Genomic DNA, 120,000 nt, shown 5'->3' with positions numbered 1-120,000 from the left:
TCCACTTGTGTGACCCTAAACAAATTACTTTACCTTTTTTGGTCTTCTGTTCTTCCATTTATAAAGTGTTGGTGTAGATGAACTAAGTTTTCTTTCCATTCCAGATCCTGTGATGATTATACCTTAGTTTAAAAAAAATCAGAAGGGGTGGCTAGGTGGCGCAGTGAGTAAAGTGCCGGCCTGGAGTCAGGAGGACCGGAGTTCGGTTCCAGCCTTAGACACTTAACACCTACACACAAAAAAAAACTAGCCATGTAACCTTGGGCAAGTTACTTAACCCCAATTGCCCTCCCAAAAGCAAAAAAAAAACAAAAAACAAAAACAGAGTCTTAAGCACAAACTCCAGGGGCAGGAAAGGACCTCAGATATCCAGTGCAGATCCTGTCCGAGCAGAAATCCCCTCTACATGATCTCTGCCAACGGGTCATTCAGCCTCTACCCGAAGATCACCAGGAAGAGGAAACCCACTCTTTACTGAGGCATCCTTTCCACTTCAGGGAACTCTTAAGTGTTTTCCTCACCTCAAGCTTAAATCTACCCCTCTACACTTTCAATCAGTTGGGGTTTTTTTTTGTTTTTTAACAGAGCAGAACAAAGTACAATCCCTCTTCAATGTAGCAGCCCTTCAGATACTTGAAGGTCCTTATTTTGCTGTTCCTAAACCTCTTCTACACATTCTGGTTCCTTCTATCAGTCCTTAGCTATGGTGTGGTCTCCAGGTCCTTCACAATCCTGGTCTTCCTCTTGACCACCAAAATGTTCATCAGCATGCATAAGGAAGGAAAGAACCATTTATTAAATGCCTACCCTGTGCTGGGCATTGTGCTAAGAACTTCATAAATATTTTCAGCTAATCTTCACAATAATCTTGGGAGGTAGCTGCTGTTATTATCTCCATTTTACAGATGAGGAAACTGAGGTGGACAAAGGTTAGGTGCCTTGCCCAGCATGGCGGCTAGTATGTGTCCAAGGCTGGGCTTAAGCTCAGATCTTCTTCATCCCAGGCCCACCAGCTGCAGAGGAGTCATAAGTTATACTTAGTCACCAGCATTGCCCTTCTTTGTTCTGTTTACTACTCAGCCTTAGAAATAATAGCATAAAATGTATGGTTTGCAAAGCGTTTTCCTCATTCATTATTTCATTTAATCTTCACAACAACTTTGTAAGATAGGTGCTATTATTATCCCATTTTAAAGAAAAGCAACCTGAGGAATTAAGTGACTTCCTCAAAATCACAAAGCAGGGTTTGAACCTAGTTCTTCTCAACTCCAAGACCAGTGTTCTCACTAACTACAGGATACTGCTTCGTATCCCTGTCTCACCCTGACCCCTCAGGCATAAAGATAGTAAAATGAAAAATATCCACATTTGTTTTCAGTTGCTTATAGTGGGTGACCTGGGTTGTTAGGTCAAAACTCTTGTCTGGAGAACTCCCTGCCCCCATGGAGTTCACACCAAAAGGTAGCCAGAGGGTGATTGAGAGCAAGGAAATGAGAGAGGTTGTTCATTCAGTTTATTAAAGCCTTGATGCTTCCCTTTTTCAACTGCTGCTAACCCTAGGCTTGTGCTAATCTGCATGGCTATAGTATTATAATTTCTGCCAATTGGCAACCAAGGAAGCAGGAAACAATTGCATATAACAATTGTAGTGAGAATACCTCTGGCACCGCGAGCAACTTTTGTTCTTCCCAGACACATGCCATGTGAAGACTCCTCTAGCTATTGACCAAAGTATCTCCTGTAGCTGGCATGCAGTGTTGCCCCCATGATGTGTATATATGCACGGGTCTTCAGGAATGACAGCTATTTCAAGTCACTTTGGCAGGAAGAGATTTCAGAACCAAAGCCCTCACAGACTTTGCCTCAGGTTGTATGAAATGTGTCAGGCTTAATAATGATGGTGCCTCTGGAGCCTCTGGTCACGGGGCACCTATATCAGTACTAAGTATCTGACAAAAGAGACCAGGCAGCTCTTCAAAAAACCCATAGGAGCAAACCCCTGTCACTCATAGATTATTGGTGGAGACTTATGGGTAAAACATGAATGTAGGTAAACTGTAGCCCAGGAGAAACCTATCCTCAATTCCCTTACCTGCCCCCAACATCAGGAATAAAACAAGAGGCACCTTGTCCTCCCACCACTTCCCCCCAACCAGGAACAAGTCTTCATTTGGGGCTATCTAGTAAAAAAGATTCTGAAATGTGATTTACTCTTTGGAAATGAACCAATCAACAAGTAAGTTAGTAAGCTTTATTAGTGGCAGTATGATATATACATAAGGAGATAAATTCCCTAAAGTAGTTGCATGTATTCAGATTTGTGCTATTTGAAGTTATAATTATGTAAAATATGGTCATTGATCCCAACTCAAAGGAAATATGTAATGTGAATTTGAATAATTGCAAACATTCCGAGAGATTTTTTTTATTGTACTAATTGGTACTTAGTAGTGATGGAAAGAATGCTGGACCTGCAGTCTGAAGAAATTCAGTGTAGGGCAGTTATTAAGAAAGTCATTATTTAGCAGAATGTTTCCAAGAAGACTTTGCCAAATAAATCCCTATAAACCAAACCAAAATTAAAGAAAAAACTCCAAACTACATATAGCTTATGAGCCTTTCTTTTAGGGGAGAAGTTCAAAGTCTACAAATTGAAGTACTCAAGTATTTGACATAAGAATTTGATATAATACATGATGCATAGAAAGTACATAATGAACATTTGTTGAGATGTGACCAACAAGATGGAAGTCTACACATTCTTTTCAGTCATCTTAAACTCTCAGAGTTCCCCAACATAAGAAGTATACAAAAGAGGTAAAGAAATCCAGCTGTCTCCACAGGCTAATACACTAATAACAAGGCAACAGCCTGATGAATTAACAGCAGAGAAGGTTAATCCCTAATCCCCAATATACTTACTCAGCACTATCTCCCCCCCACCATACCCCAAGCTATGGCATATCTGCACAACCCAGACTTGTGCTCTTGGATACACTCAGCAATTTGCTTGTTTCTCCTTTAGTCTTTGTCAGTAAAACCTGCCTTTGGCCCTCTATTCTGTGGAAACAAGCAGTAGAGGTCTATTCCTTCCTTCTTCCTAAGGTGAGGAAATAGAAGTATAGGAAAGTGGAAGTATACTCTGCCTGGGGCAGCAGCATCTTTGCTGCAACAGTGCTCATCCAGAGAATTAAGAATAGGGCAGACTGTGTGTGTGTGTGTGTGAGTATGTGTGTGTGTGTGTGTGTGTGTGTGTGTGTGTGTGTGAGTGGTGGGGGATGGTGGTACAGGGAAGATACACTAGCCCTAAAGAAAAAGTGACTGGTTGGAAAGGAGTGTGAGGGCAGGGAAAACTGAATTCCTCATTATGGGAGGAGGCTGACAGCTTTTAGGTCCAGCCCTAATGGATCTTCCATCAAAGGGAAGGAGTCAGAAAGTGAGTGATAGAGACTGAAATTAGTAAGATCTCAGGAGGAAGAAAACTCACTTAAAAACCTAGAACAGAAGCAGATAATCAATAAATATTAAGCACCTACTATATTCCAGGCCCTGGACTAAGCTCTGGGCATAACATATAATCGATAGGGAAGATATTAACCACAGAAGGGAAGATAACCCAAAATATTTAAATGAGTTGAAACATCTTTTAATAAATATTGTAAGACAAAGGATAATGAATCAATACCTGGTGAGACAAAGGAGCCTGTGGATTCTCATGACAGCATGGAATGACAGCAAGATGTTCCTGAATGTTCAAAAGAAAATAATATCACAAAAGTGGAATTTATGTCTTGCCCAGTAGAAATAATTGTCAAAAATATGAATCTATGATGGCAAGTTCAAAGAAACAAGGGAGACTAAGAATGTAAATATATGGAAGAAAAGAACAATATGGAAAAAGATAAATAAAAAGCAACAGTGTTATAAGAATGAATGATAAGCAAAACATATTGATTTTAAAGACACATAGAGCTACGCAAAGGATTATAGATCTTCCAAAAGAATGTAAACTTGAACATCATAGTTCAAGAAATAAAAAAGAAAACTTCCCAGAACTTCTGAATACAGAAAAGAAAGTACCAATCAAAAGCATCCAGTTTTTCTCCAGAAAAGGGGGAGGGGAGACTTTTTTTGCTACAAACTCCAAGACATATAGTAGTTCAATTTAATGACTCCAATGACAAACAACAAACTCAGCAAGCAACAAGGAGAAAGACCTTCGAATATAAAGGAAAGGAAATTTGAATAGCATAAGACTATCCTGTACCCACCAGAAACTACATGGAGGAAATGAAATATGTTCTGAAGAGAAAGGAAGTTCAACATGCAACTCAATGTGATACAAATTGTAAACTTAATCTTAATCATCATTGGAAAAAAAAAGACAGATGTTTAGTAAGAGGTATTTGAAGCATTGCTACAAAAGCAAGACAAAACAAAACCCGAAACCCCCAAACCATGAGTGACCATTTGTTTTTCAAACACTCCAGACAAAGAGATGTAAGAAAGGCAAACAAAAACAACAATTAAGGAAAGAACAAATAATGAAAAAGTTAGCTCAGGAGGGGAAAAAAATTAGAGAAAGACAGCCATATAAACAACAACAAAATAATAAGGGATACATTAAGAGGGATCATTAAGAGATTTCTTTCTAAAAGTACAGAGATATAGATGAACACAGAACAAATAGAAGTGATGGTAGAAGAACAGACTGAAACACCATAGATTGAAACTCAAAACACCCCACTCACAGATAAATTATTGATTTTGGGGGGCTAGACTGCAGGATTGGAGGGTACATAAAAACAGAAGAAAACAAATATAGAAGAAATGTATGATATGCACTAATCAAGTCAATGGTAATAATGAAGGGAAAAGACAGTCTTTCTGGATTAAGGATATCTGCAGAAAAATGGGTGAATCAGCAAAGGGAAGAACTGAAAAAAATGTTAAAAGAAAGAGGGAAATCTCCATTTAGTGCTGGGAGGTGGTCCCAACTGAAAAATATTCCTATGGGAGAAGGGAGATACTTGTAATGGAAGATAGTGACTTCATTGTTGTTCAGTTGTGTCTGACTCTGCTTGACCCCAGAGGGGATTTACGATGGGTTTAATCTGCAAGGCTTTAATACTTAGAAAGATCACTACCATCGAGGGAATGTTGTGCCTTCGTGGACAGCATCTTGCCTCAGGAGAAAGGGATTCAGAGCTACTGAGGGCAGTTGATATTCAGAAGGATAAGAGGGCATGGACACAGACAGATTTCATGGTAAATGGGAAAAAAATAATTATGGGGAGGGCAAAGGGTAGTAGAATACTGCACAATCAAAGACAAAAGAAAATTTCTACTATGAGGCAATACTTCTGTCCTCTTTATCTCCTGCAGGAATTGTTATTTCTAAGAGTAAGTCACAACAGAAAAAAAAAAAGGAGAAGGGGCATGATCTACAAGGCAATAACAGAAACTGCTTAGAAGAGGGAGCTCAAAATAGGTATCTTAGAAGCTCTAATTCCATGAGGAATACAGAAACTAAAGAAGGAATAAAAAAGTATAGGAACCATGAATCAAAGGCTAAAAGTCTAGAATAAACATAAAGGAAAGAGAATTAATAAAGAAAACAAGGTAAAGGAATACTTTTAAGAAAAAGGCATAGAAAATGAAATTTTAAAAAGTTGAAAAATGTTAAAGGAGAGGAGAAGGGAACTTTTGCTTAGCTACTTGAGAAAAAGGGGGAGAATTAAATAACTAGATAAAAGGAAGAAAGAAAAAGGAATTAGTAAGTTAAATGTAACTAAAACTAGGGAAAGGGATGACATACTGGTGAAAGGGGTTAGAAGGGGAAGGTAGAGCTTGAGAGAGAGGAGAAGAGAGCTGATGGGAATAAGGTTACTTAAAAGTGATTGAGCAAACAGAACTGAAGAGGCAAAGTGTTGTCTTTACAGAGGAAGAGGACCAAAAAAATTCTAATTCGGAAAAGATATTAGAGGCAAATGGAAGAAAATCTAAATCTAATTCTTATAACTTTAAATGTGAATGAATTCGATAATTCGATAAAATGAAAGCATGTTACAGATTCAATAAGAAAACAAAACTTCACAACCTGTTGCTTACAAGAAACACACCTAAGAAGCAAAGTCATGCACAGAATAAAAATGAGAGGCTGGTACAAAATTTACAACGTATCATGTGAATCCAGAAAAAAGAAGAGCAAGGGTTACAATCATGCTGTGGTTAGAAATAGAAAGTGATAAACAAGAAATTACATTATACCGAAATGAAACAGTCAACACACCAATATCAATATTCAACTTTTATGCTCCAAGTTTCTTAGCATCTAAATTTATAATGAAAAGATTAACTGAATGACAAGAAAACTTAAGACAATAATACAATGATATTAGCATACTTTGTTCGGTTTTGAACAAATCTAACAGAAAGATAAATAAATAAAAGGGGAAATAGAGAATTTAACAAATTGCTAGAGAAACTGGAGCCAAAAGACTTGAGGCATCTTCTAAATGGTACTGCTAAAGAATATATGTACTTCTTAGCACTACATAGAACTTTTACAAAACACAGAGGGCACAGAGATATCATGAATAAACATAAAAATGGGGAAAAATACTTCCTTCACAGACTGTAACACAATAAAAATAATAATCAGATTGCACAAACCTAAGACCCAGACCCAAATGAGGACAACAATGAAATTCTAAATAATGAGTGGGTCAAAGAAAAAATATATAAAAATTAATAATTATGAGAAAGAAAATGATGATGAAAACATATATAAAAATGTCTAGGATGCAGCTAAATTAGTCAGCAGGAGAAAAGCATATCCCTAAAACATTAGCAAAAGAGCAAAGGAAAGAATTAATGAGCTAATTTTTTTAAAATTAGAAATCCAACGAATAAACCTAAAATAAGCACAAATGAGGAGATATTGAAAATTAGAGGAGAAATGAATAATCTGGAAATCAGCAAGACCATAGAAATTATAGACAAAACTAAAAACTAGTTCCTGAGAAGGCTAAGAAAATCGACAAACCTTTAGTCAACCTGATTAAAAAGAATAGAGCAGAAAATAAAATTAACAAAATTCTTAATACAACCCTAGCACATAACAGATGCTTACTGACTTGTTGATTCTCTCAGAGGAAGGAGGGGAAATGAAAAAGGGAGAAACTCTGATGATGTAAAAAACAAAACATATCATCAAAATTTATTGAAAAATAAAATCAATTGCTGATTGATTGCATACAAGACAAGTTTTACAAAAGAAATCCTTTTATTAAGGGGATTTGTTCTGTGAAGTTTGGGTTCAGTCAGAGGGCTGCACTTGAGGACATAGAGGGCCACATGTAGCCTTGAGGCCCATTTTAGAGACAAGAAAACTGGGCCTCAAAGAGATTAAATTGATGTAACTAGAGTCATGCTGCTAGTAGTAGTAGTGATAGTAGTAGTAGTAGCCTTGATTCTTAAAAATCATAGCTGATTGAATTAGAGACAGAAAGGACCTCAGAAACTATCTTTTCTAACACCTTCATTTTACAGATGAGGGTAACTCAGCTTCTAAGAGGAACTTAGGTGACTCGACCCAAATCACATAGGCATTATTAAGCATCCGAAGCAGGATTTGAGCCCAACTCCTCTTCAGCAATTGTGCTCTTTGCTTCTTGTTTTTCCTCAGTGGAAAGAATTTTTCTTATATTTAAGAAAGAGTTTCACTCTTATTTTGGGTAGGTCTAGGGGATATAAAAACCACAAAAATATCTAGTAATCTTAAGTGCTATAATTCTCAAATTATACATCTTAATCCTTAACATGTATTCAATTCTGCATTAATAGATACACAACATTTGGTTGTTTTGCCAACCTGCCCAACATCTTTGCCATCATTTATGTCAGGCAAATATTTGTGTGTGGGGGGGTAGTTAAACCAGTATAAAAAGCAGTCTCGTAACATACCTGAATATATTACCTGAAGACATATTCAACTTGATTCCTTTTAAGTTTAAAGTTTCAACATAAAGCCCTCTGGGACCATAGAGGTATAGGGAATATACTATATACTATATAGGTATATACTATATTGGTAGCTATGGTATTAGAGAGGAAAAAAATGGGTAAAAGGTGTGTGTATATGTACATATATGTATATGTATGTAAAATTTGGAGGAAATCAGGATTAACTGACTTTCCCAGGGTCACACATTTCGTAAGTGTCTGAGACCACATTTGAATTCAGGCCCTCCTGACCGCAGGCCCAATGCTCTATGCATGTGCTACCTGGCTGCCTCGAAAAAGGATATTTTCAAGGAAAGAGCAACCTGACTTGGTGAGTCACTGAAAGTAGAACATGAAAGAAAAAGATTCCTAAATGACTCTTATGAGGTCGTTAAGCTTCCTGAGGGCAGACACTTCATTGTTATTACCTACATTATCCTTTCCTACGACAGCACCAAAACTTCCATACAGAAGGCATTTAAGAGATGTTTGTTGAGAGAATGAGTTATGCCAGTATGAGCAGTTCTTACTTCTACACTTGCAGTATAGCGGGGTCAAAGGTTTCTTATGGGTAAAGCCTGCTTTGGAGTAAGGAAGAATTTTTTAGGAAAAAAGTAGAAACTTTCCAAAGATGACTCAATCTGCTTGATCTCTGAATAGAGTGCTGAAAGTTTTTGACAGCAAAGTGAATAAGTATTCTGACGGGCTTCTCAAATATTCATTTGTATTGTTCTTAATGTGTCAAATGTTTCTTGAAATAGCTTGATGCTCCTTGACTACAATCTTATATGAAGAACTCCCCTAACAAAGGAAATATCTTATAATTGTACAGAGTAAGAAGGGAATGCAGAACAAATTGTTACTGTTGTTATTTTGTTAAAAGTTTACATAGGAAGACCTATAGTTATACTATAAAACCAACTGTGACTTGGTATGGATTATAGGACCAAAGTCATGGGATCAATTATAAAGCTGAAGCTGAAAGAGACCCCAAAGGCCATCTAACTCAACCACCTCATTTTACAATTGAGGAAACTGAGGCACGGGGAATTCAATGCCTTGCTCAAGGTAATAATATCAAGGGGAAGAATTTCAAGTGAGGTCATCTGACTCCAGAGCTGAGATTAAGTCCTAGGGGTTGTTCTAGGCATATAGCCCTTAAGCGGTTTGCCCAGGGTCATACAACCAGTGTATGTCAAAAGCAGGAAGTGAACCCAAATCTTTATGACTCCAAGCTCAGCATTCTGTCCAGTATACCACACTGCCTTGTGAAGGAAGGTGGCCTAGCAACCACATCTCGAACTGTATTATGAAGTGGTAATTATCAAAACAATCTGGTACTGGTTAAGAAATAGAGTGGTGGATCAATGAAATAGATTAAGTACACATTACATTATAGCAAATGGCCATAATAATCTAGTATATGATAAATTCAAAGATTCAAGCTTTTGGAACAAAAACTCATTATTTGACAAAAATGCTGGGAAAATTGGAAAACAGTATGTCAGAAACTAAGTATAGACCAATATCTCATACTGTATACTGAGATAAGGTCAAAATGAGTACATGATTTATACATAAAAGGTGATACCATAAGGGAATTAGGAGAGTATGGAATAATTTATCTGTCAAATCTATAGATAAGGGAAGACTTTAGGACCAAACAAAATATAGAGAGCATTTACAAAATGTAAAATAGGTAATTTTGCTTATATAAAATTAAAAGTTTTTGCAGACAAAACCAATGCAACCAAAATTAAAAGGAAAGTTGAAAACTGGGGGTGGGAGGTAGGAATTTTCACAAGTATCTCTCTCTGATAAAGGCCTCATTTCTCAAATATACAAAGAACTGATTCAAATTTGTAAAAATATACGTCATTCTCCAATTAATAGATGGTTAAAGAATATGAACAGACAGTTTTTAGCCAAAGAAATCAAAGCTATCGGGGCAGCTAGGTGGCACAAGTTAATAGAGCATCAGCCCTGGAGTCAGGAGGACCTGAGTTCAAATTTGGCCTCAGACACTTACCACAAAAACTAACCTTATGACCTTGGGCAAGCCATTTAACTCCAATTGCTCTACCTTCCCCCTCTCCAAAAAAAAAAAAAGAAAAAAAAGAAATCAAAGCTATCTATAGTCATATGAAGAAGTGCTTTAAATCACTTTTAATTAGAGAAATGCAAATTAAAACAGCTCTGAGGTATCATCTCACATCTATCAAGTTGGCTAATATGATAAATGTTGGAGGGGATGTGGGACAACTGGTACACAAATGCTGTTGGGGAAGTTGTGAACTGATCCAACCATTCTGGAGAATGATTTGGAACTGTGCACAAAGGGCCATAAAACTATGTATACTCTTTGATCCAGCAATGCCACTGCTAGGTCTGTGTCCCAAAGAGATAAAAAGTGGGGGTGTGAGGGGAGAAGGACCTATTTATACAAAAATAATTATAGCAGCTCTTTTCGTGGTGACTAAGAATTGGAAATCAAGGGAATGGCCATTAATAGGGGAATGACTGAATAAGCTGTGGCAAATGATTGTTATTGATATTATTGTGCTATAAGAAATGATAAGCAGGATGATTTCAGAAAAACCTGGAATGACTTCCATGAATTGATGCAAAGTGAAGAGAGTAGACCAGGAGAATGTTGTAACAGTAATATTGTATGATGAAAAACCTTGAATGACTTAACTATTCTCAGCAATACAATGATCGAAGACAATCCCAAAGGATTCATGATGAAGCCTGCTATCCACCTCCAGAGAAAGAACTGATATTATCTAAATACAAACTGAAGCAAGCTATTTTTTACTTACTTTCATTCTTTTTATACTTGAATCTTCTTGTACAGAATTACTAATATGGAAATATTTTACATGATTGCACATATATAATCTATAACTGATTGTTTACTGTCTCAGGAAGGGGGAGGTGAAGAAGGTTGGGAGGGATAGAATTTGGAACTCAAAACTTTTTTTAAGATGTTCAAAAATTGTTTTAACATGTAATTGGGGGAAAATATTATTTAAAAAAGAAAAGAAAGGGCGGCCAGGTAGCACAACGAGTAAGAGCACCGGCCCCAGTGTCAGGATGACCTGGGGATTGAATCTGGACTCAGATACTTAGCACCCACCCAGAAACACCTGGCCGTGTAACCTTGAGCAAGTTACTTAACCCCAATTGCTTTAAAAAAAAAGAAAAGAAACAATATATCTTTTCTCTCTGGCAACCACCTGCCACCCCCATGTAGGTGTCTTACAGAATCTTCCTCAGTAGGAAATTCCTTCCTGTGAATATTAACCTCTTTTTATCTCTTCTTCTTCAATTGGGGGTTGGAAGGATGGCATTAATGACTAGTCTCCATTTATTTTCCCTAGTTAATTTACCAGGGGTTTTAGAATAATCTATTGGTTCAAATGATCTCCAGGAAACAGGGTCCAGATGCTCTCCACATTTCATTTAGTAACTAGTTCATTGTTTTCCTAAAAATTGTTTAATCATACTGTCAAATCATGTCAAGAAGAAGTTATTTATTAAGTCTAGGCAATGGGTTAAACCCTAGAGATTCAAAGAAAGGCAAAAACAATATCCTTGCCCTCAAGGGACTGACATTCTAATTGGGAGTGAAAACAAGTAATGTACTCTGTTTATAGAATAGGTATATAATGTAAATGGAAGGTAATCTCAAAGAGAAAGTACTGGGGAGTATGGGGGCAGGAACTGAGAAAAGTCTCTTTCAGAATGTAGGATTTAAGCTGAATCTTGAAGAAAGGAAAAAAAGAGAGAGGAGAGAGCATTCCAAGCATGGGGGACAGCCAATGAAAAGGCTGTGGGCAGATACAGTGTCCTGTGTTAGGAACAGTGAGGATGCCATCGTAGCTATACGCAGACTACACGGAAAGGAGTAAAGTGTAAGAAGATTGGATAGGTAGGAAAGGGACAGACTGTGAAGGGCTTTAAATGCCAAACTGTATTTTATGTTTATTCTGAAGGTCAAAGGGAGCCACTGGAGTTTATTGAATAATAAACATGGTCCCTTTTAGTGTCTTTATCCTTTGTTAGGATCATTGAGACATGACTTTAATTAGCAGTCTTCTGAGGGTTCTAGAGTGCCTTGTTACATCCCAGTGTGTGAGAAATTTAACATACTTTCTGCTTTTTTTGTTTTCTGTTTAACCCACAGCTCCATTACCATAGCAATATACAAAAATACTTTAATGGCATCTTGACAATGATAAAATAGTTATTTTAAAGCAACTGGTCAGCACTGCAAACACACACACACACACACACACACACACACACACGTGCTTACACAAGCTAAGAAATGAGGGTTTAACTCTCCAGGATTCAAATCGCACTTGGTGGAGCACTCTCTCAGCCTGTAATTGATCTTACAGAGGGCATCAAGAAGCAATTAGGGTTACCCAAGGCACTCTCATGTTATTTGCCCTATTCCTTTTTCCAAATGAGTCAGAGATATTTGGGGCTTCACAGAGAATATTTTAAGGGGAAATTCCACTCATATTACTACATCCAGAGGCAATTGCCCTCTGAAGGATTGATGTGATTAAGTGATTTTCACCATTAGGGAAGAAAGAAACAGGTCACTACTTATGAATCCTAATGAGGTCTATTGAAGGTTATCCTTTGTAGACAGTAGAGATTTCTGGTGGTTGGAGATGAGATGGGGCACTCCGTGGTCTATGCCTCTAGCTGGGTCTCTTTCAGCTAAGAAGGAAGCTAGAGACCTCAGATCAGCTGGGGGAGAGGAGGAGAGAAAGAGAGGAAGGAAGGTGGCATCTCCTAAAATATATTCTTGTTGGAGAGTCTAAGATTTCAGGAGTGTTGCAGAAGCAGTGATTACTTTTATAATCTATTTGGGCAACACAGATGCCTGTGGTCTTAGATCATCTAGAACAGGTTGGGGAAGAAGGTACCAGCACCTTTGTTAGTCTTGGGCATTAGCACCTTTGGGTGTCAGATATACTGATAGCTGTAGGATGTGAGGGAGGTGCAGAGGGGGCAATAGAGAAGCAGCTGACCCCAGCTGCACCCCAACACCAAAGCTGGCTTCCAAGCTTTTCCCTTTTGTTAAAAAAAGCCACCATCTCTGACAGGCAGTGACTGACAGAACAGTATGCTAAGAGTGGGCTCAGAAAGGCTCATCCTTCTTATCTCTGCTTAGGATGCATGAAATCTGTTCTCTATAGGAACTAGGGTGCTCCAGAAAAAGAAAAACCCTTCACTTGAGCTAAGCTGAGCATTATTACAGTTTTGGAAACAGAGATAGATCTTCCTAATCATTTAGCAATGTAAGGGAAAATGTAATTGCAATGAATTGCAGAGGTAAATAGCAAAGAAGTCTAAGGCATTTTCTCTCTAAACTAGCTTTTCTATTGCCCAGGAGAATAGCCTTGATACATGTTCTTTAGCTGATAGGACAATAGAGTTTTTCTTTAGGAAGTTACAACTTCCCTTTAATACATACCTAGCAAATAATACCAATTCATTAACTAGGATAGCATTTGCAGTTTTAAAAGTCCTAAATAACACTCACCTACCTATATCTTGTGAATAGGGGTACAGAACTACAAAACTCCAGCATCATGAAATGCATTTTACAAGTTAGTTTTGTTGGCCTTACCACAATTGCCATGAAAACCTTATATGATAACTTTGGACATCTGGGCTAACAAAGAACTCTAGGGTAAAGAATAAAATAAAATATAGGAAGATGAAAGAAGCCACCACTAGGGGGCACAGTGGATAGAGTGCTGGACCTTGGGCCAGGAAGACTCATCTTCCTGAGTTTAAATCTAGCCTTTGACACTTAACATCCGTGTGACCCTGGGCGATTCACTTAACCCTGTTTGCCGTAGTTTCCTCATCTGTAAAATGAACTGGGTAAGGAAATGACAAACCGCTCTAGTAACTTTGCCTAGAAAACCCCAAAAAAGAGTTGGACATGAATGAAATGACTAAATAAGGACAACAAATCTCCCATAACTATAAGTCTCAAACTCTTAACCAAATAAAGCATAAAAGTAGTCATCAAAGATAAGAACCATTTCGATTACACAACATTTAAAAGTTTTTGAATGAAAAAAATTAATACAAGTAGAGTGAAAAAATAAATTGTTAATTGGGAAAAAGCTTTGCCTTAAGTGTCTTTGATAAAGGTCTGATATCCAAAATACATAGGAAATTCACACAAATGTGTAATACCCAGAACCATTCTCCAATAGATATGTGATCATAGGATCACAAAATAAGAACTGGAAAGGCCCTTAGAAGTTATTGACTCCAACTCCCTCATTGAAACTGAAGCCGAAACTGGTTAAGTGACTTGCATAAGGTCACAGAATTACTAAGTAACTAAAGAAGGATTTGATCCCAAGTCTTCTAACTCTAAGTCCAACATTCTGTTGAGTCATGTCTGACTCTTTGAGACCCCAACTTGGTTTCTTGGTAAAGATACTGGAGTGGTTTGCTATTTCCTTCTCCAGCTCATTTTACAGATGAGGAAATTGAGGCAAGCAGGGTTAAATGACTTGACCAGGGTCATAAAGCCAGTAAGTGTCTGAGGCCATATTTGAACTCAGGTCCTCCTAACTCCAAGGCTGTTCTCTATCCACTGTGCCACCTAGCTGTTTGGTGTCTCAAAGAATATGAGCAAATAGTAAGAAGAATTATAAATAAACATATGGAAGATGAGTCAAAATCATTAAAAATTCGAGAAATAACAATTTAAAACAATTCTGAGGGTGAACCTCACATCCCAGAAAATTGACAAAGTTGACAAAAGGTCATGGGCTGCCATTTCATAGGTGCCCAGGTCATGCTCACTTCACTCCTAGCTCCATTTTTCACTGCCCAGACTTTCTGAGCTCTCCGATAGCCTCTCCCTCCCACTGGTACCACTCCGCCCTTCCCAGACCTCAGCTCTCCATCTCTCTTTTATGAGTTTTCTTGCTGTTCTTAGCTCTACAGTGCATCCCTGCACCCTGACATTTCAGAGACCTTATTGTAGGTCAATGGTCTCATTGTATAGAGGTGGACAGGAGCTAGGAATAAAAATTAGTTTTTTTGAGCTTATTGGAATTTAGAAATTATTTCAGTACAAACTATTTAGACAATTCCTTCTCGCGGCAGATTTTGCTTTTGCTTCTGCAATATGAGAGGAAATTGCCTCTATCCTTCTCAAGCTTTCCTGCACAGGACCAGTTTGTCCACTGTTCCAATACAGGTAGAGCGGCTGCTTCAGAAAGCTCAGGGATACCACATGCTAGCAGAGTCTTGTGCCCAGATGAAGGATTACAGCAGGCAGACATTAGGAGGGAGGCAGTAGATTGCAGTTGTCTTGTGAAGGAAGAGCATTTGTATGGGCTGAACTGGAAGAAGGGCCATCGGGCAAAACAGACTTGGAAGAAGGATGTGGTTGAAGTGTGACAGTAGCCATGAGGTGCAGAGGGAAGCACAGCAAAGCAGCACAGGGCTCATGAATGAGGGAGCAAACGTGAGGATCCAGCAGCAGGGACACAAGAGTTGCAAAAAAACCCAAGGGAAGGCGCAGTATCATCAGGCCATTGTATGATAATTCTAGTCACACGAGAGGCTTCAGTGATTGGAATTTGGCTCCGAGGGGTCAATGCTCTCTGTCTTTTCCTGCTGAAAGTACAGAGAAAGAACCACATGATTCAGATAGCATTAGATACTAAGCTTTACTATTATTACTGGGAGTATGAACTGATGGGGGCCTTCTATGGCCCCCATTAAGGGTAGGGAAGGGAAGACATTAAAGGAGAAGTTGAGCACTGGTCTGCCAGAGGTGTTGAGGATGGCAACAATTTTTTGCAGAATTGTAGAGGATGCATGTTACCTGATTCAATTGCTTGTTATTTACTTTCCTGTTCTGTCTTAACAAAATACTTTTTAAAAAAAAGATTTATGTCTTGTGGATGACCTGTCATAGAGATTATTGATGGGGGCTCAAATTGAGGTTCTGCACAATTGATGACCCAGAGAGCATCCAGATCCTGAGAAGCAGCAAGGGCTCCTGGAGTTCATAGGATCACAAACTAAGAGCTGGAAGGATGACCTCTAGGGTCACCTAGCACAATCCTTTCATTTCTCATAGAAAATGAAGCCTTCACAGGTGGAGTGATTTTCCCAAGATCACACAGGTATAAGTAGCAGAGCTAGGATTTTAACCCAGGCTAGAACTTCAAGGTCGCCCTGGTTATTCACAAGCATGCTGACTCTATACTCCGCGTATGGTTCTTAGCTCTGACTTGACCCTCCCAGGTGCTGTGGTGACATTTTGTCCTATGTGGGGCAATGCTTTTCCTTTTTCCGCACTTGCTCCTGGGAGAAACGAGATTCAGAGTTCCCTCTTCTTCTATGCTCCATCATTCTATACTGTCTGCATCATATATTAAGTCATAACCTTCCTCACCCCACCTTTTTCTATACTCTTTCATTAGGGAGTTACACTGGAAATACTTGATGCTTGACTTACGTCCTATTAGAAGGTAAGAGAAGCCTCCAAGGAAAGAAATTCAGTGAATGTATTACAGCTTGGCAGGGTGATGTGTTATATTTAGAATCTAAAAGATGAAATTAATCTGAATTCAGATATGTTGCTGCTTACATTTGGCCACTGACCCGCTTTCTATAGGTTGTAAAGTTGGGAATAACTTAAATGAATGAAGCTAATGAAGCAGAGCTTTTGACTCAAAGTAAATCACTATCCCCCCCCCATCCCCCCAACTCCTCCTCTCATGGTCCAGGCACAGCAGGCAGATGCTGCCAAAAGCAAAGACCACATAAAACCAAGCTGACAATGAGGTGACCGTCATGGGGATTTTTTAAAAAGTCATTATCAATACTTTGTGCTGATGACAGCAAATTCATTGCAATTCTTTACTTTGCCAGAAAGAGGCAACATTTTAAACGTTTTACTGGTGCCTTTTGGCTTTAACACCAGTAATTCCATAAGGTATCTGGTCCCTCCCCCTAACCCTCCTTTATAAAATGAAGAGAAATAATTAAGGAAAACCATCTAATAAAATGACCACCTGGACTGACAGTCCATGGCACGTCCTACCTATCTACCAAGCAAAAGGAAATGGTTCCATATCTGTTTTCTGGAATCACGATTAATCATTGCAGTTAATCTGAATTCACCAGTCTGGTGGTGGCTGGCTAGCTCAGTGGACAGAGCACTGGACTTGGAATCGGGAAGACCTGAGTACAAATCCTGCCTCATTTGCTTACTAGCTGTGTGATCCTGGGCAAGTCACTTAATCTCTCTTAGCCTCAGTTTCCTCAGCCATAAAATAGATAAAATAATAGCACCTACTTCACAGGGTTATTGTGAGGATCAAATGAGATAACACATGTAGAGTATTTTTCTAAACCTGATATACATGCTAGTTACAATTACTGTTATTTTAGTGTGGTTTTCTTTTACATGGTATCATGATTTCATTTCTTCTTTTTTTTCCTTTTTTTCTTAGCATAGTGGTTAGAAGGCTAACTTGGGAATCCTGTCTCTGGTACATATTGTCTATGCAATGATCGGCCAAGTCCCTAGTGCTTCATCACTTTCAAAGAATGGGAGTTTCAAATTACTGGGAGTGGGGTTGGTGGGGGGTGGGGGTGGGGAGAGGAAGTCTGATGAAATCACAGATTCAGACCAAAAAAAATCATAAAACCTTCACTAACATCTCTTCCTGTCCCTCAACAGGGCTGAAAGAGAGTGCACAAGAGACAGGACTCCAAGAATGGTGGAAAATAGAGCCGATTTTATTGCCCTGCATACAAGCCTTTATAGAACACTTGCTAATTGTTTTCCCCTGAAGACACTGTGAACTTCTTTGTTCCCAGGCCCAGGATGTATACCATGCTTATCTCAAGGACATAATGCTCACACCTGTGTGTTTGAGCTCCTTCCTGGGGGATGGGGAACTGATCCAGGCCCAATAGCAGGCTCTTCAGCTGAGAGGGCTTATTAAGCCATCAGGGTCAGAGTCCCACTGGCCTGGGGTCCTCTACATCTTCCAATGTCCCCTTGTGGCATGAAGGCAACATGAGGTTGGAAAGGCAGCTTCTTTTAGGTGGAGGTGTCAAACTTGGCCCAAGGGCTGTATTCCATAGGCAAAACTCCTGAGAATGGCCTGAACCAGATTAAAATACAATTGGGAAATGTTTAATAAAATTAAAAAAAAATACAGCATAGCACAGATAATTAAAACTTGTCATTTTCTAAATCAAGTTATAGCTGCAAGGATGCTTTTCTATTTGAGTTTGATGCTTCTGTACTATAGGGGATAGAGTGCTGAATCTGGAATCAGGAAGCTTTGGATTTAAATTCCACCTCAGACATTTTTGGTTTATGTGACCCTGAGTAAGTCACTTAACTTTTCTGGGCTCAGTTTTCTCACCTCTAGCATAAAGAAATTGGACTTGTTGGACCCAGAAAAGTTAAGTGACTGGCCCAGAGTCACGTGACTAGTGTCAATGTTCTAAAGTCAGAATTCCAAGACCCTGGATTCTCAGACTACAGCAGCAGAACACAAGCCCAGGTAATTCTTATTAAACTGAGGTTTTGTGTACAGGGCACCCACAGATGGATTCTGTACCTGTCATTCCTGTCTAACTACATTTGGAGATTCTTATTACCAATCAGGCTGGCATAGGATGAGCCATTTCCCGAGTAAAAAGTCATTTCCCATTTCCCATTTCTCAAAGACCAGGCTGTCTCAAAGAAAACCAAATCTGCCAAAGCACAAAGGAATTAAGATTGGTCTTGGTGTGAGGAGTACTTCATACTCATGAAGGCACCGATGCTTGAAGTATTAATGATAAGAGAACAGACTTTGTTACCTATATTTAAACTGAACAGCTTAATCCACAAAACAAAGTGGTGGCTTTCACTTTATTCCAAATAATCAGATTGACCTGGGAAACCGGGCCTTTCTTCAAGGAAAACCAATAAAATCATAACAATCCTAGCCCCAGTCCTACTGGGTATAAAACTTCCAGGAGGCAGGGAATAAATCCACTCCAACGGAACATCTGGCAAGGCTTCACATATATGAAGGCAGGAATTTAGAATGATTGGCATCCAAACAATATGCAGGAAACAAAGGCCTTAGATAAACTCATGGGGGGCTATAAATACCCTGCCTTGAGCACTGGAGTCATATTTAGGCCTCTGCCTGGAGAGCCTGGACAGACAATTTTTATTAGAGTCTGGGGTATTTCCTAATTATCTGCAGCCAGTGCAGGTCAAAACAATCCATTATGGCACAAGCCATGTAAAGAGGGCCATGTTCCCTTGCTAACAGAAAGCCTTTTTTAGACACCTGGACAGACTCTCATTCTTGTCTCAACCTGATCTCAACTTCCAAGGTCTCTCACATGCCAAGGTCCTAATTGAGGGTATAAATAGAACCCTGATGTAGAGAAGCAGTTGTCAGGTTTTTTGGTGTCACTGTTTGGTTACACTCTTAATTATTATTGAAGACCCCCAAATGTTTTTGTTTGTGTGATTTATATTTATTGATTTTTACTATATTAATCAATAAACATTTTAAAGTGCCTACTATGTGCTGGGCACTGTGCTAAGGGCTGGAGATAGAAAAAGAAGGAAAAGACAGCCAAGACAGCTCCCTTAAGGAGCTTGCAATCTAATGGGGGATGCACCATGCAAATAAATAAATACAAATCAAACTATATATATATATGAATAGGAAATAATTGACAGAGGAAGGGCACTAGAATTAATAGGAGTTGAGGAAGACTTCCTGTAGAATATGGGGTTAGAAATTAAAACTGATGGTGATGATGATGATGACAGTGTTGGCCTCATGGACCTGCTGGGATCCCTAGACCATTGTTTGAGAGCTGCTGATGTAGAGATTCCTTGGTCAAGGCAAATTTGAGGGTATAGCAACTCTTCATCTTTGTTGGCAAAGGGACTGATCACCTGGTGTCATATATGTTCTAAAATGGATGTGATGATTAAGCATGAAGCGTAGAGAAAACAGATGAATTACAGAATCACTTTGGTTTATCATAAGCATCAAGGAAGACTTCATGACACTAAAAAAAATTTCAAGTTCATTGTCCACCCAAAACATACATGCTGTTAGATCATAAAAGAATCCTTTCTACTAAATGAATAAAAGCTATGCACAAAACAGTCTAAAACCATAGGATATTAGGGCTCCTAATCACAATCTTCTCTATTTATATTACACTATTTATCCTCAATGATCCCAGAATACTTTCCTATTCGTAAATAGTGACTGCGATGTGAGGTCAGGTGTTGTGAAAAATCATTAAGAGCAATGAATGCTAACTGAACATAACTTATGTAAATAATCTTAATAGCAATAATAAGGCAGAGATAATTGTTTGCAGGTGTCATTTCCCTGGGAAAAAAAACACATCCACCTTTTCTTCTGATAGAAAATGCTAATAATGTCATATAATTTATGTGCCTTAATTAGCACACTGCTGTTCTAATTACTGTGCTAGCCCAGAAATCATGATTCTTTACTCTTTCCTCTGTCTCAGGCAGACACACATACTCAGCTGTCTCTCATTTATTTCTGAATATATAGGTACATCTCAGCAGGGTTCAGTCCTAGCCCAGGATGGTAAGATCTGGTATCATTTTCTGAAACCCCGTAATCACACAAGATATGCTTTCTCCCTATATTGCCAATGTGATACCTACAGTGGTTGCTGTGAATATGCAGGTGTATTTCCGGGTTTGAATCACAAGATATAACAGACTCTCTTCTTTGAAGACAAAACCAAGGTATTTATTCATATACCAGGAAACCAAATCCATCATGGTAATAAAGAAGGTGGTACACATTACCAACACAAGAAGCACTACCATCCCCAAGCCTTCCTCCATCAGGCCTCCCCACCAACAAGCTCCCTCAGACAAAATGCCCCTCTCTCACCCACATTAGCTGCTCTGCCCCCTCTCTCTCAGCTCTGCCTCACTCTCCCACTTCCAGCTCTACCTGTTTGATAAGCTTCTCTCACCACAGGCTCCATGTGACTCAGGCTTCATGTGACTCAGGATCAAAGCAGGTCACATGGGCCTATTAATGGGCAAGAAAGATCTTCCCATTCCATTAATGATACACTCCCCCAGTACAAATCCATATTAGATGAGGCCAAGGAAAACGGCTTTCTTATAATCAATGGTGCTTCTGTTAATCCAGATTTATATAGATGGTAAAACTATTACATAATAATAGCTAATATTTATATAATTCCTACTATGCGGCAGGCACTGCTCTAAGTGTTTTATAATTATGATCTCATTTGATCCTCACAACCCTGGGTGGCGGGGAGGAGGGGTGATGTTAGCTGCTATTATTATTCCCATTTTACAGATGAGGAAACTGAGACTGAGAGAGATTAAGGGACACACCGAGGGTGAGAAAGTTTGTGTCTAAAGTTGAATTTGAACTCAAATATTCCTGACACCAGGTCCAGCGCTCTATCTACCGTGCCACCTGTCACAAATACATCTTTCAAAACCCTACAGATGAATATTTCTGAACTTTGTAACTCACAGGATCTGAGAAATAAAAGGAGTCTTAGTCACACTCACATTCAACGCATGAATCATTTCTTCTTTTTCATGAATCTTCTCTAACTGGTGGTTATGTGCCCTCTGCTTAAATACTTCCTGCGATGGAAAGCTTACTGATTCCAAAGGCAACCTGTTCTGTCATTAGACAGCTCTGAATGTCACTCCTGAGTCAGATGTACATAGTACGTTAGGGTCTTGTGGGCATTTTCCTCACGATTCCCATGAGGTAGATAGCAGTAACAGAAATAGCTGACATTTGCATATTGCTTTAAGCGTCACACAATGCTTTAGATACATGATCTCATTTGATCCTAACAAGAATGTTGTAAAGTAGGTGCTGACATTGTCTCCATTTAGAGATGAAGAAGCAACTCAGAGAGCTTCAGGGTTATGAGACTACTAAGTGACTAAGGTGGGATTTGAACTCAGGTCTTCTTGAGTCCACATCCGGTGCTTTGTCTCCTACACCATGCTGCCTAAGTAGCACAAGGCAGTTTTTTTGTTGTTGTTGTTTTTGTTTTTTTGGAGGGGGTAAGATAAGGCAACTAGGGTTAAGTGATGTGCCCAAGGTCACACAGCTAGTAAATATCAAGTGTCTGAGGCTGGATTTGAACTCGGGTCCTCCTGACTCCAGGGCCTATGCTCTATTCACTGTGCCACCTAGCTGCTCCCAAGGAAACTGAGGCTCATAAAGGCTGATAGCCCATGCTCACAGAAGTAACAAGGAAGAGCAAGGAAGAATTTGAACCCAGGTCTTCCGACTCCAAATTCAGTGCCCCTTTCACTATGCCATGATGTCTGTCTCCTAGAAAATTTCCCTTCATGTTGAGCCAAAATCTGTTTCACTGAACTAAATCACCTTTAATAGTATTTGTGTGGTTTTGGGTTCAAGCTAAATTTCTGACTGTTCTTCACTATGGGGGAAAAGAAAGATTCAAGCTTTACAGCTGAGGCGTGACTCCCTTTCCCATCAAATATCAGTTCCACAATGAACACAAATGGAAGTATCAAAGAAACCTATTTATCCAAATCAATGGCAAAAACAGAAATCAGAGAAAGTTTACACGGGAGACTGTCTACCAGACGACACTGAGTGGAGGAGCTCTTGTTCAAGCACCTGCCCTGCTGGGTTACTGTGAGGATCACATGAAGTAAGATTTGTATTAGCACAGTGCCCGGCACACAGTAGGTGCCACAGAAATGTTTGTCCTTCCCCGTCCCCATTGGGAGTGAGGTAACTTAGCTCAGCCATGAGAGAGAGTCCCAGGGAAAGTTCTCTGAAGTCTTTAGTATGGCAGGCTGGGGATAGGGACATGATGGGCAATACCAGCTCCATTCACCTAGGCTTCATCTTAACAACCTGAAGTGGGATTTGACACTGTCCATTTTCTCTCAGAACAGGAAACCAGAACCGGAAGCAAATGCAGAATGCAAAGGGACTTGAGGAAAGTCTGAAGGGCCAAAGAGTGCGGAGTTCTTCCCACTCTGACCAACTCCACCCCACCTCACATGCAGAGTAGGGAACTGATCCTCATCAATGAGAGGAGAGGTCCATACCAACAGCCTTTGGGACTTTGGTTATATCCCTCCCCAGGACCAAAATTCACTGCAGTCCTTGCAAAGATCAGCTGGGGCAAGTCCAAAACCTATAACTCTATAGTATAAATATGTGTATCAGCACTGTACGACAGCAAGGGCAATTTCCCTGGCATTCCAGGTAATCATCTTTCAGTATTATTGAAAGTGAAATAAAACAAATGCATAGTGAATGCAAATTAGCAGTACATGCAATCAATGTGGTACTCTACAAAGCATCATCTGGGAGGATACTACAGGGTCAGCATGCCTAACTATATACAGGACATAACATACACACACCACTTTCAGCTCCAGAAGGAGGATCCTGTGACCTAGAAGGAGGTCTGCATGTCTCATGAGGAAAGTGAGGCTCCCGGGATTAAGTGACTTGTCCAAAAGAACATACATATCCATAGTATACAGTAATCAATCAAAAGCAACAAGTATGGCTAAGTAACAATGTAAAGCTAACTACCTGAAACAACACTATCAGTAGGCCTGTATTAAAAAAAAAAAGCACCTTGGGGTGGCTAGGTGGTGCAGTGAACAGAGCATGGGCCCTGGAGTCAGGAGGATCTGAGTTCAAATCCAGCCTCAGACACTTGACACTTACTAGCCATGTGACCTTGGGCAAGTCACTTAACCCTTAATTGTTCTGCCTTCCCCCTCAAAAAAACACAACTATAAGCAGCAGTGTAAACACAAAACAATGAACAGACATTGCTATAGCGTGAACTTAATACAAAATAGCCAAATAACTGTAACAGCAAAACCAAAACCAAATATACTCAAACATGCAATAATTCACATGTACAATAACAAACATATGTAATTACATCCAAGGCCTTTTCACAGGGTAATATTTAATACTGTCACTTATAAACATGTGTAACTGTTTCTTCAGATTTACCTGTAACATCCTAATTTAATCTAGGGCCTTGGCTAATAGTCCTGGTTCTCTTGTTACTGACTGACCTCTCAGCTCTTAGGCCAGAGTTAGCAGTTGCTATGGGCTGACCATCAGGATCACTATAGACTGACATGTCTACAGCTGGGTTGGCAGCCATGCCAAGGCAGCTGCCAGCATATTCTTGGTCTGTGCGTTGAATCTGTACCCTAGGGGTCTCTGTAGCAGTTTTAGGTAGGAAAGCAATTGCTTCTGGGTATAGTTCCCCCGCCCCGTATTTGAGTCTGAAAGTCTTTGTGCAACTGCTGGAAAGTCTCTTTTACTCAGCCTTCAGTGTCCAACAGTTCTCTCCAACTGCTCATTAGAAAGTCCAACTAGCTCTTCTGTGGAAATCAGAGATCGCAGTGAATAGTCCTGGCAGGGCCCACTTCATTCTGTGAGGTTATTTTGTAAACAGACAAGTTGTCTAGTTTCTCAATAACTTTGTGTGGATTAGCTTTCCAATGGTCGGCTAATTTGTGAGTCCCTTGAATGCCAAGGTTTCACAATCCAACTTCGTCTGCATGCTGTACTCTGCCATCATAACTTGTGCATACATATAAACACACACATTGTGTAAGTGGAAACTAATCTCGGAGAAAAGGTGCTAGCAGCTCGTGACACAGAGGTGGGGAGCATATTTGAGCTGAAACTTTGAGGCAGGGAAGCTAGAAAACAGGCAAAGGGGAGGAGAGAGCATTCCAGGCATGGGGGACTCTGAGACAACTAGGGAGTGGGGCAGATAGAATGCAAGGTCTGGGGTCAGGAAGCCTGAGCTCAAATACAACCTGACACCAGCTGCATGACCCTGGGCAAATTAAGGAACCTCTGCCTCAGTTTCCTCAACTGTAAAATAAGGATAACAGTACCCATTCTGCAGGATTGTTGGAAGAATCAAATGAGATGCCATTTGAATTAGCACAGTGTCTGGCATGTGGTAGAAACTATATAAATATTTACTTTTCTCCCCCAACTGTATGAGGAACAGCAAGTAGACCAGTGGAGATCCTATGTGCATGGAGGGGTCATGTATAAAACAACTGGAAAGGTGGCATGGAGTCCGAGTGTGAAAGGCTCTAAATGCCAAACAGCATTAAAGAGAGAGGGGGGAAAGGGTGGGAGGGAGAAAGAGAGAACACATGGGTGTGTTTGTGGGAGGCAGTAAAAGAATCAGTAGATAGGGAGAGAGTGAACATTAGTAGAACAGCGGGGATGACAGTGGGTAAAATTTGCTGGAAAAGATAGGTTGGGGTGGGATGAAGGATGCACAGAGAGGTTCACTCGTGAGACATGAGTGAAGGGGGAGGTAGTGTGAGATGATGGATGAGTGGTGTGCGATAAGGAGCTGAGAAAGGGAGCTCTGGCTCTCTTCATTTTTTTTTTTGTGATGAGGCCAAGTTCTCAGCTGAAGGGGAAGTGACATAGAAGGCTTGAGGAATCATCAAATGCTTAGAATAGCTGTTACAGCGAGATACTGAATCAGTTTAGGAAGGTGAAAAGATTGCCTTGTAGAAGTGAGGCTTCATTTGAGATTATGCAAAATATATTTGTAGTAGATCCAAACAGCATGGTTTTGTGATTTTCTCCAGTTCCATTCAGAAGCACATGATCCAGACTGAAGAGGTAGATCGTAGGAATAATCCAAGGTTGGAATTTGTCATAGTATGGTCAGCAATAAGACAGAAAAGCAAAGGTTTCTGATCTGATCAAGAATTTTAGAGTTCATGAACATAAAAGTGGAACCCTTCTGAGTGATACCAAGATCAAAAGTATGATCATCTTTTTTTGTGTAGCTGATATAGAATGGAAGAGTGGGTCATGATAATTAAATACACCAAGGAACTGAACATTTAGGGTATTTAAGAGAATATCAGTTTGTATATTTAAGTCCCCAAGTATGAAGGAAGGAGTTGGGCGTGGGGGTTCAAAAGTCAATGAACCAGGTACTGAACTCACTGGAGAAGGAAGACTATCCTGGGGACACCCAGATAACAGACATTAGCATCTGGCTTAGTGATACATCAATATGGAGTGAACTTCATAGCAGGGGAGGTTGCTGAATGAGATAGAGTTTGGAAGTGATAACAGAGAGCAGAGTATTCAGATTCCCCCACCATAAGCAGTCAGGGATGGAGTGGAATAATCTATGTTAAATGTAACCCCTCCATGGGGGGCGGCTAGGCGGTGCAGTGAGTAGAGCGCCGGCCCTGGAGCCAGGAGGACCTGAGTTTGGATCTGGCCTCTGACACTTAACACACACACACCAAAAAAAACTAGCCACGCGACCTTGGGAAAGTTACTTAACCCCAATTGCCCTCCAAAAAGCAAAAAAAAAAAATATATTAAAAGAATGTAATCCCTACTGGAAAAGATGGCCAAGGATGCAGCATCAGACACAAGCAAGGTCTCAATGAATTCCAGAAGATGGAAGGAGTAAGAAAAGACAAAGTTTAAGAAAGCAAGTTTGTTAACTATTGAGTGGGTGTTCCAGAAAGCACAAGGGGAAGGGTGAACTGGTCAGCTAGGGACGAGAGCAAATGAGTGGGTAGGTGGGAATGGGGATTGTATGTACGTTGCCAGCTGAGATTTCAGAATCACTGGGGAGATAGTATGAAGAGGTGGGAAGATACTAACCATTGAAGAATAAGTCAGGCAAAGTGATCCATGACTGGAGAGGTTCTTTGAAGGTCACAGGTGACTTAAACCAATGGAGTCAAATTCAAATAAAAATGGGGGTCACTAAACTGAAAATAAGGTTGCCTGTGAGCATATCATCTTAGAAAACCACATTAATATTATTTTATTAAAAATACATTTTAGTCCGGTTTGAGCTGTACTAGACCAGAGGGCTGCGTGTTTATACCTCTGATTTAGACTCTTCAAGGTCCTCCAGGAGGTTCAACCTCATGGAAAGCTGTGATTTGGGTTGATAAAGGGAAGTGTGTGGGGAGTGGAACCATGGGGACAGATGGCTAACATCCAGGGGCTGGTGCTGGTTGTAAATCCCGTGAACTCTTTTCTTCCACATAGTTCCGAGTCCTGGAACTAGCTTGCTTGTCCACTTCGGATATGTTAATTAACATTCTACCTGAACTGAAACACCCAAAACCAAACAGAACACTCCATATGCAGCCTGCTAAGAGCAAAGGGACCTAGTTCTGGACAACACAGTTCAATTAATACAGGCTAAGCTCATATGGGCTTATTAGCTGGCATAGAATTGATTATGTCACTGTGAAGTTGCAAAAACTGGATTCCCCCCGGTAGAACTGAACTCCTTGAAGGCAGGCACTGTCATTTTTATCTAGATAATGTCACTAAAACCAAACAGCTACAAACTGAAGATTCAACTCAAGCTAATAGGCAGTTGTATGGCCAAGGTTGGCTGGAGTAGAAAGAAAAATAACAGTTAAAAAACTGATAAATGAAATAAAGACCCTCCCTTTTCTTTCCTTAGTGATCACCTCTCTAGCACAGGGACATAGGTAGAATCCTCAGGCCTTGGCCTTGAGGGAAATAAAAACCACTTCTCTTGCATGATTTAAAAGACCTTTATTTTAATATACAATCTTCACATGGTTCAGTATAACAAATTATAAAACAGTTTTCTATAAGATCTCACCCATAGGATGTTAAATCAGGAAGCCAATTATCACAGGAAAGTGGACAAGCTTCCCTCTCACCAAAAAGCCTCTTTCCATGACCTGATAAGTACTAACCACCTAGCCCTAAAGGCTGTACTGAAAAATAATATCATGGGACACATTTGTCAGAACAGATGATTTGGGTGTATCAAAACTTAATTCTCTTAATTATAAGTCTGGGACCAACTCAAAAATGGAATCTTTGCAAAATTAAGGTAAATTTTTACTATAAATTAACTGAACTTTTTGTGTCTGACACTAAGTCTGTAAGGGATTTGTTAGAATTTTGTTTTCTTAAGAAAAAAAGGAAAATAAAAATAAAGCCCAGATTTGATGGGAAAATAATTGTGCCTTTTGAATTGCTTAGAAAAATATTATGAATTAGCACATAATCCTGATCATATCTAGTTTTATATGACTACCATTCTACTTCTGATAAAAATGCCTTAAATATACCCCAGTCCTTTAAAGAAAAGGACAATGAAAAATTATGGGGAGCATTAACTACTCAGGCTCTTTTGACTACTAACTTTGGATGAGAGCCATCTTTTGGTGCACTAAGACCCATTGGTTTGAAGATAATACTAGGTTTTTCGGCTCTCTCCAAGTACTAATTGTTTGTCTATTTAAAGGTAAGGTTAGGAAGGCCACAGACTCAGGGATCTGCAGCCACTGGCTCCAGGATGGTGGCCAAGCTAAAGATAGAGACCTCAAGTCATAAGTTTTCTTTTCTTCCCACTAGCCCGAGCTCCCTTCCTGTACATGCCACGGAGAGATTATAAAAAGGGCTCTGACTCTAGCTCTGAAAATATCCAGGTGATAGCTGGGAGATCTGTCTTTTAGGAAATTAAAAAATTCTACTGTACACAGTCACAGTGTCTTGGAAAGAATAAGAATGTGTGGGCTCTGGCACACTTTTTTTTTTCTTCTGGCACTTTATATTTTCCATGAAAATATTGGATCAACATGGAATGATTTGGCAACACTGTTACTGTTATATAAACTTAATAAAAAAGCATCTTGTGCCATCGATGTGACAATGAATAGCAGCAAAATGTCCAGATAGTTTCTCGGGTGGTAAATCTACAACCAATTCTCACAAGGAACATAGGAATGCTTGTAGGACGCGTTAGGTCTTGTTCAAATATATGAAAAGAGGGCTGATGATTGAAAAATTGAACCCCACAGTCGAACACAGTACCTTACATGTGCTTGATTTTCAATTATTGTAAGGCACTCAATGAAGAACTTACTGACCCATGCTGTCAGCTACAACAGGCATGCATCATTACTGGCTTCATTAAAGTTTTAATACTGATTAAAATGTTTTATTATTGTATTATGTTAAACTGCAGTGGACTCCAACCTCATTAAGGGATACAGGAAAGAAATGATTCAAGAGCTTTGGATGCACAATTTAATAGCCCAGCTACTGTCAAGTTTTGATTTAAATAAGTTTTGATAAAAGCTCACTATCCTTTTGTGTTCAACATGAAAGTGCAGAAAGATTCTGAATGCTGCTTAATGAGTATTTACTGAATATAAAATTATTTGAACATGTGACATATCCATCTCAATCCCTTTGGTAATGTACCTTAGAACAACTACAGGGGGAAGGCATTTAAATTATTTGGCATTGGTGCATAGAGCAGTGGTGAAAGTTAATCTCATTAGCCATCTTGATTTAATTAAATGTACAATATGTTTTAGCAGCATCTTTTTTTTTCTATTTTCATTAGAAATTAATTTTAACAGTAATCCATCAGAAATTTCTTGAGCAGGTATACATCCTACCAGGGCTGCTTACAAGTATTTCAGTATTGGGGTAGACTTAGAGGCACTTAATTACCTTTCAGAAAGGAAAAAAAAAATAAAAATAGAAGGTACCTCATTAAGGTTGGAGCTGACATAAGTCACACTTGGTATGAAAAAGCAGTTTGCCTAAAAATACCATAATAGTGACATAGTTAAGACAAAATTTAAAAAGTAGATAGATACTAAGCTGTAAAAATACAAAAGCTAAAACTGGAACACAGGTTACCAAAGTTAGTAAACCTGGCAATTTTAAAACAAGTACAAAATGAAACAAAATAATATTAATGGAAGGGAAAAGATTAAAACAGTATAAATGTGCTTTAAAACAAAAACACCAAATAGTAATAAAACAAATTCTAGTTGAAGATCTTATTCTGAAACAAAACAATCTTCCTACACACACTTTACTGCCATTCTAAGAATCCAAGATACTTATTGTAATACTCTTCTGTGCCTATTACTTTAAAATTTTGTTTTTAGAAGATATGTTTTACTGAAGTGCTTGCACAAACACATATCAATGAAAAATATCAAATAAATACACAGAGCCATCAAAGTTTTGAATGCTAAGAACATGGACACTTGACATGTCTGTAAAGTTTACAGAAAAAACCAGGACAACAGTAAACTTTGTTTTTAAATGCCACACCATCATTAGTGTATATAATACTTCAATAGCATGTAATACTTAAATTGAAAGGATATTATTCACTAATTCTGTTACAAAGTTACTTGATTCAGTTCAATAAAATCCAAAGTAAGCTTAAAAATATTTCCAATACTAAGCACTCAGTATTACCATCTGATTGGAAACAGCTCAAACAACAAAGTTCCAGGTCACTGTTAGAAATTTGTTTACACTCAACACAATGAACACCAGTGGAAAAAGTTAGACAAAAAGAAAAAGACAGTTTATGTAAAATACCTTCAAAAATATCAACACTCATGTAAACTTCTAGAGTACTTATTAACCTCACAGCATTAAACTATAGGTGAAATTCATTTACCATGAAGCCTTGTCTGTTGCTACAGAATGGGGCTACTCAAAATGGTGTGGAAAGCAGCATGAGTCTGGTGAAGGCTCAAAACTGACTCATGACACAGGAATTTCATCATGTTGGGCTTCAATAGAATGAAATTTCACCTGGATCAGAATAAAGAATTACCCAAAGTTGTGTTATTTGTGCCTAGACAGCTTGTAAACATGGAATGTTTTGTTCTGAAACACTCTGGTGAAGTGTGCAGAGTATGAAGGCAAGTTTCTTTTGATTTCTTCACAAAAGCGAGGGTGCTGGGCAGGCTTTAAATCAGGATCATTCTCTCCTGGGCCATCCATTACCTAAAACCAAGAAGAAAATTCATATAAACTTGGAAGATATGCATAGTTATGAGTGAAAATCAGGTGCCTTTAGGAATTATGTATGAGGTACAACTAAACTGACCATTTTATAATTCTAATTTTAGAGTTGGAAGGCCATTAGAGATCATCTACTTCTCCCTCATTTTACATGTGGGGAAATTAAGACCTAGACCTGCCAAAAGGACTTGCCAAGGTCACACCATCTGTGGTAGAGGCAGGAATGTAATATAGCCCAGATCACCTGATTCTCTGTCTAGTTCTTTCACTTGTACCACAAAATTTTTTCCAAGAAAATAAAGATTCCTCCCATTCACCCCCAATAAATATGTAAAGATCACCATGATACATGATGTACTTATCAAAAAGAAAAGCTTACATTTAAAAAAAAGTAAATATTGATACAGTAATAGAATCTGGTAAGCCCTAGGGTCTTTGGGTCACGGCTCACTAAAAGCATTAATAAAAGCATTATTCCAGGCCACCTTACCTCTGAACAAAAGTATGAGTTTAAACCTATTTCTTCCTTCATGCCTCATTCATGTCATTCAACAAATATTTATGTAGTACTTCTTGTGCAAAAGTCATAAGACTGTATCTTTTATATGTAACCCCTATGATCTACTGTCCCTCTCCAACAATAAATAATATGAAAAAGAAACCAAGCTGGGCAATTTTTCTTGTCTCTTATGGAACTCAAATCCCTAAAAGGTAAGGTCCTTCTCCTGACTGTTCTTCCCAGGGCCCAGTAGAGCAGCACCTTTCCTTGGCAGTGGCCAGGGATAATCACTCTGCTATACCACAGCTATAGACCAGAAAGTCATTTTATCAGATGTGTGGCACTGCTCGTAAGAACTCCAAACACCTTGAGAGGGTACTTCCATTGCCATTCCTAGGAAAACGAGACAGCATGTCATGTCCTAGTAACCAGTGGGTCCCTAGTGCTTTACTTATGTGCATGGACAATACATGCTTTATTACTATGAAACTAGTCATGAAACCCTGCTGAGGAATTCATCGATTAGCTGTGACCTCTTGCCCTCTCTGAGGATACTCTGTAAAAAGAGTGACTACTGTGCTTACGTGTCCATTAGCTATGTCAAGCAAGTCTCGGAGACGGCAGCCTCTGCTGTGCCTTCTTTCATAGCAAATGCTGTCTTCCAAGATGACATAGTCTGTACCAAAGGACCTCAGGAGGGAATAAACTTCCTCAGGAGATCTCTTTGCATATATCTGATAAACCTTTCAAAATGGAAAGAAAATGGTATAAGAATATACATTCACCAAATCAGAATAAGAAGCCACGCTTGTTTTAATAGGATCATGCTAAAGAAAAGGAAGGAGGGAATCCCTAGTGATATGCCTGGAACATACAACTACTTAAAAATATGCAGTCAAAAGTTTTAATTAAATGCAATTCAACATTCATTAAGTACCTACTCCCTGCTAGGCACTTGACAAATGAGACACAAAAACAAATCAGTTCCTGCCTTCAAAGAGCTTACATTCTACTGTGAGAGAAACAAGACATACACAAGCAAATGCTATACAGATACAAATTCATTTCAGGGGTTGGGCACTGAGAACTGGGAGAATCAAGAAGGTTTCTTATAGGAAGGGGGCATGGAAGCTGAACCTTTTTAAAAGGAACTGGGGATTCCAGAAGCAGAGATGAGGAGGGAAGACAGCCTGGGAATGGAGGATACCATGCAAAGGCATGACATGGAAGGTGGAAGCTGGAAGCTGGAGTACATAATGATGGCTTTGTAAACCCCATCCTCAAATCAACACTCTTAAATCAAAATTTTAAAAGTGACCAAAATCACTTGAACTCCAATCCCTTGGTTTCACATGACCATAATATTCCTGCCTTTTAAAGGCTTCATTTTCCTTATTAACAGCTAATGTTTACATCATGCTTTAAGGTTTGCAAAGAGTTGAACACAGTGCAGAGAGCCGGGTGGTCGGCACAGGAGTTTGGAAGTTAAGTGTAGAAGCTCTCCCTTCTTCTCTTCCTTCCCTCCTATCCTTGAGGAAGAGGTGACACCTCGTTGTGTGACAAGGCCAGCCCTTCTACCCAGAACCTTGATTTAAATCCCTTCTCTCACCTCAGCAGGAATAGTAACCAATTAATGCCTTCTCCTACGCATCTTCCACTTCTCCCTATGTATTGTTTTTCCGTATTAACTAAAACACACGCAGGTCTACTCCATCCTTATAAAACCTTCCCTTGACCCAGCTGCCCTCTCAGGCTATCATTTCATCCTGTATCTCCCTTTCACTGCAATCTCCTAGTCTCGATGTGCTCCCTCTATAAACCATACAGCTAACTTCTCAATCTTTTGCACGCTGGCTTTCAGCTCTACCAACCGGCTGAAATTGTTCTCTCTAAGGTTACCAACAGTCTCTTAATTCAATGGCCTTTTCTCAGCCGTTATTCTCCTTGACCTCTATGAAGCCAGACACTATTGAACACCTCTGCCTCTGGGACACTCTCTCTTTCAGTTCTTCCCTACCTGTCTTGTATGATCACTCACTCATTCTCAGCCTCCTTTGATGGATCATTTTTCATCCCTTGTGCCCTCTATGGCATGGGTGTTCCCCAGGGCTCTGTTCTAGGCCCTTCTTACTTTTTTCTACATACAGTATCTCAGAAATCTCATCAGTTCCTATGACTTTAAGTATTATCTAGTCAGCAACTCTTGAATGTATATAGATCAAGCCTTAAACTCTCTCCTGAATTCCAGTTCCAGTTCCAGTTGCATCTGCATGACAGATTTTCCCTTCCAAATCTTCCACGGGCCTCTCAAACACAACATGCCCAAAACAGAATTATCTTCTTCCCTAAACGACCTTTCCTCCACACTTCCTGACTTCTACGAGGGTACCACCAACCACTCAGTGTAAACCTAGAGCAGGGACTCTTCCATCTTTCTTACACTCCATTTACAATAAGTTATCAAGCCATTTCAATTCTACCTCCACATACTTCACATCTGTCCCTTTCTCTCTACTCACAAAACCACTACCCTAATTCAAACCCTCATCACCTCACCTGGATAGACTACTATAAAAGAATTCTAGTTGGCCTGCTTTCCTCTAGTCACTTTCTTTTCTAACCCAGTCTGTGCACAGCTACCAAAATAATCTTAAAGTACAGGCTTAAACATGTCACATATCCTGCTTTTAAAAACCTTCAGTGGCTTCTGACTATAAAATAAAATATAAACTCTTAAGCTTGGTATCTAAGGCCCTCCACAATCTGGACTCCAACTATTTTTCCAGCTTTATTTCATACTATTACCAATCATCAATTCTTTGTTCCAGCAAAACTGGTCTAAATTGTTTCACAACCTATATTCCATCTCTTGCCTATGTCCATTGGCACAAATCATCACTAGAGTCTCGAATTATCTATCACCTCATTTTCACCTCTTAGAATCCTAATCTTCCTTTGAAGATGCCACCTTCTCAGGGAAATCTTCTTTGGTTCCTTCCTCCCCCCTTTTCAATATTCTTTGTTTCCTATTTATGCCACATTTCTATGAATGTTGTATCCTTCCAATAGAATGCAAGCTCTCTGGGGGTGGACTATTTTGTTTGTCTTGGTATCTCTAGCATAGTACTGTGTACATAGTGACTGACCAATGCTAACTGAAATAAATTGAATACAAGAATTTTAAAGGGTGATTCCTTTGGATTACAGATTTTCTTATAATTCTCAGCTCCTCTAAACTCCAAATTATAGACATCCTGCATGAAAATCCATTTAACACCAAAACTAAGGGAAACTAGAACAAACTTGGTGGGCCATCCTAAAAACCGAATGCAGGGCCTGAGAGGGCACTGACCTCTTTTGTTCTCTCTCTCAGCCCCTTATCTTCATAGTGTGGGTGATTGGTCAAGGTCCTCCCTGTGCACAGTTTGACTCCAGCTAACAACTGCATGCTTCCAGCAAATACAGCCTTCCTGGGAGTGTTTGACCTAAACAAGGTTTCCAAATTTTGAGAAAATCTTAAGTGTTATTAATTCAAGGAAAGACAATTGAAAAACAAATTCTTTCACCATTCTTTCGAACTCATTCAATCATGTTAACACATTTGGAATTAGGAAGATCAAATATACCAAGATACATTCACACTACATTGGTTTCTGATTTGAAGTTCAATAGTTTGCCAGAACAAACCGCAATAAAGTACCAGTTATAATGAACTTCTCAGAACATGTTCTGAGCTGCAATAGACCTTAGAGATTTTCTAGTCTCATCCTCTCATTTTACAGATGAAGAAACTGAAGTCAAAGGCTAAAGGACCTGACCCTATACATAATAGTAGATCTGGGATCCAAATCTAGGATTTCTGACTCCAAATTCAGAGATCATTCTATATTATAACAAGTTACGTGGCATAACAATTTGCTTTTAAAACATATACAGCTCCTGGGTCTGGCATATCACCTTTAAAGCACAAACATTTCTTTGTTGTCAGGACAAATCAAACAGAATTCAAGAGACATTCACTCTTCCTTGGAATTTGGCTTAAGTGAAAGGCCATCTAGGGGGACACAGAGTATGTTCAGTTGCTAAGAGGAAGTCCAAGTCCTAGAACAGCCTGACATCAAGAGCAGATTCCCAGGGTTTTCACTCTGTTCTAAGGACAGAATGGTCACAAACACTTTGCTTGAGTGAGTCTTAAATGACAGAATCTATAAAGATCATGGAAAGATATAAACAACCCAGCACCAGAGATGGTATTACCATTATCAACTCTCTGAAAAGAGATATCCTCTCTTATTTGTCTTCCTTTCTGTTTCACCCAGTCCCAAGATACTTATTAAATGCCTACTATCTATGGGAAATATTTGTTATACTATGTGCTAGAGACTTCTTTTTAAAAGGTACAGTCCCTGCCCTCATAGAGCTTACATTCTAATGAGGGACAGGAAGAAGTAATGTCTATATGTCTGATATAAATGATTTTTATGAAAAAAATCAATAAAATATATAAAGTATCAGTTAATTTGATAAAAAACTATATCACTAGTATTAAAAATGAAAAAGGTGAATATACCACTAATGAAGATGAAATTAAAGCAATATAAGGAGTTATTTTGTCCAATTATATGCCAATAAATTTAACAATTTAAGTGAAATAGAAAAATATTTACAAAAATATAAATTGCTTAGATAAGCAGAAGAGGAAATAAAATACCTAAATAGACCTATTTTAGAAAAAGAAATCAAATAGCTACCTAAGAAAAAAGCACCAGGACCAGACGAATTTACAAGTGAATTCTATCAAACATCTAAAGATCAACTAATTCCAATATTAAATATTTTTTAATAACAGACAAAGAAGGGCTCCTACCAAACTTTTTTTATGAAAAAAAAAATGATACTGATACCTAACCCAGGAAGGGTAAAAACAGAAAGGAAAGTATAGACAAATTTCATGAATGACTATGGATGCAAAAATCCTAAATAAAATACTAGCTAAAAGATTACAACAATATATTACAAAGATCATACATTATAACCAAGTGGAATTTTTTTTTTGCCTTTTTTGGAGGGCAATTGGGGTTAAGTAACTTCCAAGGTTACACGGCTTGTATTTTTGTGTGGGTGTTAAGTGTCTGAGGTTGGAACTGAACTTGGGTCCTCCCGACCCCGGGGCTGCTTTACTCACTGCGCCATCTAGCCGCCCCCGACCAAGTGAAATTTATACCAGGAATGTAAGGATGGTTTAACATAAGGAAAAAGGAAAACTATTAACATAATTGATTATATCAATAATAAAAGTTTAAAAATCATATGATTATATCAATAGATGCAGAAAAAACATCTGATAAAGTACAACACACATTTCTATTAAAACACAGCTATATAAGGGCTATTCAAAAGTACATACTCTTTGACCCAGCAATACTACTTCTAGGGTTGAATGCCAAAGAGATCAGAGAAGTGGAAAAAGAACCTTTTTGTACAAGGATATTTATAGCAGCTCTTTCTGTGGTGGCAAAGAATTGGAAATCAAGGGGATGCCCATCAATTGGGGAATGGCTGAACAAGTTGTGGTATATGAATAAAATGTAATACTATTGTGCTATTAGAAATGAGGAACAGATGGTCTTCATAATAACCTGGAGAGACCTATATAAACTGATGCTGAGTGACGAAAGCAGAACCAGGAGAACTTTGTACACAATTACAGACATATCATATGTGTGACGACTAATTTTGATATACTGGGCTCCTCTCAGCAATACAAGGTTATAAGACAATTCCAAAAGACTCATGATAGAAAGGGATATCCACATCCAGAGAAAGAACTAGAGTCTGAATGCAGATTGAAGCAAACTACTTGCTCTCTTTCTTTTGAGTTTTGTTTTGTTTTGTCCCTCCTTTCTTACTGTCCACTCCATTGGTTATAATCCTTCTTTACAACTTGACTAATGTTTAATGTGAAGGTATCTGTAGAACCTATATTTGACTGTGTGCTGCCACAGGGGACAGAGGGGAGAAAATCTGGAACTCAAGGGATTGTGGAACTGAATGTAGTAAACTAAAAGTAAACAAATTTTTTAAAAAGAAAGTATAGCTATAAACGGATTTTTCCCTTAAATTGAGAAAAAGCATTTACCTAAAACAACCAGCTAGCATTATTTGTAATGGGGATAAGCTAGAAGCTTTCCCAGAAAGATCAGGTGTGAAACAAGGATGCCCACTGTCAGCATTATTATTCAGTGTTGTTTTGGAAATCTAGCAATAGCAATAAGAGAAGAAAAAGAATTAGAAGGAATCAGAATATGGAATGAGATAATAAAACTATCTCTTTTTGTAGACAATATGATGATATACTTGGAAAATCCCAAAGACTCAACTCAAAATTTAGCTGAAACAGTTAATAATTTTAGCAAAGTAACAGAATATAAAATAAATCTACATAAATCATCAGCATTCCTATATATCAGAAATAAAAAAAGGTAATAAGAGATTACCCCATTCAAAATAACTCAAGACAGCATAAAATACCTAGGTACACCTACCAAAACAAACTCAGGAACTATTTAAACAAAATTATAGAAAACTTTTCATACAAATAAAATCATATTTAAATAACTGAAGAAATATTAATTATTCATGTACAGGCAGGATCAATATAATAAAAATGACAATTTTACCTAAACTAATTTTTATGTTCCATGCCATCCCAATTAAATTAACAAAAACTGCTTTACTGAATTAGAAAAAATAATAACAAAATTCATTTGGAAGAACAAAAAGTCAAGGATATGAAAGGAACTAATGAAAAAAATGTTAAGAAGGGAGATTTAACAGTACCAGATCTTAAACTATGTTACAGGTTAGTAATTATCAAAATTATTTGATAATGGCTAAGAAACAGAAAGGCAGATCAGCTGAACAGAGTAGACATACAATTTAATAGCTTCAAATAAATATAGTGACCTTGTATTTGACAAGTGTAAAGACTTAAGTTTTTGTGATAGGAATTCATTATTTGGTAAAAATTTTTGGGAAAACTGGAAAGCAGTCTAGCAAAAATTGGGCACAGACCAATATCTTATACCATTTACCAAGATAAGGTCAAAATGGATACATGACCTAGATATAAAGAGAATATTACAAGAAAATCTGAAAAACATTACCTATCAGACTTAAGAATAGGCAACAATTTATGAATAAACAAGAGATAGGGATCAGAGTGAGGTGTGAAATGGATAATTTCCATTACAATAAGAGGTTTTTGTACAAATAAAACAAATGTAGCCAAGATCAGAAGGAAAGTAAAATTCAAATAAGGCCTCAGACACTTACTAGGCTAGGTGATGCTGAGAAAATCACTTAACTTCACTTTGTCTCAGTTTCTTTATCTGTAAAATGGCAAGGCTGTGGGAGAGAAGAGGAGGGGTGATGCCAATTGACTATCCTCTACCCACAGATTCTACTGCACCAGAAGACATATGCTATTACCTGGAAAAAGACCTAAAGATTGCTTTGTGGAAGTGGGCATCAGAAAGATTATTGCTTGTAAGTTGCTGTAAAGTGGTGCAGTTTTCTATATTCATGCTGTTTCTCGAAGAAATCGGGTACAAGAAAACTCGAAATCCAATTTATGAACAAATTATTTTCTGATATCAGTTGCATTAGAATAAATTTGAGAGGGGCAGCCAGATAGCACAGCGAGTAAGAGCACCAGCCCCAGAGTCAGGATGACCTGGGATCGAATCCGGCCTCTGATACTTACCACCACACCCAGAAATAACTGGCCGTATAACCTTGAGTAAGTTACTTAACCCCAATTGCTTAAAAAAAAAAAAAGAATAAGTCTGAGTTTTCAAAACAAACATTACAGCCAGACTAACTGTAAACAGAAGTTACTTAATAAATGTTTTATTGAGCTGAATTCATTAGAGGAAACTCTGATCTTAAGATCTAGTAGATTTAGTGCCCAAATGCTCTCATTTCTAAGACAACCATTTCTCATAAATATTTATTTGTTTAAAAGGTATGGAAATATATGTAGAAAAGACAGTATGACTGATTTAGAACTTCAAGAGACCTCAGAGGCCACTCCCTTTCTTAACAGTTGAGGAAACTGTGGCCCAGAAGTTAACTGACTTGCCCAAGTTCACAGGGAGGTGTCCCATGACACTGAATTTAGTACTCTTGCCATGAAACCATACTGCCTCCATTCTCTGGCTCCCTTGCTGATGATGACTACACTGAACAAGAAGTATACTGTCACACAGCATTGGAAGGAGAGAACTGTTTCCAAATAAGACTGTTTTGGTAAACTCCAAATGGTATGGGACCTCAGAGATCATTTCATTTTTTTGTAATAGAAGAGAAAAGTAGCAGATATTCTTCACAACTATGGCTAGGGGGAGAATTCTTAACCAAAGGGCAGAAGTAACTGTGAAAGTCAAAAGAGACAATTTCAAGCATGAAGAATTCAGAGAAACATAAAACAATTTATATGAACTAATACAGAGGTAAGTAAGCAGAAAAAGAATAATATATACAATGATAACAACTTAAAAAAAAACCCAAACACACACAATGAAAAGCAGCCAGCATCCAAATAATTGTAATAGCCAGTCTTGGTCCCAGAGAACAGACAGTAAAACATACGTCCTTCTCAGCAGTTAGTCTGCAAGTATCTATTAAGCATTTATCATGTGCCCGGTGAGAAGGAGGTAACCTGTGAGGTTGGAGTAAACATCTTCTTCCCAGAAAAAAAGTTAATTTTAGAGGTCAAAGAAACAAAGCCACAGGGTTGTGTATAAAGACACAGATCCTCAGTATGTACTTTATTCCATCATGGTATGAGCTTTACTGATTTCTATCCCGAAGGAGGCCTCTATTATCTTAGAGATCTCCTGCCCCATCAGAATATTCTGATGAGATTAACTACAGATAAAAGCATCTTTGGCAATTTGTGAGACTCTATATTAATCATTTCTCCCCCAAATCACCTGAAACTGTCCCTATAACAACCTCCCAAATAAGAAAGGTGACTGAACAGTCTCACCTGATAGGCTCCTTTTGTCATGTGTAACATCAGCCCTAAGGCTTTGTGAAACATGTATGAGTGTATCTCCTTTTGTTCATGGAGTTACTAACTATCTATAAACTGCACAATAGTGAATGATGATTCAACCTTTTATCTTCTACCCTTGCCTCATTATTTACTGACAGCCAGTCTAAGGACCAGCATTGGAGGAATCACTCTCTAGGTGGATCTGAAGACTTCTCATTTGAGAGGAGGTAGAGCTAAGATGGTGGAGAAAAGTCAGCAACTCATGTGAGCTCTCCCTCAAAACCCTCTGAACATGTTCAAATAATGCCATAAAACAATTCCTGAAGCTGTAGAAAGGGTGGGGTGAAACATTTTTCCAGCCAAAGACAACTCAGAAGGTTGGCAGGAAAGGTCTTTTGCACCTGATGAGAGTCGAGCATAGTCCAGTGCAGGCTGCGCTGGCACAGACTGGACCCCAGCAAACCAGGGAAGAGGCCTTGGGAGCTACTGCATAATCAGCAGTAGCAGCAGCTGCTGCTTCCGGAGTTCTCAGCTCACAGACGGTAAAGGGTGAAACAACTGGTTAGAAAGAAGATTACAGGGAGATCGCTTTGCTAATCCTGAAGGAGGACTCTATTGCTTTGCCCATACTCAGATGTGGGTCACAGTCCCAGGGCAAGGAGGAAGATTAGAATGGTTTGCAGTCACAGTAGAGGGGGGCTCCTCATCACAGTTCCAGGGCAGAAAAGAGTGCTTGTGGTTGCTCACAGAGCAGAGCACAAATCAAGAGAGTAGTAAACACACTTCTCCTCAGATCATACCACTTTGGAAGAACTGAAAATTCATAGGTCCCAATAAGTATCTCTGAAAACAGCTGCACAAAACCCCTGAATCTTGGGACAGTGTGCCCACCACCCTGGTAGCAGAGCCATACTTTAACAAAAGAGTTAAAAGTCAAGAAATAGACTGGAAAATGAGCCAGCAACAGAAAAAATTCTGACCATAGAAAGTTACTAGGTTGACAAGGAAGATCAAAACACACACTCAGAATAAGATAACAAAGTCAAAGCTCCTACATCAAAAGCTTCTAAGAAAAATATGAATTGATCTTAAGCCATGGAAGACCTCAAAAAGGATTTTGAAAATCAAGTAAGAGACACAGAAGAAAAACTTGGAAGAGAAATGAGAGTGACGCAAGAAAAGCATGAAAAAATGAGTCAACAGGTTGGCAAGAGACACCAAAAATGCTGAAGAAAATAACATCTTAAAAAACAGACTAGGCCAAATGTAAAAGAGGTACAAAAAGCCACTGAGGAGAAGAATGCCTTTTAAAAAACAGAATTGGCCAAATGGAAAAAGAGACAAAAAAAAAATGCAATGAAGAAAACCTTAAAAAGCAGAACTGGCCAAATGGAAAAGTTGATACAAAAACTTATTAAAGAAAATAGTTCCTAAAAAATTAGAATTGAACAAGTGGAAGTTAATGACTTTCATGAAACATCAAGAAACAATAAAACAAAATCACCAGAATTAAAACATAGAAGACAATGTGAAATATAGCACTGGAAAAATGAATGACCTGGAAAATAGATCCAGGAGAGATAATTTTTAAATGACTAGACTACCTGAAATCCAGAGCCTAGATATCATCTTTCAAGAAATTATCAAGGGAAACTTCCCTGACATTCTAGAACCAGAGTGTAAAATAGAAATGGAAAGAATCCACCAATCACCTCTTGAAAGACATCCCAAAATGAAAACTCCCAAGAATATTATAGCCAAATTCCAGAGCTCACAGGTCAAGGAGAAAATATTCCAAGAAGCCCAGAAAGAAACAATTCAAGTATCATAGAACCATAGTCAGGGTAACACAAGATGTAGCAGTTTCTACATTAAAGGATCAAAGGGCTTGGAATATAATACCCAGCAAAACGGAATATAATCCTTCAGGGGAAAAAATGGATATTCAATGAAACAGAGGACTTTCCAGCATTCTCAATGAAAAACTAGAGTTGAATAAAAAATTTGACTTTCAAATACAAGTCTCAAGAGGAGCATAAAAAAGTAAAAAGGAAAGGTAAATTAATAAGATTAAACTGTTTTTATTCCTCCATGGGAAGATGATACTTGTAACTCTCATAAGAACTTTCTCATTATTAGGGCTGTTTTAGAAGGAGTACATATAATCAGAGGGTACAGGTATATGTTGAATATGAAGGGATGATATCTAAAAAAAGTAAAATTAAGGGATAAGAGAGGAATGTACTGGGAGAAAGAGAAAGGGAAAGGTAGAATAGAGTAAATTATTTCACATATAAGAGGCAAGATAAAGCTTTTATAGTGGAAGTAAAGAAGGGGGAGATGAAGGAGTGTTAGTGAACCTTAATTTCATCAGAACTGGCTCAAAGAAGGTATAACACACTCAATTGGGTATAGAAATCTATTTTACTCTACAGCAAAGTAGGAAGAGAAGGGGATAACAGAAGAGAGGGTGTGATAGAAAGGGAGGGCAGCATGGGGGAGGGGTAGTCAGAAGCAAAACACTTCTGAAGAGGGACAGGGTGAAAGGAAAGAGAACAGAATAAACAGGAGAGGGGGAATAGAATGGAGTGAAATACAAGTGGCAAAAGTAACTGTGAAAAAAATTTTGAAGCAAGTGTCACTGATAAAAGCCTCATTTCTCAAACATATAGAAAACTGAATAAAATTTATAAAAATAAGAACAATTCCCTAATTGATAAATGACTAAAAGAGATAAACGTTTTCAGATCAAGTAATCAAAGTTATCTATAGCATTATGAAAAAATGCTCTAACTATTGATCAGAGAAATGCAAATTAAAATAATTCTGAGGTACTACCTCATACCTATTAGACTGGCTAACAGGACAAAAAAAAAAGAAAATGACAAATGTTAGAGGGGAGGTGGGAAAAAGGAGACACTAATGCACTATTGATGGAGTTGTGAATTGATTCAACCATTCTGTAGAGCAATTTGGAACTATGCCCAAAGGGCTAGAAAACCCTTTGAGAGTTACCAATATCACTATTAGGCCTGTATACTAAAAGAGACTTTTTTTAAAAAGGAAAAGGTCCCATATGTACAAAAAAATATTATAGCAGCTCTTTTCTGGTGGCAAAAAAACTGGAAATTGGGGAGATGCTCATCAATTGGGGAATGGCTTGAACAAATTGCGATATGTCATTATGATGGAATACTATGAGCAGAATGCTCTCAAAAAAACCTGCGAACACTTACATGAGCTGATACAAAGTGAAATATACTGTGTACAAAGTAATAAAAATATTCTAAGACGAACAGCTCTGAATGACTTAGCTATTTTCTGCAATACAATGATACAAGACAACTCTGAAGGACTTATGATGAAAAATGCTATCCATCCCCAGAGAAAGAACTGGTGATGTCTGAATACAAATTGAAGCAAATTTGTTTTTTATTTTCTTTATTTTTCTTGAGAGTTCTCTTTTTTTGGTCTAGTTTTCTTTTACAACATGACTAATTTGGAAATGTTTTGCGTGACCACACACACATGTATAACCTATATAAAATTACTTATCTTCTAAATGAGGAAGGATGGGAAGAAAGGAAGAGAGGGATGGAGACTTTGGAACTCAGTTTTAAAAATGGATGTTAAAAGTTATTTTTACATGTAACTGGGGAAAAATAAATAATAAATAAATAATATACCAAAAAAAAAAAAAAGACCTCATTTGAGGAATTCCCCAACACAGGCACTGTACTAAGTGCTGGGGGATACAGAAAAAAACAACAACACAAAAACAAAAAAAAACATGGTCCTTGCTCTCAATATTGGCAGCTAGGTGGCACAGTAGATACAGCAGGGGACCTGGAGGCACAAAGACTTAAGTTCAAATCTAGCCCCAGGTAACTTACTAGCTGTGTGATGCTGGTCAGGCCACTTAACCTCTGTTTACTTCAGTTGCCTCATTTATTAAATGGAGATAATAATGGCATCTACCTATAAATGTTTAATGACTGACTGACCAACCTCCCAGGTTATGAAGCTACAACGAGAGAAAATTTGTAAACACTTTGTAAACCTTAAAGTGCTATATAAATGATAGCTATCATCTCAAGGAACTCACATTCTAATAGGGAGACAAACTTTAAATAACTACATACACACAAGAGATATATGGTGTAAAGCAGGAGTTCTTAATCTGGTTTCCACAGATGGTCTTCAGGGCCTCCATGAACTTGGACAGGAAAAAAATTAAATCTCTCATTTAATAATCTTTAATTAAAATTTAGCATTTCTTTGAATTGTTTAAAAACATAATTCTGAGAAGTGGTCCATAAGCATTACTGGACTGCTAAAGGGAACTATATTAAAAAAAAAAAAAAGGATTAAGAACCCCTGGTATAAATGGAAGATAATAGCAGAAATAATAGGGAGGTGAGAAGAGGGACTTGGAAGGCCTGTACCAGCAGAAGGTAAGGTTTGAGGGGCGGCCAGGTGGCTCAGTGAGTAAGAGCACCTGCTCCAGTGTCGGAATGACCTGGGGATCAAATCCGGGCTCAAATACTTAGCACCACAGCCAGAAATAACTGGCTGTGTAACCTTGAGCAAGTTACTTAACCCTGATTGCTCTTTAAGAAAAAAAGAAGGTAAGGTTTGAGTTGAATCTTGAATCCAGGGAAACCAGTAGACAGAAATGAGGAGGGAAAGTGAAGGTGAGAGCTAATTGGGGTGAATTCTGTCAAGTGTCAATAATTTTACTGGCAACAACAAGCTTTTTTTCCCTAGAAATAATACATCTAGGGAGCTCTACAGAAATATCAAACTACTTGATCACATTACAAAACTGCACTGAAACCATTGCTCTGCAGTTAAAATTGAATTTATATCAACCACATTAGTTAAATAAGCTCCCACCACCACCACTATAAACAAGCAGTCAGCCATGCTTAGTCAAGCATAGTACTCTAGATATGAATGAAGCTATTATGATCCCTGCCCCCATGTAATCCTTTCAAAGGGATATTTAACTATAGACATCACTCTTCCTCTCCTCTTCTGCACTGGGAAGTGGGGGGAATAGATAAGAGTAGTAACCTTGTCCTCCATAGAGACAAAAAGAGCCAAAGCTCATAGCAGACTAGAAAAATAAATTCATAAAGTATGCTATTGTTGCTTTTTATTACTTATTGTGCTAATAGTTTGGGAAGGGGAAGTTGGGAGCAACGTATGGCCCAGTCTTGGCCTTGAGAAGAAGGGCTGGGCCTACTCAGTACCTACTCAGTGAGGAGACTTGGGGAGACTGCTTGTGGAAGTGCCCAATAATAAAGAACGTAGGGGCCTGGCTCTCCACTTCAGAGAATTTACCAGTATTCAGTGTCTGTTTCCCAGCAGAAGAAAAAGTCTTTTGGTCAGCTGCTGAGCCAGAACTGCAAGTACACACAAAAGGCCATAATGGAGAAATTCACTTCTTTTCCTTCCTGCTGATCAAAAGGAGTAAGGAAGGCCCTCTCAAGCTCCAAATAGCCAGTGGAGGGGAGTTCTTCTCCTACCCCACCCCCAAGCCAAGCAATGAACACATGGCCTCCTAGGAGAGTCTGGGTCTGAGACAGGACAATCACCTGTTTGTATCTCCTTTCTCTTGGTATAGGGCCTTGTGAAACTTCAAGACTTCAGAGGAACAGAGGTTCACTCCCAGTCTGTACTGGAGTTTGCTAGGAGGCAGGCTCCACAGCAGTCTGGAGTGAGTTGCTTGGCCCAGCCCAGGAGCAGATCACCAGACAGCCAAGACAATATCTTGCAATATCGAACTGACTTTTCAAGAGGTTTTACCACATTCAGAAGTGAACTTGGTAGAGTGAATGCTTTGTAAGACTGTCTTAAGCCTGAGCCTCCTTCCCCCAGAGACTAAGGTGGTATGGGGTAGAGTGGGAACCTAATTTGGTGAAGGGAGCATTTTTGTACTTCCCTTTGGGAAAGTGAACTATGTTAAGTGGTTATGAATATTGGGGAGAAAGCAAATGGTCAATATTGAAACCGCTAAACACTGGATCAAATAACAGAAGAAATATCAGTAAAAGATTCAATAATATAGCAGGTATAGGTACTGAAACATTTAATTGCAAAAGTCACCTTAAATGGAACTGGAATTAAAGAAATCTTAAAACTGGCTATTGATTGGGGAACACACATCAGTCTGACAGCATTAGATAAAACCCCATTGCTCCTCAAGGGTGCCCACAGAGCCCTGAAAGAGAGATGGAAACACCTGACCTGCTGCTACAAGTGGGGGCTGGGAGACTAAGTCCAAATTTGTACTACATCTGAAGCCTCATCTGGTATAAAAACAACTGAGCCTTTTGTAGCTGTGGGGATCCGCTGGAGTGGTGCTTTGTGGAGCTTTGGTTTTTGGATTCCCTAATTTTGGGAATCCACTAAAGAAAAATCATCATTTTTTTCTTTGTTGCTGTGGTCTGTAATTACACAGTCAATTTATTCTAGTGTATTTGCTTTAAAAGTCAGACCAGTTACTTTTAAGATGACTTCTGTAGTTATATGTTTAAGTACTGATACTTGCTATACTATTGGATCTTTTACAAATATTGATAATGAAGCTAATTTGAGATCCATGGATTTTCCATCCCTGAAATGCTCACATCTTGCTAACAAATGTTTACATTTTTTATTCAGCTTTTAAACAGCCCTGGACTGCTTGCTTAATTGTGAAATTTATAAGGTCCACTAAAACCAGCCCAAAGAGTAATTTCTCTGGAGAGCTTCACATTTAGTCGTTCAAGGCTTACTTGCTTTTTGTTGGGTGAATCTGGAGCTCCACTTGGATTGTCCTAGCAGTGACAGAGAACAGTTGGAGAATTTGGTGTGCCTTATGTAGAGATTTTGTCTGAGCCTCCAAATTAAGGTCTGGGGAAAGGGAAAGTGGCTTTTGAGAGCAAGGCTTAGTTCTAGGTCCTGACCTGGAATAGCACCATGTCCTGTCTGCATCTTCTTTCTAACTATACAGGGTCTTAAGAGACTTCAAAAGGTTGGAGAGCAGGGGTCAGTGATAAGAATCTATATCAGGGAGCAGCCCAGCCAGGAGGAATGACCACTTGACCAAAGCTATCACTGATCAACCCAGTAGCCAGATGCTATATCCTGCAATAAGGGAATTACTTATCCTGCAGCTATACCACATTTGGAAGTGAACTTGTTGGAGCCAATGCTTTGTAGCTGCAAATGCTTTAAGTTTGAAACTACTCTCCCCTCCAACATGGTGGTCAGGCAAGTGTGCCCCCAGTGCAAGGGAATGTCGGTACTTCTGTTCTTGCTATATCTTCTTAGTAAATACTCCTGTGTAAAAGCTAATTGATGCTAATAGGTTATCAGTGATATGACAAGTGAAAATAAATAGTCAGCACTAATCCTTGGGCCAATGATATAGAAGAGATACTAAATATAACCAGCAATCAATAGATACTGGGGAGCACACTGGAATGGGGGGTTCAAATGGGGGTTCTCTAATAAGAGAACATCTCACTGCCCTTCAGTGATACCCTGAGAACTCTGAGGGGAGATGTAGCCATCTGCCCTCTGGGAACTTGACTTACCAGTGTAAAGGAGAGATGAGATAATGCCACCCAGAGTCTATATATGGGCTTCATTTACCTAAGAAGTCTTATTTTGAGATGGTTTCTTCCTTGGTAACAGTCATCAATAAATGAATTTTTAATGTATGTATTTCAAGATCCACACCTGAATTACATATAGTTCATTAGCATGTTTGAATTTCAAGTTATACATTCCAAACGAAAAATCCTGACTCAGCAAAGAAGTTCATGTATTTAAATTCTGTACTGAGACAGAATACCTCTATATAAACAAATAATTGACATTAAAAGTAATGCAAGCAAAATTAATAAATATTTGTTGAATGTTCACTGTGTACAAAGCACTATACTAAGTTGAAAGGGACCAAAAAATAAGGTATTTTCTGTATCTTCAATTAACTGAAAGATGAGAAATTTTCAAATAAAGTTAAATAATTAAAAGCAAGTTATAACATCACATGATGAACTGACAGATATGTAATATGGATGCAAGAAGTATAGGGGGAAAAGGTCATTATTGCATAGGATTTTAGAATTTAGAACTAGAAGAAGCCTTTGAACAAGGGACTTCAAATTTGAAGTCTGTGAACTTTGATGGGGAAAAAAAAACTGCCCTAACCTGTAACTGAAATTTAGCAATTTCCTTCCATTATAAAGGCAGGCAACAAAGCATTATTTTGAGTAGAGGTCCATAGACTTCACCAGATTGCCAAAGAGACACAAAAAAAGTTACAAATCTCTGCTTTATAGATTATTTAGTCCAACAGAGATGGAACAAAAACCTAGCAAGGGTCTTATAGTCACTGGTACTGCATCATGGGGGGCAGTCCATTAGAATCAGCAATCTAGAGAAGGAATGTATCCCATCTAGTCCGTCCCCCGCATTTTAAAGATGAACAAAATAGAGGCCAGGGAGATGTCTTGACCAAGGTCACACACAGAGCAAGTGTTAGGGGTGGGATTTGAACACTGGTCCTTTGACTATTGAACCAGGACTTACCAGGTTAATAATTCACATCCTTAAGAATAGAATATCTAACTATATGATGTCTACCCTTTCTAACATTTTCTACCTGCTAAGGTAGATGCTCTAATATCTTATACAAGAAGTATAGTTTATATTTATTTTAGGATCCACAAAGCAAACGTGAGATTTGGAATCAGACCTTCTGAACCCAAATCTAATGCTCTTTTCACATGCTATTCTACTTATTTTGTCCTGCTATGAACATCAGCCATAACCGGAAAGGCTGCATTATAGATCTCGTTTCTAGTGCATCAATGCATTGTGCTTTGTAACCACATCTCTCTCTCTTTCTCTCTCTATATATATATATACACATATATATGTATATATAAATGTGAGTTATTATGCTATATTCATTTTTATTAAGTATCCTGACAACAAAATTCTGGTAAAACCCAAGAGCTATAATTTCCTCAAAGTTAATTATTAATATTGTTGCTTTATAAACCACTAAGCTCTGAAGATTACAGAGACTGTGTATGTCTGACTTTGTCTTTCTTGTTTTATAAAACAGTTGCATTTGAAATCTCAGAACTCTGCTCCTCCCTGCTGCCCCACCCCCTCCCCACTCCATCGCCAAGACGTGTCGATTTCACCTTTGCATCAACTCTCATATACACCCTCTTCTCTCCTCTGACACAGCCACCATACTGGCGCAGACCCTTATCACCTCATGCCTGACCTATTACAGTAGTCGGTTGGTCTGCCTGCCACAAATCTCTCTCCAATCTGGTCTGTCCTCCCTTCAACTGTCAAAGTGATCTTCCTATAAAGCACAAATATGAACATGTCACTCCCCTTCCCCTCCCCCCTGCCTCAACTCCATGTTCAAATGCTGGCCCACACAATAGGCTCTTAATAGATGTTTATTGACTGACTGATATTCTTTAAGCATTTCAGTTTATCCTTACTGAAAACAAACCCAAAGCCACAGAATTTTCTGTGATAAAATTATCAAAGGAACAAATGCTTCCTAGAACTTAACTTTAAATTAGCTGTATGACAGGTAGGGCTCTGTCTGTGCATTCCTCCTTCACAAGTATTTCCACCTGATACAGTCTCTTAACGGTTGCGGTCTGTATCTAAAACAGTTAATGTGCTTCAAACCACTGAATGACACTTCTCTATTATAGAAAAACGAAGCAATTTTTACAAATGTCTGAACAAATGATGTATAAAATGAAAGGATAATTTGTTTTTATAGCTTTCTGCCAAGCTCCATAGCAGACTGCCCAACCTGCAAACAATTTATTCTGTAAGAAATGTCACTAAATAATGACAAGGACTCACAGGTCAAACTGATTTACATTATATAATTTAAATGTCATTCCAAACAGACCTGATGGCATTTTGAACAAATAATCTCATTTATTTTTGAATCTCTAAGCTTCAACAAGTTAATTACTGTTGAACTAATGGGTAAACTGAGCATTATAATATAACATATGAACATTTGCTTTATCTACACTTCAAGAATTTATAGAATTATGCAAATCCCACAGAATGATTCATTAAAAATAAGAGGTGTAAAGGCATTTAAGATCTAAACTTAACCTGCTTCATATTTAAAACATGCTGTAATTCATTCTGCTCTGGTTACTGCTTAAGAAAATTTGGTGAATCTGTGTTAATACCCAATGAAAAATAGTTGCATCTATAAGTTTCATTAAAGAAAAGGAAGCACTGGTAAACAAATTCAATCACAGCCATGATGTTAAAAGATCCAACTTTCTAAGCCCATTTTTCTTAATTGCAGAGTATCAGAAGAAATTTTCAGAACAGAAAATGGATTCAATAAAGCAGGAAAAGAAATGATATGATATTGACAAGGGGTATAAACTAGGGAGTTCTATGGCAAACGTCTGTAATAAAAAAAAAACTTACTTTTATTTACACATAAAAGGAAAACTCTTTTAAAAAACCCAAATAAACACCTTATATTTTAGCTGAAACTGATATCCAGAAAGAAATCACAGGTTCTGGTTAGTTTAGTCTTGGCACAGAGAAGGATAGAAGAATCTTATGAATGAATGAGAAAGCATTTATTAAGACCTCACTATGTGCAGAGTGCTGTAGTAAACAACGGAGATATAAACACAAAAGCACAACTAGTTTCTCCCCTCCAGGACCCTTGCAGTCCTCTCTTTCTTGGTCACCTCATCAGCTCCAGTGGGTTTAATGATCATCTCTATGCTGATCGATACATCTAATCTCCTTCCTGAGCTTCAATTCCACATCACCAATTCCTACCATACATTTAAAACTGGACGTCCTAGAGACATCTCAAACTCACCATGTCTAAAACAAAACATGTGTTAGCTTTCCCTCTCTATGGGCCCCCTTCCAGACCCTTCCACTTCACAGTTGCCAAAGTTATTTTCCTTAAATTCAGATGTGGCCATGTCACCTCCCAACTCAAACTGCAGTGGCTTCTTATTGCCTTGAGGATAAAATACATACTTCGCTTTTAATGCCCTTCATAACCTGGTCCTGACTTTTTAGCCTCAATGGACACTGCTCCTTCCCACACTTTGTTACCTGGTTAAACTGGCCTTGTCTCTGTTCTTCACATACACCACTCTACCTCTCACCTTTGTGTCTCTGCACTGGCTGCCTCCCATACCTGGCTGGGAACCTCTGCTCTCTCACCTTTGCCTCACAAATCTCTTCCTTCAAGATGGAGCTCAAGCACCATTACCCATAGGAAACCTTTCATGATCCCCTCAACTGCCCTCCCTCTCAAACAGCCTACTATTTAACCACTTTGTATTTATCTTTATTCTCGTTGTACTTATTCTTTATCTCCTCATATATTTGTTATCTTCCTAGTTAGACTATAAACTCTTTAGGAGTAGGGATTGTTTCACTCTTTGTACTTGTGTCTCCAGTGGCTAGCATAGGATCTGGCGCATAGTAGGCACTTAATACTTTTTGATTAATGCATTTATTAATTCAATAAGTTTCTCAAGCATAATCATTAAGCACTAGAAAATTTCAGACATATAAACCTTTCAGAATGTCTCAGACATCCAATTTACTTTGTAAGGCTTCTTTTATGGAAACGAGGGTGGGAGGGGGGATGCAAAGCACTGGCTCTTAAAAATCTTCTTTAAAATCTAATTACTGATTATTAGTCCATAGGCACTCCGCCTCTGCCCCCTACCCTGAGCCAAATTTCTGACCTAAGGAAGCGATCAGTTTCCTTTTCACCATCTTAAAGATGAGCTCAATGACAAGAAGGAGGCTGACACATGTTACTTAACAATTTGCAAATGTCAGTTTGCCTCTGATTCTAAGAGGTAAGAAACTCTCTCCATCATGAAGGAAACATAGTCAAGGAGAAAATTTAAGAATAACTGGACTCCCTGAAAAAAATTATCCAAAAAAGTCTTGATACTATATTGCAAGAAATCATAATGAAAATTGTCCATATCTATTAGAACTAGAAGGTAAAGAAAAGGTAGAAAAAAAATTCACTGATCACCTCCTAGAAAGAATCTTGTAAAGAAAAATGTCAGGAATGACAGTCAAATTCTGTGCTCAGACATCAAGGGAAAAAAATATTGCGGTTATCCAGAAAGAAACACAATCAGAATCGTTGTGTTTGGTCCTTCTCAAAGAGGATCATGAAATCAGGAAGATGATGACGTGACTTGCAGATGAACTGGATTTAAGTGAGGGAGGATTGTGCAAAATCACCAGCCTCACTTTCTCCTCCAGAGTCATCTGGGTCCAGTGGCCAAATACAGATCAGGCCAACTGGAGATAGCCTGGAATGCAGTGGGAGACCTCGGTCTTTTTAATTTAAGGTCCTTCTTAGTTCTTACTCTGATTGAAGCAAAGCCCATTCAGTGAACAGGCCTCTTTAAGAAGTCAAGGGATAGCCCCTTTAATTAAAAAAAATGGAAAAAAAATCAAATTGGGAGGGTAAGACCCTCAGGGTTTCAGTTCAAAAGAGAAACTATTACTATTTACATTCACTAGGAACCTTTGGGGGCCCAAAAAAATAACCATTAAATGGTGCTTGGGTAGGGACCTATTGCTGGCCAATCAATGGGAGCCAGAGTGAACTGGGTTTAAGGCATGGTCTTTAAGACAAAAAAAATCTAGCCAGTAAACCCCAAGTTGTCAATGTAGGTTTCAGCCACCAAAATTTGCCTCTTTCGGGCAGAGTATCCTCAGGTAAGAGCATGAAACCCCATGTGGTTTCATGTGGAGAAAGGAGGGGAGGGGAGGAGAGAGAACAGAAAGGGAAAAGCTGAGTTGCCCAACTGGAACTGGCCACTGGGGTCTCCAGTGGGGCAGCTCGGACTATTCAAAGGTTGTGATCACTGTGGTGATGCCATAATTTGCAAGTGAATTGTATTTAAGTAAAGTAGGGCTGTGGAAAAAGTCCCTTCAGGATCACAGAAGACCTAGAAGTCTCTACTCTAAATAAGAGGAAATATTGGCATACTCTTCCATATTCCAAAAGGCAATGTAGATAGGCTCACAACCAAGAATAATTTATCCTATAAAACTGAGTGTCATTCTATATGGAGGAAATAAAAAACAACAGACCTTTAAGGGAGGAAGGAACCTCATTCCTCTCCAGGCTACACTTCATGTCTCCAAGGCCCAGCTCTTCATCCTGACACCTCTCTCCAGCATTGGAATTCACACACCGGTCCCACTCTTTGGCCCTTGTGGCCACTCCCACCGACTGGATGGCTCCTCCCAAACTCTGCTCCTTCCCCTGCTCCACCCTGTTCCCATTTAAGGAGGGCGTGCAGGCTCACATTCTTCCCAAGCTATACTCTCTCTGAATTTTATCTCCCATCCCTTCCCCTACTTTTAATCTATCTTTTATGTGCTGTCTTCCTATATTACAAAATCAGCTCCTTGAAGACAAGAAGTATATTTCTTTCTACTTGTGTCTCTATTCCCATCACTGAGTAAGTACTTAATATAAAGCTTACTGATACTGACTTACTTTCAAGCATTTTTGAGTAAAAGACTAGAGCTGAGTAAGAACTATGAAATACAAACACACATGTCCAAAGAAACCAAGAAAGGCTAATAATCTATCATGGGAAGAAAAAACAAATGCCCCTTCAGAACCTTAAGGTCTTCAAAGGGTTTTGAGGGAGCTAGATAAGAAAAGCAGAGGTCCAGGGGGAGGAAGGGGTGATTTCCAGTTCTGAAAACTTTTATGAGAAGAAAGAGAAAGAGAATGAGTCAATAAATATTAAGTGCCTACTCTTTCATTTCTCTATCTATATCCCCCAGTTCCTAGCACAATGCCTTAATAACTTTTTAATGAAACAGAATTTAAACAATACTCATAGAAAGTTTCAATGTCAACTCAACCTGACAACAATTAATTAAAAGCTTCTTGTGTGTAGGGGATACTGTGCTAGATGCTGAGACAGATAAAAATACATGGTCCCCAACCTCAGAGTTGATAATCAATCAACTCCCTAGTACAAGGATGCACATATACACAAAAATTATAATGCAAAACAGAGCAGAAACTGTAAGAGAGGCACAAAGTGATATGAAGGTTCATGGAAAAAGAGGTCACTTCTGACTGAAGGGGTGCATGAAATTTTTTAGACCCAACATTTTCTCTTGAACTTCTCATACTTGATACCACAGAAATAATGTTGCTAAGGAAAGAAATAAAGTCTACACACTAGTTGTGCTGCAGGTCATTTTTTCAGTTTTGAAAGCAAAAGAAATATTGCTATGGGCAAATTTTAAAAAAGAAAAGCAAAGCTCAAATTCAATTTTATCTGAATGTTGGACTAGTGCTAATTTGCTGATTTAAGCAAACACTGTATGTTTAAATAGACCCTGTTTTGGTTACATTCATCATCACTTAAGCTTATTTTACAAACATGCCTAGAAGCTATTTTTCTTCAGATTGTAATTTAGACTTGGGGAATTTTAAAAGAAAATTATCAAAGGGATTGTATCACCATGGGAGTAGTCATGTTTGTATTTTGCCAGACTCATCCAAAATATTCTAAAAGACTTAAACTAAGGGCATTGTGTAATAATGGTAACAAAGCAGAAGAGGAACCCAAGTCACAAAGACCAACACCCATGAAGTACAAACCTTAGTGAGAACCAGATTAGATGGTAGCTCTTTATGCTCAGATCATTCTTGACATTTTTCACAGACATTGTATTTTGAAAATCTCTGAATCTTTTCCAGTGGGGAAAGTATGAAAACAAAGGCTGCTGCAAGCACTTCTAGGCTGAGGTTGCCTGAGACAATCTGGGGCCCTGCCAGGATAAATTTTTAATGACTAAATAATTAATTCCTGAAAATGGGAGTTTTTAATGCAAATCCTGACAGCCTTTAAGTCTTCAGACCTACCAGGTGGTGGTGGTTGTATAGCATTAATCTTGAGCAGCATAATTTTAAGAACAGAAAATACCCATCCCACCTTCAGATGCATGTGTCATAAATTTCCAGTTGCCTATAGTTAATGCAAAAGTAATTAGCTTTTCTTTATATGAATAATATTCTTTCCCCACACACAATAAATACTGCAGGAAAAATTTACTCTGTAATTGTCTGCCATGATTTAAAATGAAATAAATAAATAAATAAAGACAAAGAACAGTTTAGCATTCTCAGCACTAGGAACATGTGAAAAATTATTCTCATTGCATCCAGTCAAATCCAGTCCAACATTGGGACCAAAGCCACATGTATATTTTATATATAAATCTATATAAAACTCCATCTATTGCACTCAAGAGACCTAAGCTATCAAACATTTACCATCTCTTAATACACAAGTGGTGCTAAATGGTACTGGTTAGTAAACATTAGTCATGAGAAAGTGTCAATATGGCTACTAAAATCCTAAGTGATGGAGACAACATGGCCAATGCTTTCAGAATATGTCACATAAGATTTGTAACATCTATTTACTTGTGAATAATTACACTGCTGCTTTTAGGTTATAAAGTAGGGAAATGTAGTATTATGGGGCATAAGAATGCTGCTCTGGGTAGAAAGTTTATTTTTGCTGGTAGGAGGCATGTTTTATCAACATAGCTCTGAAACACATGAACTTCATTTAGATGTGGAATACTGAATCCAGTAATAAACTGGAGGAAAAAATAAAAAACAATATAATGCTATAGTATAACACTCCAACTTCCAAGATAAAGGTCCCTTACTCTTTTTTTTTCCCATACGGTTAAGGTTGAATGTTATGACCAGATCAACTGAAATCTGGCTCAAAATGGTTGACTACTGAATTCTCTGTACAAAATCAAAATTATGTTGTTCACAAGCCAAGGAAACATTCATGTGTCTATACTGTTAGAAAATTAACATGGTAGTAAGAACTGAAAAAAAATAATGGTTATGGTATGTCTGATGCAGATTTTTACAATGCAAGGAGGCTGCATGATGCTGTAGGTCTAATAGCAAATGGAAAGAAAAATGGATTAGCATCAGTCACATTGTCTCAGTTCTGTCACTTATATGGCATTTATCCTTTTTGTTTCTCTATAAAGTGAACATCTTTCCATATGGAATTATTCTAGGAGAAAATAATGAAAGAATTAATTTTTAAATATAAAGATCTAAACAAAAAGTAATACAGCTTAGCATTTCCTCACAAATGAAAACAAAGAAATTCAGATGAGTATGAAAAGCATTGTATTGAAGTGAAAAACTTAAAAAAAAAACTCTTACTTAATCCAGTTCATCAGCTCCACTGTGTCTGGGTCATAGAATTCTCTCAACTCTGATAGCTCCGCCATCATTCCTGGCCAGAACTAAAATGAAAAATAAAATGTAACTCCCACAACTGTCATCAATATCAAGTGCACACTATGCTTTTTAGAAAGCTCAATTATTATCAGCAAAGTGAATATATATGTGCATAATACATATGTACACACACATAACACAGGCATATATTTGTATATATGTATGTATGTATTATGAAGTCAAACTTTTTTCAGACTTCTGAGTAGCAGATTAAAAAAAGGTTTCTCATATTTTTGGGGGGGAGAAGGTAGAGGATGCCTAATTAAGTATAGAAAATATCTAAGCTCTTAGCATACATATAATTGTTTTGTATATTATGCACCATGTACAACAATTTAAATAGTATTAATGTACTTTAACATCTTAGAAAACAATGACTATTTTTATATTGCTACTGAAACTGGCTGAATGTACAAGATTCTAAAAGAAATTAGAGGAAAAAATAGTACAACCAAATACAACTAGGCAATCAGCCCTAAAGGTCTAACTCAGAACATTAGATTTCAATTCTTCAATCAATTTTAGATTATTCAAGGTCTGAAATAGCCAATTAATTGATTATCTATATTCTTTGCCTCATTTGCCACAAAAATATTTTTTAGTTTACTATTACTGTTCATTCATCCGTCATCAAGTGAGGGAAAGGGGGAAACTAAAGGGAATGAAATTCAAGTCAGTTGCTAGCATCTCTGGTTAATGGTTTCTTGAGAAAGCACGTTAAAATTTCTGCCTACAATGAAGCCTTGGTATTATTTATGTATTTCAATGATTTACAGACATAATTTTTATGTCAATTATTCTTTCTTGGCAGGTGATGCAATTTAAAAAAATAAAACGAAACTTTGACCAACTCTGTCTTCATTTTATTTTTCAAAAGTTTTCCGTTTTTGTTTTCACACTAGTCATTTTCTGATATGCCCTCCTGCCATTGAAACCTCCTTTGTGACAGAGAAAAACAGTTAAACAAAACCAACTCACAGAGAATCCACTTTAGATAGTGTATTTCACACTCCAGTCTCCCACCTCTTTGAGAGGAAAGAGATAACATTAAAAATACAGAATGTCAATTAAGAACCCGAAAAAAGAGATCTCCAACTGTCTGTCTTTCCCTGAACCTCCACCAATGCATATTTTCAACAGCACTAAATAAACTTGTTTCCATCTTCATAAAAATGTAAATTAGTTTTTGACCCACTGTTTTTTAGAATAGTAATGGTCACTTCTTCTGCTAAGGCAGGTCACACATTGGAGACAGGATCCTCCCTAGATTCGAGGCTTGCTGCACTGATCTTTTATTTTTTCATTGGGATTTGTTTAGTAACTTTAAACTTAAAATAAAGTTTGGACTTGTCTGTAAAAAACAAACAAACATAGAATGTGCACAGGAGACATGCTATTCTATCACTCCAATTTTAGTATGTGTGCTGTTAGAAGCAAGAACCGGACTGAATTATTCTATAGCTTAAAAACCCTTTGCCACCTGCCAGTGAGATCCAGGGATTTAATGTGTATGTAAGAATCTGATATTACCATACTGGTTTGAATACAGGCTCTTAATACAGGATCTTTTAAAAAGACACAATAGGAAGGCATCATAGCAAATTAAAGGTAACCTGGGAAAGTGAAGACATTTAGAGTAGTAAATAAAGTACTAGGTTTTTTTTTGAGGTTAAGGAGGTAGGTCACTCTTTCTCCTCCCCTCAGTTTCAAACTTGGAAAATCCCACCTATTCCTGGGATCCATCAGACTCACCCTTCTTCCCTCCCTCACTTACATTTCTGCTCTGTGACAGTTCTGCTTTCCTCCTTGTTTTTGTAGCAGTTAGTAGTACCTATCTTCAAATGGGAAGTATAGCCTGTTTAAGCAGTGGGGCAGTGTACAAATCCTATAGGAAGGAAGTTTTCAGTGATGCTTACCTCCCTCATCTCCCCCTGCCCCAATTCCTAAGAGTCTTCTGTAGCACTGGAGACATAGGAGAGGGGAAGGGAGTTGAAGGGAGTTGAGATCCCTATCTCTAAAGGCAGGAATGCAAGAAATCACTAGCAGCATGCAAGTGGGAAGGATTTGCTTTCTTTCTCTGGTAGCACTAAGGGTAGGAATGGCTGGCAGGGAAGCTGTTGTTATTGCAGAAGCCAGGAAAATTTAAGCTGTGCCTATGATAGTAACAGCAGGATTCTGGGCCACATTCAAGTTTCATACAAACCAGACTTTGGGAGAAGTGCACAGCCTATATTAAGACGAATGCAGTATAATTAGTTTAGTCATTTCAAGTTGTATTGAGGAAAATGACCTCCTCCTGACCCCCTCCTCTTCCTTAAGAAAACTGAAGGACATTACAGAAGAAACTAATCAAGTCACAGAACATTCCATTCAGATGAAACCATTTTAAAAGCCCAAAACTAATGAAAAAAAGAAAATCAGCTTGAAAAGACATGAAGCATTTACAATGACTAAACTAAGTCAAAAGCAAGTAAAGTACCTTATTTAGGACTTTTAAAGTTTCTTGCAAAACTGTTAACTATTGGAGGGGACAAACAATTTGTGCAGTTTAGAAATCTCCTGGGTCAGGGTCATTCAATAATTTAAATCTCACTATTATGTTAGTGGACTGGTGAAGTAGCTGGCCAGACTGAAGACTTATTTTTTTTGATATAACATTTAAGGAATTGAAGTAGAATCAATGTTGTTCTATCTAGACTTTGAGGATTTTTATCATTTCTGACTATTAGTGGGCTAAAGATGGATGATAAAAAAAATACTCAGACTATTTAAGTAGAACTTTTGAAAAACACTTTTTTTTTTGCTAAATCGAAACCTAAAGTAAGTGTGAGCACAACTTTATGTCCTAAGACTTTGCTTTAGTTAAATTCAACACTGACTATTGGAAAACTCAACTATAAATATACAATTTCATGTAATTTCTGCTCTATATTGAGCTACTAAAAGTTATTTTGGAAGTGAAAGACCAGTTTTGATCTTTGATCTGCAAATTACAGTCAAGAGGTAAACACTTCTTTTGACTATTGACTAGTCTGACTTTATGGAAAATAAACCAAAAACAGAGTTAAGTCAAATCCCAAGTTAGAGGCTATGGCTAAATGGGTTAATGTCAGCAAAAAAAGAAAACTAGACTTACCTTATAGCAAAGATAGATGAGTATTAATACTGGCACTGAATATCTCATCATTTTCATCTACATGAAACAACCATCAATTAGTTTACAAACATTTTTAGCACTTTTTCTTTTAGGTGTTAACTTCAATTTATCTTCCATAAAATGGAAAAACAAATAACATAATCCATGATTGACAATCAGGAGAACTAATGACATCTATGGGTCCAATTCAAAGGGTTAGTCAAGGTATTTGTTGCTTCTATCATATTGCCACCTAGTGAATTTATAAGGAAGAACAAATCAAAGCTCTATTTGTAGACATATACCACCCAAACCTTTATTAAAAGTTTTCCTTATTATAAAATTCTAAATGATCTGCTTTTTAATTTAAATATTTAAATAGCTAGATATTTGATAGCCTTTGAAAAAAGTGATTTTTAAAAATACAGTATAAAGGAAATAGGTAAGATATGTAGCAATGAAATAAAAGTATAACACTGACCCTCTTTGGTGTGTAGAGATGGACCAGTTTTAAAAGTAACTCCCATATGTCACTGCTGCATAAGCCAAATGATGCAAACACACACATATGTGATGTCCAAAGATACTTCATTCTGTAAGATTAGAAATACACATACGTTGTCAGGTACTAAATGAATTTAAATAATTTCTGAAAATTAGGCACTTTTATAAAATATGAATCTGACAGCTTTCTTATGCTCTTAAATAATCATCAAAGAGTAAAAGCACAGAAACAATGAGATACTTTTCTGGCATAAGCTTTGTAAATTACTAAAAAAAAGTCATAAATGAGTGCTTTCTTTCATGACAAATTTGTCATAGGGATATCCATATACTCTACTAGGAGAGGGAAAATCAGTGGAGAAAATCATGAGTATTGTTATCATAAATGGAGTGAGGATCAGTTCCTAAATATGTAGCTAAAATTACATTGAAAAGTGGAAAAGTAGAAAAAAATAAAGGCACACAAATACCTCATGGTACTAAAAGCCAAACATCCAAACAAAATAGAGTGCATCAAGTTGTAGGCTGTTCCAGGCGTCAGCAAAATTGTGCATTTTCCCTTGTTATACATGGACTGCACATTAGTAGGATCACTGAATAAAATAACACACACAGACACAGTCAGAACTAGAGAACTGATTTTAGTTTAGCAAAATATTTTTGTAAGACTAGTATTAATATATATTTAGAAATCTATGAAATTCCCTGGACCCAAATTCACAAGGCAGGACTAATAAACCTAAGAGTTTCTGTTTAATTTGATAAAAGGCTACTTACACTATAAAAATATTAACAGTCAGTGCAGTGGCAAATACACACTTGATTTCCATTTTAGATCTTAATTTTAAAAAGTATGTAACATATTTTGCAAAGGTGTAGAATGTCTAGGAAATTCTGAGAGCAAAAGTAAAAGTACTTTTAAAAATCATCAGAGATGATATGTCAAATATTTTGGGAGTTCTCACTTTAAAAAAGAAACATTTTTAAATTTGGAAAGCAATTTATGTCCTTTAAGAAATAAATAGAATAATAGTGAGGGAGGGAGATTATTAAAAATTATTATATAAGACATTAAGATGAAAATAGGCATACGTTTGACTCAAGTTTCTCTAATATAAGATTTTTGTGAATGTATCACCTCTATAGAGTTAATTATGCCAATATAGATATTAAAATAATATTTTCCCTATAAATCTTTTCATCTCTTTCTAGCAAGAGAATTAAAAATATCTTTCAAGGTAGTTTTAAACATCCTAAAGTGATTTTCTTTTCCTTGAAATACTGCAAATAAAACTTTGACTTCAAAGTTGATAAGAGAAGATTATTTCTGATAGGTAGAAAGCATTGTCTTTCTTTTTTCTTGGAAGGAGCACTGGTACAGTGGGAAGAACCACAGCTTGAAAGTAAGAAGAATTGGGTTCAAATCCTAGGCTCTCTGCGGGTAAGTCACTTAACCTCTATGAGCCTCTGTTTCCTCATTTGCAAAATGAACTAACTAGACCACCTCTAAGGTCCCTTCCAGTCCTAAATCTACAATCCTGTAATGCTAATTCCTTAAATGTTCACATACTCTACAAGTCTTCAGATGATAGTCTTTATAGTTCTATAAGAATAATGCATGACTGAGGAATGGTTAAAAAATTGTGGTACACGAATGTTATGGAATAAGACTGTGATATAAGAAATGGTGTGTGTGATGAATATAGAGAGGCATGGAAAAGCTGCATGAATTGATGCAGACTGAAGTGAGCACAAAGAAATAGTATACACACATACTGTCTACAACGATGTAAATGGAAAGAACAACTACACACCAAAAAATCAAAAGTAAATTAACAAAATTATAAAGATCAAGAAGGACTAGAATAAAGAGATAGGAGAAGATACCCCCAACCTATCCCTTCATGGATATGGGGGGCCCACGAGGGTCACTGTACATGTTTTCAATGTATAGGTCAGTCGTGCCGACTTTCTGGTTCTCTGGGAAGGGGCGAGGAAGAATACTCAGAGTAAGTATGTGACATAAGAAGCAGAAAATAGAAATAAAAACTCTTTTTAAATAACACATGGTATGTTTTCTAGTTGTCTCTGGAACTACAAATATTTTGTAAATGTGACACAATGAAATTTATAGGTTAAAAAAAGCACCAAAAGTTAATGATACAATTTTTAAGTTCTTGGCTAGAAGTACTTTAAAATAATTTAGTTAACACATACTGGTCCCCTGCAATTTTTTTTTAATTTTCAGACTAATATAGCACTTTTCACTTGACGAAGTTCCCAGCTAGTAGCCAGAGATGTTTTAAAATGACATCAATGCTTACACAGTGAATCAGTTTCCAAACTGGAAGAAGTCCCAGTCTATAGGGCACGATTGGTACTTTTATGTAGTAATTTTGAGCCTGCTCTCTATGTTACCTTAAGTAGCTAGAAAAAAATTAGCTTTTCAGCCTAGTATTTAAAGGCCCTCTACACAATGACTCCAACCTATCTGTCCAGCCTACTTCTCCCTTTCATGCACTCTATTCTGACTAAAGTGGCGGATGAGCACAATTTCCCAAATGCAGCATTTCTGGTGTCAGTGCTTGGATTTCTTTCTTACTTCCACCTCTTTGAATTCTTAACTTCCTTCAAGCTCAGGTGTCATAACCACCTATTGTAATTTTTTCTTTACACCCCTAGTTATTAGTGTTTTCTCATTTATTGAATTATCCTGTATTTATATACAAATTGTATTCCCATAGAGAGTAAGTTCCTTGAGAGCAGGGATAGTGGTGATTTTTTTCTTTGTATTCTCAATGCCTTGCATATAAAAGCTCAATAAATGTTTGCTGAATTTCTGAATTCAACTAAGCAGTGACTAGCATACTGATAACATCTGAGGTATATCAAATAATACTGAACTAGAAAGAGCAAAACAATTTGTCTACTTTCAGGGAGCTAACTCAAACCTTGCATTAAGTACAAAAAGAACACTACTAAGAGATACTAAAATTGTTTATGGTTAGAGAAATACTTTGTCAGTTCAATTTTAATTCATTCTTAATAATCATAAACCATTATTATAAAACAACTAGTCTTTGGTTATTTTAATACCCTTTACTCAACACAGCACTCTGGTGACTATGAATCACAGTTCAGTAGTACTTAATTGACACAGTAACTATATATAAAAAGATATTTCCTTTGGAAGACAATTATGTCTTTCCCAACTATAATAATTTTGTTTGCTAACAATTAATTCTCTTTCATCTCATGATGGACTATAAAAGCAAAACAAATTTTATTAAATAATCCATTCCATCCTATTCAAATCAATAAGTACTTATTAAGTACTTCATAGGTACCCAAAATTTTGCTAGGTACTAAGGATACAAAAATAAATATAAGATAGATCTTACTATCAATGAAGCTTGAAATCTAAAAGGAGAGAAAGGCATAAACAATTACAGTTAAGTGCAAAGAAAAGAGGTCCAGGTAATATGTCAAAAAACTTAGAACTCTACTTTTTCCTTTTGATAGGCTGATGAACACTCTAAGAAAAGTCTAGCAATTACTACCTAATCTTTTGCTAGATATTAAAAATTGGTATCTTTTACACGTTCAAGATTCTTAAAGGTGCTGGAAAAAATGAATGACAACCAATTCTGGATCTCCTATGCATAACCTGCAGTTGATTTTAAGGAGAAGGTAGAAAGGCAATGGACACAGATAATGTTCAAAATAAGAAATCCCAAATCAACATTACTTTATAGCTAAGAGAGAAGACCCCCCCCCCAGAGTTAAATACTAAGTCCACATATAAATTCTATATTTGATTTTTTTTGCTTTCATGTCAGCTAAGTCTCAAAAATAAACAAAGATGCAAATATATTCTAAGAAGAAAAATGTGCTATTTCTGAACCAGATAGTACCTGAGGTTCTGAAGAGCAGCAACGACAGCCACTGTCCCCATAATGGAAAGAACAGACATGTACACATAAAAGAGTAATGTATGTGACAGTCTTTCAAGTGTATTAAAGGGTAGGAGACCAAAAGCTTCTTCACAAAGATACAGATTTGCATCAAAATCCCTAAAGAACAAATGGAAAGCAGACTATTAAATTCAATGCAGTAGAAATAATTTTAACATAGGTTTCTTTAAGCCATGAGGTAGCATCCAATAATAGCAGGCATTTATTTTGACTAATTTTTATCTCTAATTATTTAATATAATTTTTTTAAAAGAATGTAATTTTCCTACCTTGTTGCTCCAAACCCAAATTTTGCCTTCAGAAATTTAAATATGTGTTCATCTGACTTTAGATTAAGAAATTGCTATTGGAAAAAACAAAAGTTGCTATTAGTACTTTGGGCATAATATCTTGATATTTACCCACAGGAAACATGAATAATGAATGTTCTTAGCATATTAAAATTAAAAAATAAGCTGAGGCTTTATGCTTCAGTTGAAAAAGGCATCTGAATGCTGATGAGTTCTTACATACAAGCATGTCCAAAAGCCAATAATGTGATCTGAAACTGAAATCTTTCAGTAAGCACTATCAATATCACACAAATTCATGGCCTAGGACTTGTTTGTAGCTATAACTGTAAAGGCATACAAGCAAAGATAATTCACGCCATGCCATCTAACTTCTAAGGAGTTGAGTATTTATACGTCATTACAGAATAGCAAGAACAAACTGTACCTTGAACTGGGAACAACTCTGTCTGACAGACAGGGGACTGTCTTTGTAGATGAAAATGACTTCTACAAGCCAGAGATTTTTTTTATTGTACTTAACTACTTGGGAGTCTTCAACTTGTGCCTGGAAATCCTAATCACTCAAAAGGTGATGATGTGAGATCAAAGAAAGGGAATCAAATATAGCAAGAGAGAAGTCAGCAATTAACTTTAGGAAAATAATCTGTCACTTAGGAATTCTAGAAATGGAACCATAACATTAAAGTCCTCCAACAACATCTAACACTGATCTCATTTAACAAATCACTTTACATTTCTTTTGAGGTGTTTTTAAAAGAATCTTTCTTCGAGTGCTTGTGAAAGTAAAAGTGATTGTACCAACTTACCTTAATAAAGCTATTGAGAAAAATAGTCAAACATAGCACCAGGGCTAAGTGGAACAAAAGTTTCCAGAGCCTATTAAGGAAGCTTCCAGTTTTCAGATTTTTCTAGAAATTAAAAGAATTGAACTTTAATTATTTTATGGATACTTAAAATAATATTACTTGTCTTCCAGAAAGATTTGCTGGTGGACTCACTCAAGCTCCCTCAGCCTCCTCTTTCCTCTGATGATAGGAGGTACCAAACTCCTCCCAGAACTTTCCTTTATAGGGAGCAAAAGTGGGACTCTCAGATCACTCCACTTTACATCTGCTGCCACGCCTGTTTTCAGCTCCATGGAACAAGATGCCCTTATGCCAGGTACCTTATATCCCTTCTCCATTTGCCACCCCCCTCCTCTCTGTCTTCCTGCCTCATTTTGTGTATTGTCTCCCCTTTAGATTGTAAGCTCTCTGAAGATAGTGACTGTCTTTTTTTCTATTTACTGTATCCTCAGCACTTAGCATGGTACCTGTCATGTCATAGGTGCTTAATAAATGTTTATTGGATTGGATTATTTGATGCATGGATAAAATATAAGCCAAAAAAAAATCTCAAGTCAATCTGTGCTTTTAGAATATCTTTAAATGTCTACTTAGAAAATGCCTCATTTTTACATCTTTTTTCCAGCTTTTAATTTTCAAGAACACTGGCCAATTGCTATAACACGAGTATAAAATCTACCTATAATAATCTGTGGAAATTATGCCCCTTAGTACTAAGAAGAGCTGCTTTTGTATCCTTGAATAAACTTATAAAGTGATCAATACTATATATTATCATATAAGTCACAACTGACAAAGTTTAAGGAATATCAAACATGATTAAAGCTAATTACTACTATTATTTAATTAGCCAAAGTAATATAGCATCATTTTTTGGAATCTGAATGATATTTTATCAACAGTAGGTGCTATAATCCAGAAAGGATGATTGTTTTTAAGTAGATTTTTTTTCCTTCCAAAAATAAAAAATGAATCTCTATTTAGGTAGTGTGTAACACAGGTAAAAGACTTTACTTCAGGATACAGGAAAAACAAAGATCTACCCAATTCAGATAAAACTTAAGAATATAAGGTGTTAGTGAATGATTCCTATTCTTAATTTTTGAGACAAAAGAATTATTTGCTCATCTTGAGAGGAGTCTGAAATTCTTTTTTAAAAATCTTAAACTTCCCAAATTAATTTGAATTCACTAAAAAATAAATATGTGAAAAAAATTACAGTTCCATTCTGGAGGCACAGGAATGGAGAAAGGTAAGTATCATAAAATCAAATGACAGAGTTACACAATTCCAAAAAGGCTCTAAATTCCTATTTTCCATAAATGAATAGTGTTGCTCTAAAAATCAATCAATGATCTATTTATATTGTGGAGACTAATGGAAATATTTTTAAAAGTTATTTTCTCACGCTTATCTTGGTTCTTTTTAACTGTGTTCAATGATATTAAGTTTCAATGGGACACCTCTGAGGACTTCCTTAAAGAAAATGTGGTCCTTTTTTTTACATGCAACTGGGAAGTAAGATATTCAGGCACTGGTGTATAGAGATTCATCTTGCCCTACTGGAAAGTCAGAGAGGGAAGAGGGGAGGATATAGGACAGAGCAGATTGGGGGAGGGGGTATTTAGTGGGATTGCTATTTTGGGGTGGTGGGTAGCAGAAAGACAGGGAGAAAACTTGTAACTCAAAATCTTGTAGAAATGAATATTGTAAACTGAAAATAAACATAAAATTAAAAAAAAGAAAATGTGGTCTTGAATCTACTCTAAGACTGAAGTTAAGAGTCTAGGTCATTGGTGGAGGAGAGAAAAAAGAGAGAAGTCTCTTGAAACCAATGTCTTAATAGCATACTTCAAAGAAATGAAAACAATTGTTTTTAATTATTAGTACATCAAATGTTTTGTCATGGGAATTTAGTCATAAACATTTCTCCAATTCTGTGCAAAAATGATGTAGGACATAAGGATACATTTGTAAAGAAAAAAAGTTTATGTGTATTTGCACCCAAAGGAAAAAGACAGGAAGCAGCAAGTGCCAGAGAAGACAGACCACCTCTACCCATCACCATCTTGACTATCATTTCCCCTCAGATCCTGGAGACAGCCCAGGACCCTAAACACAAAAACCAGGGAACAGCAGGGCCCCCTAAACCATGAATCCTTTCCCTTGAAGCCATCACTGAGGGAGAAATCATCATGGAAAAGGGACCTACATCCCTCACGAGTCAATCAGTCACATATTTATTAAGTATCTATTATGTGCCAGGCACTGTAAATAAAAAGAAATGTAAACTATAATCTGCTCTAAAGAAGCTCACAGTTCAATGGGAAAGATAACATGCCACCAACCATGTACAAACCAGATACATATAAAATAAATTAGAGATAATCAACAAAGGGAAGGCACTAGGATTGAGGGAGTTAAAAAGGTTTTCCTGAACAAAGGAGGATTTTAGCTGAGACTTGAAGGAAATCAGGGAAGTCAGGAGGCAGAGAGTTCTACATATGGGGGACAGCCAGAGAAAATGCCTGAAGTAGGGAGATGGAGTGTCTAGTTCAAGGAATAGCAAGGAAGCCAATGTCACTGGATCACAGAGTATGTGGGGAGTGTAAGGAGTGAGAATATTGGAAATGTAGGAAGGGGCTAAGTTGTGGAGGGCTTTATAAGCAAAACAGATTTTATATTTGATTCTGGAGGCTATAGGGAGTCACTGGAGTTGATGGGAGTAACAGGGTCAAATGTGCACTTTAGGAAGATCACATGGATGGGAGTGGGGAGAGACCTGAGGCAGGCAGACTCACCACCAGGTTATTATAATTGTCCAGATTTGAGGTGATGGGGACCAGAGTTTTGGCAGTGCCATAGGAGAGAAGGGGAAGCATGCAACAAATGTTGGGAAGGTAAAATTGGCATGACCTGACAAATGATTAGATATGAGAAGTGAGAGAAAGTAGGGAGTTGAAGATGACACCTCGGTTGTGAGCCTGAGTGACTGGGAGTATTGTGACAGCCTCAACAGAGGTATGAAAGTTTGGAAAAGAGGTAAAGGGGGCAGGGGGAAAGTGGGGGCAGAGAGTTAAGTTCAGTTTTTAACATACTGAGTTTAAGATGTCTATAGGACAGACAGTTTGAAATATCCAACAGATGGCTAGAGAAGCAAGACTGGAAGTCACAAGGGGTTAGGATTAGATAAGTATATCTGGGAATGAGCAGCATAAGGATAACTGAATCCACAGGAGCTGATGAAATCACCTAGTAAAACAGTATATAGAAGAAGGAGAAGCATGCCCAGGACAGAGCCCTGTGGGACACCTATGATTAATAGTTATGTCCTAGATGAAGATCCTTGGCAATATCAGAAACAGAAAATGAATATATGATTTTATCAATGGAAGTGATATTAAAAAAGATTAATATCTGCTTAGCCACTGTGTACCTGTCCATCTGACTTGCAGCTAAAACTTTCCCTAAGTGTTATATTCCCCATTCAAATGAGAGCTCCCTGACAGCAGGGACTTACTTTGCTATGTTTATTCCCAGCACTTGGTACAATGCTTTGCACATAATAAACACTTAATAAATGGAATTTTTTATTCATCAAAAGATGTATTTACAATAAAAGCAAAGAAGACACATACCTGAAATTTTCTTGCTATTAACACTGAAAGATTAAAACTTATAAGCAAAGATCCAAGGATCATGGTATTAAAGAACTGAAGGACACAGACCAAGAGTAAACTTGTCACCTGTATAACATATAGCCATGTAACCTGCCAAGTCAAAAAAGTTAATGATTAGCTAGATAAACACATCCTATTAAGAGCCCATATGAAGGGATTATAAAATCATGCAGAAGGCATTTAGAAATAGTCTAACAAAAGACAGGCATTTAATTTTTTAACAACAACCTATTACAGAAGCCCAAGGGTTAAAAATAACCATTTATCCCAATGCTTTATTTGAATCAGAAATCCCCCAGCATAATATCCTCGATCAATTAAGTCTTCCTCTGATTAAAGACTTGGTAATGTGGAATTCACTAGCTCATAAGACAAACAATTCCATTTTTGTATAGTTATATTTAATTGGAATTTCTTCCTTACATTAAACCTGAAACCTGCTTTCATGTAACTTCTACCTAATTAGTACTTGTTCTGCTCTCTGGAATTACAAATCTAATACCTCTTCCTCATGCCTGCTCTTCAGATAGATGAAGGTATACCCTCCCTAAGTCTTCTCTTTTCCAAGATAAACATTCCCATTTCTTTCACTTCACCTAGGCCAAGAGACTTTTTATCATTTAAAGAGTCTAGCTGGTTAAGTTCCATCTATTGTGGATTATGTACTGATTTCATCTTAAAGACCACATTCATCTGCATTTCACCAGAATGGAAACATACCTACCTAAGAAATTTTTAAGTTAAGTTTGCAATAGTACTAAAAGGTACACAGCACTGAATTTCATCCCAAATCCATGTGAAATGAATATAATTTGTCTTTATAATAATGGATTGTGCACATTCCCAACACAGTACTGCCTTTTTCTTTTTAAGGACTGCAAAGGATTGAATATTACTTTTAACTATGAATCTAGAATTTTTAAAAAAAAATTCATACCAGTTTTTATTAATACAAATGAGTGTTGTCTGCCAAAGTAGAGCCTTGGAAGATTATTCAAGTGATGTTGCTCTTGTTTAAGCTGTTTTTGGAAACTTCTTTTTCAGAAATGCTTTTAGAGGCAGTCTATTAGTCACATAAGAAAATCAGTTTCATTACTTTATAATGAGAGAGGTCAGTCTCTGAGTACCAGTACTCTGAGTACTGGCTACACATTTTTCCTTCCTCTTCCCCTTCTTGTTTCACATGGTTCAACTCTGCTCCCTCCCTTCCACTTTTTCTGGAGACGACAATTTGAGGAACTAAAGGTAGGAGCTATAGACTCAGACAAACGGGGGGCTGGGGACAGCACAGAATACAAGGAAACCAACTAACACAAAGGTTCTTGATTTTTGTTGTAAACTGATTACATCGGGGCTGGGCATTATTCAACTTGCTTAAAACACTTGAATTTAATCTTACTTTTTCAGGTGTGGTGGTCAGAAAACTTGGGTTTTTACATTTTATAGGCACAGGATAGTTTGTTTTGGACAAAAAGTTTAGGAAAAAGTAAAACATTCACAGCACTACTCTTTACAATTACATTGGGCTTTGAATTTGTAATTCTTTATTCTACACAAATAACTAAGAATATTTTTCAAATATTGACCTGATTAAAGAGCAAGGGCCATATCTTTTATACGATTATATATTATGTACCACCTTAAAAGCAGTCAAAAGTTCATTGATGTTTGTAACAGAAATGACTAACTGTAACCTCCCCATTACTACTTCTATCTATACCTGTTCTTACACTAATTAATATCTCTGGTATAACCTTAAGTAATCATTCAGAAAATATTCAGGCATTCTCAGTTGGGAATTAGAAGGCTTTAATGAGAAAATCTCAGAGGAAAATATAAAAAGTCTCAATTTTATCTTTACAAATGTTTTATGTTTTTATTTCAGTGACATGGTAATGGCTGTTCTTCTATAGCAAACTTAAATGTCTCTAGGGTAAAACTTATCTTGCTTGTCTCTCTAAAAGCAATCTGGTCCATTCTATTCCTCCCCCTTCTCTCCCTACTTCCTTCTTCATCACATGTATGCCTGAAGGTGGCTTTTATATTAGGCTCCCAGGTTGTCAAGACAACATTCATACATTCCTAAGATAAGCCAAAGAGTTATTGTGCCTTGACAATTTATCTGACAGATGCAGTATTGTGACAGGCAGTTGGAAAAATCATTGGCACTGATGGTTTTTTCTAGTGTCCATTTTCCTATTCCTTAATAGAGAATCTTCAAAAAATATATAAACATATAATGCATCATTCACAAAAATATAATTAGAGGTAGGCTCAAAAGTGGCATTTTAAAGAAAAATGTATGGAGAAGCTAGAAAAGAATTTGGTCACACATAACTAAACAGCAAACAAAGAACTTTCTTCCTAGAGGTAATCTGGGTTACAGTTGCTAATCAAATATAAAGAAAGTTACATGATGTATAATTTTAATATTTATAAGCATAAGCTAATATATGAATAAAATGTTTAGAGAATATAGACCAAGTAATTTAGTACTGTGATTTTTAAATATAATAATCTGATATACAAAGGTATGGAAAAAAACATGCTGAGTATGTACAAATAAAAGTCTTGTTTTTAATTGAAAAGATGGGAAGGCAACCTATCAAACCCAAACCCATCTTTCAGAAGCTAGCTCAAATCCCATCACTATCATGAAAGCTTCCTTTTGATGTGTGTGCATGTATATAGATATATTCCCAATTACATGCAAAAATAATTTATAGAATGCATTTTTAAAATTTTTGAGTGCCAAATTCTGTTCCTTCCTCCATACCCCCTTTCCCCTCTAAGACAGCAAGCAATTAGATACAGACTATATGTATGTAGTCATGCAAAACATATTTTCATGTTAGCCATGTTGTAAAAGAAAACACATACCAAAAACATAAGAAAAATAAAGTAAAAAAAAATATGCTTCTATATGCATTCAAACTCCATCAGTTCTTTCTCTGAAGGTAGACAGCATTTTTTCATCATAAGTCCTTCAGAATTGTCTAGGATCATTACATTGCTGAGACTAGTTAAGTCATTCACAATTAATCATCATATAATATTGCTGTTACAGTATAGAATGTTTTTCTACTTGTGCTCACTTCATTTTGCATCAGTTGTTACCTAATAAGTCTTTACAGATTTTTCTGAAACCTCCCTGATCATCATTTCTTATAGCACTGTAGTATTCCATCACAATCATCTATCAAAATTTGTTCAACCATTCTCAATCTGATGGGCATCCCCTCAATTTCCAATTCTTTGCCACCAATAAAAAAGCTCCTAAGAGTATTTTTGGACACATAAGTCCTTTTTATTTGATCTCTTTGGGATACAGACCTAGTACTGGCATTGCTAGGTCGAAGGGCATGTACACATTATAGACCTTTAGCACATTTCCAAATTGCTCTCCAGAATGGTTGAATCAGTTCACAATTTCACCAATAGTGCATTAGTGTCCCCATTTTACCATATCCTCTCCAATATTTGTCATTTCCCTTTTCTGTCAAATCAGCCAATCTGACAGGTATGAGGTGATGCCTCAGAATTGTTTTAATTTGCATTTCTCTAATCAATAGTGATCTATGTAATTTTTTCATATCACTATAGATAGCTTTGATTTCTTCTTCTGAAAAATGCCTGTTCATATCCTTTGACCATTTGTCAATTGGGGAATGACTCATATTCTTATAGATTTGACTCTGTTCTTCAAATATTTGAGAAATGAGACGTTTATCAAAGAAACTGTAAATTTTTTTGCAAGTTTTCTGCTTTCCTTATAATCTTGGCTGCATTGAATTTGCTTGTGCAAACCCTTTTTAATTTAATGGAATCAAAATTATCCATTTTACTTTCTGTAATACTCTCTGTTTAGTCAAAATTCTTCCCTTGTTCATTGATCTGACAGGTAAGATATTCCATGTTCCCCTAATTTGCTTATGGTATCACCCTTTACCTCTAAATCACGTACCCATTTTGGGTACATTATCTTGGCATATGATAAGACATTGATCTATACGTTGTTTCTGCCAAAGTGCTCTCCAGTTTTCCTAGCAATTTTTGTCAACTAGTGAGTTCCTGTTCCAAAAGCTTGGATCTTTGGGTCTGTCAAACACTAGATTACTATGATCACTTAGTACCATATATGGCATACCTACTATATTCCATTGATCCACCATTCTATTTCTTAGCCTGTATCAGATTATTTTGATTACCACTTTGTAATACAGTTTGAGATCTGATATACTAGTCAATCTTCATTCATATTTTAAAAATTGATTTCCTTTGTTATTTTTGACGTTTTGTTCTCTTAGATGAAAGTTGTTACTATTTTTTCTAGCTTCATAAATTTTTTGGTACCATATCATTGGTATGGCATTGAGTAAGCTAATTTAGGTAGAATTATCATTTTTATTATATTGGCTCAGCCTATCCTTTAGCAATTATGTCTCCAATTGTTTAGATCTGGCTTTATTTGTGTGAAATGCTTTGTAATTGTGTTCATATGGTTCCTGGACTTGTCTTGGCAAGTAGACTTCCAAGTATTTTATATTGACTACAGTTGTTTTAAACAAAATTTCTCTCTGTTTCTTCCTGGGGGATTTTGTTGGTAATATATAGAAATGCTGATGATTTATGAAGGTTTGTTTTATAACCTACAACTCAGCTGAAGTTGTTAATTATTTCAACTAGTTTTTTAGTTGATTCTCTAAGATTTTGTAAGTCTACTATCATATCATCTACAGAGAATGATAGTTTTGTTTCTAATTTCTTTTTCTTCTCTAACTGCTATAGCTAGCATTTCTATAATGGTAATAACAGGCATCCTTGCTTCACTTTTGATCTTTTGGGAAGGCTTTTGATTTATCCCTATTATAGATAATACTTGTTGATAGCTTTAGATAGATACTACTTACCATTTTAAGGAAAGCTTCATTTATTCCTATGCTTTCCAGTGTTTTAATAGGAATGAATATTGTATTTTGTCACGTCTTTTCTGCATCTATTGAGATAATTGTGATTTTTGCTGGTTTTGTCACTGATATAGGTCAATTATGCTGATAGCTTTCCTAATGTTAAACCAGCTCTTCAATCCTGGTATAAATCCCACCTGGTCGTAGTGTGATATATATATATATATATATATATATGTATATATATATATATTTTTTTGACATGTTGCTGTAATCCTTGCTAATATTTTAGTTAAATATTTTTCCTTAATATTCATTACATAAATTGGTCTATAGTTTTTGTTTGTTTTTTGCTTTTCCTGGTTTAGGTATTAGTATCATATTTGTGTCATAAAAGGACTTTGTTAGGACTTCTTCTTTGCGTATTTTCCCTACTAGAATTAATGGTTCTTTAAATGTTTGAAGGGAAGATAGGTAGCACCGTGGATAAAGCACTGGCCCTGGAGTCAGAAGGATTAAGTTCAAATCCAAAGCAAGTCATTTAACCCCAATTGTCTCCTTTAAAAAAAAATGGGCATAATTCACTTCAGAATTCATCTGGTCCTGGAGATTATTTTCTTAGAGAACTCATTTATGGCTTGTCCAATTTCTTTTCCTCATATAGGGTTAAGAATTCTCTTATCTCTCTTCTTTAAATCTGGGCAATTTATATTTTTATAATTATTCACCTATTTCACTTAGATTTATAGACTCTTAACTGTCCGAATAATGATAAAGTTCTTAGGAGTTACAAGTATCACCTTCCCATGTAAGAATATAAACAGTTCAATCTTATAGATTCTCTCATGATTTCTCTTTCACGTTTACCTTTTAAAGCTTCTGTCGAGTCTTGTATCTGAAAGTCAAATTTTTTATTCAGCTCTGGTTAGGAATGTTTGAAAGTCTTCTACTTCATGAAATACCCCTTTTTCCCCCTGAAAGATTAAACTCTTGGGTAGACGATTCTTGATTGTAATCCTAGCTCCTTTGCCCTCCAAAATATCATACTCCAATCCTTCTGATCCTTTCATATAAAGCTGCTAAATCTTGTATTATCCTGACAGTGGCTCCATGACTTTTGATTTGTTTCTTTCTGGCTGCTTACAGTATTTTCTCCTTGACCGGGGAATTCTGGAATTTGGCTACAATATTTCTGGGAGTTTTCATTTGGGAATTTCTTTCAGGATGTGATTGGTGAATTCTTTTGGTTTCAATTTTGTCCTCTGATTCCAGGATATCAAGGGAATTTCTTGAAATATGAATGTGTAGGCTCTTTTTTTTTTATCATGGTTTCAGGTAATCCAATAATTCTTCAACTATATCTCATCATTCTAATTTCAAGCTATTTTTTTAAAAGGAGATTTCACATTAGATCTTCAATCTAATTTTTCCAGTGGAGTATTTCATATTTTCTTCTATTTTTTTTCATTCTTTTGACTTTGTTTTATTGTTTTTTGTCTCACAGAGTCATTAGCTTTCACTTGCCCAATTCTAATTTTTAGGAATTATTTTCTTCAGTGAGCTTTTGTACCACCTTTCCCATTAGGCCAATTTTGGTTTTTTAAGTGTTATTTTCTTCAGTATTTTTTATGCTTACTTTACCAAGCTGATGACTCTCTTTTCATGATTTTCTTGTATCACTTTCATTTCTTTTTACAATTTTTCCTCCACCTCTCTTATTTGATTTGTCAAATATTTTTTGAGCCATTCCAGGAATTCTTTTTGGGCTTCTGACCAATTTACATATTTCTTTGAAGCTTAGTGTATAGCAGTTTTGACTTCACTGTCTTCTTCCAGGTTTGTGTCTTGATGTTCCCTGTGACCATAGTAACTTTCTATGGTCAGGTTCTTCTTTTGCTGTTTGCTCATTTTCCTGCCTATTTATTGACCTAAACTTTAAAGTTGGGCACTGCTCCCAGTTGGAGGGGCATTCTCTGAAGCTTCAGGTCTTTCCTACTGCTATTTTCTGAGCTGCTATGGGGAGGAGGTGGAGGACTGTAGGTTTTTGGTTCTTCCAAAGTGGTATGAGCTAAGGAAAGGGTGTGGTCACTGTTCTCTTGGCTTGTGAGTGACCAAAAGCACTCTTTTCTGCCCTGGCACTTTGACTAGGACCCCTGCTGCCACCAGCACTAGTTAGCTAGTATTCCTCTTAGTTCTAGTATTACAACCCAGACCTGTGTATGGGCAATGCAACAGTCACATACTCAGTGCCTGCAAAGGGTCCCCTGCAAACTCCTTCTGACAAGCTGTCCCAACCTCTTACTATGTGTAGTTTGAGAGCTCCTAAAGTTGCTACTGTTGCTGAACTAATTTCAAGGTCTACTGCTGGTGCCCCAATGCATGTAGTCCATCAACCCTACTGAGATAGGCCTTTCCTGTCAATCTCCTAAGTTTTCCTGAGCTGCAAAATTGTTTCACACCAACCTTTTGTTGGTTCAGCCACTCCAGAATTTGATTTGAGAAATTATTTTAAAGTTGTTTAGAGATCAACTGGGGCAAATTTGGGTGAGACCCTGCCTTCACACTGCCATCTTGGCTTTACTTCCTATGAAACCTTCCTTTCTTCTGAATACTTGACAGCATCTAGTGTATTTTCCTTTGGTTGTTAATTATCTTTTAATATTTTCATTTTGTCCCCCCAACCACTTGGTAAGGTCCTTGAAGGCTGGTATTACATCTTATATTTATACTATTCTGTATCACAAACTTTATACATGGTATACACTGAACATAGTTTGGTAATTTTATTTTTTCTGAAATAGTGATCTAATTTGTTGTGAACTTTTACATGTTATAATGAAATTATGCCCATATTTAATTTTTAATCAATAAGTGTGTGGAATGCCTATTCATTAAAATTAAATTGTTTAGACATATATTTGCCTGTCAGTGCTAAAAGTAATGCTTAAGTATAAAATTTCTTAACTTCTTTCAATTATGAAATTATGAATTAATTTATGAATTAAAAATAATTTGTGCTCATTGATTTCCCTTATGAGAATTCCAGCTGTAAAACAGACTTTTATTCATCTTTGTAACCCTCACAAGTATCTAGAAGATCTTGTATAAAGTGAGACTTCAATAAGCACTAGCTAAACTGAAGTTAAAATTAATAAGCTAATAACCGGAGTAGCTATTCAGTATATCATAACTCACATTTATAAAGCACTTTGAGGTTTACAAAGCACTTTCCTCACAACGGTCTTGTGAAGTAAACAGTATGAAGTATTAGTACCCTCATTTAACATATGAGGGAATAAATGTGAAAAGGTTTTAACTTGCCCAAGGTCACATAGTAAGGGGCAGGTCTAGGACTCAAGTGTTCTTTTCATTCTATCATTTCACAGTCTAGAAGCAAGATTCTATGGCAACAAATATTGGTTGGGAGACAGATTAAAGGCTTTCAGAACCTTTGTGTGACCTTAGGCAATTGTATTTTTTTTAACGCACTAAGATCCCTAAAACAAAGTATGAAGTATTGTTAAGATGGTTCTCTTCTACTTTTAAATTTAATTTATCTTCAAAAAGGACTAAAAATTGACCTAAATATACGGATAAGAACAATTATATGTTCTAACTCAAAATATTCAGGATGCAGATAAAACAAAGGGTCAAATTAGATGCTCTGAAATATCACTTCTATCCTATGAAAAGCTGAATTATTCACAAAAATGATATTTTATTATGATTTAAATTATAATCAGTAAGCACTGAGGTAGCTAGTCTAATTCTTAGATACTGAATACTGAATAAATAACACCTTCAATGAACATTTAGTACGAAAAACACAGTTTACCTTTGTTGTAGGAAGCATGTTCAAACAGTCCAGTATGAATAAAACTAATGCTTGCATCAACATCATAAATTGATTAAATTGCCATGTTAGACTAAAGAGAAAAGTAGATATGAACACTGCAAGAAGAGTCAGCCTCTGGAAAAAGAAAATTTTCAATATTATTTACATGTCTCCAGTGATAAAAGCTTTAATATACTGGTTTCTTCAGGAAACAGTCAATGTCTCCCTAAACTAAATAAAATAAATTTTATTCAAATTTTAATATAAATACATAAATGAATAAACTTGAATAAACATCATTCAAAATTTATTGGATAGTTATAAACTATCACTCTGAAAACTTCTGCTCTAAATTTCCTAATGTGACATTCTACATCGAAACACAGTAAGTCTGAAATCTGAAGAGCAATAAACAGATCAACGTTTTGAGAATTTTACACAGAACTTGTGGGTTTATTATCACTGCTCAATAACAGATTATGTACACTATTTTTCTAAAAATGAATATTAAAAACATTTTATTTACACTTCAGGAAAAGAGCTCAAATGAGGAAGAACCAGACTAACTCAAGTTAAATAAGAAATACTGGAATAAGAATAATTTGTTTGTGTTAGGGCCCTTTGTTCATTTGTCAGATACTCTGACATTGCTTAAACAAAATTGAATAACCTTAAAAAAAAAAAAGGATACTAAAAACTTACTTCACAAAGAGGCTGTAAGTGTGGTCTGAGCAAATATGTAATTGCTGCTATCTGAACTGCGAAGAATGGCAGCGCCCAGTTCTCTCTCAAAGGAATGGTGAATTCTACTCTTGTGGTATCTATTCTGCACAAAACAGAAATTTCCAGAAACAGCAGTAAAAGAAGGCTCCTTTTCTTAAAGTTTTTGTTAAAAATAAGAAATTACATGAAGGTACCCTCTGATTCAATTGGCTCTACATTTTCCTTTGTCTTAGTTTGTGTTTACTTACTGTAGGAAACATTAAAGAACTTCTACTTAAATGGATTATTACTTAATAACTTTGGATACTGTCTCCCCTGATGCAAATTGTAACCCAGTCTCCTCTCTCATCTTGACTGATTTTGGTCCTATAAATCCCCCAGTGAGGATCTACCAATGTGTTTATCCACTTAGTTTTCCCTGTGTACATTGTTAGGGCAATCTCTTTCAAGTGGTCTGACTGAGGAGACTTGGTAGCATTCTGAGATGATGTTATCAACACAATGTCAACAGCAACCAGAAGCATCTGGAGGATCTGGCATCTATATGGAATCCTTGTCCCATTTGGATTCCTCTATGACAGTGCTTACCTTTGGTAAGCATTCATCATCCTCTTTTATCCCTTGCTTGATACTGAAAATCAGAAGATCCCTGAACAGGTTGTCTCTGTAGTTGCATCTATTAAGAAATCTCTCATAAGTTATCATTAGTAAAATTTAAATAGCTACTCTTCATAGAAACTATATAATCCATTAAATAATTTTGTTCAGTTAAGAAACATTATTCCTGTTATACCTAGAGTTCTTACTATAATAGTACTATTCTATCTATATTAAATTATATTGCTTTAGATCTAGTAATATATTTCATTCACTTGAAAAACAGCTAAATATATAGAATTTTGCAAATAGATACTATTTTGTAAGACTATAATTTTCAAAGTTTAATCTCCCTAACATTATGTTGCCTCTATACAGTTAATTATACTTTAAAAATTATTTCAATTCAATTGAGCAAAAAATGCTTATTAAGTGTACACTGTATACTATCTCATTTAAGCCACAAAAGAACCTCATAAAGTAGGAAAGGCTGGTACTATATACTCATTTCACAGATTAACAAACTAAAGCACAGAAGGTAGATGGTTTGCCTAAGATCACATAGGAAGTTAATGAGAAATCTGAGATTAAATTTGCCTCCTCTTAATCTTAACCAATTGACAATCATTTTTTCAGTACCTACTATCTAGCATGCATTATGCCAGCTGGGTATGTAAAGATAAAAATTAAATAGCTCCCACCCTCCAGGAGCTTGGGAGAAACAAGTATATGTAAGTATATACAAAGTAAAAGTATTTTGGGGAGAGGGTACTTGCAGCTGAGGAAAGGCTTCATGTTGAAGGTAGTGCTTGAGCTGAGTTTTGAAGAAGAAAAGGGATTCTAAGAGATGGGGACAAGAAGGGAGTGAATTTCAGGAATGGAGCACAGTCTGTTCAAAATCAGATATGGGGGATGGACATTAGAGGTGAGGAATAATTCTTGCTAAAATGACATTTTGGCTGGGTCACAGAATATGGGAGGGTGAATACTGTATAATAAGGATGGAAAAAGTGTGTTGGGGCAAGGCTGTAAAGGGTCAAAGAATTTTCTATTTGATCCCGGAAGTAGGGAACTACTGAAGTTTAATGAGTATGAAAGTGACATGGTCAGACTTTCCTAGCTAGGAGATTTCCTAGAATCACTTAACAGATTTAGTGAAAGAACAGATTTCCTAGAATCACTTTTCTAGCTATATGAAAGACTGGTGGGAGAAAGGAGTAACAAAGTAGGGAGACCAATTAGGAAGCTACTAAAGTAATCCAGGCAGGAAGTGATGAAGACTTGAAATGAGGTGGAAGCAAACTTCTATCCAAATTGGATTTCTTTTCATTTTGGTAAATCAGAAAATAAATATTCTGAAGGGAGAATAAAACTCTCATCAGAAAAATACAGAATACGGGGCGGCTAGGTGGTGCAGTGAGTAAAAGCACCAGCCCTAGAGTCAGGAGGACCCGAGTTCAGTTCCGGCCTCAGACACTTAACACCCATACAAAAAAGCCATGTAAGCATGGGTAAGTTACTTAACCCCAATTGCCCTCCAAAAGGCAAAAAAAAACACAAAAAAACCCAGAATAAGCCATTATTTGTCAGACAGAAAATAACAAACTCTTTTCTCTATAGATAATGAGCTGACAATTATGTAGCACTTTAAGATTTATGAAGGGATTTGAAAGTTTAAAATTCACAATAACTCTCAGGTAGAAACTATAGGTATTAGTACCTATATTTTAGAAATCAGGAAACTAAGATTCAAAACTTGGTTTCAGAGTTATTAAGTTTTAGAGGCAGGATTTGAATCCAAGTCTTCCTTACTCCAAATCTAACACTCTGTCCATCATATTATGCTGTTAAATATAATCTTTATTCTTGCCATCCAAGGAAGGAAATATGTATATATAGAGAAATATCAATCCAACTCACCTATTTATAACATACCAGAAAGCTGCTAACAGCCCTGACAACCATGTTCCACTAAGAAGCCAGCTGGTTAGATAAAGAGCTGTGACATACATTGCTTGGAGTCCAAATAAAGTGTAGATATAAAAATAAACAGGCTCTAAATATGTCTGCAAGATAGAATTATAGTATCAGAAGTTTTTTTTTAATTCCTCTTGTCATCATAAATTTATAAAAATAGTAAATAAGAGATTTTTAGGTCAGGAGTTCTGAGTCCTCTTTTCTCCTTTGTATCCAAGAAAATGCTAGCAATACTTCCTCCTGCCAGCAAGGGGCAAAAAGCAGCCCAACAAGGTCCTCTGCATTATTCTGTGATCCAAATAATTTTGTCTGAACTTAGACCAATTTTTCCTTTTTTTCCTTAGAACAGCAGGTTACTTTTGTTTCAAAAAAAATTGTTTCTACTCTTTATGAGTTGAGGCTCCCGAGTTCTGGCACTGATGTAAATGGAAGCTGCTTTCCCTTAAAGGTAAATGAGAAATTATACTAACTTTTAAATGAATATCCCTTAAACTACACACTTATATTATTGCATGCTTTATATATGTATATGTGTGAATATGAAAAATGCCTTACAACATATGAATAAAAAACAAAAACCATAATGCAACTGAAAAAATTGTATTTTAAAAGCTGATTTGTAGATACCTGAGGCAGATCTGAAAAACCAAAATAGGAGCTTCAATTCAAAACAGTAAATTATCACTTTCATGTGATGATATTAATTAAATGACACAAAAGAAAGCCAAAGTGTACCTGTATAGGTAGAACTCTATATAAAATGCTGAGAAAAACCTCCTGGTAAATATTCATTCGTTCAAGGATGTTAATTGTCCTCATTGACTCAGTTTTATTATCATATATCAATCCATGGAAACCTATAGTTAGTATTTAAAAATTAGAAAAAATTAACATTTTCAAATGTAATCATTCTTTAAAATAATATAGATTTGAGTGACATGATTTTCCAGAATTATATTGTCTATGAAACTCCTGTAAAATCATTTACTTTCTCCAACACAAAACATATTTCCCAAAATTTTAAAGTAGAAACATAGTGGTATGATAAAAAGAACACTAGATTATGAATAAGATCAGGGTTCCAGTCACTGTTCTGCTGTTTAATAGACATGTAACCTGGTAATGTAGATTACTGTTACTTGATCTAAGTCTTTAGTTTTCTCATCTATTAAAAAAAGTCATAAAGGCCACCTGCCTCATAGAGTTATGAAGATTAAATGAGATAATCTTTGTGAAAGTGCTTTGAAAACTGTCAGGTTCTAAGCAAATATAAAGGATTTATTAGGATATTTTAGCACTGAAGCCTCTGAAAAGACAGAACAGGTTCATGCAACTACAAATTGGGGGAATTTATACAATGGTGTGATATATAGGGTTAGGAGGTTATACAATGAAGACTGCTTCTTTTCCATGCAGGTATGGTAAAATTAATGTGAAAAAGAACAAGTGTATAGAACTAATATCTTAACCTGAAGTTTACAGGGCTTTCTTTGCCATACACAGTGGTTTTTATTTTAACAGACCTATAATCTCATTAATGTGGGCACAGTACTTCCTTCTGCCCATGCAGATGCCAATCCACCACTACTGCCTCATCTTCTGTAATTCTTATCCATATAATTTCTCCCAGAAGGACCTCTTTTGTTTCCTGCTGTCATTTAACAACCCTCCCTTGACCCTCTTCACTAAGTAAACTCTCTTCCTTTAAGGTTCAACATCTGATCCAGATCCTCATAGCTATTATTCTATAGATCCCCCAAGACATTCTTCTTCCTTCCTCAATAAGTTCAGTGCTAGGCTCATAGTATTTCTCTCCTACCCAGTTCCTGCCCTCATACTAAGGGATTTCAGGGATACTTATGTCCCTACAAATAACCCAGTCCCTGTTCCCACTTTCTCACTCTATTCCATTCCTATCACCTACTGATCTATTCCAACTCAGCCCAACTCAGAGATGACTACATACCTTGCTTTCACCCACAAATATTTTATTTCCATATTCAAGAACTCTGAAATTACTTTATCTAATCATATTTTATCAATCCATGTTTCTCTATGTCTTACTAACTTTCAAACCTCCACTTCATTTCATCATGACCTTCACTCCCATCAATTCCAGTGTTTTCCTATGCCATCAACTCTGTACTGGCTATACTCTCCTCCCCAATCTTAACCTCTTGAACTAACCCTACACTACCCTACACCCCAATCATGCTTTGCAAGACTCTTAACACTTGATTACTTATATTCAAATGCTGCTGAACAGAACTGGAAAAAAAATCACTAATTTACACCGACTGAGCTTACTATAAAATGTATGTTATTTGATCTTAACTGGGCCCTCATTTCAGCAAGACAAATATTCTATTCCTCCATAATCCATTTGTTATACCCCTTTACACAGGTGCTGTTCTAAACCTTCTCATCTCTCCTCAAGCCTTTCTTTTTCCTCCCCTCTCAGTTAAGGACCTCATCTTAAGCTTCATGGGAAAAAAATTAGACCTTTTGCCTAGAGCTTCCCCTTCTCTCCTTCTGTTCATCTCTCCTCACTCAAACATCTTCCTTTACTTCAGTCTAAAATTAAAAAGGTGGTCCTTCTTGCCAAGACAAACACCTTTACACATGTTCTAGATTCCATTCCCTCCCTAACTTCTCCAGTAAATGATCCCTACTATCATCCTCATTCTATCATTTTAATCTTTATCTATTAGCTCCTTCCATGTTGTCTAAAAACATGCTCATGTCCTAAAAACACTGTCTCTACAGCCTTCTATCCACACTAGCTATTGTCTTATCTGTCTCCTTCCTTTCTCAATTAAATTCCTTGAAAGTCATGTATACTTCGGCAGAAACTGGGCATGGACCATTATTTAACACCATATACCAAAATCAAGTCTAAATGGGTGCACGATCTAGGTATAAAGGTTGATACTATAAGCAGTCTCCTAAAAGAAGGAATAGTTTACCTGTCAGACTTGTGCAGAGGGAAAGACTTTATGACTAAACAAGAATTAGAGAACATTGTAAAATGGAGGATGCAGGCCGGGTAGGCGCGGCGGCAGATACAGGCCGGGACAGCACGGCGGCAGCGCAGCGGCGCACGGACGCAGGCCGGGAAGGGGCCTGATCAACTCCAAGGGCAAGTCTTCCCACCAACCACAAAGTCCACTACCAGGCCTATCACCAAAGGGCTGGGACTGGAAAGAGCAAGGTAAGAAGCAAATAAGGGGCCCCTATACTGGACAGCAAACACTCCTGGGGCTACCACTTCATAGCCCAGAAATCTTTAAAAAAAAAAAAAAAAAAAGCCCCTTTCAGGACCTCCAAAGACGAGGATGACAGAGTGAACCCCACTTGCTCCAAACCCCCCCTCTGACCCTGAAAATATAGTAACTATTGTGCAGGGCATAACCCTCTACAGTAAAGGCTTGGGATCCTAGAGGAAGGGCGTGGTTAGGACCCTGCCTCAAAATGGGTAGAAAGCAGACTACAAAGACAAAGACTCTAGAGTCCTACTATCCTCAGAGGGAGGAACCAACCTCAGAGGGAGACAATGTGGACTCTACACCCACAGCTGAAACTTCAACAGGGAATGGATCCCAAGCACAGAAGGCTCTCCTAGATGAGATCAAAAGGAACTTTGAAAGCAAAATGAGAGAGATAGAAGAGAAAATGAATAATTCTCTCAAAACGAAAATAGCAGAATTCGAAAAACATTATAATGAGGAAAACATCTCTCTAAAAAGAAAAGTGTATGATATGGAAAAGGAGCTTCAAAAATTAACCAAGGAAAATGATTTGCTAAAAACCAGAATTAAACAAATGGAAACAAATAACTCTATGAGGAACCAAGAAGTAGCCAAGCAAAACAACAAAAATGAAAAATTAGAAAAAGAGGTAAAATACCTCAAAGAAAAAATAACTGACCTGGAAAACAGATCCAGGAGAGATAATCTGAGAATCATAGGCCTACCAGAAAATTATGATGAAAAAATGAGCCTGGACAACATTCTCCAAGAGCTCGTTAAGGAAAACTGCCCTGAGATACTTGAACCTGAGGGGAAAATAGAAATCGACAGAATCCACCAGACACCGGCTGTAAGAGATCCCAAACTGAAAAATCCTCGAAATGTTGTGGCCAAACTCCAGAACTACCAGATAAAAGAGAAAATACTTCAAGCGGCCAGAAAGAAACAATTCAAATATCAAGGGTCCACAGTGAGGATTGCACAGGATTTGTCAGCCTCCACACTGAAAGATCGGAGGCAGTGGAATACAATTTTCAGGAAGGCAAAACAGCTTGGATTACAACCAAGGATCACATACCCAGCAAGACTGAGCATATTCTTCCAGGCAAAGAGATGGTCATTCAATGATATAACAGAGTTCCAGACATTCTTGATAAAAAAGCCAGAATTCAATGGAAAATTCAACCTCCAATTACAAGAAGTAACAGTGACTTAGAAAGGTAAACAAGGAGAACACACATCATTTTAGAGGGAAAGAGGGGAGGGAGAGGAGCTTCGCATGAGATCTGTTCCTGTCATTCTTGATTCGAAGAAAAAATAGCATACCTCATTAAGTATAACAATATCCTACCGGTAGTAGGAGGGGGAAAGGATTACAAAAGGGGGGTGAGAGTGGTTTGTAGAGAGGGAAGTATTAAGGGGAAAAGGGGAGGAAAAGGGAGGGGGGCCGAAAAGGGAACACTGAGGGAGGCAGTGGTCAAAAGGAAAACTATTAAGGGGGGGAAGGGAGAAGGGAGGAAAAATATGAACATTAACAGGGGCAGGAATAGGATAAGGGGAAAGAAACAGATAACATTCATAACTGTAAATGTGAATGGAATGAACTCTCCTATAAAATGGAGACAGATAGCAGAATGGATTAGAAATCATAATCCTACGATATGCTGTTTACAAGAAACACATCTGAAACAGAGGGATACACACAAGGTAAAGGTAAAAGGTTGGAGTAAAATATATCATGCCTCAGCTAAAGTAAAAAAAGCAGGGGTAGCAATCCTTATCTCAGATAAAGCAAATGCAAAAATTGACCTAACCAAAAGAGATAAGGAAGGAAACTATATCCTGTTAAAAGACACCATCGAGAATGAAGCAATATCACTACTTAACATATATGCACCAAGTGGTGTAGCTTCCAAATTCCTAGAGGTGAAGGTAAAGGAATTAGAGGAAGAAATAGATAGCAAAACTATACTAGTGGGAGACCTTAATCTCCCCCTATCTGAACTTGATAAATCCAACCTCAAAATAAACAAGAAAGAAGTTAAGGAGGTGAACAGGATTTTAGAGAGGATAGGTATGATAGATCTCTGGAGAAAACTGAATGGGGATAAAAAGTAATATACTTTCTTCTCAGCGGTTCATGGCACATACTCAAAAATTGACCATGTTCTAGGGCATAAAAACCTCACAATTCTATGCAGTAAGGCAGAAATATTAAACGCATAGTTCTCAAATCATGATGCAATAAAAATTATATGCAATAAAGGGCCAGGGAAAGACAGACTAAAAACTAACCGGAAATTAAACAATTTAATCCTAAAGAATGAGTGGGTCAAACAAGAAATTATAGAAACAATCAGTAATTTCATTCAAGAAAATGATAATAATGAGACAACATACCAAAATCTGTGGGATGCATTAAAGGCAGTTCTTAGGGGAAGTTTTATATCCCTGAGTGCATACGTGATTAAATTAGAGAAAAGGGAGCTCAACGAATTGGGCATGCAATTAAAAAACCTAGAAAAAGAACAAATTCAAAATCCCCAATTAAATACTAAACTAGAAATATTGAAGACTAAAGGAGAGATTAATAAAATCGAAATTAAGAAAACTATTGAACTAATAAATAAAACTAAGAGCTGGTTTTATGAAAAAACCAACAAAATTGATAGACCCTTAGTCAATATGATAAAAAAAAGAAAGAAGAAAACCAAATTATGAGTATCAAAAATGAAAAGGGTGAATCTACCTCCAATGAAGAGGAAATCAAAACAATAATTAGGAATTATTTTTCCCAATTGTATGCACATAAATTTGACAATCTTAGGGAAATGGATGAGTATTTAGAAACATACAAGTTGCCCAGATTAACTGAAGAGGAAGTAAATTACTTAAATAATCCCATCTCAGAAAAAGAAATTGAACAAGCCATCAGTCAGCTCCCTAGGAAAAAATCTCCAGGGCCAGATGGATTCACTAGTGAATTCTATCAAACATTTAAAGAACAATTGATTCCAATACTCTACAAATTATTTGGGAAAATTAGTGAAGAAGGAGTCCTACCAAATTCTTTTTATGACACAAATATGGTACTGATACCTAAATCAGGAAGAGATAAAACAGAGAAAGAAAATTATAGACCAATCTCCCTCATGAATATAGATGCAAAAATTCTAAATAAAATACTAGCCAAAAGACTACAGCAACTTATCTCAAGAATAATACACTTTGATCAGGTAGGATTTATTCCAGGAATGCAAGGATGGTTTAATATTAGGAAAACCATCAGTATAATTGAGCCTATCAACAATAAAACTAGCAGAAACCACATGATCATCTCAACAGATGCAGAAAAAGGCTTTTGACAAAATACAACATCCATTCCTATTAAAAAACATTAGAAAGTATAGGAATAAATGGAGCCTTCCTTAAAATAATAGGTAGCATCTATTTAAAGCCATCAGCAAGTATTATATGTAATGGGGAGAAGTTGGAAGCATTTCCCATAAGATCAGGGGTGAAACAAGGGTGTCCACTATCACCCCTCTTATTCAATCTGGTACTAGAAATGTTAGCAGTAGCAATTAGAGAAGAAAAAGAAATCAAAGGAATCAAGTTAGGAAAAGAAGAGACCAAGCTATCACTCTTCGCAGATGATATGATGATATACTTAGAGAATCCTAGAGAATCAAGTAAAAAACTGCTTGAGACAATAAATAAATTTGGCAAAGTTGCAGGATATAAAATAAACCCACATAAATCCTCAGCATTCCTATATATTTCCAATGAAATTCAACAGCAAGAAGTAGAAAGAGAAATCCCATTTAAAGTTACTGTAGACATTATAAAATATTTGGGAATCTACCTGCCAAAACAAACCCAGGACCTGTATGATCATAACTACAAAACAATTTTCACACAAATAAAGTCAGATCTAACTAATTGGAAAAATATCAATTGCTCATGGCTGGGTCGAGCTAATATAATAAAAATGACAATTTTACCTAAATTAAATTATATATTTAGTGCCATACCAATTAATTTACCAAAAAAACTATTTTATAGTTAGAAAAAATAGTAACAAAATTCATCTGGAAGAATAAACGGTCCAGAATATCAAGGGAATTAATGAAAAAAAAATGCTAGGGAAGGTGAACTAGCTTTACCAGATTTCAATCTGTACTATAAAGCAGCAGTCATCAAAACTATCTGGTACTGGCTTAGAAATAGAGAAGTAGGTCAATGGAATAGATTAGGCACATGAGATTCAGAAGTCAACGACTACAGTAATGTATTGTTTGATAAACCCCCAGACCCTGGTTTTTGGGATAAGAACTCACTATTTGACAAAAACTGCTGGGAAAACTGGAATATAGTATGGCAGAAACTGGACATAGACCGTTATCTAACACCATATACCAAAATCAAGTCTAAATGGGTTCATGATCTAGGTATAAAGGTTGATACTGTAAGCAGTCTGCTAAAACAAGGAATAGTTTACCTATCAGACTTGTGGAGAGAGAATGACTTTATAACGAAACAGGAATTAGAGAACATTATAAAATGTAAAATGGATAATTTTGACTACATGAAATTGAAAAGTTTCTGTACAAATAAAGCCAATGTAACCAAAATTAAGAGGGAGGTGGGAAATTGGGAAAGAATCTTTACAACCTATGTCTCTGACAAAGGACTCATCTCTAAAATATACAGAGAATTGAGTCAAATTTATAAGAATACAAGTCATTCCCCAATTGATAAATGGTCAAAGGATATGAACAGGCAGTTTTCAGAGAAAGAAATTAAAGCTATCTATAAGCACATGAAGAAATGCTCTAATTCACTACTGATAAGAGAAATGCAAATCAAAACAACTCTGAGGTACCACATCTCACCAGTCAGATTGGCTAAGATGACAAAACAGGAAAATGACAAATGCTGGAGAGGATGTGGGCAAACTGGAACACTAATGCATTGTTGGTGGAGTTGTGAACTGATCCAGCCTTTCTGGAGAGCAATCTGGAATTATGCCCAAAGGGCTATCAATACTTTCATACCCTTTGATACAGCAATACCACTCCTAGGGTTATATCCCAAAGAGATCATAGAAATGGGAGAAAGACCCATATGTACAAAAATGTTTATAGCAGCTCTTTTTGTTGTGGCAAAGAATTGGAAATTAAGGTGGTGCCCATCAATTGGGGAATGGTTGAACAAGTTGTGGTATATGCATGTTATGGAATACTATTGCGCTATAAGAAAAGGGGAGCAGGCGGTCTTCATATTTACCTGGAGAGGCTTAAAAGAACTGATGCTGAGTGAGAAGAGTAGAACCAGGAGGAATTTGTACACAATTACAGACACAACGTATGTGTGATGACCAACTTTGATAGACTGGACTCCTCAACAATGCAGGGATATAAGTCAATCCCAAAAGACGCATGATGGAGAGAAAAACGTGCATCCAGAGAAAGAACTAGAAAGAACTAAATTTATATCCAGGTGGAAGCAAAATACCTGATCTTTTTCGTTCTCTTATTTGATTTTATGTCCTCTTTACCATTTTTCATTCCAGCTGGTACAATCCATCCTTATAACCTGACCATTGTATAATGTGAAAGTATTTACAGATCCTATACTTGATAATAAGCCGCCATGGGGAGGAGGGGAGGGAGGGGGACAAAATGTGAAATTCAAGGAATTGTGGAATTGAATCCTGTAAACTAAAAGGAAACAAATTAATAAATTAAAGCTTAATAAAAAAAATGTAAAATGGATAATTTTGACTACATGAAATTGAAAAGCTTCTGTACAAACAAAGCCAATGTAACCAAGATTAAGAGGGAGGTGGGAAATTGGGAAAGAATCTTTAAAACCTATGTCTCTGACAAAGGACTCATTTCTAAAATATACAGAGAACTGAGTCAAATTTATAAGAATACAAGTCATTCCCCAATTGATAAATGGTCAAAGGATACGAACAGGCAATTTTCAGAGAAAGAAACTAAAGATATCTATAAGCACATGAAGAAATGCTCTAAATCACTATTGATTAGAGAAATGCAAATCAAAACAACTCTGAGGTACCACATCTCACCAGTCATATTGGCTAAAATGATAAAACAGGAAAATGACAAATGATGGAGAGGATGTGGGCAAATTGGAACACTAATGCATTGCTGGTGGAGTTGTGAACTGATCCAGCCTTTCTGGACAGCAATCTGGAACTATGCCCAAAGGGCTATACTTTCATATCCTTTGACCCAGCAATACCACTCCTAGGGTTATATCCCAAAGAGATCATAGAAGTGGGAGGAAGACCCATATGTACAAAAATGTTTATAGCAGCTTTTTTTGTGGTGGCAAAGAACTGGAAATTAAGGGGGTGCCCATCAATTGGGGAATGGCTGAACAAGTTGTGGTATATGCATGTTATGGAATACTATTGTGCTATAAGAAACAAGGGGCAGACGGTCTTCATATTTACCTGGAGAGGCTTATATGAACTGATGCTGAGTGAGAAGAGTAGAACCAGGAGAAATTTGTACACAATTACAGACACAACATATGTGTGATGACCAACTTTGATAGACTGGACTCTTGTCAGCAATGCAGTGATATAAGTCAATCCCAAAAGACTCATGATGGAGAGAAATATGTGCATCCAGAGAAAGAACTAGAAAGAACTGAGTTTATATCCACATGGAAACAAAATACCTGATTTTTTTTCCTTCTCTTGTTTGATTTTATGTCTTCTTTACCATTTTTCACTCCATCTGATACAATCTGTCTTTATAACCTGACTAATGTATAATGTGAAAGCATTTACAGATCCTATACTTGACTATATGCCGCCATGGTGGGGAGGGGAAGAAGGGAGACAAAATGTGAAACTCAAGGAATTGTGGAATTGAATCCTGTAAACTAAAAGGAAACAAACAAATTAATTAAAAAAAAAAAAAGAAAGTCATCTATACTCAGTGCCTCAATTTCCTCTACTCAGTTTTTGCAATCTGGCTCCTAACTTCATCATTCAAATGCAACTGCCCTCTCCAAAGTTACCAGTAATCTTTGAGTTGCCAAATCTTAATGGTCTTTTTCCAATCCCCATCTTCCTTGACCTCTGCAATCTCTCAATCAATAAACATTGATTAAGCACCTACTATGTGCCAGGCATTGTGTTAAGTACCGGGGACACAAATGCAAAAAAGAAAAACAGTCCAGTTCTCAAGGAGTTAACAATCCAAGCACACAAAAGGAAGCTGAAAAGAGTGGAGGACATTTGGGGGTATGGCAGTAAAGTCACAGAAGTTCTAAAGTAGTGCAGCCAGGTGAGAGATGAGGAGTTATGTCACTATCAATCAACCCCTCCTGGAGACTCTTCCTTTGTACATTTTTATGACTGTGCCTCTTGTCTATCCAACTAATTGTTCTTTCTCAGTCTCCTTTGCTCATTCTTAATCCACTTGATCCATGTCACACCCAAGTTTCCCTCCATTCTGGGGCTCCTTCTCTTTTTTGTTCTTTCAGATCTTACTTGGTGATCTCATCAGGACTTATAGTGTCTGCTATCATTTATGCAATCTATTCCAGATCTATTTATTCAGAGCTAGTCTCTCTGTAAGCTACAGTCACACATCTCCAACTACCTCTTGGATGCTTCTAACAGGAAGTCCTGTAGTCATCTCAAACTCAGCAAGTCCCAAATTAGGTTCATTATCTTTCCTTCTAAACCCTCCCCTCTTCCTAATTTTCCTATTACACTTGCAAGTACTACCATCTTTTCAGTAACCCAAGCTCGCAACCTCGGTGTTATCCTCAATTTGTCAATCACAGTTACCCCACACGTACAGTCCATTGCCAAATCTTGTCATTTCTACTTTCACAATATTTCCCTTATGTAATCCCTTCTTTTCACTCATACAAGCACAACCTTTTGTTCAGGTCCATATTACCTCTTGTCTGGTCTACTCCAAGACTTTTAATTATTCTCTTTGTCTTAATTCTCTCCCTACTGCAATCTACCCTCCACTAAGCAGTAGGGTAATTTTTCTAAAACATACGTCTGACTAGGTTACTCCCCTGCTCAGTGAGCTATAGTGGGTCCTTCCTTATCACATCTAGGATCAAATACAATGTCTTGTGACTGACATTAAAAGCTCTTCTTAAAATAGGCACAATGATGTATTACTGATGGAAATGTAAGTCAATAAGACCATTTTGAAAAGCAACTTGGAATTATTCAAATAAAATGACTTACACCCTTTGATTCAGAAATTCCACTATGAGACTTATTCCAAACTATTAGCTAGCCCAGGCTATTAGGCCAGGGCCAAGAAGGCCACTGATAAAAAGAAAGTCTCTATATGCATCAAAATATTTATAGGAGCACCTTTTTTGATAGCAAAGAACTGAAAACAAAGTAGATGTCTATTAAATGGGAAATAGCTATACAACTGTGGTACATGAATACAATAGAATATTACTGTGCTATAAGAAATAACAAATATGATTAATAGAGAAGCATGGATTTATATAAACCGATGCAGAGTAAAGTAAGCAAAGCCAAGAAAACAATACACATGACTACAATATAAATGGGGAAAAAAATCACAAAAAAACAAAATAAAAGTGAAAGTTGCAAAATTATAAAGAACAAGAATAGCTTCAAAGAAGAGATATGGGGGAGCCTATAAAGACAGGTCAGAGGGGCTGCTAGGTGGCACATTGAACAGAGCACCAGCCCTGGAGTCAGGAGGACCTGAGTTGAAATCCAGCTTCAGAAACTTAACACAAAAACTAGCTGTGTGACCTTGGGCAAGTTACTTAACCCCAACTGCCCTACCTTTCCCCCTCCAAAAAAAGCAAATAAATAAATAAATAAAAGAGAGATGAGAAGATACTACTCCTACTCTATCCTTCTGCCAAGATGAGAGTTACACAAAGTGTTATATACTGCACATATTTTTAGACTTACTCAATATATTGACGTTAATGACTTTTTTCTCTTTTTCTTTTTTTTTAATTTGTTATATGGATTGGCTCCTGGAAGTGAGGAAAGGGAAAGATAATTTGTTGGTTTAACCAAGCAACCTTCAGACTATATAGAAACAATTGAATCTGCAAACTCTCCCACATCCGTAATTTGTTGCTTCTTGTCTATTTAAGAGAGTTCATTTCTCTTCTTCTTTCTTCCTTCCTTCCTTCTTCCCTTCTTTCTTTCTAGTGTTTGGTGCTTGCCATATCCAATGCCTTCTGACTGGTTGAAGAAAGCATTCCTTACATAGAAGAGTAAGGTTCTTGAGAAGTATAAAAGCCTTTGGCTTCTTTTTTTCTTAATCCTAAACTGCATTTTCTATGATTGCTTTCACTGTTTTATCCACCATTCTATGAAGTTGCCAAGTATTGACATATGTTAACCTGGTTAGGAGAATTTTTTCAAGTTCTTCATCTTCTTTTGTTGCTTCAGTGATGTCTAACTCTCCATGACCTCATCTGGGGTTTTCTTGGCAAAGATACTAGAGTGGTTTGCCATCTCTTTCTCCAGCTCATTTTACAGATGAGGAAACAGAGGCAAATAGGATTAAGTAACTTGCCCAAGATCATGAAGATGAGTCTTTCTGATTCCAGGCCAGGCATTCATTCTATCTACTGTACCATGTAGCTATCAGAAAGGTTGGTGCATAGATTGTGATTATCTTCATACTGATTTTTGTTTGTTGTTAATGTTTTAGCTTATCAAGAGCCTTACAAAGCTAGACTGCCAAGAATCCATGAAAGGATGTTTTTTGTTTCCTCTCTGAGAAAAGGATAAGTATGAGCGTCCTTACACTTAGTACAACTTCTTTCATGTTAAGCATTTACTAAGTACCTACTTTGTGCCAAGTGCTATGCTAAGGCTCTTTTAATTTAACAAGTATTTTATTAATCAATCAACTAAGAGGTATTCATTAAATTGCCTGCTATATTATTATATGCCAGTCCCTCTGTGAAATACAAAAGGAAGATAGTCTCTGCCCTCAAGAAGCTTTATGTTTTCCTCTGGGATGCAAACATTCCCAGATGATAAATATAGGATGGATATATAGATAACATGTTTCCCCGATAATAAGACACTGTCTTATTAATTTTTTTGGAAAGAAAAACACCAGAGGGCTTATTTTCAGGGGAGGGCTTATGTTGTCCTGCCTCAGCTCTCCTCCGCGGCACTGCTCTCAATGGCGCCAGCAAGCAAATCACTGGGGAAGAACAGGATGACGCGCTCACTGCTGCAGCTCAGACTGGATGCAGCTTGGAGCGCGGCGTGCGTTTCACCCGGGGGGGGGGGAACGGTGCATACAGAGGGTACCGTAATGTAGCGTGTAGCGCAGGGGATCACCTTCACTACAGTAGCAATCTCAATAGGGCTTATTTTCGGGGGAGGACTTATTTTAGAGGAATCTTACACAGTAAGGGGAGGGCTTATTTTCGGGATAGGTCTTATTATTGGGGAAACATGGTATATGCACATACATACATATTCATCCTCTATTTGTTATATAGATATCTACATATCACATGATATCCATACATATACACATATATCTATGCATACTTGAAATATACCTATACACGTGTGTATGCATGTTTGTATGCACACACACACGCACACGTGGGGAACACTAATGCCTGGAGGAATCAGGGAAGACCTTTTATAGGAGGTGGCACTTGAGTTGAACACTGAAAGAAGAGATGGGTTTCATGAGGCAGTGATGAATAGGGAGAACCTTTGGAGCACTGGAAACAGCCCATGCAAAGGCAAAGAGGTGGGAAACAGAGTCTTATACATGAGGAACAAGTACAACAGTTTGTGGGAAGCAGAATGTGCAAGAAGGGGAGTAATATTTAGCCAGCCTATAAAGACAGGTCAGAGCCAGACTGTGAAGAGTAACTAGCTGATACAGTAGAGTTTGCACTTGGATCCAGGAAGACCTGAATTCAAATCCTGTTTTAGAAACTTACTTAGTTGTGTGACCTCAGGCAAGTCCTTTAACCTCAATCTCAGTTTTATCATCTGTAAGATAGGGATAATAGTACCTAACTTACGAGTGTTTACAAGACTCAAATGAAATATGTAAAGCACTTTGCCAACCTTAAAGCACTACATATAAATTCTAGCAATTACTAGTCTTAAAGGCTTTTAATCCCAAATGATCAAATTTAAAGTACTTGACATAGTACCTGGTACATAGTAGGTGTTATACAAATGCTTATTCCCTTTCCTTCCCAAATGAGAAGTTTACACTTTATACTAAGGAAAATGGGGAGTCACTGAAGCTTCTTGAGCAGATGTGACATGTCAGATCAGTAAAAACAGTTCTCACTTTATGTAAGTGGGCCATTCTACAGACCTCTATGTAAAGCAACTTTTACACAATGTGAATTTGCCTGTGGACAGGGAAGAGAAGGAGGGAGGAATGGAGGCTGGCAGGGGGCCACACACCCACAGAAGGAGGGGGCTGGTACATGGTTCAAGGATATGTGGGGACTGGGGACAAAGAAGCAAGAAAAGGAAGAAATGGGGGGTTCAGGGCCAGCCACATGGGGGCCTGGCCAGAACTGAGGAAGAACACATGAGGGCCAGACACAGAGGGGACAGCAAGGGCTGGGGATAAACACATGGTACCTAAGCACAGACAGACACAGAGGGGACAAACAGGTAGGTGGAACAGGGCATAGGTGTCCTCTCTTGGCACTGCATGTCTCAAGCTAAGCCCCTGATCTGGAGGCAGCAGAGGCAGTTGTCTGTTCTGCTTTCACTTGGAGGGGTCATTTTAGGATATTCTATGGGAGGGAGTATTGAGGGGGTAGATGGTGGGGCAGGATCTAAGAGTGAAAGCAAAGTACTATAAAGTTAATATAAGTGTTTTGGGGGAATTCAAATTTCTTTCAGAATTCTTTGCATAGTCATATCTGCATAATGTAAATATATATAAAGCAAAAACTCTGTACTTTAGGAATATGAATTTGGCAGCTGTGTGGAGGCTGAATTGGTGAGGGGATATGAGATGAAGACAGATCAATTAAGAGGTTATTGCAATAGCCTGGGTATGAGGGTTTAAGTTACAATAATCTTAGTATAAGAAGAGAGAAGGGGATGAATGAGAGATGTTGAGGCGGTAGAATTGGCAAGACTTAGCCACTGACTAGTAGAGTAGGATGAATAAGAATGAAGAATGACGTGGAGAGGCTGCAAAACTTAGGTTATCAGAAGAATGATGTCATCTTCAACAGAACTAGGAAAATAATAGAGGGTCAGGTTTAGGGGAAAAGCGAATGGGTTCTGTTTTCGACATGTTAAATTTAATATGCCTACAGGGACATCCAGGGAGAGCTATTCAATAGGCAGCTGGAGATCTGAGAGTTGAGCTCCAGACATACAAGAACAGGTATGTAAATTTGGGAGTCATCTAAGTAGTAAACATGGTTGAATCCATAGGAGGTGAGGAGATCACCAAGAGGGTGATTCTATCTAATCCCCTTGCAATTTGGTACACAGCTGTATCAATTCCTCATGAATGATGATGATGCTTCTGACGAATTTGGGCATGGGTAATAGAGGGAATAAAGGAGGTAATTTAGAAGGGTAATTAAAAGAGGCAAGTGAAATAAAGGAATATGTATGTGGGTGTATGCATGCATGCACATGTGTATAAGCACATGTGCATGTACGTATAAAATTAAAGAATATACATTTCTAGGTACAGATAAAGTTACTAAACTGACTCTTATGACCAACTATTCTATGGTTCATAGAGACCTTCAGTATTTATCTTAGCATTTTCTAAGTACAGCAGAATAATGAAATGTATTATAACCTCTATATTCTATTGTGACTTCTATTTTTGTCTATTTTCCCATGCCATCTGCTTTTAAACTGAATATTTCTCCATTTCCCTTGAATGAAATGCTCTTTAAGCAGACTAGCAGCAGAACAGGCAAGCCAGCCTAAAGGCATAAGGGACCCTTAAGGAACAAAAGATGGTATGTGCCAAGCAAGACAAGCTACTGATGCCAGCTCAACAACTAATGCCGCCAGACTCCAATGGATATAGCAAAGGCTACTGAAATCAAAAATGCTGGGAATAGCAGTGTGTTCCCCAGCGAACCAGCCCTGCAATCCCTGTGGAAAAGGGACCCATTTTCTTCACCACCAACAATACTAGACACCAAAGAGCAGATAAACCCAAGATATCTAGGAATGAGAGTCCTACCCTCTCCCCCATTCCCACCCTATCATCCCAAGAAGCAAGCCTGACAGAGATGAAACCTAGATTGCTTCTGCAGGTACTGAAGTCCCATTCTTTGTCTCCAATTTCTGTTATCCCTCCCCATCCCCTCTAGGAATCACAGCTACTAAAGATCCATAAAAGAAAGTTAATGACAACAAAGCAATCAGCTGCTGGATGGTTCAAAATCAGAAACTGTTATGATTTTATCAATGGAAACAGCATAAAAAAAGATGCATTAATATCTGCTTTGCCATTGCCCCCTAAGGACCATGGGATATTTTTACATTTGACTTAAACCTCTTATATGTGTCATTCTCCCTCACCCCCATTAAAATGTGAGTTCCTTAACAACAGATGCTATCTCTGCTTTTTAATTTGTATATTCAGTGCTGTGTAAATCAAAGGCATTTAATAAATGCTTAATTCAACCCTTTATTCAAATCCAGCAAATTCAAAAGCAATAGTTGTGTATGTGTGTATGTTACTGTGAGTGTGGGAGTGAGAGAAAGAGTGTGAGTGTGTGTGTGTGTGTGTGTGTGTGTGTGTGTGGCAAGTGCAAATGCCTAACAAAATGATATTTTAAAAGCAGTATCTAAATGGTAACATAAAAACTTCTCCCAGGGCCAAGGCATTCATGCTGAGTTACTGAAAGATGAGAATGGAAAAGCTATATAATTCTGGAGTGGTGTTCTGCTTTGTTTTTGAGAGATTTGGGGGATGGTGGAGGGATGTCTAGATCTGTGATTTCATCATAGTGTAGGGAAATTGCAGGTGAGAAAATTTCTTCTATCAATACAAATTAGTCACTGTTGTACAATTTATTGTCTTAAATGGTTTCCCAAGACACTGAAAGGCAAGTTACCTGCCCAGCATCACACAATCAGTACATCTCAGAGGCTGGACTTGAAAACAGTGCTACTGTTGTCTTGACCCAAAGCTGACTCTCCAACCACTATTTCCCTATGAATCTGGGATAGTCTCTAAAATAACTTCCATCTACTTCTCAAATAATAACCATAATTTCATTTTTAAAAACACAAATTTGATTAAAATATTATCTTCAAATGAGTTATACTTAAAATAACCCCAAAGACCAACGGGAAAAACTTTTCATTAATTTAATTACCTTTTGAGATAGTTGGAGCTTGTAGCATTTGTTTGTAATAAGAGTAATATAATCCACATTCTGTTCTGAATGATATTTCTCGCTCCACTTCCTGAAAAAAAAAGTTAGACCTATTATTTTTTGTGACTTTATTACATTCCAGTGACTACTGTCATAGCATCAATAAAGGAGGAAAAAAAACTCTGAAAATTGAATCCCAGGAGATCAATTACCTAGTTTATATCTGAGTTTCCAAAGGATAAGAAAGTTTCTATACAGAGACAGAAATAAAATTTAAATTAAAAAAACTTATCTATTCTCACCTAGCATTAGAATCATGACAACTACAGATAGCCTAAAAAGAGACTTTTTAAACAAGTATTATTGGCTCCATGCTAACACCACAAATGAAAGATTTTCTTTTCACTCTAAAAATATAAGGTATTATCACTGCAAGAAGGACTTTTACATACGAATCTTACTTTGACAAGTGTCACCTTAGTGGAAAAATATTAATGGAAGAAAATGAATAAAAAGGATGTTGAACTATATTTAAATAATATATTCTATCCCAGAAGAAGTGAAAATTTAAAATAATCTCATTATAGTCAGATTTGGTTATGTAACACTGTACAATACTGAATTTAACTGATAAAAACAACATAAAAGTGTCAGGGCTGGTGATGGTTTGTAGAAGAATGGTATACCCCAAAGAATACTGGATTTGGAATCAAAGAACCCAAGTTTAAATCTCAGCTCAGCCAAACTGTGTGATCTTGGGAAAATCACAGTCTGTCTCTGGGTCTCAATTTCTTCATTAGGTTAAAAAAAAGGGGATTGGTCTAGATTAAATGAAGCATCCTTTGAAGCTTGAAAATCTATGACTTTATAAAGTTCCTGGGAAATGTAGATACAGATATACATACACACAAACACATATATACACACAAAATTAAAAATAAGATTAGAATTCACATCATATTAAAATTCACATCAACATCGAATCTTTTATTTGGTAGGGGAGAAAAATTGTTCAAAAACTGATCTAACAGTATGCAGTCTACATGGGACTTCTCCCTACAGAAATATAACTTTTTCAGGGGTATATTGTTCTGTCAAAGCTCCACATAACAATTCTAGGCATGAGTTCACATAGGGGGAAACTGGTTTAGGTATGTGTTGAGCTAGATGGCCTTTGAGGTCCTTTCTTAACTCAGATTCTGTGAATATTTTATTGATCATAATATTAATATTTTACAACTAAAGACTCCCAATGTTTTGTCTTGTTAACATTCAATATTACTTACTGTTCTTCTTTCTCAAGACCACTTTCTCTCCCCAAAAGAGTATGTTTTTAATTGTGCTTATTTGTTTTTTTCACCCTCCAACTATTTCTCAGGTAATAACAGTAAAAATTCCATTTTAAAAAGCAGTCTACTAGGCTTTATTTTTGACTAGGTGATTATGGATGATACAACTCTTCCAATTTTCTAGAGCACTGACCCTCTCCCAACTCAATATGACAGCAAGGAAATCCTCTAGTTAATCTACATCTAGTAGTGAGGTATTCACATTTTTAGTAAGACAAGCAGTCATAAGTCCCCCAAACTGAAGAATGAGGATGTTTTTCAATAACTAATTTCAGTAATACACTTTAAAAGTACACATGATATTGCCTTCTCTGAGAACTAAACAAATCTTTCATATTCTCTAGTAAAGCAATTTAAGTATGAAAAAAGTTGCAACCACCCTCATAAAACTAATCCCATTATCACAGCTTTCTTTATAAAAAGGACAAAACAGAAAGTATTAAAGACATGGCTTTTCCAGCATAGGGAGTGACTATTCTGGTTAGAAAAGTGCTTTTTCTAACAGTGATCAAAGATTGAGCTCTTATTTTCAGTCATATCAATCTATTTATCCCTACTCTACAAAGAAACTATGTCATTACCTTAGCTTAGGCCTGCACAACTGGCCCTCAATCTCCTTACTGCATGCCAACAGATTTTGTGTGGCCCCCAAAAATTATAGAGGAAAACATCCTTTGTAAGTAGAGGAAATACTTTGTTATGTGGCAAGTGGCCTATGGGCCAAAGGATGTGCAAGCCTGCCTTAGCATAATATAAAACCAAAGTAGCATTTCTTTTATTTCAAATCTATATGCCCCAAACTTTACCCATTAATTACATAAGCTATGAAGTAAAATGGAAAAAATAGTATTTATTTTCTGGTTTCTAGATACTTTATGGCATTTTATAAGTTCATTTGGATTTTTGAGCTGAGACATTCAAGATCATCTAATCTAGTATCCTTATTTTATACAATCTGGAGGCCAAGCATAACACTTGTTTATTGCTTAGAGAGAGGGGGAAGGAGAAAAGTCTTCTTAACAATTCAATGAGTCTTAGAGGCAGAGCTGACCTGGCTGAAGGTGACTAGGTGCCTCACTCCTCCAAAACCTGAAATTAGTCATTATATCATTCATGTGGCTGAAATTAATTTCAAATGTTTGTAAAAAAAAAAAAAACAACACAATCCATAAACAACTGAAAAACCAACTTCAAGATAAATATAATACTTTGACCCAGCAATACCACTTTTAGGGCTGTATCCCAAAGAGAGCATACAAGTGGGAGGAGGAGCCATATATACAAAAATATTTATAGCAGCTCTTTTCGTGGTGGCAAATAATTGGAAATCAAAGAGATGCCCTTCAATTGGGAAATGGCTAAACAAGTTGTGGTACATGAATGCAATGGAATACTACTGTGCTATAAGAAATGAGGAACACATGAACTTCATAATAACCTGGAGAGACTTCTATAAACTGATGCTGAGTGAGGAGAGCAGAACGAGGAGAATATTGTACACAATTACATACACATTTTATCTGTGATGACTAACTTTGATAGACCGGGCTCTTTTTAGTAATACAAGGTTATAAGACAACTCCAAAAGACTCCTGATGGAAAAGGCTATCCACATCCAGAGAAAGAACTACAGAGTCTGAATGCAGACTAAAGCAACTACTTGCTCTGTTTTTCGTTTTGTTGTTTTTTCTTTCTTCTTGTTGTTCATTCCATTGGTTATAATTCTTCTTTACAACTTGACTAATGTTTAATGTGAAGGTATGTGTAGAACCTATATCAGATTGCATGCCACTGTGGGGGGGAGGGGGATGAGAGCAAGGGAGAAAATCTGAAACTCAAAAACTTGTGGAACTGAATATTATAAACTAAAAGTAAATAATTTTTAAAAAAAGATAAATATAAGGTATACATCCATATAATGTAAAGTTAAAAAATGCTTTCCCTACCATAAATTGGTGAGGTAAGTAGCTTATGTATTAATATTCTTAATTTACAGATGAGTGTAAGGTTGGGAAAGTTAAGTAACCTACTCATGGTTAAACAACTGATTTTGAATATCATGAGGACTTTAAATCTGAGTCCAGAGCTCTTTCTACTATATCATACTGCCTCTCAAGGAGGAGAAAAAAAGAAAGAAAAAATGTGACTCATTGTGACACGACCCTTTTTAATATCCCCTCAAAGTATAAAAACAGAGGGGGACCTAATTAGCAAAAATGCATTCAAACATGATTAATCTGTAATCTTGGCACCAGCTGTATAGAACCAAATGCTATACTTTATTAGACAGACACTTGCAAGTTTTACATCTGCTTCATGCTAAGAGAACATCTGCTTTATTCATTCAAATGTTTTTCCAGTTTTACAGCAATTTATACTTTCCCTGGTATACTATGCCAACAAAAACCTGTACCAATAGAGGTTACCATCAAAAGACTGAAAAATGAACAGCTCCTACACATTTTAATTTGCATTTTTTCCACAGGGAATGTAATGTTTTTGAGAGAATGAAAATCCTTCTTCTGAAGACAATAGCAAAAAGGAATGAGAAAATCAAAAAGTAGAAGGAAGAAATTAAAGAGAGAAAAAAGACAATTTAACAGGTGGTTTGTGTAGCAATACAACAACAAAATTAAAAGGGAAAAACAACAGAATTAAATGAGACTTTACTATTAACAATCTAGTTTCCCTACTGACATTACAGTAGAAAACAGAAATTTAAGCCTTTTTTCTTCTTTTTTGGAGGGGGAGGGCAGGGCAATTGGGGGTTAAGTGACTTGCCCAAGGTCACACAGCTAGTAAGTGTAAAATGTCTGAGGGCGGATTTGAACTCAGGTTCTCCTCACTCCAGGGGCTAATTTTTTCCCCGTTTTTCCCACCCCAAAATAGCAGTCCCACAGGATATCCCCTCCTCCAATCTGCTCTCTCCCATATCTTCTCCCATACCCCTTCAACTTTTCCAGTAGGGCATAGGCTATGCCCCAATGCCTATATATCTTATTTCCCAATTACATGTAAAATAGTATTAATAATAGTATTTATATATTTTTAAACATTTGATTTTAAAACTTTGAATTCCAGATTCATTCCCTTCCTCCTTTGTCACCCACCCTCACTGGGAAGATAAGCAGTTCAGTATAGGTTGTAAATGTGTAGCTATGCAAAACATTTTCATAGTAAATATATTGTAAAAGACTGACTATATTTCCTTTCCTCCTATCCCACCTCCTACTTGTTTAGCTATTCTCTACTTTGATCCTGTCCCTTTTCAAAAGTGGGTGCTTCCAACTTCCCTCCCCCCCAGCCTGCCCTCCCTTCCATCATCCCCCTCTCATTCCCTTCCTCCCTACTCTCCTGTAGGGTGAGATACCCTATTTAGTGAGTATGTCATTCCCTCCCTAAGCCAAATTCAATGAGAATAAGGTTGACCCATTCCCTTTTGCCTTCCTATTCTTCCCCTCCATTGTAACCATTTTCCCTTGCCTCTTCTATATGAGATAGTTTACCTCATTCTATCTCTCCCCATCTCCTTTCATTATATTCCTCTCTCACCTCTTTATTTCACCTTTCAAGTATCATCCCTTCCTGTTAAATTGGTCCTGTGCCCTCTATGTATACCTGTAAACATATATACTCACATTCACATATGTATTCATATGCCCATATACCCTCATATATAGACATATATATATATATTCCCTTCAACTACTTTCATACTGAGAAAAGTTTCATCAGTTACAATTATCATTTTAGTGTTAAATGTCTGAGGGCGGATTTGAATTCAGGTTCTCCTGACTCCAGGGGCTGGTGTTTTATTCACTGCGCCACCTAGCTGCCACAAAACGTAAGTCTTTTTAGAAGGGCTACTTCTGTTTGCTGAAATTACTCTTAAGTCTTAAAATTATAAACCTCGCTTCAGTGCTTCCTGCTTCAACAGAGAATTTCATGCAAGAAAACTGTTCCCTGACAGCCTGAGGAAGGTACAAAGAGCAATGCCTCAGGACTCAGCAGACTTGTGTTTAGATCTCACTGCTGACACTCCATGTGTCATTGCCACGTCACTAACGGCCTGAGTGAGCCTCACTTTCTTCATCTGTAAAACGTCCCTTCCAGCACTGGCATTATGATCCTTTTTCTAATTCTCTCTTTGCTCCTCTCCTTTCTTCTTTTTCCTCCATTTCTTAAAATCCACTTTAGAATTAGATTAGCAAATAACCTCAGTCATACATGTAGCAATTTCATTTACACAGCTGTTGAGAAAAGCTCCTAGAAGGGAATGTCACATTTAATGCACAAACGTGGTTTTTTTGGCTGATTTAATTAATGGCCATCTGTTAAAATGGCATAATTTCTGTTCTAAAGTTGACTAGACCTTTGGCATAGAACATAAGCTAACAAGATGAGGATTTGATAAGAAATGTGATAACACTTTTGAGTAATTATTTTTCAACAAGGAAAGACTAAAGTAACCAGAAGTCTTATTACTGTAGTTTCTATCCTCAATTATTCTTTTTTTTTTTTTTTGCTTTTTGGAGGGGGCAAGGCAGAGCAATTGGGGTTAAGTGACCTGCCCAAGGTCACATGGCTAGTAAGTGTTTAGTGTCTTTGGCTGTTTTTGAACTCAGGTCCTCCTGATTTCAGGGCCGCTGCTCTATTCGCTGCACCACCTAGCCACCCCATCTTCAATTATTCTTATTCGGATCATATTTATTAATAAACTATCTGCTTGCCTTTCCATTTTCAGGATTGCCCAATGGGAAAAAATGAATAATCTGTAATTCTGAATAGACAAAGGAATTAGGGATGAAAACGTTAGCATGGAAGAGCTATATGTGCATGGGGAATACATGCTATTTTAACCAAGCCAGATACATAGCTGCATTACTACCCATAAGAGCTGTATCTAGCTGAGAATGCATTTACTCTAAAGCACCAACCTCATACATTTCTTAAACACCTACTATATGTGAGGCATTGTATTAGATGCTGATTTTACAAAGGGTCATGAAACAGTTCCTTCCTTGGGGTATACCCAATTCAATTGTGAAGAAAGAATGTTTACAAAGTAACATGGGAAAAGTAACAATTGCCAGAAAAACTTGGAAATGACTGAACTTAGTCACAACATATGACTATAAATAGATAGGCAAGTAGCTCTGTTATCTAAATTATCATTTGAGTTGTATAAATATTGAAATGGGAAACAATAAATCACCCTTTAAAATGTAGTTCTCTCTAAATTTCCTAGTTAACAAATTAGAACTAAAAGAACTATATACATCCCTTCTAATAAAATAGATTAAATAGATATATGAAATATGGTATGTAGCTTTTAACTACTCTTTGTATTTTTTCACTCTTCCTAAACCTACATTTCTTTTTTGGTTAAAAGTCACTAAAAATTTTTACATTTTTTTTTAGTAGGTGAGGAATACTGGCTCTTAGAGCTACATATAACTACATTACCTAAACTGTCTACATATCATATAACAACAATTTATTTCCTTTTATGTTTCTTTCTAATATTTTTAAAAGACACATGTCACATTTTAATTAGATGATTTCTCTACTTCCAAAATATACTTTATTGCTGTGACAAGCCAGCAACACATGATAGTTTTTCCTTAATATAAAATCAACATTTCCTTCATCTTTCATGTTACTCTTCTTCAATTACAATTTTTCAAATACCATGTCTAGAAATGAACATTTCTAAATATTTCAGATGCACCAAGCAACCTACTAGCTAGCTGTCTTTTTTTTTTTTGCACAAGTTTTATACCATCTGGATAATTATAGCTTAACCCAAGTGAACAAAAAAATATTTCAGGCAAGAAACTATTCAAGTCATTTTGGGAAAAATAAATTATCTATCGGAATCAAAAAATATAAAAAGAAAAGCACAGAATTTTCACTTCTTATAATACTGCCAAAATTCTGAGTATAGAAATGAGTGAAACTTGTATGAGTAATTTACATATTTATGGCTATTATATTAATTGCATTATATTTCTAATGTAGTTCTCACTTAAAGAAGATAAAATACTGATAGCAACACTTTTATAGCAACAAAGAACTAGAGAAAAAGTGGAGCTATTAACTGAGGAATGGTTAACCAAAATGTGGTACAAGAATGTGATGGAAAATTTGTGCTACCAAGAAACCTAAGACGACTTCTACGAAATGATTCAGTTTAAAGTGATCAGAACAAGAAGAACAATTTATACTAGGATAACAGCAAACAAAACTCTGAAGGACTTAAGAAGTCTAATGATGCAATGACTGATCAACAACAACCCCAGAGGCCTTAATGATGGAAGTGTACTCCTCCTTCCTGGCAGAGACAGGATGGATGAAATAGCAGCAGGGCAACACAGGCAACGGCTGCCTTTGTTTGGATGATATTTATCTATTACAAGAGAGGGCTTTAATTTGGCAGGGAGAAGGGAAGAAAGAATTTGGGGCACAGTGGTTGAGTTGTGATAATGATACAAAAAATGAGAAAAGAGAGAAAAGCACATCAGCAAAACATTTAAAAACACACAGAAGAGAGAAGACAAGTTCAGAAGGGATTCAGAAAAGCAGGGCAGTATGAGTAGTAGTAAGTTAAATTTAATATCTAATTAAAAATAAATCACAGTAGAAATTTGTAATTTCATATAAAATTCTTTTTCTGTTCATTATATATGGAAATGTTTATGTTTATCAATGTTTAAGTTTATAATTAAAAAAGAAATTTTAAAAAATAATGCCATACAATTGCCCATCCATCTTCGCAGGGTCAGAGAACCCTGGGCATAGAAATAAGTATATAATGTCAGACTTGGCTGATGTGTTGGTTAGTTTTGCTGAACTGTTCCCCCCCCCCTTTTTATTATCTGTTATTGGAGATGGCTTTTGGGGAGAGGGAGGGAGAACAGATATTTTGGTAATTTAGTTAATATAAAAGCAAAAGATAGCAACAAAATTTTAAAATAACTAAATTCAATTTCCACAACCACAATAAAAGAAACCCATAGGAAGACTAGCAACAAACAGAAAAGTGGAGGATAGCCCTTCTATTAAGGAAACTCAATTAGGGAGAGGCTGCATCCAAAAGAAGGGTCAAAGAAGGTAGCTTTGCTTCAAGAAGAGAATTACTTCAGGCTGTTCCAGAGCAAGGAAACCAGCTTTTCTGAAACTCCACAAAGAAGACCAAAAGCATTTTAGGACTTTATACTTCTTTGTATATGATATAAAAATAAAGCAATTTTAAAAGAATTATCAACGGAACCTTGTTAATAGCAGAGAATATTGTTAGAGACTGTTTCTTACCTAGGGCCAAAGTAAAGCTGACAAAAGCTTTTTGTTTTTTTTAAAATGACATAAAATTCTGAGATTATACGTAAATCCATAAAGAGAAAAAAAAATCCATCAGAAAAGTTCTGAAACTCCACCTGTTTGTCCCCATACTATACATTAGCCAGAGACTTTTCTCATTTAAAAGGAAAAGTATAGTCTTGAGCTTTTTTTGTTGGGAACAAAAAGGAAGATCAAAGGGATAGAGAGGCCACTGAAGGAGACAATGATAATTAAGTATCAGAGATGAAGGTAAGAGCTGTTCATTTCCTATTTTGTTTCTGTTTTCTTTGTTAAGAAGGACCTATGGACTATAAAGGGCAGAATATGAAGGACCAACTAATGAGGATTTAATATCCAAGATAAGCAGACAAAAAGCCTGCGTATGACTGATCTTGTTAAATTTAAGACACAGTAACCTACATATTACTGAATAGGAATTTTTATAGCCTGTTATTATTCTCTTTTAGACATCTTTAATAGTAATATATTTCTGTTCTTTGAAGGCATACTTAAATTTTGGAAATAGCCAAAAGTCATTTAGAGCCAAGTCTAATACAGAAGATGGACAAGGGAGTTGGTTAACATCATTTTAGAGTATAAAATACAGAATACTTTTTTTTAAGGTAATCAGACTGTGACCCACAAAGTGGTTTCAAAGAGTTTCCAAATAAAAACTACAAAAAGAAAATATTTTGAGTAATTAAAGCATCCTTGGCATAAGGATGTAGTTCTCCCAAAGTGTCTACTTTTAAAGGACCATTTGGGATGAATAAACTCTGATATGTTTATTAAAATCCCAGTTTCATTGACTCATAGTATCCTTGAACAAGGCATTGGGGCCTAAATGACAAAACAGAATACCCTTGTCCACTAAAGTAGTTTTCCTTTTAATATAATTCAAGAAGTAGATAAATGAGAAATCAAAATATGAATAACAGCATTTTTTTTGTGTGGCAGCAAAGAACTAGAAACAAAGTAAATGCCAGTCAATTGGGGAATGGTTAAACAAACTGTGCTATATGAACGGAATTAAATGACAAATGTGATAAATGCAGAGAAACATAGAAAGACTTAAATGAACTGATGCAAAGTGAAGTAAGCAGAACTCAGAAAACAATATACACAATGACTACAACAAGGTAATTGGAAGGAATCACCATCAAACAATAAAAAAATGAAAGTTACAAAATTACAAAGGAAAAGTATGGCTGTGAAGAAGAAATGTGAGAAAACACCTCAAATACCTCAAATAAGAGGATCAACAGATGTAAAATATGACATATGCTGTCAAATTTTTTTCAATGCACTGACTGGTTTTGCTGATTAAAAAAACCTATTATATGAGCTGGATCTCTGGAAGAACAAAGGAAGGAATATAGAGAGAAATTTAGACAATGTAAAAACAAAGATATCATTCAAATATATTTCAAAAAAGAAATGGCAAGAAGTAGGGGGCAAAAAATTTTAGGATTGTAGCTAGTGAAATGTTAAAATTGTAAAATCTGAGGGCAGTGCTAGACATGGGGGCAAGCAAAGTTGGAACTGAGGAGATGGGTTAAAATAGGGATGGGTCAATTTGAGGGAGAGATGGCTATGATGATAGTAAAGAGTGTGTTTTCTCATGAATTAGGGAGTGAAAGACGAGATTATAGAAGGATGGTGAAATGTCAATGCATTTGACCTTTGAGGATGTGGTAAAATTCTAAGAGAATTATGAGAGGCATTGTGGGGCCACGTTGGAATATGGTGGAAGTGAAGTAGAAAAAGTGGATGCTGAAATCAAGATAGTATAGGAATTTGTGGTTAATTCCTCAATAACAACGCCAGGGAAGACCATGATGCCAGGAACTAAAGTCATTGAAAAAATTAAACAATGATCTAAAAATGCACCAGCCATGATGGGGACAGGGTGGGATGAACAAAAAAGACCTCAAAAAAGTAAGAACCTTTTTATATATAATATATTATGGAATTATATGAATATAACATATATTATATATAATAGGAATATAATATGAACAGGAAGTGAGAAGAATGGAGAAGGTCTCAACACATATAGTATCTCCTCAGGGGAAAACGCTTCTGGTAAAAGTGAAAACAGAGTTGATTGAAAAAGTCAAGGATACAGGGGAATTTATTGACAGAAACACAGGCTTTCTGAAGGACATGGTGCAATGGATGAGGCAAGGGGTGAACTGGTTTGGAGTGGAATGGGGGGGAATTAGAATTAGGATGAGCACTTCAGAGTAGATAGTATGGGCAAGCTATTTGCACTTGAAGTGGTGAGACTTGAATGGAAACTGAAAGCCAGCACAATAAATGGTAGTTTGTTGTAGCAAGATCTCTTAAGACTTGAAATCAAAAGTGGGTTTAAATTCTAGCTCTGTCACTTACCACCTGTTGTTCAGTCATTTTCAGTCATGTCTGACTCTTTGTCACCCAATTTTGGAGGGTTTTCTTGGCAAAGATACTGAAGGGATTTGCCATTTCCTTCCAGCTCATTTTACAGATGAGGAAACTAAGGCAAACCCAGGGTTACACAGCTAGTAAGTATCTAAGGCCTGATTTGGATTCGGGAAGAGTGTTCCTGCCTCCAGATCCAGCAATCTATCCACTGTGCTATTTAGCTGCCTTTCATAACCTTGGCTAATTCACTTAACCTCTCTTATTCTCAGTTTTTTCATCTGTAATATGACAGGATTGTACTATATGGTCTCTAAAGCCCCCTTTTGCTCCAAATCTACAAACAATGGTCCATAAGAACTACAATGACAGAGGATTTGCAGTAAATCCATCCCCAGACTTAGAGACAATTTAGAACCTTTAAAATCCATCTCCAGGGGATAATGTGGTTCCCTTCCAAGTTTGCTTCAGCACTTCAGTGGAATGAATAACAGTTCTCTATACTCTAGATCTCCAGAATGTGGGTGAAAGGACAAAGAGCTGCTGAACAAGATCCAGCATACTGAGCCTCAGCTTTCAATGCTCTATAGGCTGTTAAAACCACAGGCAAGGAGGAACAAAAACCTGATAAACATATTCTAGCTTCCTTGAAATGTCCCCTTTATTAGTACTTCCTTAATTGAGGGAAGTGAAGTACTTAGGTTCAATGCCTTCCTTATCCACCATTATCAGGACCCAAGTGATCCAATGGCTTCACTTTCTAGCTGGAATCATGGTAGATAGGTAATTTTAATAAAAGGTATACAAGTCTTTCCAACTAAGAAACCAACTAAGCCATACCTGATAGCTGACATATCAATTTGGAACCATATAGAGCCAAACTACATGTATAACTATGGAACTGAGGGATTTTCTGACAAAATCAAACTCTGCCACTGAAGAGGCAAAGCAGAAGTAGAAATTCCTTTATCATCTACTCTATAGAAAACTTCACCAATCATTTTGGTGAATGACTGCTTAGCAATGGGCCCATTACATCATATGTCCTTAAACTGCGGTCTCAATTTCATGGATTTAATAAGAATAGATGCCTTGCAAAGAAACATGTCATAGACATTCAGAATTTTTTAATTTTTCTCATACTTTTTTGAGAAAATAACTGTTCAATAATTAACTGGAACCTCTTACCTTAATGTTAGAAAACCATAAATCATTTTCATGTAAAGTAGCAAGGTAGACAGAAGTAAGAAATCCAATGCAAAGGCCAATAGTTCCACCAATCGTTAATGATAGAATTTTCCATAATCCTCTCCCACTGTAAACTTTTTTTACAAGAAAAAAATTCAGTTAAAAATTAAATCATTTCACTACCGAGCACAGTGGCATATGCAAAGTTTCCAAAGTCATTTCATAACGATTTGATTGAGGCTTATTATTTGAGTGAGGCTTTATTATTTAAAAATTATAAATAATGTTATGGCTACACAGAATAAGTAATCTATTATCCAGTGAAGAATATCTATCAGAATATTATCAGTGAAGAAAACGCTACAATAAGTTAAGAGGTACATATTCATTATTTATGTGAATGCATTAGAATCCAAATCACAGAACTTTGAAGTTGGAAGGGACTTTAGTAAGCCGGGCATCCAGCTCAATCTATACATGAAAGTAATCTCCACCATATGTCCAACAACTGGGTGTTCAGCTTCTACATGCAGATTTCCAAGATAGGGATCGTACCACTTCTGGAGGTACTCCATTCCACTTTAGGAAACTTAACTGTTAAGGGAGTATTCCCCAACATCAAGACTACTTAGGCCACTTTACAACTTTTACCCATTATTCCTAGTTCAACAAGAGCAATCTCTCCTCTGCAATGCCCATTAAAAAATTGGAAGATTTCATTCTGATAAATGATGGAAGAACAGCCAATTACATTATTTGGCAAAAAGAACTGTGTACATACAGTCTCTTCAGAATATAAGATTGGTAGATATGTAACCAACCCAATCATGGGGAATGTTAAAATGTCTGCTAATCTTGGTAAAAAAACATGGCAGCAAAACATGAAATCTGATTTTAAAGCACTGCTTTAAATTTTTTCATACTACTTATACTGAATACACAGTAAATTTTAGATTTGCTGTACAATCTCCATGACCCCCTCTGATGTTTTCTTGGCAAAGATAATGGAATGGTTTGCTACTTCCTTCTCTAGCTCATTTTATAAATGAGGAAACACACAAATAGGGTTAAGCAGCTTGCCCATGGTCACATAGAAATAAGAGTGTAAGGCCAGATTAGAACTCAGGAAGATGAGTCTTCCTGACTCCAGGTCTGGCACTCTATCCACTGTGCCACCTAGCTGACTGAATTTTAGATTACAAAGTCGTTAATCTTTTGAATAACCAATTATATCTTTTTTTCCAAGCAAAATGACAATTCACATTTTTGGTAAAGGTCTACATTGGAGTGAACACTGATCAAATCCACTTTGATAATGATTTCATGCTTCAGATTGTAAATAATGCCCCCCTTGTGATAGCAGTAGTCACTAGGAGGATTAGAGATAGCATGAGTCACAAGTTAAAAATGACTGCACAAAAATAAAAGAGAATGACTTTGTTCAGTCTGAGACACAGCAGTTAAGGCTAAGGGAATCATGAACCCTGAATTTCTATTCACTGCACATTTAATGCCTGACTTTGAGGAACTTCATTGTACCTCAGTTACCTCAGTTACATAAACTGTATATAGCACTGACCTTCTTCTTAGTATGTTAGATTTTATATTCAACACAAATATTTTTATTTATTTATTGCTTTTTGGAGGGCAATTGGGGTTAAGTGACTTGCCCAAGGTCACATGGCTAGATTTTTGTGTTAAGTGTCTGAGGCTGGATTTGAACTCAGGTCCTCCTGACTGCTAGGGCCGGTGCAACACAAATATTTTTAAATGCCAAACATTAAAGAAAACAATAAAAGTAATATTTTAAAAGGTTTTAAATGAACAAAATGTGTCTTCAAATACAATTCAAACTTTACTTATATTTTAATGTCACAATTCAATTAATGTAGTGGTTTATTTACCCAACCATTTGTATGGAATAAATGGAATATCATATTGTATAAATTGTCTACTGATCAATAACTTTATATCTTTTGAGTCTTTTGTAAGAAAGACCCCCAGACAATGCAGTACTAAACACTTAAAATACTGTATGCTCAGGGTACAATTAAAGGCTTACATTTTAATATGCAGTTAACACCAAATGCTACATTTGTTGAAAATACCTACCAGTTAACAATTGTCTTTCCAGTTCTTCCTCCTCCTCCTGTGACTGGTTATCCTCATAAACTTCTGCAGCTTTTATTTCTTTCCTTTGCCTAATAGTTGTCATGATGTAAGACTTTCATGCATTTTTCTTCAAACCAATCCCTATACAAATAACACAATAATAAATGATACAGTCCATTTAAACAGTTACTGTTGAACAGTATACCTGTAACCTTAATTAAACACTTTTAAAAACTATATCAAACAACTTTGAAAGACTTAAGAACTCTGATCAATGCAATGATCAACCATGATTCCAGGGGACCAATAATGATGACATATGCTGTCTACCTACTTCAGCCAGATAGGTGATAGACACAAGATTCAGAAAAATACATACATTCCTAGATGTGGCCAATGTAGGAATTTATTTTGCTTTACTATGTATGTTTGTACCAAGGTTTTGTTTTTGCTTTATTTTCAAGTGGTGGGATGAATAGAAGGAAGAGAAAAGAAATGCTTGTTAAGTGAAGAAATAAAAAATTCAAATGTATCAGAAACAAATTTGCCCCTAAATTAAGTCAAAATAGGTAATCACAACACTGAGGGTATCTTGACATTACAACATGTCATAGCTATCTCTTTCATCAATATATCATAGTGACATTTTCCCTCCAACTTGTCCTCAAATTTCTACCACTAAAGTTGTGAGGGGAGGGGGTTGGGAAGGGGAAAAAGTACACTAGAGAAGAAATTTAATTTCTTTATAATTTTTCCCAAGACCAATCCTAGTCAAAAGTCACAAAATCCCAAGAACTGAAAAGGATCTCACAAGCCATCCAGTCCAATCCATACTTTGGTAAGAATTCCTTCTCAATATACCAGACAAACTGGCATCTAGCCCCCTGCCCACTGCTTGGAGGTTTCCCATTCCACTTTGGGACAGCTATCATCATTAGGAAGTTTTAGTTGTGTTTGCACCTTCTACCTAGAGCTATCACATCCCTAACTGCTCTCCCATCTCCAGCTAAACATTTCTAGTTCCTTCAGTTGATTCTCATATCGTATGACCTTTCAAGGTCCTGAACATTTTAGGTCAGCAGTTTCCTTCCTAAAATATGGAAACTAGAACTGAACCCAAACTCAAGATTTGCCCAGAAGGCTTCCTCTCTCAGCTTAGCTTACATTTCTACTGTATATACCAAGTTATTTACAAGCTATCTGCCTCATTAGAACATAAGGTCCGTAAGGGCAGAAGGGTTTTTCTTTGTATCTCAAGTGTTTAGCATTCTGTCTGGGAAGTACTTAATAAATGCTTGTTGACTATCGTTTCCCTGGCCCTAGACATTATGCTTCTCATTATGCATTAGTCTTATTGACTGTTATTTTATATTGCTGACTCACATTGAGTTTTATAGTTCACTAAACAGTCTAGATCTTTGTGAGAATTGCTGTCTAGCCACACCTTGTTCATTTTAAACATATAAAGTTGATTTATTGACCCAATTTAAGGCACGGCATTTCTCCCTTGATTCAGTCCAATATTCTAACCTTTCATGTTCTTTTTGAATTCTATGTCATTCAATGTGTTAGTTATCCCTTCCAACTTTGTGAATGCTAAAAGTTTAATAAGAATTACCTCTATGCTTTTATCCAAGTCATTAATTTAAAAAAAAAGATTACTGTCACTGAGCATTCCCTGGATGCCCTCTTCTAAGACAACTTCAACTCATTAATAACTTTTTGAGTGAAGCCATTTAACCAGCTGATTTCACCTGAGTATACTTGTTGTTGGTTAGTTGTTTTTCGATCATGTCCTATTCTTTGTGACTCCATTTGGGGTTTTCTTGGTAAAGATACTGGATCTTCCCCAGCTCATTTTACAGATGAGGCAACTGAGGCAAACAGGGTTAAGTGACTTGCCCAGGGTCACACAGCTAATGAGTGTCTGAGGCCACATTTGAACTCAAGAGAACTCTTCCTGACTGGGGACCCAGCACTCCATTACCCTAGCTGCCCTGCCTATTTTCTGTCTTTCTATCTTGTCCACAAAATCATGAAACTGTCAGATGCTTTGCTAAACTCTAAACTCTGCATATATTCCAGATCTACCAGTCTAGTAACTATGTCAAAAAAAGAAACAGTCTAGCAGGGCCTGTTCTGAAAGCCGTGCTGATTCTTGGGATCTTTGCTTCCCTTTTCTAAATGTTCACTAACTATCCTTTTCATTTATAACATGAGAATTTTTCCAGGAGACAAAATCAAGCTTATTGGTTCATAGTTTTCTAAGTGTATTCTCTTGCCTCCTCCAGTTCTGTAGTCTTTCCCTTATTCTACATGATCTTTCAAAAATCGAAGAGTGACTCAGCAATCACATTTTTTAGTTCTTTCAATACCCGAGGATGTAGTTCATCTGATACTAGTGACCTGAATTCATTAAAAGCTAGGGGCTTCTTTTACTATTTCCCCACTTATCTTGACTATCAATTCCCTATTGACCACATCTATTTGGGTCCCTTCTGGTCTAGAAATTATTCTTCTTAGCAGAGAAAACAAAAGTAAAGTAAGAGATTAACTCCAACCTGCACAACTTGGCAGCAATTAGAGGCCAAGATTAAAATAGGCTAAACTTCTTCATGGTGCAGATAGGTTTTTCATGGTTCACTTTCCAAGTAAAGGTATAATTAATTATTAAACAATTTTGCAAATAAACCATATTTTTAAAAAGGGAAATTTCAATTAATATCAATTAATTCCACTTATTACTTAAGATTTTATTTATCATGAAATCACATTAATGTTTTAAAAAAAATTACTTTGCTAAGCAGTACAAGTTCTAATACATTTTCTAGGTTTTCTTACTGTTTACATTTAGTAACAACTGAAAACATAGTGAAAAGATGTGACTCTCCTCTCAGACTAGAGACAGACTGACAATGGTTAGTAGCTGCGGGTCACATGACAAACAGGAGTGTTTAGTGGCAACTCACCCTCCAAGTTACATGATGGGCATAATAGTGACTAGTAGAAAGTGGATTAAGCAGGGTACAGTCAAAGCACTCATTACATCTTTACTTTCTTTTATGTCCTCTACATTTTTCCCAATACTGCAATTATATTGCACATATCTGGTTTAACTCCTAGTTTTATTTTCCATTGTTGATTATCAACAGCCTATTTACCCTGAGCAACAGTACAAGCCCTTCCTTGATCCTCCTCTTTTCCCCAAGAAAGCTTACAAAAAGTCCAAAAAAAACCCTTTTTTTTTTCTCTCCTTAGCTCTCCTCACTGGTCTCAATCCATTCTGTGATTTAGCACTACTAACAATAATCTTCTAGGACTGTGCCGTGGTATTATATTTAACTTCTATTACTTACTTGCCCTTGTTTTCATCTTCTGTAGATTTATTTTAAAATTCTAAGTTGGTGGATGAATTCCCTGTGCATTTATATCTGTCTCTCTGGACAACTTCATATTTTCCTCTTCAATGGAACTGCTTTTCTTTGTGTCTTTGGAATTTCATTCTTGAAGGTTTCTCATCCCTCCTGGGCTGACTTCCCCTATAGATTTTTTTGTACCTGGGATCCTACCTATTTTTTCTTTAAACCTTTTTAAAGTTACTCTCCCAAAATATATAATGCATGTCAGACTATTCACAGCTTTCACCTTTTTTTTTTTTTAATTTCACAAATTCCACAATGGAATGAATGGTAGCTTCCCTTCAAGGTTCCCATCACTTCCACACTAGCAAACAGTTTCTCATGACTGATAAGCTTCAGATACAGAAATAATTTCCCCTTGTTGGTTCTTTCACTTTTGGAGAATGAAATTATCATTAAGGCAAATAAAGAAATGATTAATTACTCTACTTTAAGCAAAGAGAGAGTTTCAACAGAAATCCTGATAACTGAATTCCTCCATCATTACTATATAAGACTTCAGTCTATTTCCCAAGCTCTACATCTATTTACTCTTCTGTTTAGGTTGTCTGTGGAACACTCTAATGACATAATTTCTTTTTCTAATTTCATCCAAATGTTCACCATACTACTCCCCATCCTATTTCTTAATATTCTCACATCAGTATATCTTAATATGCAATCATACTTTTACCACTACTTTTTTTGACACTTTATTAAATGTAGTAACTCGTAAGAAAATGGTTTTGAGTCTTTTTAAGTGCTAGTTTTTCTAACTTAAATCCATGATAACTTGGATATCAGCATTCCTGAATGACATATATGTAAGAGATATAAGAACTGAAGGACAACGGTGGAGTCAAGATGGTGGAGTAGAAACAGGACTTCTACAGGGCTCCGGCTTCCACCTCCTCCAATTCATATAAAAGGTGACTCTGAAGAAACTTTGGAGCTACAGAACCCACAAAATAACATAGAGAAGCTAACCTCCCGCTGAGAACAGCCCGGCAGGAAGCAGCCAGCACAGCACTCTGGGAGCCAAGCCCAGCCCCCTGCAAGCCAGAGGTTTTAGCTTCAGGGCAGGCCTGACCAGCCGCTGGCTGGAGGGACTTCAGATCACCAGCAGCTGTGGCGGTTTCCAGAATTATCAACACATAGATGCTAAGGACAAAGTGAGAGGTCAGTGCAGTGTGGGCTTTGGGATCTGGGAGTTTGGGAATGCCATCGGCCTTTGCCCCCGGGGCGAGAATCGGCTGAGACACAGAGGCCACCACCACGTGGCAGCTTCAGCTCCTGGCCTGCAGAGTGTAGGGGGACCAAGCGACCAGTCTGAGGGGCAATCGCTCTTGTTTTAACCTGCTTGGATCTGGATGGCGTCTAGGGTGTAGGTCCTGGGGTGTGCGACCAGCTTGGCAGAGCATGTGGAGGCTTTAGAGAGGGCACCCAACTAATACCTTAGGCTGCTGAGAAAACCCCAGCATTTGGGATGAAGCTCTCCTGTCTGGTAGCAGAGTCCTACTGTGGCAAAAGCTCAAAAGTCAAGTAATTGAGTGGCAACATGAGCAAATGACAGAAGCAAAGCAAGAATAACAACCCAACATTACACTCCTATTTTGGGGACCAAAAGGTTCAAAGCATGGAACAGGAGGAAGACAGTGAAGTCAGAATTCCTGCACCAAAAGCTTCCAAAAAAATTACGAGTTGGTTATAGGCCATAGAGGACCTTAAGAAGGATTTTGAAAACCAAATAAGAGAAGTGGAGGAAAAGTTGGGAAGAGAAATGAGAATGACCCAAGAAAATTATGGAATAAGAATCAACAACCTGACTGAAGAAAATAACACCTTAAAAAACAGACTAACTCAAATGGCAAAAGAACCTCAAAAAGGCAATGAGGAGAATGCCTTAAAAGCCAAATTTACCAGATGGAAAAAGAATCTCAAAGCTCACTGAAGAGAATCATTCCTTCAGAATTAGACTGGAGCAAATGGAAGCTAATGACTTTATGAGAAATCAAGATATTATTAAACAGATCCAAATAAATGAAAAAAAAAAAGAATGCAATGTTAAATATCTCATTGGAAAAACCAGTGACCTGGAAAATAGATCCAGGAGAGATAATTTAAAAAATTAATGGACTACCTGAAAGCCATGATCAAAAAAAGAACCTAGAAATCATCCTTCAAGAAATTCTCAAGGAAAATTGCCCTGATGTTTTAGAACCAGAGGGCAAAATAGAGGTTAAAAGAATTCACTGATCACCTCCTGAAAAAGATCCCAAAAAGAAATCTCCTAGGGATATTATAGCCAGGTTCCAGAGTTCCCAGATCAAAGAGAAAATATTACAAGCAGCCAGGAAGAAACAATTTGAATATTGTGGAAACACAATCAGGATAACACAAGATCTAGCAGCTTCTACACTGAAGCATTGAAGGCCTTGGAATATGATATTCCAGAGGTCAAAGGAGCTGGTATTAAAACCAAGAATCACCTACCCAGCAAAACTGAGTATCATGTTTCAGGGGAAAATATGATCATTCAGTGGAATAGAAGACTTTCAAGCATTCTTGATGAAAAACCAGAGTTGAATAGAAAATTTGACATTCAGATACAAGAAGCATGAGAAGGTAAACAGGGAAAAGAAATCATCATAAGGAACTTATCAAAGTTGAACTATGTACATCCCCACATGGAAAAACGATAATTTGTAATTTATGAAACTTTTCTCAGTATGAGAATAGTTGAATGGAATAGAAATGTGTGTGTATACATATATATGTCTATATAGGAGGGTATATGGGTGTATGAATACATATGTGAATGTGTATATATGTGTATGAGTATACATAGAGGGCACAGGACCAATTTAATAAGAAGGGATGATACTTAAAAGCTGAAATTAAGAGGTGAGAGAGGAATATAATGAGAGAAGATGGAGAGAGACAGAATGGGGTAAACTATCTCATATAGAACAGGCAAGAGAAAATGGTTACAATGGAGGGGAAGAACAGGAAGGCAAAAGGGAATGGGTCAACCTTATTCTCATTGAATTTGGCTTAGGGAGGGAATGACATAGGGTATCTCACCCTACAGGAGAGTAAGGGGGAAGGGGATGAGAGGGGGATGATGGAAGGGAAGGCAGGCTGGGGGGGGGGGGGG

The 120,000-nt window shown here is 36.9% G+C and overlaps 1 protein-coding gene across 2 annotated transcripts; it reads right to left on the bottom strand.

Moving 5' to 3' along the window:
- Positions 1-27,704: 27,704 nt before the first annotated feature.
- DPY19L3 (dpy-19 like C-mannosyltransferase 3) lies at positions 27,705-113,612 on the bottom strand. 2 transcript variants are annotated; one of them, XM_069082609.1, is made up of 18 exons: positions 113,446-113,612; positions 111,334-111,467; positions 99,053-99,143; positions 82,143-82,264; positions 81,351-81,496; positions 78,813-78,936; positions 78,111-78,245; positions 69,327-69,458; positions 65,650-65,751; positions 64,820-64,893; positions 64,491-64,649; positions 61,047-61,169; positions 60,554-60,665; positions 60,073-60,129; positions 56,859-56,941; positions 34,835-34,967; positions 32,067-32,225; positions 27,705-30,965 (listed from the first exon to the last, which is right to left on the bottom strand). In XM_069082609.1, the coding sequence occupies exons 1-18, from the start codon at positions 113,546-113,548 to the stop codon at positions 30,804-30,806; spliced, it is 2,151 nt and encodes a 716-aa protein (XP_068938710.1). In that variant the 5' UTR covers positions 113,549-113,612; the 3' UTR covers positions 27,705-30,803. The 2 variants fall into 2 exon arrangements, with proteins under 2 accessions (XP_068938710.1, XP_068938711.1); XM_069082610.1 differs by lacking the exon at positions 111,334-111,467 and having other exon boundaries at positions 113,446-113,559.
- Positions 113,613-120,000: the final 6,388 nt, after the last annotated feature.

Source organism: Petaurus breviceps, unplaced genomic scaffold (genome assembly GCF_028583685.1).
Source record: "Petaurus breviceps papuanus isolate PSGF00001 unplaced genomic scaffold, PetGlider_PUasm1.0 171, whole genome shotgun sequence".
Taxonomy (NCBI): domain Eukaryota; kingdom Metazoa; phylum Chordata; class Mammalia; order Diprotodontia; family Petauridae; genus Petaurus; species Petaurus breviceps.
Note: the sequence above shows the minus strand (reverse complement) of the source record. Positions and strands in the feature narration are given on the sequence as shown.

What these genes read in the sequence shown, in the direction of transcription:
- DPY19L3 (XM_069082609.1), bottom strand. Translation starts at nt 113,548, where the DNA reads ATGACAACTATTAGGCAAAGGAAAGAAATAAAAGCTGCAGAAGTTTAT. An exon ending in TTCTCAATAGCTTTATTAAG is followed by an intron (nt 64,894 to 65,649) that starts GTAAGTTGGTAC and finishes TTTTTCCAATAG; the next exon opens with CAATTTCTTAATCTAAAGTC. An exon ending in GCTGCTCTTCAGAACCTCAG is followed by an intron (nt 61,170 to 64,490) that starts GTACTATCTGGT and finishes TATTTTATTCAG; the next exon opens with TGATCCTACTAATGTGCAGT.